This window comes from Choloepus didactylus, chromosome 12, assembly GCF_015220235.1.
Source record: "Choloepus didactylus isolate mChoDid1 chromosome 12, mChoDid1.pri, whole genome shotgun sequence".
Taxonomy (NCBI): domain Eukaryota; kingdom Metazoa; phylum Chordata; class Mammalia; order Pilosa; family Megalonychidae; genus Choloepus; species Choloepus didactylus.
Window position 1 is genome coordinate 29207475 of NC_051318.1, and position 144179 is coordinate 29351653.

The window sequence follows — 144179 nt, forward strand, 5'->3', positions numbered from 1 at the left end:
CAAACACTTGAAAGGGTATGCAGTTAGGGTTCTGAGATTTAGCACATGAAAACATAGAACACCCAGTTAAATCTGAATTTCAGATAAGCTATGAATGGTATACGTATGACCCAAGTAATAAGTATGTCCCATGCAATATTTGAAACATATGTATTCTAAAAAAAAATATTTGTTGTTTATCTGAGATTCACATGCAACTGGGTGTCCTGTATTTTATACGGTAACTTAAATACGGTTAAACATCTATAATGGTCAAGAAGTCACAAAGCAAAAGGCGTCCTCAGTATTTTTAGCTTGATTTTGAGATTCCCATCATTTAGCAACAGATTTTATTTTTTGAAAAATATTTGACTGTACAGAGGCCTAGAAAGTCAAGTTTCCTGCTCCTAGTAATTTGTTGAGAAGGGTTCACACATCAGTTTTTTCCTCCCTGGCTTTCTTCATGCTATTAGGTGTGTCTCTATAAATTGTTTATCAAACGTGTCTCTACTTTCTGTAAATAATGTAACCAGTGTAGTTTTGCTATAATTGAGCTCCAAATCAATTAAACCCTATCAGAGTAGCAGTTATTGTTCAGCCCACCATGAAATCGTCACACACAGTCACATGGAATTGGGAGAAAATAGCTGCAATGGGTTAAGTTTTCATCCTTCTGTGTCAAGATCTGCAACATGGTTTCCCCATGGTTTCCGCAAAACCAGGAAGACCAGGTTGTTTTTAAAAATCCATTGGAAAAGAGTCTGATCCAGTGGCTAGAAGTGGCATTTCAAAAAAGTTCTCCCTGCATGTCTGTTTGAGCAGGATTTAAAACAAACCCAGTCTGACTTGGGCATTCTTTAGAGCTGCAGTTAACAAAAGCTATCTTCTTTGTGTTGTTTAAAAACAAATTATATATAATTACATATCTAATTACATATACATATATATACATATATCTACATATCTATATCTATCTATGTCTATCTCTATCTATCTATCTATCTATCTATCTATCTATCTATCTACCCTGGTAAAAGCAGACTCTTCTGTTCTCTGCATTTTCCTGTGACAACTGACAGTTTCAATTAAGCCTCTCACTTTTGAAGCGAGGAGCCCCATCTCTTTCCTTCCTCAAACTTCTTGTAATATTCATAAGGACATCCATTTCTAATTCTAATTATTCTAATTCCTAACTCCCCATCACTTTGCTGGTAATGTTTCTAATAGTTGTTTTCATGTGAACTTTTGCAGTCCATAAAAAGTGGTTCTGCTTTTCAAAAAAAATCCTCCCACTACCTGTCCCATACTTAGCTAATGCTTATGGAGCCATTTCTCTGGGGAGGCTTGTAGGTATTAACTTCCAAGTAGAGATGAGACCTCACCTTTGTAAAGTCATGGGTACACTTCTCTAGTGGCTGCCCCAAAATGAATGGCAGTTAATCTGTTCTCCCTTATCTGGGTCATGGCTTTTGCTGATGTTTTTCCTTGCACAGTTGTCAATGGGAAACCATTGACAGGAATGGAGTGCCACTTTTGACAAACATGTTGTGTATTAGCTGGACTTCCAAAACAGGTAGCACCAAACTCAAAGAGGACCCTGCCTTTTTGCATAACAGCTGGACACCATAAAACCATATCAATTTTTACCAGGTATACAAATCCAAAACTTTTCATTTTCTTTTACTTTTTAATTATCTAAAGTTTCAAGCCTACACAAAAGTGAAGAGAGTGACATGATTGATCACCCATATATTCATTGCTCAGAGATAATTATTGTTAGCATTTTGCCACATTTGCGCCTCATATTTTTGTCATTATGTCTGTAATTACACTCATTATGGTATTTCATCGGTAAGCATTTCAAAATACATCACTGAAACCTAACGACATTTTCTTACAACATCGTAGTATCATAATCAAATAAAATTAATGAAGATTCCTCATTATCCAATACCCAATCCACATTCATATGTCTCCAATTGTCCACAAAATGTCCTTTACAGGTGATTTGTTAAATGCTGATCCAATAAGGATAGGCGTAGCATTTGATTGTTATATCTAGAAAAGTCTGCCTCCCCTGCCCCGAGACCTCACTTTCTTTTTATGTCCTTGACATTGATTGTGGAACAGAGTGAATTCAGAAGATTTGGCTGCAAATAACCAGAAACCCAAACGGAAATGCTTCATACAATAGAAGTTTTTATCCCACATAATGAGACATCTGGAGGTAGGGCAACTCCATGAATGGTAATTCATGGTTAATTCAGTGGTTCAACAAAGAAATCAAGGTCACAGGTTCCCCGCTGCTTTCATCTCTGCCTTCCACACCACGTTAGCTGTGATCCTCCTGCTCATCCTATCACAGTTGCAAGACAGCTGCAGCACTTCTAAGTTTCATGATCTCACAGAGTTTTAAAAAAATCAAAACGTTCCTTCTTCATGTCCCTTTTATAGAATGGGGTAAACTTTCTCAGAAGCATCCCAGTAGAATTGTCCTCATATCTCATTGGCCAGAATTGTGTCACATATGCACTCCTAAACAAATCACTGGCAAAGGCATCAATGTCTTCAGCTTGTCAATATTTATCTCCACTGGGGCTGGGGAGAGACCTAAAAAGCAAGGTCTCATGATGCCAAAACAATATCAGTAATCTGTGGCAAAACAGTAAAGGAGAGAGGCTGTTTATTGTATTGCAAAATCAAGTCCTGTCCTAATCATTCTTATATATTCTCAGTTCCATATAATATTTTTGGTAGTTTTTCCTTCCAGAATTGTGCATTCCATTCAGAGGTACCCCTGCATGCAAAGCAAAAATGGGACTGGAGTGCCCAAATTTCTATAGGGACAATGATCAGGTGTCACTTGTCCATGAGCTAATTGTGAGGTTTTTCTAAATTAAAGACTGCCTAACTCATGGCTCCCACACAGTGTATACACGTAAATGCCACTAAAAAGTGGTTACAAACCAGGTGACATTGAAGCCTGTGTATGTGTACAGTAAAATAAAGTCCTAAGGCAAAGATTCAAGTATACTTTGTGTGGAAGTAGTCTGGTGGAGGAGTCAGGAAATAAGAAATGGAAGAAAAGGCACTCACTAAGTGACACATTATCTAGCTAGCCACCACTGCGGACAACTGCAGGGGAAACCCTGGGAAACAGTGTAGAACATCCTTGGGGGACAGCCTGCCTGAGGAGTGAGGGAACTGGGGCAAAGGGAATAAATTTAAGTAAGAGCTTGGTGCTGGGTAATTCACTCTGAGGAGGGTCAGATGGTGCATATTAAAGAGTATTAGATTTGCCAAGACAAAGAAATAAAAGGTATCCAAATTGGAAAGGAAGAAGTAAAACTGTCATTATTTGCAGATGATATCATCTTATATTTGGAAAATCCTGAGAATATGATGACAAAGCTACTTGAGCTAATAAAAAAATTTCAGCAGAGTGGCAGGATCCAAGATTAATGCACATAAGTCAGTAATGTTCCTATACACCAGTAATGGCCTAACTGAAGAGGCAACAAAAAAAATCCATTCACAATAGCAACTAAAAAAATCAACTACTTAGGAATAAACTTAACCAAGGACATAAAAGACTTCTACATAGAAAATTATAAAATTTTACTAAAGAAATAAAGAAGGACCTAAATATATGGAAAAATAATCTGTGCTCATGGATAGGAAGACTAAACATCATTAAGTTGTCTGATCTAGAGATTCAATGCAATTCCAATCAAAATTCCAACAACTTACTTTGCAGACTTGAAAAAGTTAGTTATCAAATTTATTTGGAAGGGAAAGGGACCTTGAATTGCCAAAAACATCCTAAAAAAGAGGAACAAAGTAGGAGGACTTACACTTACAGAGTTTGAAGCTTACTATAAAGCCACAGTGGTCAAAATAGCATGGTATTGGCACAAAGATAGACATATTGATCAATGGAATCAAATTAAGAGTTTGGAACTAGACCCCCATATATATGGTCGACTGATTTTGGATAAGGCCCCCAAATCCACAGAACTGGGACAGAACAGTCTCTTCAACAAATCGGTCTGGGAGAACTGGACAGCCCTAACCAAAAGAATGAAAAAGGGCCCCTACCTCATACACTATACAAAAATTAACTCAAAGTGGATCAAAGACCTCAATATAAGAGACAGCACAGTAAAACTCAGAGAAGATAATATGGTTCGTTAATTTTCTTTTGGTATGGTAGGAGCTTATCGGAAGGAATGAAGCTATTTCGGGATATTTCTTTTTCCCATTGCTTTGCTTTGCTTTGTTTTGTTTAGAAATCATGTGGTCCAGCCTCACACCCACCATAGGAATTCCTCTCCCCTGCATTTCTCACAGTCTTTGCCTGTACACACCTGCCAACGGGGAACTAAAAACAAAAAACAAAAAACAAAAAACAAAATCTTAGAAGATAATATAGGGAAACATCTTCAGGACCTAGTAATAGGAAGTAGCTTCTTAGACCTTACACCCAAAGCACAAGCAATGAATGAAAAAATAGATAAATGGGAACTCCTCAAATCAGAAGCTTCCGTGCCTCAAGAAACTTTGTCAAAAAGGTGAACAGCAGCCAACTCAATGGAAGAAAATATTTGGAAACCATATATCTCATAAGAAACTGATATCCTGCACATATAAAGAAATCTTACGACTCAATGACAATAGTAAAAACAGCCCAATCATAAAATGGGCAAAAGATATGAAAAGACACTTTTCTAAAGAGGAAATACAAATGGCTAAAAAATGCATGAAAAGGTTTTCAGCTTCACTAGCTATTAGGGAAATGCAAATCAAAACCACAATGAGATACCATCTCCCACCAATAAGAATGGCTGCCATTAAACAAACAGGAAACAGTAAATGCTGGAGAGAATGTCGAGAAATCGGAACTCTTATTCATTGCTTGCAGGAATGTATAATGGTACAGCTGCTGTGGAAGACAGTTTAGTGGTTTCTCAGAAAGCTAGGTAATGAATTTCCCTACGATCTGGCAATTCCAATTCTTGGTATATACCCAGAAGATTTGAAAGCAGTGACACGAACAGACATTTGTATACTGATCTTCATAGCAGCATTGTTCACAATTGCCAAGAGATGGAAACAACCTAAATGTCCTACATCTGATGAGTGGATAAACAAAATGTGAATACTGTGCAGCAGTAAGAAGGAACAAGGTCCTGAAACATATGGCAAAATGGTTGAACCTTGAAGATATAAGGCTGGGTGAAATAAGCCAGACACAAAAGGAGAGATATTGTATGTTACCACTTCTATGAACTCCCTGCAATGTAAAATTAATGTCTTATAATATAGAATATTGGGGACCTAGTGATAGACAGAAGCTAGTGAGGGGGAATGATAATCTAATATGTTCAGATATGTTAAAGATAGTGAATTCAAAGGTATGGTAATGGATAGGGGTGATGATTATTAATGGGATTATAAGTATCAGGGCTGCATTGGAGGAGACTAGGATTGAAAGGGGTTGTCTAAAGGCGTATATCACATAGATCAGCACTACAAATATAGAAAGGTGCTTGCATGATATACTTCTAAGTTATGTATGATGTTGGTACAGAGAGTTGACAACAGAATGGTATATGGGAAAAATCTACCTATAGCATACTAGGGACCATAAGTAATAGAAATACCATACTAGTACCACACAAACACTAGGGACAAATAATTAAGGACTGAAAAGAGCTATGCCGTGTTTTGGATCATGAGAATTGCTTAAAATGGAGAGGGATGAGTATTGCACAACTAAGTGGTGATAATGTAAGATATGGATGGATTATTGTAGATATAATATATGCTACATGAACTATACTTATATAAGTATATAAATACTTGACTTACTTTATAAGTCAAGCCCATGATCGTGAGGCTTGCTCTGGTGAAACTTATGGTTGTAAAGAGGAGGCTAAACCCACCTATAGGTATGCCTGGGAGTCACCTCCATAGAACCTCTTTGGTTGCTCAAATGTGGACTTTCTCTCTCTAAGCCTAACTCTGTAAATAAATTCATCACCCCTTCCCCCAATGTGGGACAGGACCCCCCTGGTGAGTGAGTCTCCTTGGAGACATGGGACATGGATTCCAGGAATGAGCCTGACTCTGGCATTGAGGGATTGAGAATGCCTGTTTGGCCAAAAGGGAGAAAAGAAAGGCAACAAAAAAAGGTTTCAGGGGCTAAGAGAATTCAAACAGAGTCAAGAGGCTGTCCTCTTACACCTATGCAAGCTTCACCTAGATATGCCAAATTATCACAGTAGGATAAGCTCAAGTCAACAGCAGTCCTGAAAACCACAAAGAATACCCAGATTCCTATCTGAGACTCTATAATAAAGTTTCACTTACTAAGTTTATTCTTCAGAAACTTTAATCCTTCAGAGAACACCTGTGACAGCTAAGTCCCCAAATCCAGAAGCAACAGCCTCTTCAAGAACTTTGCATAAAGTCGACACCCTTTTCAACATGAAGAAATTAGGATGGTCACTGCCTACACATCCCTGAAATTCAGGAAAGTGATTAATCTAGAGGAAAGAGTAGCAACAGACAAGATGGAATTTATCAAACGAAAGTGGCATCACTAGAGCCATGCGGAGAACTCATTGTAGGAGCCCTGAAGCTGGAGCACAGGGGTCTGACTCATGCCTGAGAAATCTGAAGGATGAGAGGCTAAAACAGCCTAGGAAGGAGAGCAGGGCTATGGGGTGGGGAAAACCTGTTTCCCTGTGGATTAGGTGCGAATCAGTTTGGCATTTTCTTAGATCCTGTCCCAGAGCTTTCCGGTGGCACAAGAAAACTCGATCAGAAAGGTGCCAATACACTGGCACTGAGAGAAGAGTTCGGATGACAGCCCAGAAGGTGTATTCCCATGTCAGGAAGCTACACGAGAGAATTTCCTCAGAGTTAGAGATTCTGCAAAGAACCCACAAAGCACTCCAAAAAGAAGTCACCTTTAAACATCTTCCAAGCCCAGAGAGTGACAATGCAGCACACCCAAGGCCATACAGCTGAGGTACACAATAAACATAACTGCAAATTTTTTCTCTAGTTCAACTTAATATCACATCAGAGCCTTCATTCTGTCTGAGGTAGAAAACATCTATTCAGTCAGATAAAGCTAAGTCAATTAATTAAGCGATTTTATTTGCAGTCACTTTGGGCAAAGATTCAATCAATCAGCACCCCCCTTTTCCTTTTGGGTAGCATCTAATTTTTGAGGAGCTTTGGGAGATGGGGAGTCCAGTCTGCACTGTCTTCCTGTATCTGATGGAATATTCTGGGGGGTACTGCACCCTGTAAACTCTGGTCATTTCCTTGGGTCCCTTCTCTACTTGCCAATGTTTCCTCCATCCTGCCCTGCATACAGTTGACAGGTCCACCAAGATCATTCTGCTGATTCTGATGGCCAGGCTCCTCCCTGTCAGCCATCCTGGGTCCCTCTGAGAGTCATGTGGAGCGACGGAATATTGTCTCTTGTCTCTCAGGAGTCACAAGAGCCTGTCAGGTGGGGAGACACTATCTGAAGCCCTCTCTGCCAAGACCTGCCCTGTTCCCACTTATACTCTACAACTACTCTCCAAAGCTGGCTAGAGAGGACTTCTCAAAGTATTCCCCACCCCCCATCCCCACCCCAGGCTTCCTCTGGGGGTCAGGATACAGATTCCTCTACTCTTGGATCTCCTTCTCTGTCTGGACTTTATACTGCTGTCATCTATCTTTTCCAGGCTAATTCTGGGTCAGGGGGAAGGGGCCAGATCTCTGGGATTAACTGAAATAAGCTACCTTATTCCTCTTCGAAACTCCTATAACAGAGAAGGGATTAACTCTGTATCTGGCTGCCTTGTGAGTTTTCACCTTTAAAAATAAATACTTACCTCTTGTCTCCCCTGCAAAAATAAAAATTTTAGATTTCAAGACTAAGGCCTTTGCTCTGTGTTTCAAGAGTCTATTTCGAATGCAAAAATAAAGGAATTTGTTAAAAAGAAAAGACTATTAGAACATCCTTCTGTACAAGTTAGATGATTCTGGAAAGGTATGGTGATCTGGAGCATGGAGGCCATTGAAAGTACTGGATTTAAAGTAATAAGCTTGATTGCCATTGATGGTTTCAGAAATGAGAATGAAGGCCAGGGCTTGGATGGAGACTAGAAGGATGGAGAAAAAGACAAATGAGAAATAGATTTTGAAGAAAGAATAAATAGGCCCCAGGCCAGATTCAAGGACGTGGTGACCAATGCAGTTGCACAGAAACCCATATTCATAAGCACCCGGTTAGGCTTAATGCTGTTGTAGCTCTCTTAACAATTTTGTAAGTGAAGTTTGATGGGAAAACGGAGCATGCTTTGAGGTGAGGGGGTAGGGGTACTTGGAGCGCTGGATCAGGTGCCGTCCCTCCATGCCTCCCCCGGACACGGTCTCAGCTTAGTTCCGCACTTCCCCTGCTCCCTGACCTCCTAGCTGGGCCCACCTGTCCTTTTGTTCCCACTCTGCCCAGCAGCCACTGCTACACGCGGACTAAGAATGGTTGGGTCAGACAAGCGAGCTCTGCAGCATCTCAGGCTGGGAGCCATCCTGGCCTGAGTGGCCAACACCACCGCACATTCAGCTGGCGACTCTCTGGGAGCGAGCCCCCATCCAGGTGCCTAGAGCATCCCAGTAGGAAGATTGCAATACCCTTGGAGGTCACCATCCGCCATGGGTTGGAAGAGCTGCCTTTGGAAAGGAAATATGGGACTTAACTTCCCTGCCCTGGGCCGGAACATGCTGAGTTGCGGGTAGGGTCCCTGGGTGCCCATAGGAGCTTGCACTGGCCCGGCGGGTAACCTCATATAGGAAGGAGCGCGACACTCAATAGCAAATTAAAAAAACACCGTGAGAGATCACGGAAGAAAGAAAAACCTTTATATTTTAGGACCTTTAGTGGTGTTTTTTTTTTCCTGCTTTTTGAACAAAAGGCCGCACATTTTCATAGGATTAGAACATGTATCGTTTGAGCGGACACAGTTCAATCCATAGCAACATCTTTACTTTTTAAAGTATTTGAAAATAAATCAAGCTGCCTGACAAAACAGGATATACTGCTCTAAAATACAATACATCTGACTTCCTTCCATAATGTAAACATCACTAATTTTTTTTTTTCTAATGCTCGTAAGTTAAGTCAACAGCAAGGTGGGCTGAGGGCTTGTTTGATCACAATCCAGTAGGGCACACAGACACATTCAGAAACCTGAAAACCAGGGGAATTGTATTAAGTGTCCTAAACAGGGATCTAAATAAAGACTTGATTGTGGGGAAGAGAGAAAAAGTCATTGGAGAACACACCTCTGCTACTTCTTTTGTAATTGGAAGAACCTGGATTTGAATATGGACTGGCTGTGAAGCCGTGCAAAAGTTATTTAACCTCCCCACTCTCAGAGTTCTCACCTGTAGTGAGGATTAATCAAGACAAGTGTGGTCCCTGGAACAGAAGCATTGGTTTCACCTTGTTCATGTTTAATTTAACTAAGGATTTATACAGAAGGAAGAAGGGGAGAGAGAAAGCCATCCTTAAAACTAACACCCTCCTCCAAAAAGAAACTGGTTAGCAAGCAAGTGGCTGTTAGTGAGGCATTAACTTGTGGGACTCTTTTGAGTATATCAACTTTGTTTTGTTTGTTTTAAGGAAAAATTGCACAGACAATATAGGAAGAAGAAATCCAGAGAGGAAGGACAGCTCAGATGCATTTAAAAAAGAAAAAAAAAAGACTGTGTTATCTGAAAGAATAAGTTCAGCAATTACTAATTAGTAATTTTCTTGGGAAAAAAAATAAAATTAAATGTAGCAAAAAGCAAACTCATACTCAAAGTAAAAATCAAATCTTATTCATTCATATAATCAACATATACTTATTGAGGTCGGCATGTTAGACCATGTTTCAGGGAACACAAACAATCAAGATCCCTGGAATTTGGAGTCCAGTGGCAGAAGACAGTCCATCAACAATATGTAAGAAACCTATCTAAGTCCAGGGACTGTGAAGTGCCAGATTTTGACAATTATATCATAGAGACATGAACTATGTGTACCCTTCATTCCTTCACTGCATCCTCAGAGATAATCCTTAGTATTTTGGGGGGATTCTGATGCACTTTCTTCTGGATTAATTTTTCAATGGGCAGCAAAAAGATATGACACAGGTGGGATGGATACCACCCCCCCCCCTTAAAAGTTCCATAAATTATCCTAAAGTCAACCCCAATAAACACAATCTAAATTAAATAGGTTGTTTTCTGTCTTAGTTTGCCAAGACTGCCAAGCTCTCCCTGAATGCCAGGGTAGATGGTCTAGCCCGTCCAAATGCTGAGGTAGCAGCCCTTCTCTTCTTCGCAGACCTCTGCCTCTATGGTTCTGCCCATGAAGTGATTCTTCCTTCATTTTGTCTGTCTCTTTCAGTCCATGTTGGCAGTGCTTCTGCTCATACGAAATTCTCAAAAACCCTGTCAGTTTTCCATGCAATTCAAGGGTGTCCAAACCATCAGAGAAAAGAATCCTCCACAGATGCTTCCTGAATAATTGCATCTCCAATTTTGACTCCTCTGAGATGGCTGATTAGATTCATGAGTAATATGCATAATCTCCTTAGCAAACAGCTGTTCAGCCACACCCTTGCCTGGTACATTCCCTGGGAACTCACCTCCTAGGGACTCAAGGAGGGCTGTGTTAGAACTGCTTCTGTCTCTAGTCTCAGCACACTTTCTGGATAGGCTGAGAATTCCCCAAATCATCAACTTCTGGTTTCTTTATGATGGCAAGTTCAGTCCTCCATTTATCTCTTTTATGCCACATCTTACTATCAGTAGCAAGGAGAAGCCAGGATGAACTGTCCACATTTTGCCTAAAAATCTCCTCAGCTAAATAGTCAAGTTCATTGCATACAAGTTCCACTTTTAATCTAATACTAGGACATAACTCAGCAGATTTCTCTGCTACTTCATAACAAAGATCGCCTTTCCTCCTGTTTCCAATAACACATTCACTATGTCCTTATAAGGCCTCACTGGAAGAAACTTTAACATCCATTTCTCAACTAACGGTCTCTTTGAGGCAATCTAGGCTTTTTATCAAGTGCTTCAGGATTCTTCTAGCCCCTATCCTTTCCTCAATTCCAAAGCCACTCCCACATATTCAGGTATTTGTAGTAGCAGCACCCCACTCTCGGTTTTAGTTTCCTGGCTGCTTAAACAAATACCATGCAATGGGTTGGCATAACAACAAGAATTTACTGACTCATTTTCAGAGGCTTGCTTCCTCTTGGGGTTGATATCTTCTGGCTGGCCAGCAGTGTCTGGGGTTCCTTGGCTTATTCCATCACATTGCAAGGCACATGGCAATGTCTTCTCTTTCCTCCAGGTTCTGTTGACTTCCAGCTTCTTCTCTTCCTTGTCCAATATTGAATTAAGGTCCACCCTCATTCAATTTGTGCAAACCTTAACTAATGATGTGAACAAATGGGTTCACATCCACTGGATGAAGCGTTAAGACGTGAGCATGCCTTTTGTGGGGGACATGATTCAATTCTCAACATTGGCTTTACAAGCAACTTCAGGATAATTTAACCTGCACAGTGTCCTATCCCTAGACCTACCTATGGAGAAATCGGTAATTGTCATTCATGTAGATTAATATAAACACAAAAATATGCTTTTGAAAATAAATGTGGGATTACATTCCACACACTCTTCTACAACTTTCTTTTTTCACCTAATAATCATAAATATATCAAGGGCATATTTCCAGATTAGTGCATAGAGCTCTGAATTGTATTATATTTATGGTTATACCACAAATGATTTATACTTGAATATTTACATTGTTTTCAATATTCTGCCATCCAAGCAATACAGTGATGAATATTCTTATACATTGTTATGTTTATATACATATACATTATGCTGTTACATCTGTGGGACAAATTCTTAGAAGTGAGACAGCTGAGTCATGAGGTATAAAAACTTAAAACGCTGACAGACATTACAAATTTACACCCTAAAAAGGTTGTAATGAACTTTTCCTAACAGTATATGTGTTTGTCTTCAATACCTCTCCCCCCACCTCATTAACACTATTTACCATCATTCTTTAAAATAATTGCCAATCTTAGAGGAAAAAAAACATATCATATATGTAGATATGCATCTATGTAAATACATCATACCTGTCTATATTTGTTGTTTTAATTTGCATTTCCCTGATAACTAGTGAGGTTTAGAATCTTTTATCATGTTATTTGATCAGTTGTATTTTTTCTGTGAATTGCCTGCCAGTATCCATTGTTCATTCTTACATTGAGTTGTCTTTCTCATTGATTAGTATTTGGGTTTGCTAATGCTGCCAGTTGCAAAATACCACAAATGGATTGACTTTCATAAAGGGGGTTTATTTGGTTACAAAGTTATAGTCTTAAGGCCATTAAGTGTTGAAGGTAAGGCATCAACAACAGGGTACCTTCACTGAAGAATGGCCGATGGCATCCAAAAACCTCTGTTAGCTGGGAAGGCACATGGCTGGCGTCTGCTTGCTCCCAGGTTGCGTTTCAAAATGGCATTCTCCAAAAAGTCAGTGTCAACTTCCAACAGCTCTCTTCAAAATGTGTCTCTCAGCTGCAGCACCTCCTTCTGTCTGTGAGCTTTTTAAAGGGCTCCAGTGATTCAATTAAGACCCACCCTGAATGAGTGGGGTAACACCTCGATGGAAATTATCCAATCAAAGGTCCTGCCTACAGTTGATTGAGTCACATCTCCGTGGAACATTCAGTCAAAGGATTCCAACCTAATCGACACTAATACATCTGCTCCCACAAGATTGCATCAAAGAACATGGCATTTTGAGGGACGTAATATATCCAAACTCGCACAATTAGTAAAAGCTCTTCCTATAATAGAGATATTAATGCCTTGATTGCTAAATACTGCAAACACTTTCTCCCAGAGTCTGGTCTTTTATTTTGGTAAACAAATATATTTGTTTGGTTGGTGGAACATCTACAATAGAATCATGTGGGATGACGGTTAAAAATGGAGATTCTGGAGCCCCAGGACTGTATATAATGAAAACCTCTGGGAGAAGGACCCAAGATTTTGCACTTAAAACAAATCTCCAGGTCATAGAACTATTGCTGGATAGTCTTTTTTGTGTCTTCAATGACTGTTTAAAAAATCAGTGTTTTATGGCTTTGAACATGGATTTTAATCATTTTAAATTTATTTTTGTTCCTATTATGATGCAGAGCTCTAATTAACTATAGTTTATTCTTAATGTCCTTATTTTCATTATGCCAACAGCATTTATAAAATAAATGGCTATTTTCCACTAAATTAAAAGCATCACACCTATCACATAATAGATTGTGGAATTTCTCATATTGTACTATGAAAAAGAAATATCTCTTTATTCTTTTTGAAAAATATAATATTTTGCAAAAAAGTCATATTATTGTAAATAATTCACAGTATGCAGAAAAATACAAAGGAAAAGTTTTTTTTAATCCAACTAATCAGAAACAATTATCTTTAACATTAGATAATAATCATTACCGACACCTTTGTATGTATAAACAGACAGAAGGCTAAATTGGCAGAAATACTTCCATTATAATGGGGTAATTCTATACATGCTACATTACTACATGTTATTTTACTTGAATGTATCTGAAGAAAAAGAATCAATCTATCCTTTTGTTCCACTGATTATTGCCCTATTTCTGTGCTAATACCATGGTGTTTGTTTTAATTTTTGATAGGGTAAACTCTGACTATTCTTTTTTCAGTTTTCTTGATAATTCACAAGTATGTGATTTCCTACATAAATTTTTAGTTATTTAGTCGGTTCTAACACATACATCCCCAAGAAAATTTGAGATTGTGATGAGAATTGCATCAATTTTGTAATATGACTTGGGAAGAATTGGCATATTTTTTATATTGACTTTGGCATGCAAGAATACAGTATGAATTTTCCATTTATTCAGAATTCAGAATTCAAGAATACAGTATGAATTTTCCATTTATTCATGTCTTCCATTTATTCATGTCTTCTTTCTGCCTTGCAGCCAAGGTTTAGGGATTTTGTCATAAAGTTTTTGTAGTTTGTTAAAATGTATTCCTAAATATATTGCTGCCATTGTGGAGAAAATCTTTTTATTATTTCATTTTTCATAGGGTCTTGCTTGTTCAAAGAAAAATTACTAATTTTTGTTCTGTCAACTTCTAGAGTTAATCCTTTAACTTAACTCAGTTTTAAAACTGAGGCACTTGGATTTTCAGGATTTCCTTTCATCTGCAAATAATAATTTTGCCTCTTCTTTAGGGGCTCAATAATGACATAGTTTATTATACCATTTAGAAACTTATTTTTCCTTATTCATGGGGCTTGCTGGCTATATGCATTACATATTACCTACTACCTAGGAATGCACTATATCATCCAGGTACGCATCCACATCCTGCTCCTCCACCTACTAGTTCTGAGACCCTGGGCAAATTATTTAACCTTTCCGGACTTCAGCTTCCCAACAGTAAAATGTGGGTAACAGTATTACTTAACTCAGAGAACAAAGCACTTAGAAGACTGCCTGGCACATTAAGCCCTATATGAAGACTTAATTAATTATATTAAGCATACATTATCTCCTGCAAGCATCACAACGACTTTAAAAAGTGTGGCTATCTCCATTCTACAAATGAGGAAACTAAGTTCAGAGAATCAAGAGCCCATTGTCATGCTGATACAATTTAGGGCTGTCAGTCAAAACCACTTCCTAGGAAATAATGCAATCAATCAATTCAAACCCAGGCGTGATTTAATGCACACCGAGGCATAATTTAACTCGTACCAAAACGTGATTAATTTATCTAAAACACTGTTGGCATTTTACCAGAAAGCAAAAATACATCAAAGCAAAGGTCTGAGTCTCTGGTAAATTGTACCTCTGGCTTCAGCCGGGACGCGCGACAATAGACGAACGCGCTCGGAAATCTCCGCCTCGCCGTCGGCAATAATCGTCAGAGGGCGGGACTCGCGCGACGGCACGTTTTTACACGCAGGGCATTGTGGGAAGGGCAGCCGGTGCGGCCGCTGCTGCCATTTTAAGGAACTCCTTTCGTTGCGGCCTTCTCGTACAAGGCGGCCTTCATGGTGGTTGTAAGCTTTAGACGACGGTAAAAAGTCATCTGGCTGATAGATTTTCTGTCTCTGGTGTCGCTAGAACGGCCAGTCCGCGTTCGAAGGTGGAGGCGATAGAAGCCGGGAGCGTTTGAAGACAGGCCAGCGGTTAGTCACAGCGTCGCTTGGAAGGATGGGCCGGTCTCGGAGCCGGAGTTCGTCCCGTTCCAAACACACCAAGAGCAGCAAACACAACAAGAAGCGTAGCCGGTCCCGATCACGGTCCCGGGACAAGGAGCGAGTGCGGAAGCGTTCGAAATCCCGGGAAAGTAAGCGGAACCGCCGGCGGGAGTCGCGGTCCCGCTCGCGCTCCACCAACACTGCCGTGTCCCGGCGCGAGCGGGAACGGGAGCGCGCCTCGTCCCCGCCCGACCGCATCGACATTTTCGGGCGTACAGTGAGCAAGCGGAGCAGCCTAGACGAGAAGCAGAAACGAGAGGAGGAGGAGAAGAAAGCAGAGTTCGAACGACAACGAAAAATGTGAGCACTTGCCTGACTGAGGGGGAGGGGGAGGAGTGAGGAAGCCGGACCGGGGAGGGGCTCGAAAACGAGCCCGAGGGGCTGGAATAGTGCTGGCTGCCTTGTTGTAGGAAAACCTTGGGGCATGACAGACCCAGGAGTTGGCTGTGAAAGAAAATTGTGGGGCTTGAGCTGGAAAAGCTTAGAGGGAAGAAAGCGATTTTGGCGCGAGAGGAAGAGAAAGCAGGAAGTAGGGGGTGGAGTTCAGAGTGAGGTCAGAGAGCCTCCGTCGACGGGTGAAGTAGGGGACTAAAGTAACCTAAAGATATGGTTAGCGTTTGCAAACCCGATTGAGAATAGTAGAAAGGAATTAGCCGGTGAGATGAAAATCCCACCTGATCCTAAGCATTCTTTTATTGAAGTTGAAATTTGAAACAGGGCTTAATTACTTGCGGGAATAAAACACTTTTACGTGGTCCAACAGTACACCACACACACACACACACACACCACTTTTAGTGTATTCGTAGTTTTAAATATGCCTCGGTTGCTTTTCTTTCCTCGGGCCTACCCTCCTGTTTTTGAGGTGTAAAAAAAGATGCACAAACCTTAAGTTTACGGCATGATGAGTTTTGAAACTTGGATTTACCTGGGTAAACACCATCCCATTACCTCTTCTTTTTATTATTTTTGCTTCACGTTCCTCTGTAGCAAACTTGTGTGCAGTCCTTCTATTCTTTGTTCTTTTTGGCATGCTTGTTGTTTAGAAGGCATTTAAATATTTGCTTGTGTTTTTGCGTTATTCATATATGAAATTTTTAGGTAGGGAAGACGAGTTATGGTAAGGCTCCTTACTTGAAATGCCATTTGGATAAAATCATGTGTTTCTGAAGAAGAGTCATCCAGCTCTCTCTCTCTTCCGTTGAAAGGCCCAAGCGAAATAAACTTTTAATTTTAAAATGCAGGATTTTGTTTTGTATTTTACTGTAAGAAGATCATACTTGGATAGTTGGGGTATGCATCTCCCAAAAGCCACATTGAAAACGTGAAATTAGGTATATGTGCTAACCGTCCCAATTTAAGCAGCCATCCTTGTTCAGTTCTTAAGTGCATTTTTAGAAAGTGCTTTTGAGGCAGAAAAGTTAACTGAATTTAGGACTTGTCTGAGACAAGTTTATGGATACTAAATGGGAGGGGGTGGGGTGTTAAATTTTTCTGCAGTTGGACTTGTACAGTGTAGGTTTTTCAGCATAGCTTGTTTTTGAAAGCAAATTTAGGCAGGGATTGGAGAGCTGATACTACAAAGGAAGCTGTGTCTGGAGCAGTTTTGCTGCCATCATTCCATTGATTTAAAAATATATGTAACATTTTGCCTGTGCTACTTAGAACTGTCAAAGATGTATATGAAAACCAAGTGAAAGTAATTGTTTCACAGTAAACCTAGACTTTATAGAACGCAGGTTTTTAGTCTGGAACTAGAGTTTTAATTGTAAAGATGTAGCTCTCATAACTATCAACAGGGTAAACGTTTGAAACTTTACCGAAGACATCTCTGAGAACTTTTCTGTGTTGAAACAAAGGAGACCTCCAATGGGTAATGGGGGTGATGATCTGCTGTTCACGTGAAAGCAGCAAAAGTGAAAGGAAACATGGTATGCAGGTAGCAAGCTGCATGTGAACAGCAGAGAAGAAATTCAAGAATTGATGGGAAATAAACAGCTGTACAGTTGCACGTTGAGAGAAGAGACAAACTGCCATTAGCATTTATACTTACGTGTTACGCAGTAAGCACTTACTAATATGATGGAATGCCTTGGAATAATGCAAAAGAAACAGTGGAAAGAAAAAGGTCTTCGGTGTCAGGGGGATGGGGGAAGGTAGTTGTCTCTTTCTTCAAATCCCTGTTGGTTAGTTCATTCAACTGATATTTCTTGAGCATTTAGTAAGTGCCATACACTCTGCTAGGTGCTGTAATAAAGATGGTGTGGTACTCTTTGTCAGGTTAGTGATCTGGATGGGAAGACGTAAGTAAGTAATAAGACAGTTTTAGCAAATTCAGTGATGTGCCTATACAAAGGAAGAAAGTAATCTTGGATGGGTAAATATGTTAATGGTCCTAAAGAAGTAAGCAGTGGAGGATATAAGAATATGAGACTGTCACACTAGGCTTATAGGAAGATACCTATGGACCAAAGAAGAGAACTCCTTTCCCCATACCCACATTTAAAAGGAAGGGGGAAAATGTGTCTTAAAGTGGTGTAATTAGGTGAATTTTGACTGGATATGAAGTTCTACAAGTCCTAAGTCATAGAGTGAATAGAGAGGTAAATACAGGTTAAAAATCATGAAGGAGTCTTGTATGCCATGTTAAGAAGCTAGGTTTCATCCTCTAGTGAGAAAGTAGTAGGGAAAGGTTTTAAGCAGACAAATGACACCTGTTTTGTTTTGTTTTTTGTTTTGTTTTGTTTTGTTTTTAGCTGATCACTCTGCTTTGTAGAAGATTGAATGTAGTTAAGAGGCAGGGGCAGGAAGTCTGCATAGGAGTAGTGAGAGCAGTTGGAATGGAAAAGAGATTTAAGGAAGACTTACAACAAGTAAATTGGATGTGGGATGTTAGGGCAAAGAATGCATCAGTATTGTTGATTGTCATGTTTATATAGTATAGCTAATGCAATTCATCCTCCAAATGTTTAAGTAATTACTATGTGTTAGGCACTGTTAAAATGTCAGAAATTTGTGAATGGTGGATAAGGGAGAGATCAAAGGGAGTTTCCACTTGGCACTTCCACTGTTGGCAGTAGTTTCGGCTATACTGAGTTTATTCAGAGTTGATAATGAGGGATTGAAGCCTTGAAGGGGATCTTGACTTGTATCAGTGAGCCTTGAGAGTAAATGGAATGATCCAGGTAGAGTCTGGAAAGAGAAGAGCAGTTGGTTCAAGCTATTGATACAACCTTGGGGAATGTCTATATTTACTGTTGGATGGAGAAAGAAAACCCCTGGTGGAATCAGAGAAAGGGTTCTTGGTAAGATTGGAAACCAGACTAAGTCACCTGTGTCTGAGCTTATCTTATCTGTGAAATGGAGTTAGGACTTCTCTTGCTTATTGTGAGGATTAGAGATAGTACAGAGATAGAGATAGAAGGTGCTTGGCATATATTGGTTCTCAAGAAATAATATTTAATACAGTTGATATACATGCAGCCAGAGTGAGCTTGGTGAATTTAAGAAGTGATCCTATGAGTTACGGTCTTATGCAATACAAGATAGGACTTTAAAAAAATTTATGACTCCTACTTTGAATAGCTGATTCACATGCTTCAAAATTCTGTTTAGAAGATCTTCCTCTCATCCTTGTGTCCCACCCCGAGTGTAGTCCCCTCTGTCCTTTACTGCACCAGTATTATCATTTTCTTATGTATTCTTCAGAGATGGTATATGCATGTTGTATTAAACTTTGAGAAAATGGGCAGCTGAAAATGACTTTGTGAGAAAGCAAATCAGGAAAATGCTAATGATGTAGTAATTTACTTTTGCCTGTGATTATCTCAAGTTCAGGTATCCTTAGTGTTCAGTGGCATTGAACAGTGCCATTTAATATAACCAAATTATCTAAACTGAACTCTATTGGTATATGAGTAATTCTTAGAAATAGAAGAATACTTGATAAGCTTATTGTGAAAGAGTTTTTATGAGCAAATTCAGTATATGGAGCTACATTTATTTTGGAAGTTAGGGCTCTGAGGACGTAAGATCTAGCTGATGTTGAATAAGAATTTTATGATTTAAGAAAATCATATTGATAGTTAAATCTTTGTATATGTCTTTGCCTGCCTTGTTGGTCCTGGAGAAATACATAGCAATGCTTAAAATCATTGGCTTTGGAGTCTGCCTAAGTTGAGAGTCACAGCTCAGCAGCATCAGCTCAGCAATATGCAGTGAGCTTGAGCCCGATTCCTTAACTTTAGTTTCTTCATTAAAAAATGAAGGTATTAATACCCACCTCATAGAACTATTGTGAGATTTAAATGAGATGAGGTATCTAAAGCTACTGGCACAGTATTTTGTACCTTTTATGTACTAAGTAAATGCTATTTGCTAATATTATTAAGCAATTCCTAGAAGTCCCTACGATTAAGAGTTGCACATCTTTTAAAAAAAAAATTACCATTTGCTCTGTAACAAGTCATACTCCCACTTAACAGTGCTGCTGTGCTGTACCCTGTTTTGTTTTAAAAGTTACCATTTAATTTGGTTGTGATTGTGTTATTAGAAATACCCAAGAGGATGGAGATGGTGACCTAGTGTTGTATCATTTCCATTGAAAAACTTGAAAGATTTTGAGTCAGCCCTTTCAACTGTGAGTGGATTCAATTCAACAGAGGAGCCTGAGGAAAAGATTAGAGAGCTAAAAGAACATCATGAGGGCAATAACTCCTTTGGCAAATGTTAAGGAGTTGATGCCAGTGATAAAAGATGATAAATCTCTTGTAGGAGACTAATAAGTAAAAGTTTTTTTCAAGAAAGTTTCAGTGTATTATATAGGAATTAATCTAACAGCTGCTTTTTCATTAATTGTGATGATAAATTGGTCATCAGTAAAGATAAACTCATGTTTATTTCAGCTTTATGTGTTGCCCATTGGTTTTCGGAATTATGTATGTGGGGGAGGGGTGATATTGAGCTTTAATTTTTTCAACACTGTTCTAAAAATTGATTTAAAACAAAGTAGTATTTTTGACCTTTCTAAGAACAGCAACAGAAATTACATTCTTGCTAATACTTGTGGAGGAACAGTTCTGCTTTGGCTCCCTGACCTTGCATAGGACACATCCACAAGGCATGCTTGCAGTCTGCCCAAGTCATGGAGGTGTGCCCTGGTTCCTCAAGGAACAAAGAGAGATTAGCAGCCTTGTGAGAAACTCCAAAAGACTGTTTTTCATCCTTCCCAGTTAGACATGGGTCTTTCCACCTGCCTCTCCTGTGGGCTATAAAACCACTGAGTTGTAGTGAGAATTGCTTCTTAACCCATGGCTTGTGCTGCCTGTCATTTGGCCTGTCTAATTTGGTGTCAGTTTGTGGGATTAGGGATGAAGAAGAGAGGTGAGACCATACTGATCTGGCTTTTGCTGTAAGTAATAAATTTATTTAGGTTTGTTAGCATGGCCCCCAGCCTAACAGCCGTAATATTCAAGGCCCTGATAGCCATTGTGCTATTGCTGTTGTTTAGGAACTGCTTGACCACTTGACAAAAACTGAATTATGTACAAGATCTCTTCCGCTTTAAGTTCCTAAATTAATTTGTCAACTTTTTTACCAATAAGCTAACCAAAGGCCTTATTTCATTCTTTTCCCTCCCTTCCATCTTGGATAGGATGTTTTAATTAGAACTGTTGTACATTATCCTTCTTTTGAATCGTCAGTACTATAGTCCACTTAGCGCTGATAATTAAGAATTGAATTGTACTGTTTTTGAAATTGTTAAATAAAGTTTCTTCTTAGGCTTCTCTGCATACTCTGATTTTGTAAGAACATACTAGCAGATAGTATGTGGGTTGTTTTCGTATACCTTTAAAACTTTTATTATGAAAACTTTATAACATTTACTAGAGTATATAGTAAATCCTCACGCCCATCATCAAGATTCAGCAACAAGCCTTACATGTTTTATCAGTCGGTTCTTTCTTTTTCTGACTGAAGTAAGAGAAATAACATTTTTATATTTTAAATATTTTAAATATATTAGACCCAGAGTTTCTTTATTAGGGTCAGTATAGGTGAAGGCTTATTGAAACTGCCCTAATTCTTTGTTGATTAGTAGTTATAAAGAGAAAGGAACATAGTTAAAGCAAATCTTTCATAGCCTTTAAAGGAAAATCACAAGTAAGCCTGGGAAATAAGCAACAGAGCCCCCAGAATTGGTGTTGCATGTGACTAAAACCTTAAAGGAAAGTAGGCTTGCTCAAGTAGCTACTACCTCACAGAGAATGTAGAGAAGATCAATGTAGAACCTGAAATGAATCAGAATTTTAAAGATAATTCAATGTTAGTATGGTATCAGTCTCAATAAGTAACAGTTAAGAATAAAAGTGAGATTTGGATCACCCAAGAATAGAGTTGAACTGAGGTGGACTGGGGTTTTAAAAGCTCATTTAGAAACTATAGTCTTTACTAAACAGATAAATTGAATAACTGCCTCATACATATGTATGTCAAATGAGTCATCAAAAGATATAAATGTTACAGGTTTTATTTAATTTTGTGAGTTGTGAGAAAGTTGAAGTATTAATAAATTGGCCTCTTAGACTTGAGTTACTTGCAGAGCCACTGAATTCATTCCTTCAGCACTGATTTAGCACAAATTATTGTCTAAATCAGTGCTGTCTAATAAAAATAGAATATGAGCTACATGCATAATTTTAAATTTCCTAGTAGCTCTATTAAAAAGGTTAAAAATAACCATTGAAATTAATTTTAATTTATTTCCAGCATATCTGAAATATTATCAGCTCAGTATGTTACCAAATAAAAAATATTTGAGATCCTTTATATTCTTTTTCTTCATATCAAATCTTCAATTTAGACTAGACATAAGTGACTAGTGGCTATCATTGGATATCAAAGGTGTAAAGTGTGCAAGGGTTTCTACTATAATACCTTGAGAAATCATTATTTTCAGCACAGAATTTTGAGTAAACAAGTTGCTTTATAATGTCTAAATCAGGTTTAAGTAAATTAAAACAATAATAGTACCATGCTTCATTGAACTTTTTACTAGAGCTCATAATAAAAATATTTTTTCACTCTATTTCCCATATTTAGAGGCGCTTTTAATGGAAAATCTGTTAACAAAGGGAAGAAAAGATACAGTAAAGGGTTTAAAGTTCGAACCTGATAAAAGTTCTATAGTTTCACTAAAAGCCACACTACTATTACCTTAGCAGTATGAATCACTCTGAGTTTGTTTATTCCACCTTTGCTTCAACGGGGGAACAAAACTGAATTTAGTCAGTCTGAATTGCCTGCTACATAATAGTTTCTCCTGATTGCTTTGTAGCTCAGTTGAGTGAGTGAAATGGCAAATGATGAAATCCATGTATTTTAATTGCTTGTCTTATTATAAAGTTGGTAAGAAAAGTAGATTTCTTGTATCAGATTTACTCTACAATTCCTAAATTGAAATATTAGAATTAAGCTCTTTGTATGTATCAGTATTTTTACATTTAGGAAGTGATAGAGAAAAAAGAAAATTATATATATTTATTTGCGTTTCTGTATCACTTAATTTCTTATCTGTGATTTCCTTAAAGTTTGCATAAAAATGAATTCTAAAATCATTGAAATATTTAACTATGCCTAGTGGGTTTATAGGCTTATAAGTAGTTTTATTTAACTTCTTAGATTTATTTTCCATATTTTATCTAAGTCATTTTTTCAATTTTGTTTACTAGTCGGCAGCAGGAAATAGAAGAAAAACTCATCGAGGAAGAGACAGCACGAAGAGTGGAAGAATTGGTGGCAAAGAGGGTAGAGGAAGAATTGGAGAAAAGGAAGGATGAAATTGAGAGAGAAGTTCTCCGAAGGGTGGAGGAAGCCAAGCGCATCATGGAAAAGCAGTTGCTCGAAGAACTCGAGCGACAGAGACAAGCTGAGCTTGCAGCCCAAAAAGCTAGAGAGGTAACGCTCGGTCGTTTGGAAAGTAGAGACAGTCCATGGCAAAACTTTCAGTGTCAGGTTGTGCCTCATGCTCAGTTCAGAAAGAGATGGAATACAGACTATCTAATTCCTTTCTCATCTAAACTTATATTGCTGCGAAAGTTAATTTTTTAGCCTATTCAGAAGTGCTGACTGATGCTTAAAAGTTATTTTCATAAAACATATTCAAGGATACTTTTTGATTTAATGGAACTGGCCTACATATTTGAGAAGTGTTTGAAACTTTTGCCATGGCTGCAGGACTTACATTTCTTTTTTGGGAGGGTGGGGGGAGACAGGGAGTGGTGAAGGGAAAAGTTTAAAATCCACCTGTGGTTATGTATTCTTCTTTTCTGCTTATCACTCTGTTACCTAGACTGTGAGAGGCTTTTTGCCTTCAGTCAGATTAAAAAGAGCAGGGCCTAACATTGAGTGACAGCACCTGCTTTTGATAAATAGGTTTTCTTACTCTTCTTTTTTCCCTTCTTTTATCCCTCACCTCCTCCCCCAAATCCTGCTTCAACACAATGGACTAATTCTAGCATTCTGATCATAAGGCCCTCCATTTTCCTAATGTGTTTCAAAGAAATATTTTTATGAAAAATGTCCAGATTATTCATCCACTTTTTTAGTATCTACTAACAACTCCTTTTTTTCTCTAGAGAGTTATGAAGGAACAGGTTGTCCTTGTGTGGAGTCAAGCTAAACACATGATTTGTTTTATCAGCAGCTGGAGCAGAAGTTGAAAATGTCTTTCTGTGAGACAGTAATTTGCTACTGAAGCTTTATGGCTTATTTGCACTGATTACTCCAGGATCCTAAAATTTGTTCAGTCACTGAAACACTCAGGACACTTATTTTACATCACTGAGTGTCCTTCAACATCGTTTGCATAAATGAATATGAATTCTATTGGTGTATGCCATAGGAAATCCTGTAGTTGTATTTTCTTGAACTCAAATATGTTTGACTCAAAATATATGACTTATTGTCATTTTTAATATTGGCATTGTGGACAAGTTGACATATTAAATTTCTTTGCTTTCTAGTAAGCTTAGCTTTTAAAATGCATTTTCTCTTTCGCTGTCTTTGACTAGATATACATGTATATGTTTATAGTGGATTTCACAGGCTCTGTAAAATTGAATGTATGAAATTTTTGTTTATATCACTGCTTTTAATAATGAAGATATTTTGGGAGTAATGGTGCTGACTTGTAGCGAGTTATTAATCATAGTAAGATTTTTTTCTCTTCATTTGCTTTTTTTTGTTTCGTATTAACAATTTTTTTTACACGGACACAACCCTCTGACAGTCTTTCCAAATACTAAAATCATTTGAATATGTATGCTGTGATCTGAACACTGCCCAAACCATCAAGCAATCTTCATATAGTTTGCATTATAAAATCTCATTAAATTTTCCAAGAAAAAATAAATTACAGAATTTTATTTCCTGACCATGCATCCCCTGGATTCCTGAATTTCAGTTCAGACTGTAGATGACAATATAAGCTGCCTTTAGAAATTGTCAACATCTGAATGTTAAGTCCATTTTCCCCATGGAAGAAGCCCTTAGTTCCATGAAGTATGGATTACCATTTGTATTTTTCACTAACAGTAAATGTATTTTTCTTATTAATTGTTTGCCTTAGGAATGATGAATTACATTTTTTGTTCCTTCTTACCATAAACATCTGCATTCCTCAGCTCAGCCTTCCTTGTATGTTGTTTCTTTATAAATGGTTGAGCTGCTGATGCAGGTATTGCCAAGCTAACAGTACAAATCATTTTAAAGAGGAAGCTGGCGCGTATGGCAGCCGAGGAGCACACTCTGCAGGACACTGGACAAGACAGTAAATATTCAACTTTTAATGCTGATTAAAGGAGTATAGGTAAAGAATACGTAGGTATACATAATTGGTGAGACAAATATTCACTTTATTTATATTTTATATATTATTTTTTTAATTTGGTAAATACTATCCAGTTTTGTAGTTGTCCTTGTTGATTTGTGTGATATTAAAGTATTAGTAATAATTGCCAGGAAACTATCATTAGGGAGGGTTTAGTTGGTTGCTGTTTGGACTGGGAGGGATGATTTAAAATTAGTGCTAGAAACCAATTTTAGTGGCTGCACAGTTTATCATTTGAAAGATAGAAGGTAGCTATAAAGCTACCCTGTAAGTCAGATCAAAAAGTTCAGAGGAAGATTAGTAAATATTTATCAATAAAAAATAAACATTTTATTTTTCTAACATCTTAACATGTCCTCCCCTTTAGGAGGAAGAACGTGCAAAACGTGAGGAGCTAGAGCGAATACTGGAAGAGAATAACCGAAAAATTGCAGAAGCACAGGCCAAACTGGTAAGTATAAAGCATATATGAAAAATATTTTCCACTTGCTTTTTTTTTTTTTTTTTCCCCCAAATTTTGTGGCATGATTCTGTGCTCTATAATTTGACTTTGTTTTCCAGGGTTCTTTGGGCTGTTTAACAGTCTTGAGATAAGAGTAGGAGTAGTTGACTAGATTTTACCTACTGCCTACCAAGGGAATCTTAAGCCCCAGGGTCATCTATGAATTGTAATTATCTCTAATTTGGAACGAATTCCCTATTTTGCAGTGGGCAGTGGTTTAAAACAGGTTTCCAGAGAAAATTGTAATATTCCCATCCCAATTTTTTTTCTATTCACACTTCTCTGCCCAAAACAAAGCAAACAACAAAAACTTGGAGGTATTTAAATCAGGTAAGGCAACATTTCATTTCTCATTAGTTGCCTTGTTATCAACCACCAGACAGAATAGGTAGTATATATTTGATACTAAGTATACAAAATTTAATAAATTATGTTTCTTGTTCCTATGGTATAATATACCAAGAAGTAGACTACAGCTTAAGTAATTGCAATATGATGGAGAGGGATGTAAATGGTGATACAGAGCAATTTTAAAATTGTAATAAAGAAACCAACTTAAGTGGAATAAAGTTCTTGTTGTCTTAAGGGCTTTTCCATTTAAGATTGAATTTGTTTTGGAAGCAGTCTCAGTATGAGGAAGGGAAAAGCTAGAATTAAAGGACCATGGTTATAAATATTCCAGAAACCAAAGGGAATAGTTAGGCATTATAAGGAAGATCTTATTTTCTATATGAAGATGGTATATGGGAGGACTACCTCAAACAAAGGAAGACTATAAATCAGAGATGGAAGGAAATTTTCTTAGGTTGGGTTGGGGCATTAGTGGTATGTAATGCCCACAAATGGAAACTTGGCTTAGGGGGATTCTTGGTTCAAGAAAGACATCTAGAAATGTTTGTCCAGTTAGAAATTTGTTTGAAATAGATATTTGCTTCTAAGTCATATTGTTGACTGAGGGAAAAAGCAAGTTGTAAGATCCATTTATGTGATGTATAAGAAAAAAACAATTCTGTGACTCTGTTTATAAATGCACAGGAAAAGATTGGAGAAGGTCTAATTTTTTACCAATGGATATCATTGGGGGTAAAGGAAAACCATGAAGGAAAACCATGAATAATGTGTCCTGTAGTTTATGAGAATGTACGAAATTAAATACGTGGGACAGTGAGTTCTAGAGCATGATCTTTTGAAAGACAGTATGCCCCAGGTAAGAGACAATACTGGAAATACCCTAGGCAATTTAGTGAGTGTCCATATGCAATCTATTCTTTGTGAATGTCACTATCTGGGTTATTTTGAAGACCATAATAAGAGGTAGAAAAGGTCATATGAATATGAAGAATCATTATAAGATGTATCAGTAGAAGGTCATAAATAAGGTGCCAGTGCTTTTTTTTAATTTAATTTTATTTATTTTTATTTTTATTTTTTTTTAAATAAGGACAATCTCAGTGCAGCTAGGAGAAAGCTAAATGGAAAATGTGAATCTTGAATCGAACTTAGAAAGTCAAGGTTTGAAGGATAAGTACACTCTGGTTTGGGACGTATGGACATTCCAGAAAAGGGGAACACTATCATTGATAGTTAAAACATTGAAGCAAAACTACCAAGCAGATTGCTCTAGAATTCTTCTTAAAGATGTAATGAGATTTTATAGGTATGATGGATTCATTTTGTGGGTGGCCTGGAATGCTACATTGACTTCTAGAACAAAGTTCCTCAACTTGGTATTTTCTGCCAAGATCTTGATCTTTTCTAAGCTTGGAGTGACTGTCTGGGTGCCTAGGGACACCTTGAGCCTCCTTAAATCCTTCTAGCAGCCTTCTCTTTTGACTCATTTAAGCCATAAAAATATCATATTCTAAAGCCACACCTCTCACTTGGTGTTAATCTCAGTGCATCTCAGTATTTCTCTAAACTACAATGAAAATGAATTACTAAAAAAATGAGGTCAAATTGGCTATGAAAGCATCTAAAATACATATTCTGTTTTTAGGTTTTTCATTGTGGATCAGTTATAATTTGCAGACTATCACTGGTCCGTGGACCACACTTAGAGTAGCACTGTTCTGGAGTCCACAAATTTAATCTGATAGACTAGAGGTGACACCATTCTGATGGTCATGTTATTGACGAACTGCAGTGAAACTATGTCTTAGCAGTTGGAGGCTTTGGAAGTCAAAAAGAGGTTTGTATTTGAAGGAGTTTGGTGAGAACTTGGGTGTAATTAACTCGTTTGCTTCCTGCATTCATTCAAGTTGGAAGATAGGAGAATATTGCTAATGGTGGATAAAGTTACGTTTTATTTAGTTCTGTTGGTAGTCAAATGCTGGCAGAGAAATAGTATTCTTTGGGTAGGAGGACACACAAAAATAAAGATACAAGCTGTATGTTGAGGTTTCCTTTGTTTTTATTTTCCTTTCCCCTTCCCTTCCTCCCAGTTTTGAGCTAGGAAGGTTCATGGCACTGCCCTTTAATTTTTCTGCATATTTATTGGGAAATACTATGTAGAATATATTGAAAGTCCCATTAAAATATTTGAGAAATGAAAGGTAATGTAAAAGAATGTTATAGATGGCATGGGACTTTGCTGGATTATCTGTAGTGGTAGTATATCTTGTTGAATCAACAGTTGTGTTTGCTTCACAACATAAAAAATATGTAAGAGGTAGACAGTTCATTGTTCTGTATATTACAAAGCAAGAAGAATAAGAAGCGTTCTAGTTTCTAGAAGAGAAGGGCCGGGGAGGGAAAGAGTGGCCAAACTTATTCCCATAATCTTTATTGAGAACCTACTATGTATAAAAAGCAATTTGGAGAAAATGGACAAGGTACTGAGTTTGGAATTTAATGTATTGATTTTGGAGACAAGGACAACCCCCAAGAAAAGTGTTCCGGTTTGCTAATACTGCTGTTTTGCAAAACACCAGAAATGGATTGGCTTTTAAAAAGGGGATTTATTTGGTTACAAAGTTTCAGTCTTAAGGCCATAAAGTGTCCAAGGTAAGGCATCAACAAAAAAGGGTATCTCCACTGGAGAATGGCCAATGGCACCCGGAAAACCTGTTAGCTGAGATGGCACATGGCTGACATCTGCTCCAGAGTTCTGGTTTCAAAATGTCTTTCTCCTAGGACATTCCTCTAGGCTTCTGGGGGTGTTTTCTTAGTTTCTCCCAGGCAAACTCCAGAATAGCAAGAGTACCTTACATGGCCATCTCTGAAATGTTTGTCTCAGCTGTAGCTCTGAGGTCCTTCTGTTTATTAGATTCCAGTGAACTAATCAAGGCCCACCCTGAATGGGCAGGGCCACACCTCCATGGAAACTTTCAGAGGTCACACCCTAACCAGAGGTGTCACTCACAGTTGGGTGGGTCATATCTCCATGGAAACAACCTAATCCCAATATCCCATGAGATTGGATTAAAAGATCATGGCTTTTTCTTGGGAGGCATAATATATCCAAACTGGCACAAAAAGTTAGCTAATTATGGAAATACTTGGTAATGGTATGGGTAATGTTGAGTAATTGACATAAATTATACCGTACTGGGGTGGCCTGCGAAACATTGGAAGAGGTACCCTTGAGCTGAGCCTTGATAGATAGTTAGAAATTGTATTTAGGAGAGGCCAAGTGTGTGAGAAGAAATAAAATAAAACAGGGCAAAGGCCTTTGAGGAAGTAGAATGGAATAAAGGTAAGAATGTATGGGATCTTTTGGGATAGGAGGAAAAGTAGAAGTACTTGTAGCAGTGGTAGCAATCCAACTTTATGTGCGTTAAGAAGTGTGTGTGTGTGTGTGTGTGTGTGTGTGTGTGTGTAGTAATGGGAGATGAGGTTTTGAAAGCTAGATAAGAGAAAAAACAGGTTAGAGAAGAAAGTACCCTGGACGGAGGGGGGAGAGATTTCTTAGACATAACCATTAAAGAATGACACAAAGATCTTTTACAAATCAATAAAGGAGACCAATTCCTGAACAGAAGAAAAAAGAGTGAGGGATGTAAAATGGATAATTCACATAAAGTGAATGAAAAATGCTATAATAAATTCTTGAAAATTTATTCCAACCTTAATACAGAAGCAAAGAAATGCCTCCCTTTGTTTGTTTGCTTGTTTCCATTGGAAATATCGTCTCCCACTCAGTGGCTAGTCTTTTCACCTTCTCATTGGTGGCTTGGATGAATGAAAGGATCTTAATTTTACATTAATAATGCATGTTATAAATCTTTTAAAAGAATTCTTATTCCTTTTTCTGTCTTGTTTAAGAAAGCACACCTACTCTAAAGCCATAAGTATAGATATACGTCCATAAGCTTAATTGTTTTATCTTTCACATTTAGATCAAAGATTGATCAGGAATTGAATTTGATAACTGATGTGACCAAGGATCCAAGGTTTATTTTTTTCCCTATAGATGTCCAATTGATCTGGGGCCATCTTTTCTCCTAAATTACAGTGTCTACTTTCTGGTAAATCAGGAGATTGTAGATGGTTGGGTCTGTTTTTTTTTTATTTTCTTTTTCCCCCACATAACCAATTTATACTTTATTTGGAACTCATCACAGGCCCCTGCATCGATGAAAGAAAATTTTTTTTTTTTAATATAGGGTTCACTTTTTGTAGAGTTTCATACATTATATTAAAAAAAATTTTATTCTACTTAACAAATATACAACCTAGGAGCAGTGGTTCAGTATTTGATAATTCAGCACTTGCTGCAACTTTATAAAGTATAACTACCAGGAATAATAATTGACTGTACGTCACGTTTATGGTCTCATAAAAATAAATTCATAAAGGAAGTAAATTTAATCCACATTTTAGACTAACTTTTAAGTAGGCGCTTGTGACAAAAGTTCAAAGATTGGGCCCAACAATGGCTGTAATAAGATTGGATTCGCTGAACCACATGGGCTAGCTCATATAAGAAAATCATATTGATGTGTGTTCTAGTCCAAGGGTAGTTTTCTCCATTTTAATTCCAAATCCCCTGGGGACCACCACACACCCGTCGTCCCTAAGAAGCCAAGAAAATATTAGCCAATGGACATACTTGCTTTATAATATCCAACAAATTAATTTAAATGTGGCTTGGCTGGACTTGGCTTTTTGGCAGATTGGTTTCTGGTTCTTCAGCTAGTATTGACAATGCACAATTATCTTCAAATATTTGAAGAGCTGGTTATTTCAGTGAAGGATTTTCTTTTTTCTTTTTTAATAGCACTTTAAAATTTTTGAAGTCTTCTTTTCCATTTTTTTTTTTTTTTAAATGATGTACCTGGTTACATCACAATGATTTTGAATACAAATATGAATCTTACTTATTTGGAAAGGGAAGCAGACTAAGGAAAGGTGCTAAGTGTTGCTCTGGAATAAAATGTTCTTCTGAAGATTGTGCCAGTTGGAAGAATGACTCTCAAAACTATCCCCTGGTGAAGATAGTGTTAAAATACAAAAGAAATGAAACCTGGTTAATCTGCATAAGCACTTAAGCTATAATAGGAGTCAGACTGATAATTTCTAATAAAATTATGACTAACATGTGTCAGAGGAGGGAGAAGTTGATTTTTTTTTTAAATTAAATTCAGTTGTATTGAAATATATTCACATACTATGCAGTCATCCATGGTGTACAATCAGCTGTTCACAGTGTCATCATATAGTTATGCATTCATCACCCCAATTTTTGAACATTTTCCTTACATGAGAAAGAATCAGAATAAGAGTAAAAAATAAAAGTAAAAAAGAACACCCAAATCATCCCCCCCCATCCTGCCCTATTTTTCATTTAGTTTTTGTTCCCATTTTTCTACTCATCCATCCATACACTGGATAAAGGGAGTGCAATCCACAGGTTTTCACAGTCACACTGTCACCTTTTGTAAGCCACATCGTTATACAGTCTCGTCTTCAGGAGTCCAGGCTACTGGGTTGGAGTTTGATAGTTTCAGTTATTTTCTTCTAGCTATTCTAATACATTAAAACCTAAAAAGGGTTATCTATATAGTGCGTAACAATGTCCACCAGCGTGACCTCTTGACTATATTTGAAATCTCTCAGCCACTGAAGCTTTATTTTGTTTCATTTTGCATCCCCCTTTTGGTTAAGAAGATGTTCTCAATCCCGTGATGCTGGGTCCAGATTCATCCCTGGGAGTCATATCCTGCATTGCCAGGGAGATTTACACCCCAGGAGTCAGAGCCCATGTAGGGGGGAGGCAGTGAGTTCACCTGCTGGAGGTGGCTTATCTAGAGAGAGAGGGCCACATCTGAGCAACAAAGAGGCACTCAGGGGGAGACTCTTAGGCACAATTATAAGCAGGTTTAGCCTCTTCTTTGCAGTAACAAGCTCTATAAGGGCAAGTCCCATGATAGAGGGCTTGGCACATCAAACCGCCAGTCCTGAATGTTTGTGAGAACATCAGCAACAGTCCAGGTGAGGAAGTCCAACACTTTTTTGACTGGTAGAATGTTCTTAGAAGTTTTTAAATATTTACAAATTATGAATTCTAGATCTATAGTATATTTCTCTTTTTAATATTGAATAGTTATCCCCCTAACCCCTTGCCAGTTGGGGAGATTTATCATATTCAAGTTTGCACTGTGAAAAAGGCTAAGGATGTGTCTGGACAACCTTTTGCTATTGCTGAAGAGATGATGCTTGTGACTTTGAATTCCATTAGCCGTTTCAGCAAAAGCCAAGAATAGAGTTGAGATTATCCAGTAAAGATCTGTGGAGGAGCCTCTTGTGACATACACAGGAGATCCACAAGGTTTTTGAGGATGTTTTATCAGCAGAAACACTGCCAGATTGGACGGAAAGAGACAGAGTTAAAAAATGAAGGAAGATAGACTCCCATCAGGCTTTACACACAGAGGAGAAGGCAATATGAAGGTATGACAGAGAGAACCTCAGAGATTCTTGCCTTCAACATTGGAGTGACATGGCCACAAGCCAAGGAAAACTGGCAGCCACCAGAAGCTGGAAGATGAAAGCAATGAAGTCTGTTTTCAGACTTCTGGCCTCCAGAATAAATTTCTGTTGTTTTAAGCCACTTAGTTTGTGGTAATTTGTTAAACGATAGTCAGAAAGAGAATAACATTATGGTCGAGTGAGACTATATAAGGTGAAATGGTACAGTACTTAGGATTGCTAATACTGATATAGTTAACACATTTTAAGAGACTGGAAAACATGGTTATATATGTGTCAAGTATTTTAATCTGAGATGAAGTGGCAGGGAAGGTAAGTAAAGTTTTTCAGTGAGCGTTTGAGTGTCTTGGTCCCAGATGGTAAGGTAGTAAGCTGGTTTAAGTTGTTATTAAGTATTTAGGGCAACAATTTAAAGTTTTCTGGACATTAGTGTGGTGATGTTGTATAGAGCAGGTTGAAGGACAGAGATGGAAACAAGCCATTGAGGGCCAGTCAAAAGATGGGCCCTTGAATTGATAAGGTGGCTGTAGAAATGTTAAAGGAAGAATTGAGAAAATGCTCAGTTGTTATAAGGTATGTAAATATGTAAAAGGGGGGATGAGTAGAAAAAGAAGGTGGTCTGTTATAGGAACCAGTGAAGACCTTCCTGATGTAATCCATTCATAATGAATTAGCAGCAAGGATCATCAGGCTTTTGCGAAAACCAAAATCATAGTACTCAGAAAGGAATGGATGACCATGATAAACAAAAGAACTGATTCCAAGGGAAAGTGAGAATTGGGGGTTCAAGAATATTAAAAATCTCTACTTTTTTTTTTCTTGAAAGATTAGAACATGAATGATAAAATTCTGAAGGTATCATTTCTTTTGGCAGTACCAGAGAGCAGCTTTCCAAAGCTCTGGAGGACAGTTATTTTTTACCTTATGTCCCATATCAAACTCAGTGGGTTTCTTCTTGAAGCAGTATTCTTCATTTTAAGTCATATTGAATCCCAAGAGATATTATCTAAGGTTGATGTTTCAGAAGGTAACAAAAGGGAAATTAAAATTGTAAATTGAGAGGAATAGAGGGTAAATGGAATGGGTGAGTGGTATGATTCTGTTTACAGAATAGCTAAATTGGCAGGAGGGGGGTTCTTGTATTTTACACTTAATATTATTTTGAAGTTTTAAAATCTTACACATGAATAACTTTTTAAAAAATTTACTAACCTAATTTGCTAAAGGTTGGGACTAAACACCAAAATTTTAAAAAACATTTTCTTATTCATTGTTTATCTAAAGTGGGGTATACATTATATGAGTTATGGGGGATGTTCTAGTTTGCTAATGCTGCCGGAATACAAAACACCAGAGATGGATTGGCTTTTATAAAAGGGGGTTTATTTGGTTACATAGTTACAGTCTTAAGGCCATAAAGTGTCCAAGGTAAAACATCAGCAATTGGGTACTTTCACTGGAGGATGGCCAGTGGTGTTCGGAAAACCTCTGTTAGCTGGGAAGGCATGTGGCTGGCATCTGTTTCTGGTTTCAAAATGGCTTTCTCCCAGGACGTTCCTCTCTAGGATGCAGTTCCTCAAAAATGTCACTCTTAGTTGCACTTGGGGTATTTGTCCTCCCTTAGCTTCTCCGGAGCAAGAGTGTGCTTTCAACAGCCGTCTTCAAACTGTCTCTTATCTGCAACTACTCTCTCAGCTTCTGTGTGTTCTTCAAAGTGTCCCTCTTGGCTGTGGCAGCTTGTTTCTTCTGTCCATCTTATATAGTGCTCCAGTAATTAAATTCAGACCCACCCTGAATGGGCGGGCCAACATCTCCATGGAAACTGTCCAATCAGAGTCATCACCCACAGTTGGGTGGGGCACATCTTCATGGAAACACTCAAAGAATTACAATCTAATCAACACTAATAGGTCTGCCCACACAAGATTACATCAAAGATAATGGCATTTAGGGGGACATAATACATTCAAGCTGGCACAGGGGAGAAGGGGAGCCAAAGAACTAAAATTAAATGGTGAATGGAACAGGAAGTGTGTTTGGGAAGGTTAAAAATGCAGAAATCCAAATTTATTTTTAAGCAGTGGTTTGGTTCGTAATTATCCTAGTTTTTTATTCTTTCCTGTAACCACTCCTGATATTTCTTTTTTTTATTTCATAAAGTTTCAAATGTATTTCAAGAAAATAGTAGATTTCAGTATCTGTCTGCTAAAGGAACTTTTGCTAAGCACTGCCTTGATCTAAATTTGTAGAAAGTATAAGATGGGGAATGCTTGGAAAAGAAGAATAAAATAAAAAAGCATTAGGCCTTGTGAGTAAAGGAGGCTCTAGCAGAGAATACAGGAAGGAGTGAATACACCCTTCAAATATAATGATTTATTTTGATTTTGTATATTCCATCTCACCAGTCATTTTTAGGGGCAGGATTCAGGGTTGAAAACCACCTTTGTAAGAACATTGTCCTGGCCATAATGGCCAGGAATGCCTAGCTCTAATGGCTCTAGCATTGTGAGTGTTAGCTTTCTTCTTGGTCTCCAAGGTATCCACCACATAATCCTTAGTATTGTTCATCTGAGCGTGCACACGCACACATACACTCTCCCACCCCTGTGGGAATAATGGCTTCTTCTGCATCAATTTAGAACAAAGAGGAGGGCAGAAGAACAATGGATATTCTCTGGCTAGTAGAGTCAGTAAGACAGAAGCCACATATCAAAGACGGATACTGCAGAGGAAAGCTAGGGTTTAGAAAAATACCTAGCAAGTAAGAAGGTACAGGGGTCATACCGGCATTTACAGATGAATGGGCAGGAAACCAACTTTTCATCATTTGAGAGCCACTATACTAAAATGAGTTTTTGGTTTCTGTTGGACTAGATGTGCCAAGATGAAATCAAATAACATTTATGCATAGGTATAAATCCACAATGAACAAAATTATTTGTCTGTAAAACCAGGATTTTCACCTACTCAGTTCATTTTTTAAAGATCATTCCATTATCAAGTGCTTCGTACAGGTACTATGTTTAGTACTGGGGTAACACTATCGAGCTGTAGTCTCAGAGAAATTATAGTTCTCCTACTACGCACATATACACATTAGTCTCTTCTATATAGACCTAAATGAAAATGAAACTTTTCTTGATTCTTTACCCAATCCAAAGTTAATTTCAGTGCAGTAGAATTGGTATTTTCTGTCTGAGAAGGAAGTTGACCTCTGAGAAGGGCTGGTATAAGCCATATTCTACAAGATGAGCCTTAAGCGGCCTTTTATTGTAAGACTGTGGTGGTCTTTGGCATGAGAAATAGATACTGCCGTTTAAAAGAAGGTTATTTGATAATTTTTACTTGGGAGCCAAGAATACTTGAGTAAAGAGAAGCTGGCTATATCCAGGAAGGCAAAGACTTGTATAAGGTGGGAGGGTATTAACATTGAAATAATAATATGAGCCTGCAGGTAAGATATTTATGTTATGTCACTATTTAACTGGCATATGTAAAGACTTTTAAAAATATATTTATACAATAATGAGTATTACTATTGCTTTGAGCTCCTACCTTGCCCCTGCTAATTGGGCATTTAGTAAAGGTGAGTGAAATTTATTATATACTTAAATTTTAAACTTAAGATTTAATGGTAGGAGATACCAAGGATGAAGGCATTTTTGCCTATGTAGGGGTTTTACCTGGGGCACCCTCTTCCCTTTCCTTTCTCTTAGTCTTAAAGCCAAGTGTAGCCTTCATAGTTAAATGTCACTTTGCTGGATTTGCCATATACTGTTAATTGAATACCTCTAACTGCTGGTTTCCCCAAAATGTCCCCTATTTATTTATAGGGAGGAGGGAGGGCAGTAAAAGCAATGAGCTTCCCCAATTTTTTCCCTGGAAATGCTCTAGATCTATAACTCTTAGTCCAGTGATGTATTCACATTTAATGCTTTACTTTTAAAATCTTGTTTTTAATATTTTGATTAAATAATCAAATTGGTTCAAAATTGTTTTAGAAAAAGTAACAGTGAAGTCTTAATCTACCTATTTCCCCCATCTACCCAGTTCCCACCCCCATCTCCAAAAGGTATGTTCAGTTAAGTTTTTTTGTTTATTTTTCCAGTTTCTAAAATGCATATTTGGGCAGATAAAAATACATATGTTCGTATTCTCCCTTTTTGTACTGAAGTGACACACTATACATGTTGTTTGGTACTTTGCTTTTCTCATATAACAATAAGATTTCCGTCTCTGTTCATAGAGGATTCCTGGTTTTTTCTTTTTTGGGGGGAGCGTTTGTTTCATTTTTAACAGCTTGACAGTATTCTGTTTTTTAGATATTCCTTAATTCATCTAACCAATCCCATATTGGTGAATATTTGGATTTTTCCAGTCTCTTATAAACTATGTTGCAATAAAGAACCTTGTAAATATCAATTGTTCATGTGTACCAGTATATTTGTAGGATCAAATTCCAGAAAATGAAAGTTGCTGAGTAAAAAGAGATTATGAAAATGTGGTTTTGATATCGTCAAATAGCTCTTCATAGGAATTTTACCATTTCACTAGCACACCACCAGTATTAGGAGTGTCTTGTTTCCTCACAGGCTAGTCAAGAACATGGGCTATCACAGTTTTGACTTTTTGTTAATCTGAGGGTTAAAAAATGGTGTCTCTGAATTTTAATTAGATTTCTCTTACTGTTAAGGTTGTAATATTCTACTTTATAGTACATCCATTTACCTTCTTCTCCCCAAGGTTCTAATATGTTTTCTTAGGGACTGAGTTAGAACCTTAGGGAAAAGTGAGTCTGGATATTTATATTGGTAAAGGCTTGCCAAGAGTCTAATACATGAATACATACTTTATACCTTGATTCAACTGCACATACTAAATTCTTACCCCAAATGTATGATGATTTGTTAAAACTAAAGTCATGGACTTATGAATTTACCAAAGATGATCAGAGATAGTTCTTTCTATTGTAGTTATCAGTGAAAGTGTTATGAAGAGAATGGCAATTTGAAACATTTTGATGTACAGACAGGATTTCAGAAAGAGTGGAATGAGCAAAGGATGGTGGAGGCAGGATAGAAAGAAAGGATTATTTAAGAGAGTGGTAGAAACAGAGTCAGAGCCAAATTATATATGTCTTACAGGTAATCATATTAAGTTAGGAAGTTAAACTGTATTTTGTGGAAAGTGGAAATCATTGGAAGTTTGAGGACAGGAGAGAGCAGTGCTCAAGAAAGATTAGTCTAGCAGCATTATTTGAATAGGGTGCATTGAAGGCAGAGATTGGAAACAAACCATTTTAGGCCTGCAAGACATGTAGCCCTTAATTGGTCCAGTAGCAGTAGAAAACAGTAGAAATGGAAAAGAAACTCTAGATTAAAGTGAGAATATAAGGGAAGAATTAACAAACTTCGTGTCTGTTCGACTGTATTAGTGGAAGAGGGGAAGACAAAACATTAATTGCTCCTGTACCATCATATAGTTGTGCATTTTTCACCCCTATTTTTTGAACATTTTCCTTGTACCAGAAAAAGTGAAAATAAGAATAAAAAATAAAAGTAATGAAGAACACCCAAACCCCTCCCCCACACACACACCCTATTTTTTATTTAGTTTTTTGTCCCCGTTTTTCTACTCATACATCTATAACACTGGATAAAGGGAGTGTGTTCCATAAGGCTTTCACAATCACAGTCGCCTCTTGTAAGGTACATTGCTGTACAGTCATCAAGAGTCATGGCCACTGGGTTGCAGTTTGATAGTGTCAGGTATTTACTTCTAGCTATTCCAATACATTAAAACCTAAAAAGGGTTATCTATATAGAGCATAAGAATGTCCACCGAAGTGACCTCTTGGCTCCATTTGGAATCTTTCAGCCAGTGAAACTTTATTTTGTTTCATTATCCCCCTTTTGGTCAAGAAGATGTTCTCAGTCCCGTGATGTCAGGTCCAGATTAATCCCTGGGAGTCATATCCCACGTAGTGGGGGAGGGCAGTGAGTTCACCAGCTGAGTTGGTTTAGCTAGAGAGAGAGGGCCACATCTGAGCACCAAAGAGGTACTCTGGGGGAGACTCTTAGGCACAATTATAAGCAGGTTTAGCCTCTCCTTTGCAGAGTCACATTGAATTTTACTATGCCCTGACCCCTCTTCCCCCCAAAAAAATCATTAGAATCAGGAGTGAGCAAGTGGAGAACTTAGTGTGACGTCTTAGAAAATATGGGAAAGAAGAGAAAAATTTTAAAAAGCTTACGTGAACAGAAGGATGAGTAAAGAGAAAGGTCACTACATTTATTAGTTTTTGGCCACCTAGAAAATAATTTCATTACAACAGTGGAGATGAGAGCAATGATTTTTCTTAAAATTCGCCTTTGAATGGAAATAGGCAACTCAAGGGATGCAGCGAATGCTGTAAGGTCAAGGTCAAATAGAGTAGAAAAAGGGCAACTCGGTGATAACTGCAATTGAAAATGCAAGGGTTAAAGCAGGATTTCTCAGCCTCGTTCTGTTGTCATTTTGCTGTGGATAATTCTTTGTTGGTGGCAGGTGAGAACACTGTCCCTGTACATTGTAGGTTGTCTAGCAGTGTCCCTGTTCTCTGCCCACTATATGCCATTCCCCAAATTGTTACAGCCAAAATCATTTCTCTACATTGCCAAATATCCTGTTGGGGGATGAGGATAAAATTTTGCCTGCATGGGTCTTGCACAATAAGATGTAGGGACTGAGAACTGAGTGGCTTGATTAGGAAGGTGTATTGAATTTTCTTAGTAAGGAGGGAAAATTGTAGAGTACTTAGGAAGGAAATTGGTTGCTTAAAACTTGGAGTAGAAAGTACTTGCAGGAGTTAATTATTCCAGGGCCCATTTGAAATTCAGTAGCATCTTATTGTCAGACAAGTCAAAAAGGTTTCCTAATTTTCTTCCCTCCAAGGAAAGGGATCTTTAGTGATTCTTGGTTGAATATTGACATTACAGTTTAGCCCAAATGGGGATTTTTTTTCTAGAATTTGTTTGTTTACCTTTGTAATTAAAAGTACAGTAATTGGTAGATGACATATTCTTTGAATAAATGCATGCCTTGACTTAACATTGACAATCCGTTATCCTGATGTATAGATACAATGCTGATCTCAAGACATGACTTAAATAGCTTTCTGCTTTCAAAATGTATAATTCTTGTCTATAGTTTGATCATTTGTTTTTCATAAAAAAACTGCAGAAAATGGAAGAATTATTAAGAAAGGGTTCTTGCCTAATTTCGTCAGTATTGAGAGACGGTTGTTTTTCCTCTACTGCTGACTATGTAGCCTTAGGCAAGTTTTTAAAAATATGCTATTGTATGCTGCAACTGGAATTCCAAAATTTTACTAATAGAAGATATGTAATTCATAGAAAGTTCTAATTTTTACTTTTAACTTTTAGGCTGAAGAACAGTTGAGAATTGTTGAAGAACAAAGAAAGATTCATGAGGAAAGGATGAAACTAGAACAAGAGCGACAACGTCAACAAAAAGAAGAACAAAAAATTATCCTGGGCAAGGGGAAGTCCAGACCAAAACTGTCCTTCTCATTAAAAACCCAGGATTAAATTGCAAACTCTGAACTTTTTACAAAGAAAAATGGAAAAACTTTGTATGGTAGCTTCATGTTGAAGTGGTTTTTTTGTTTCATTTTTTTTTCTTGTTTTTGTTTTTTTTAATTTGGAAAATCTGGAAAGTTAGCTTGTTCTAATAGGGGCTATGCTCTGCAATTCTTTTTTTTTTTTTTTTTTTTCCCTTTCCTTAACTTCCATTAAGTCAAATCCTTATCAGATCATTGTTGTTCTTCTAAAAAGTGATATATTTTTCACCCGTTTGGATTCTGTATTAGTGGTCTGATGCAGCAGATCACTGTAAACTGTGGGTGGTCTGATAAGGTTTTTACTGACCCACTGGCTTCAGAGTTATACTCTGTTTATTACACCATAATGCTGGTTTTGCTGACTTTTTGTTTTTTTATATATTTATAAAAAAAGAAAAAGTTGGTAATTGCATTGGAAAAATCCCAGGGTATTACTGGACCTATGTGGTGTATTGTTAAACCAGTGTCCTTGTGATACTGTTGCTCTTGATGTTCCTGATACAGGTAAGGAAACAGTTGGTCAACTCTGATACAAAATATATATACAGTTCAGTATTGTCTCTGTTCAGTTTGTTTTTATTTCATTTACAAAATCAAACCAGCATTCCCCCTTGTGTAAATAAATGATTTTGCTGAATAAAGTAAAGTCTTAAATTCATATGTTTAAGCAATTTTTTTTAAAGTTCTGTAAAGTCTTAAAGAGGGTGGTTTACTTTTTGATGGTCAACAACTCAAAAGTCTTAGAACTATGTTTTATTTCCTCTCATTTTTACTTCTAACGTAGGATTTATATGTACATTAAATATACTTGTTAATTAGTATTTTATAAATACCTACTTTATGCTGATCAAGCAATTGTGACATCAGTATTACCTTTGAGACAGACTGACAGCGCCTAGGAAAAGATTTAAATTCTCAAATGTGTGCCTCTGATTTTTAGGATTTAAGTGTTATCACCACAAACTGTGCTTTAAAAAGACTAGGAAAAATGTCTCTAAAAATTTATGGAATCTAAGATTATTTTCAAAGTGGGTCATCAGAAAGAACTTAGCATTGTACTTTCAAAAATGGCTAAGGTAGTCAAATCATTTCAGTATAGAGTACTTGCACGTTTATATTTGCAAGACACATTTAAACTTCTTAACTTTTTTTTGCATGTGGTATTCTATGGATAAATTTTTCTTCCATTTTATACCCTAGAATCTGCCTCATTTATCCCTACATATGTTTGTGTTAAATTTCAACTGGTATTAAGACATTTATTCAAGAGAAGAATGTGGATATAAAAATGCTACCTGAGATGCATAAACATGTCATCATAGTAAAGAAAATGTTCCCTAGTATTTTTGAGACAGTTTGATCATTCTTTAAAATTGAAAACATAAGTTAATGAGATGACTAAATGATAGATTATTTTGTGTGTGCATGCTAAGAAAAATGCTATTGCTTTAGTTCTGAGCTCTTCAATGAGTTTCAGTTGTGGTAAAGAATAAAATCAGCAGTTTATCTTTAAAGATAGAATTTTAAATAGACATGAACTGTAGTAAGAACTGATGTTAAGTGAACATACCTATTACTATAAAATCAAAGATTCATTTCATTCCCTTAAAGAATATTGATTGCCTATGAATCTTTTGTAATCTCAACATATAGGTTAGCTCTAATTATTTCATGATGATTACACATTTTATGTAAATTTTTTTTGGTGGGGTGGGGTGCAGATCAGTTGTTCCTAAGCTCTCTGTTCAAGTTTTGAAAATGTTTAAAAATTGTTTGCTATACATATTTTCTAAACATTGTATCTGCCTGGACTTAAAATTTTGCAGTCAGCTTTTGCGTGCCTTTTTAATTTTTTTAAAATTTATTACTGCCACATACAATGTGAAATCACAGTAAGTTGCTTAATGACATTGCAGTAGGTAGCTGCTTGTTGGAGACTCATTTCAGATATTGAAATTGTTCCTGCTTGGTAACTGACTACTATTCTCTGCTAGGCTACAAGAAAGAAGATGTAATTGTTAATAATATACACCCAGTCTTTTCTGTACTGCAACAATGTAGTAACATGTTTTCTTCATTTGTTTCCACTGCCTTTGTGTACTTAAGAGTTTAAATTCTATCTCAATTTATTAGTAGTTAGGATGCTCCCTAATTTATTAAATATGCTTTTATTCAAAATTTGCTCTTTAGGTTATTCTTAATGGATTATAGGATTAACTAATGAGTTTGTTTATTTTTATTACAGTATTTTAAATATGTAGTTATTGCCATTTATATTGTGGAGTCTGCAGAGTCATCAATTGTATAAACTAAACCTTTAAATTAGCTTGGTGTGAGGACTCTTTAATGTTTGCAAATAGGGGACGGGGCTTGTAGATCAAGATTTACCACTTCAGTTTCCTATGATATAGCTATGAAGATAGCAAATTAGATTGTTACTGTCCTTACTTAATCATTTAGTTGTGTTAGTATAATATGTCCATAGCTTTTTTGTATCACCACCTTTCCTAGATAAAGCAGTACCTTAAGAATTTTCTGTGGCTTTGTGTTTCTTTTTTCAATTTTAATGAGCATAGAAGAATCCTGGCTAATTGAACTCTACTTGTAATTTCAAATGCCTCATTTTATATTAAGGATCTTCAATTTGTCACTTGACTAAGATTTCTCCAAAGGTGTTAACCAGAGCTTCCGTTTTCAGTGTCCTCCATTTTCTCCTCCTCTACATCCAGAGCCATCCACCTGTTTTGCATTATCGGCAATGAGCAATTCTGAAGACAGAATGTCTTCAGATATTTTTTCAGGCTCCTCCTCCCTCCAGGGGCTTAAGAACACTCAAGAACTAAGTGCTATTAAGCAATAAAAGGACGTAAATTACCACTGAAGATAAAAGAAAGAGGATCTTGATTTAGAAGTCTAGAATAGAATGGTGCAGAAGCCCAAGCAGTAGGCCCTACTTTTTTCATTTTTTGAATTGCCTTTTATGGTGATCTTGATTACTTCACAGGCCACCTTTACTATTCCTGTTTTTGTTTGCTCTAGTGATTTGGTTATTTATTTATTTATTTATTTTTGGGATCCACTGTCCATGATAATGGAGCTTCAGTGCAGTAGTAATATAAAAATTTGCATTTGCTAATACACTACACTATACATTTTGTCATGGATTTACCATTTATTTAAGGTGATTAGATTACATTGCCTGAGGATACATTATAGAAGAGCTTATTTGAAGCTAGTATACAGTAGGTGGGAGATAGAGGGGACCCAATACAAATTTAGGGTTTGTGTGTGTGAATGAGCCAGCCCTCCTTCCTGCCCCCCTCCCCCTCCCACTCCCCATATTTCCTCACTTTGCTCTGATTTGACAACGTGTAATACAAGTCAGAATGCTTGCTCTTATATCTGTGTGCTTGTTATTAACTAATCCTATTTGCCCCACAAATTGAGTACATGATATGCTTTATACCTAAATCATTATTGGATTTATAAGTTAAAAACATCATTGTAAGTCTTATTTGAAAAGATTACTATTTTGAGCCTCCAGTGATTGATCAGAGGATGTGGGAACAGTTGTACTTTGTTTATATGTATTTTACTGTCTGAAGCCAGTAAATAAAAGCTAAGTATCTTCAGTTGTGATCCAGCAGTTTCACTGTCACCCAGCCAGTTCTTTGTTTTAATAGTGTATTTTCCAAGATTGATAGAATTGTTGATTATTAAACCTGGGTCATTAAGATTAGAATAAAATGGTTGTGTTCTTTGCATACATTTGGATGATTGTTTCCTTCCTTTTCTAGGCTTTCGCTACAGATTAAATAAATGACAAGTAAAATGGAGTCCAATAAAGGAATACATTATTGCAGCTAGTTCTAGGTGCTGTTGAACCTCTTATTGTAAAGGAATAAAGAGGAGGCAAAAATAGTTTTATGGACCCAGAATAGAAGATCTGCTTTCTCCTTAAGACTACCATCAGTAAATATCCTGTATATGGGTAGCGCATAGCACTTTCCATTTTTATTTTCATATACATATGACTTCAGTTCATAAAGTGGAATTGTAGAGAGGTTAAAGTATTAGAATTAAGTGGTAAAATCAAAGCAGGGCATGGCTATTACCTGCTTGTTATCTCTACCCACTACCTAATCCTGCTTGAAATAGGATAACTGGAGCCTGACTGGTCCTCCAGACTTCTTGGTTTACAAGTAAGGAAATGTGTCATGCTAGACCCCCAAGCTAGTTGTACCCATCTACACATGCTTTTGTATCTGATAATTCTATGAAAGAAATGATAAATTGGGCTAGAGATTTAAATGACTATTACAGTGATAAGGTATTTTGATTCCATGAAGTATGTGTCGTGGTTTATAAGGTACAAATTGTCACTAAACTTCCAAATTTTTACACAGAAAAATGATTCTTTGGACCAAGAACCTGATGTAATAACTAATACTTTCACTGTCAAATTCATAGATAAGTAGATTTTAAGATGCTCAATGTATAACAATTTGAATTTTAGAAGCACAAATGGGAGTTGGGGGTGTATGGCAAAGTTGATAAGAAAAGGTTTTATTTTATTCTGGGTCAGAAAGGTTCCTAACCCTACCCTGGGAGGTTGAGGAAAATGTGATTTGCCAAGCCATTCTAAAACCTTCCATATTTTTTATGAAATAAACTATACAAAGCCAGGAGGCAAAAGGGTATATAACTTGAGGAGAGGCTTACAGCCACATACAGAGTCCATGGCATTGACAACAATCAAAGACAATCAAAAATTTCTTTAATTTTTCTGTAATGTTACCTTTAGATAGGGCTTTTCTTTGCTTTACAGAAGTTATGTTAAATTATTTTTAAAAGTATATTGTAGAATTGATGAAATGCTGTACAAGGTATACAAAAGGAACTTAACTATAAGTTATAAAGATGAAAGTACGCTTAGGAATTCAAAGAGGCAAGAGCATGACGACTAAAACGCATTTTATTGAGCAAAATTGGTTACCCTGAAATTTTAGAAATTGAAAAATAGAAAAATAACCTATACAACTTTTATATTTGCCCTCTCATTCTACATTTATTCAACTTACTATCTCTGTCAACTTTTAAAATCAACTGAAATTTCCAAATGTTTTATGAATTTGACTTATAGAAACTTCATCAACTCGGGCAAACAATTGAAGTAACTTCCTCTGCTGATAATCTCATTTTTTATAGAGGATTAAATATGTCCGGGTTAAAATTACAGATTTTCAAGAATAACCAAGTTTCTCCAAGAATGAATTGTTCAATGAGGCTCAAATACAGTAAACTGATCAGACTTAGTTTTGGGGTGCTTTAGAATTTCCACTTGACTGCATAGTCCTTTGCACATGCCAACATGACTTCTTTTTGCCTGGCATGATAAAAGTGCAACAGTAAATAAAAGTGATTTTATTACTATTAAAACAGCGGTAGAAATTTGACATCTTGAAATCATTTGCTAAGGCTGATGCTTTTCATATAGTCTCTATAACGTTACTAATTAGTCTGTACTTACTGAAAATAAGCGGAATGAAGCTATACAATAGGAATCAATGTGTAGGGTTTTTTTTTTTTTGTCAAATACCTATTTTGCTTTAAAAGGAAGCAATTTTTTAATATATATTTACAGTTTTCTGAGGGCAAAATGCTTTGGATGTGAGAATATGTGATTTATTGAAAAGGGTATTTTTGGAAGCCAGAGTTATTTTCAGACAATGCAAATGTCCTTTATTTCCTCTAGTTTTCTTGAAGAGGATGTAGGGAGCTAAGAGGTCACATCTTAAATTTCACAAAATAAGTTTAAACATTGTACTGAAATACTCAGTTTCGTTTTTAAAATCCTTAGGGTAACTTTATATTCGATTTCAAATGAATTCCTTTGACGTTTTCTTTGAGCATATTAAAAACTAGTCTCTAGCCTTTTTAAAATTTCATTTTCTCAAACTGAATGCTTATTTAAAACTAGCAATTACGAAAAACAGTTTTTTTCTTAGATATATTTGAAAGTATGAGCGTATTTAGTACTTACGCTGTTAGTGTGTTTTCGATCTTAAACTAGTCTTTAGAAACTTTGAACACTCCTTGTTGAAATGCGCATTAACTTGTATTAATGATTCAAAACATGAACACTTAAAAACAACCCAAGACTTAACAGAAATTGTTATAAAGAGGAGAGAGAGAGAAAAAATAGTATCTAAACGAGGTTTTTGGCGGATATATTTACCCTTTTAAATTTAGCCTACTGGGTAATTTGGCTGACTAAAGGAGAAATACAGTTTGTATAAATACTATTCGCTTCGTTGCGTTTAAAACATAAAGAAATCCTGGTGTGGAGAAGATTTTTAAAAAGCACGCTGAGGTTATACCAGTGTATTTCGTTGGTCCCCTCCTCCCTCCAAGCTGAATTGTATGTTTGTGTTGCGGCTTGTCTCACGTTTTTCCTACTGTTGGGTATTTTTAAAAGATTATCCTTAGGTATTCTGATTTGATTAGAATCTCATTGTACTGGTTCCGGGTTAGTAGACTATTGTCCTCTCAAAAAACAAGTAAAAATGGTCACTAGTGGGCGCTGTGGATCCGTGGCAAATCATTGATTTGAGCGCGCATCGGGATGGTGGTCGAGATGTTTCAAAGCCGTTTTTTTCGGCAAACATTTAACGGAGAATCAAAGTAATAAAGAATTTCATGCCACCTCTTTATTTAGGTCTTTGAGACACTGAATAATAAAAGCAAATGCATAGACTTCTATATCACAGTTGATGTTTATCTCCGTCACTTTCTAAATTCCCTGTCACCCTCGGGAAAGCGTGAGTGTCTCACCGAGGCCAATAAAAGGAGAAAGCCAGCTCTGGTTTGCATTTGCCGGGACTACATTTGCAGTGAAAGCTTACAAGGTGCCGTTTGCCCGGGAAAAGTGAGCGGGAGACAAAAACGTCCACAAGAAAAGTGTGGAGAGAAGAAAGTGGCACAAAATCTGACAGACGGGAAAGCGAAGATAATCACACCCAAGTTGAGGGCTCCTAATTACTGCAAATTCCAGCGCCACTTCCTTTTGAAGTCGTTTTGCATTTCCAAGCCCTGTTGACTTGGTTAGGCCCCTAGCTGATTGTTTTGTAACAAAATAAGTTTTGAAACCCGTCATTAAGAAGCATCGTGAGAAATAGTGAAGGGAGCCAAATAATTTGATGGGTGTGTATACGCGCGCGCGCGTGGGATGGGGGTGGGGGTGAGGATATGTAACAGTTGGTCCTGTATGGAAGGAAACACATTTTTAGTAGGAAAAAAAAATTGGGTTAATCCATTGCCTTCGACTCTGTGAAAGTTCAAGTTTCGCCCTCTAAGCTACCTATTTGTTGAAGCTAGGAAAGTTGCCAGAAAATAAAGGTATCACGGTAAGATAGAGAAATGCGGCAAGGGGAAGGTAGTTAAAAGGAAGAGGAAAGGTAACTCCTTTACACTTGCGCCCCTTCTTTTCTTCGATATTACTTATTCCCCACTCGGAGTCGTTCCTATTTCTAAATGCCTGCCCCACCAGTGTTTCCAAGATGAATGGGCAGAGGACTTTCCTGACTGCCGCTCTGGGTGCACCCTTGCGAACGAGTTCGCGCCCCAGCGAGTAAGCAAGGGGACTTTTTTCCTATCCGTGACCTCCTTTTTCTGTCCCGCGCTCAGCATCCCTAATGCGGGGCACCCGGGACGCGGGCTGGGGGCGGGGATTTACCTGTCAGACAGCGGCTCCGCCTCGCCGCGATCGAATGTTGGCGGCTGGGGGCGCCTGACGGACAGGACGACTGTCCAACCAACGTGCGGCTGCTTCGCGGCGGGCCAATGGGCTGGGTGGCGCGGGGCGGAGGCCTGCGTTTATATCACTCTGACAGCGCGCTGGTCGCACTGATTTTCCTTTCCCAGAGACGCGCGGCGACGCCGGGAGCCGGCCAGAGCGGAGCCTGCGGTGCGCCCAGCCCCTCGGGTCCGGGCGCGCATTCACCGCACACACAAAGACACGCATACTAATCCCGGCAGGCCCGCCCCGAGCAGCCGAGGTAGCGGCGGCAGCAGCAAGCCCCCGTCCGCAAGCAAGGACGGAGCTTCTCTTTCTTTCCTGCCTTCGTGGGCCGGGAACGCGGTGCGCAGGTCTCTGACAAACAGCAAGAATTAAGGAAGATTCCTACACGCTCTGGAGGTCTCCCCTCGCATCGCCGGCGCCTCCTTTCCGAGGACCGGGAGATGGAATCGCGCCGACGGGGCTCCCGCGGACTCGGGGCGCTTCCCGCCCCTCTGGATCTATAGTCCGAAGCGGCTCTTCTCCGGGGCAGGGCGCCCATCCCGGCGGGGCTCCGGCCTCTGGCGACGCTCCTCGCCTGTCGCCGGAGTCGTCTCTTCTCTTCTTGCCTTTTGTTTTTAAGCCCCCGCGCGCCGTTCGCCTTTTCACGCCCCGCGAGCGCGCCCGCCGTGGATGTGCCTGGCACCCTGGATCTGCACGGGAGTCGGGCGTCCAAGTTGCGTCGGGTACTGCGACCCGGAGCCCGGAGCCCGCCGCGACGCCGCGCACCCAGCATTGGCTCCCGCGGCCCCCGCCTTGCGCTCTGAGGGGCCCTCGGAGGACGCGCGAGCCCCGAGCACTCAGTGAGGCGCTGGAAACAGGCTCGGCGCGCCGATCGTGCCCTAGGTCGCCCGGGATTCGCGGGGTCTTACGGCCTTTCTCCCTTTTTTTGCCTGAGAGAATTGGGGATACCGGGCCCCCACACCGAACCTCCGAGGTCCGGAGGTCGCGCGGAGCTGGGAACGGCTTAGCCATGGCGGTGAGGAGGGACTCCGTGTGGAAGTACTGCTGGGGAGTTTTGATGGTTTTATGCAGAACTGCGATTTCCAGATCCATAGTTTTAGAGCCGATCTATTGGAATTCCTCGAACTCCAAGTAAGTTGCGCCCGCAATTCCCTCACCCCTCTTCCGCCCGCACCCCATCGCCCCCACCGGCCCCAGACCCGGGGTCCGCCGCGCCGCGTCGTCGGGACAGGAGGAGAGGGCCGGGCGCGACTGCTCCGCCGCCGGGGTCGCGCCGAGGCTCCCAGGCGTCTGTCCGCCGACCAGGGGCCGCGCCGGGGAAGGAGGCTCTTTCTGGAGTCTCGGCCCCTTCCTCGCCCTTTCCACCGCCACCCCCGCCGTCGCCGCCACATTTCACTAGGTGGAGACACCTCGCTCGGCTTCCGAGCCGGATCTCTGGCCCCAAGGGGCGCCCTCCCCGCCTTCCCTTCCCCCACCCAAGCACTCCCCGGCGCTAAAACCCGTGGCGGATCGGGTGTCACGTCCGGGAAGGTGTCCGATGGCGGTACCTGACGCTCGGTTTTTTGGAGGACGAAGAGCATGGCCACAAATAGTCCTGACTAACGTGGAGGTGGTAGCGCGCTCCGAGGAAAGGCGGGGATGTTGCCATCTGAAAAACCCTGGGGTCTCGCGGGGAGTGCGGCGGGTAGAGGACCCTCCAAAAGGGGCGCCCTGGGTTTCCCTGTGCTGTGGACACCGGCAGCGCCCCGAAGCCCACGCTCCTCATCCTGGAGTCTCCTACTCCCAGAGCGAACTTGGGTGGCGAACCGCCCCTCAACCCCGCCCCGGGAGTAGTGCCTTAGGTTTCTTAACCCGGAGAGCCTCTCAGCACGTCGGCCTCTTCTTTTGTAAATCGATGGCCCCGGACTCCTTGTGGTCCCGATAGCCAACTCGATTTTAAGGACGCTTTCTGCAAAGGCTTAGGGCTTTGCCCAGTAAACTGCTCCTGCAGGCTTCGAGTCTGAGGAGACTGGGCAGGAATTGGATCCTTTGGGATCAGAATTTCTTATCAAAGCCGGAAGAAAGCTAGTCTTTGAGGACAGTAACTTTCAGTTTTGGGCTACCGGAGTAAATGCGATCATCTCTAAATATATATATGGCCATTACTCGTAATTAAAAATCTGTGCATTCAATATTGCTTTTTACCTTACTCTTGGGATACATACGGCCAAAAATATTTTACAGAATCATTGGTGTTTAGCCTTGGGACACTTGGGAAAAGTATAGAGATATTAGCTGGTTCCTGAAATATTTGATCTCGGGAGCAAAATCAATGGTCTAATTGAAGTGGAGTAAGTTGGGTATGGATTTAGGAGTAAAGGGATGAAGGATTGATTTAGAAACCACAAACTAATTAAATAATTTTATCCAGTCCTTTGAAAGTGGCAAATTTAAAATTCGCCAAAATGTTAACGAAGAATTCCCAGTTAAAAGGGTGAGAAACTATTGAAAACTGGATTAAACAGAAATTCTTGCATGATGCTAGATGAGCCTTTCAAACTGCTCATATTTAAAAGTTACTTAATACAACCTCTTTCCAGGTTGCCTGATCTGTATGGACTTTTTTTTTTTTTTTCCTTTTCCTTAAGATACTGTATTTGCTGAGAAAGAACTGGCAGTGAGATCTTTACACTGATAACAAATTGTGAGGCGCCAGGTGATGCGTGAACGCGCTGGGTTCGGCATCTGAGCGCGTTAGCGGGTGTGCGGCGTCGGGGAGAGGCCGGTCCGGGAGCGGGAGCTGGAGGAGGGGGAGCCCGGCGACAGCCAGGCCAGAGCCAGTGCTCGCGTTATTCCTACAGAGGTCACTCTTCCATGCGCAATGCTCGCGGCTCCAGCCCTATCCGCCTCTCTCTCCCCTTGGGCTGCCTGCCCTGCTCTACTTCTCACTTTCACTGATGGGCTCTCCTTGGGTGCTAGTTTTCCTTTTTCTACCATGATTTAATATTTATATTTAAATCTAGTTAAAAGGAATTCCCACTAATCCCTTCAGTTTTTAACTCAGTAAAGGTATCTTTACGTTATTGTTAACTAATCTTTGTGTGAGAAGGATTAGAAATATCTACTTGGAATTACTGATAGAAAAGTAATTATTTCAACCTAAGGTTTAGAAGTGTGTATCTTCCTTTTGTAATAGGTTTGGGAAGGGGGGGGGAGGATGACTGACAGTTACTCACCATTCTGATGATTAAAATGAGTATTTTTCAGTCCTGTGGTCACAGATTTATAGACCTGCTGGAGGCCTGTATTTTGGAGAAGGCTGCCTCCCTGCCACTGTTGGTGTGATTGTTGCAGTCCTCAAGAGTAGAATTTCTTTTAAAATTCTCATTATAATGGCTTGCCTGGAGGACTCTGGATAATTTTGTTCCAGGAAAAGGTCTTCCTTACAAAGTATACTGCTGAAAACTAGCTCGAGAAATTAGAATATATATATTTTTTTCCTGGAGTAATGACGTGAAAGAGGCTTTTCTAAGTTCAATAATGATTAAAAACCCCTGGTTCCAGGAGGCTGATTTATTTAAGGAAGTTGCATATTTATTCCCAGGAAAAAGTTTCAATCAGTAAATATGGTGTTGCAGGAAGGTAATCAAATGCATTGACATTTCACGTCTGTTCCTATGAACTATGAAACAATTCATTTGTAATGAGGCAACTATCAGTAATTAGATTTGTTTCACTTGGAGGTCAGCTTTTTTAGCAGGTAGTCGACATAGGAAACATGCAGCAGCTGTTTGGATATGGGGTCCAGAAAGTCTTTTGTAAATTCACTGTCTCCATAACTACTTTAATCACACTGTCTGCACCACCACCCCTCCCCCATCTCAGATAGTTTATGGAATAATCAAAAGAAGTTTTATATACTGAAGCATTAGCGGCTGCCCTGTTAGATTATTAACGTTGCATTGATAGGCTCTGGTAGAAATGGGTCAGTTGTAGCCATTTTAGGTTGTTTAAGCTTTTCTAAAAAAATTCAGGAGAGAATGGCAAAGCTCAGCTTCCATTTCTAATCAACATTCAGAACAATTTTTTCCAAGCATGATGTTTTTAAAGCCAGAGTACAATATTTGGTCCTTATTTTTATTTTAATTACTCTTTATAATAAGCAAACCCTTCTTGAGATGGTGTTCTAGAATGGATTACACTTACTTTGTTGAAAATTTCAGTGAAGCCTTAATTTCTTATGGCAAGCATTGCTATTCCCATACACCACATACTAGTTAGTTAACAAAGCATTTTTCTTTTCCTATGTACTTTTTCCCTTCATAATAGTGAATTCCTGATATTGATTGGCTTAGGGTGAGATAAAAGAATGGCTAGATAATATCCAGATAACCTATAATTCATGGGCTCCACCACAGTCAGGCTCTGAATAAATACAGACCTGTCAGAGATTGATAAAATAAATACAATGGATAGTTCTGTTTAAACAGTCCATTCAATAACATATATAAGCCAGCCTGCCTTCCATTGTGTCTGAAATTCTTATTTTTGTAGGTAAACAAATGCACATTCACCACTGATTGAATAGCCCCTTGAACTATGCTCCACAGTTTGCGTTCGGGTTAATCTTGTCGGTTTTAATATAGAGAGAAAAAAGAACAAAGCACCAGGGGTGGAATTGTTAGTGCTTTCACATCCACATTCCTCACATTTTGTCAGGATGATAAACTGTAGGTAATGGACTGTCGTTGTTCCACAGGACAACTGAGCCAGGCGGAGCACAAAGATGGAACTAAAGTGATATCTCACAACATGCTTGGTAGCCTTCTTTTCAGACGAGAATTTATTTGGGAATCATGTGTCTAGAGACTGCACTTTTTAACCTCAGCAATTACAGCTTCAAGCCTCAGAAACAGGAGCTGGAGGTTAAGATGATTTGTTAAGCACTTGGTTCTAAATCTTTCACAAAGCATAGTTGTTGACACTTGTACCGTTGCAAAGAAATGCAAATGACTCCAACAATTCTAAATGATTTTGAGTCCTGGGCTCAAGTACCAGGACAGGTGAATTAGCCCTAGCCCCTGAGACCAGCTGAAAAACTACATGTTAGAATGGTTTCTCCACAGCAGAGTCAGCTGAAGAATAATTGACCCATTAGTTATAGTAATTATTATAAAACCTCTTATCTGTAAACTTAGCTGAGGTAAACTCTCTGATTGGTGGATCAATGTGATAATTACCTTCAGAGGGACATTGCAGTTGAAAGAACTGAGTGTTTCCCATCTTGTCCTACGCTGATATATGTTAGGTGGCTCACGGGAGCTTCAGCGTGAGACATAATTTAGAGCAGCATTTCAGAGATTGTTCATCTAATGGGAAACTATTTGAGATTCCAGCATGACTGCGGTGATGCGTCATAGAAATGGGAGTGGCACGGGAATGGAAATACAGCTTGTAGACCCTAATGAAATTTTTAAAGAGAAGGATTTGTCTTTAACATTTCAAGAAAACTTTATTCCTAAAATATTTAATTGCAAATTAGGGAAAAAGAAGCGCTCTTCTAAGAAAAACACTGATTAAAATGGTACTCATGTCTGCCTAATCTCTGCCTTCCTTTGCTGCTGACATAAAGAACCTGTTTTTCAGGTCACTTATCATACATCTACATAGATTTGCTTATGAGCTCACCCTTTGTGTAGCAGAGTAGAGCCTTAAATAGGAGTGTTCAACTGTTTAAAATATTTTGATTAAAATATGCAGAACCCATAGAACCATAAGCTTCTGGTCAGGAATTAGCACTTTCAGGGAATAGCTCCCCACCCCCACCCCCTTTTTTGGGGGGGTAAGAATTAGAATGGGGTTGGGAGAGGGCATATAAGAAAAGCAAAGGAAGGATAGCAAATGGGACAGTGTTCGAAACAATTTGGAAAAACTCCTGTGGCTTCATTGTCTCTGTAAAGCCAAAGAATACAAAGACATAAGCAATTCAGCCCTTCTCCCATGATGGAAAATGTAAACCGTTGACATGGCTCCCCTGTTTAACTTGTTTAATTCTCATTTTAAATTCAGTACTATACTACCCGTGTGAACTCTGAAGATTTCTTTAGTAATCCATTTTGTAGTTCCGAATCAAAAACAAAGTGAAAGGGTCTGACACAATTTGCTTTTATTTTTAGGCAAATCAACCCTGGTCATAGTTAATAAGGGGATTACAACCCAGACTAGGTCTTTACAGATGTAATGTAAATCAAGGGCAGAGTATAAAGAAACTGATCCCTTTTGATTGAAGTATGGTAAAAAGGCATAGAGAAACTAGCAGCAGTAATCTGATTGTATGGCAATAAAACCACCATTTTCTGTCTTTCAGATAAAAATAATGTGGTAAATCCATGCAGTTCATAAGATGTAAAGGCAGATAAAGAGTGAAGCCATGGCAACATATAGATTAGCTTGATGTTAGAAATGACACGTCTCTGAAAAGGGTGTAGAAACGAAGGCCCTTGCTCCAGGCTGTTGGGTATTATGTGAGAACCACGCAGACTTGGAAACTAGGATTAGAAAGTATGAAAGGCCTACTTGTGGCCTGGGACGGTGAAAGCAGTAAAGAAAAGCTGCTCAGTTCTTGCTCATTGGTGGTGGATAATATGGCAAAGGTAGATTTCATTGACTGCCTTTTTTTATATATTGAGATTGGGGCTGATTAAAACTTCAGATCACTGCAGTTGTTAGGGCCTGGAAGATTTTCCTTTTTAACTCCTGGCCTAACAGCAGCAGCCATTCTGCAGGATTAACTGCCCTTCCTGGTTGTTGCCTTAATCTATTTGGGCTTCAGGCAGGGACCTGCTGGGAGAGAACAGAGACTAGAGGGGATAGGTAGGGCTAGGGTTATCTGAAAAGAAAACAGAGACCTTTTGATTTCAGCCATCTTTCAGACCCAGCTCGATCTCACACTGCATGGGAGAAGCTAAGATAAACATGATACATTGTCCCTCTCCCTCAGCCAGATAACTCTTCTGTGAGTTTCGTCTTTCCCACTGTGGAAAAAAAAATAATACAAGAAATAAAAGGGGAAATTTTAGTTTTAATTCAAATAGGTAATAATCCAATAGGCCAAAACTAGTGGGCTTAATTTTACTTGTAAAATGTCAGTCCTAACCTTCGCATTGAATGGGATGGACTTAATTCGAGTAAATTATAGGATTATAAAAATGTCAGTGCTCCACAGTTTAAAAAAAAAAAACACAAAAAACAAGAAAACGCGGCCTCCATGCTCTTGAGTCTTATTGCCCTCTGTCCTGAACAGCCTCGTAAATAAGCTGGACTTTTGTTTTTGCCTTCCACACTTTCCATTTTAGTGATTAAACAAAATAAGCCATTGAATCCATGATTGGGTTACATGCAGAGTTACATCCGCAATTGGGTCAAGCCAGAAAGGAAATATTTGCTTTATTGCCTCCTATTTGGTGCTACAGAAAAGTCTCAGCATTTCTTTGGGGAACTCTAAACTCTTAAGACATTGAAAATACAGAAGGCTACAAACACCATGTGTCTTTCTTGATGGAGTGGGTTTGGGGTGTGTTTTACAAAGGGGAATTCAGTGCTATTTTCTTAACAGCAACATGGGGGCTTATTAGTGTTTGAGAAAGATCTCCATTAAATCCTCAATGTTCTATTTTAGACCCATTTCATTGATTTTGTTCCTAATTCTCAGACAGCTGACTTGACAGTCTGTTTTGGGCTGTAGATATATATTATTTTTTGCCTGTTTTTCTCGTTATTACTGTACTATTAGTATGTCATTTTTATAGATTAAAAGCATTTAAAAAAAGTTATTACACATAGACACGTCATACCCAGTATCTGATACATTTAATTCAGGAATCTGTTTCGAAGGATCCATTTCATTTGTCCAGATTCATCAAAGAGAAGGGACACCCCTAATTTACAAGCTGGTCACATCCAAGCACCTTGCATTCTACATTTAACAATGATTGCTAATGGTCTATTCAACTAAAGTATTTGCTTGTTAGCAGGGAACAGAGCATGATAAATGTCCAGCAAGCTTGCGGCCTCCTTCAGCTTTTCAAATGCAGACTGGTGCATATTTATGGCAGGCAAATGACAAAAGAAGAAGCTGAATTGAGCTGGCCTCCAGCTTTCTGCTAGAACTAGGGTTAAAGTGATTAAAGAAATGATGCAAGAAAGCCATGCCATTTGTTTACTAACCGTCTATCCAGCATTTAGCTTTCTGATCTACCTGTGTTAACATACTTCAGAAGTATTATAGATAAGGTTGGTAGAGCTGACAAAAGCTGTAACGAGTAGGTGATCAATTATGAAATGTTTCCATGCATGCTGAATGCCAGGCAGACCTATTTCTGTTGTTCCTGCACAGAATCAGCAGTGGTTCTAAACTATTAAAATAGTTTATATATAAATTCAAATATGTACTTTTAGTCCAAAGCATTTTGTGGTTGGTGAATGCATACTTGCTGATTTCAAAAAAAAAAAAAAAAAAAAAAAACAGGAGGAGAAAGCTCCATTAAAGGCAAACAAGTTGTTTTTTCCCTTAGTAATTCTCTAAACAAAATAAAAAAGAAAAATTTGGCAGTAGTGAAGTATTAAGTTTGCTGTTTCCATTCTCTAAAGTATACTTTAAACTTTCAGCTACTCAGTGGTGGGTACATTCAGGGCACTGCGAGTGATTGAATAATGTCTGCCATATTTAGAAGCATCATCATTTTCAGTACTGTAGAGTCTTCATGTTTTCTCTATGTAATGATTAAAATAATCCATTTTATATTCTCGATTTAATTTTGGTTGCATCCAATTTTAATTACAGTATTTGTATCACTCTTACAAATACTTGCCAGCTAAATCCATATTGGCCCTAAGGCATTAATTTGTACATTTCACGTACAGTACTCCCGTACCACCCAGAATGATTCTGAGCGCCAACCCAATTTTTGAAACCAGAGGGTCAGCATGTTTGTATCCTAGGAAAGTAAGCCTTTAGCCTGGTTTAGCAGTTTATGGTTTGTGTGTGGGATAGGTGCAACTTGATACTGTCTGCCTACTTGCCTGTTGTTTCCTGTTGTTCCCCAATCCACAGAATACCTAACTGCAGAATACCCAACTTGTGTGCATGTCATAGAATCTCTGACCTTCAGAGCCAGAAGTGTCCTTTAGAATGATCTTTTCCAGCCTCATGTATATATGCTGAGGAACCAGAGCCCCAGAATCGTTACATGACTTGATGAAGTCCTTCAGAATTTCAGTCCTTGCTCTTTCCACCCCTTAATCTGCTTCACTGTGCTCTGAAAACATTTGCCCTGAATCAGAATTGCCAATAGATGAGCAGAGCAGGGTAAATTGTGTTCAAGGCTAGCTCAGAATATATCTAACTGCAGAAAAAGTTACACTTAGGGTACCGTTAAAGTAAAAATTAGCTCGTGTAGGCCTTGAATTCACCTTTTCTTATGGGAGAAGTGAATTTTCATGATAATGGACTGTCCAATAAAGTTCACAGTTCCCTCCAAATGAGCTCCTCCCTGTGTAATACCCCAGCACTTTGTAGTTAGATATCTTGGGTAGAGAAAGAACATTTTACCCTGCACTGTCAAGATTCCCGTGCAAGTCTTAATCTCCTTCACTACCCTCCTATCCCTAAAAGGCATAAACAAGAATTTTCCCCTTTTGCAATCTTTACTTATTACCGGCTAGCATTTACTTTCAAGAAGTATTTGCTGAATGCAACAGACACAACACATTTATGTTTCTGGCTGCCTCTGTTGTCTCAAGGTATCATCTGCTACTAGAGATCTAGCCTAGATCAGTGGTTCTTGAACTTTAGGGCCTCAGAATCACCTGGAGAGCCTGTTAAAACAGGGCTGGCCAGAGTTTCTGATTCCTGAGGTCTAGGGTGGGGCTCCAAAATTTGCATTTCTCACCAGCTCCCAGCTGATGCTAATGCTGTTGCTGCTGGTTAAAGACCATAGTTAAAGAACCATTGCCTAGATCAAACATTTTTGGAAAACAACTCAACATTAGGTCATTATACTTTTAAAAGCTGTTTGCCTTTACTGCTCCCTATCCCCATTCATCTTTCAACCGCCCTTCTACTTCCCCTCCTCTTCCTTCCTCCTTCCTCCACTCTCTCTCTCCCTCTCTCCTTCTCTCTCCCCTCCCCCCTCTGTTTCTCTCTTTTTTGTTATAAGGGCTCATCTAGATCATCCAGGGTGAAAAAGTCACTGATTCATTAAGCAAGCATTACTAACTGATACGTCCATTACTGGGCTCTGAGTATACAAAGAACCGTCTCTACCCCCAAGAAACTTAAATTCTGAGGCCAAAAGAGGAAAATCCTGTTGGAAGCAAACACATTCAGTCTTAGGGTGTGTTGGTGAGGCATGCAGTGGGAACATAGAGAAGAAGGGAATGGAGTTCATACTGGAGTGGGCTCAAGAAAGCATCCTAGAGGGGGAGAAACTTGAGTCTTAGAAGATGATGGGTGTCTCTAAGCAAAGTCACAGTGAATCTCTGAAATAAAGAAAATAGCAAGTGAAAGTAATATTTCAGCTTAAAAGGCAGTGTGTGTTTATAAAGTGTATTTCTGTATGCATGCTACACTATTTTATACATCTGATTATAACTCAGGCAAATTCCACAAATGAAACAAATATACCCTGTGGGTTGGCTAACCCACTGATTTCAGCTACCTTTACATGAGATCATCACATGTAACAATTACCAGTACCAACTGGTTTTCAAAATGAACATAATAATGGACTAACTAGGCAATTTGAACAAAGACAGTGGGGCAAGTGCTATTTTAGTTTAGTTAAGAACACAGGCTTTGGAATCTGGCTGTATGAGCTCAATCCCTGTTTAGCCCTTTCTTAGTAATATAACTTTGAGAGCAGTATCCTTTATGTCTCTCAGTTGTTCCATCTGTAAAATGGGGCAATAATATAAATAAAGTAAATACTAAATAAATAAAATAATAATGAAGTTGTGGCCAGAATTAAATGTAATTAAAGAGCTTAACTCTGTTCCTGTAAGAAGAACCAATAAATCTCAGCTATTATTAATAAAAATTAATTGAATATCTACTGCGTGCCTGGCTCTGGTTCAATTTGCCTTCCACAAATAAATACAGAATAAATGAAAATACTCTGTGAATGAAGATTACAACAGAACACTTTTACCTTTTAAACTCTCTAATGTTATATTTTATCTTCTTTACCTGCCAGACTTCTACTCATTCTTCAAGATTTGATGCAAGACTTTTCTGCTACATGAAACATCTTTTTATTTCCCTTCTACTACTAAATTAGATATTCTCACCTCTGCTTCCAGATCACTGGTGCTTTCATTATAATATTTATAATCCTAAGCACCCTCATTCAACTATGGATGGAGAGTAGGGGTTGTGTCCCAACCAGCTTTGTGTATTCTAGTACAGGTTGTAATAGGAGTTTGGATTGTTGAGTGAATACACAAAATCATCCTGTAGGAATGGAAAATATAGTATTTTTTTTTTTTGCCATCTATTACATTATATTTCTTATTTAGAAACCTACTTAACTGGTGGATATTGTTTGCTTTCTTTAACAAAAGTTGTATATAGTACTTACTATGTGCTAGCTGCTGTCCTAACTGCTCGACAAATACTCATTAGATCCTCATACTAACCATATGAGGGAAGAACTTTTATTATCCTCATAATTCTGGCAGGGAAACTGAGGCACAAATTGGTTAATTAATTTGCTCAAGATCCCCCAGCTAATAAGTGGAACTGTGGATTCGAACCAGATACTCTGGTTCTAGAGTCCCTTCTCTTAACGTGCTCTGCCTCTCCTTTCTATGTGTTCTGCGGAGTAGTTATCACATAACTAAATTAAAGATTTTTTTATTCAAAGCCATACATACAGGGTAGATAAAAAGAAAGTTTTGGTTATGATTCTTCATTTGTCCATTTTGATTTATAATCTCTTTCCTATGATAAACCTTCAATTCTAAAAAGATCCTTTGAATTTTTGATATAGCAAAGCTATTTCCAATGAATACAGAATAATTACTATATTCTATTTAAAAGATAACTAGAGAGTCATTACAGCATGTAATAGTAATACATTTATTGAGTTATTCCTGTGACTTAACATTTTCCTTTTAAAAAATTATACATTTGATTGTTTCTTGTTGAGAGATAAAGAGGTCAGGTTTTCGAGGAGAGCTGCATTTGGTTAGATGCGCAGTGTGTGTCAAGCTAAGAAGAGAGTATGACATCTTTTTTAGAGTGTAGTCACAATTAAATGCCATTTTATTTTGGATTTGGGGATCTGTGCCAACTTCCAGCTTGTCAGAGCTGAGAAGACTCAAATCAAGTCCAGGCCTATTTCTACAGCAAACTGGGATTCTGGCTTCTTGCCTGTGGATTCATTCAGTAGAGCCCATCTGGCTTTTGATGTTCTGCAAGTTTGGAGCAGTTTGTTTAAGGAAGCTATGCGGCGAATACTGGCAGGCCTACTCTCTTGACTCCAGAGTGGTGCATCTTGCATTTGTGTTTTCACAGGTGCTTATCTGCTTACCTACAGACCAAGCAGCCATAGGTCTCTAACAGCCACATCTCAATTCCTTTTAGAACTCAGGGGCCCCAGTGCATCTTCTCAGTTTCTTCATGTCCAATGAACTTCAGCTTAGCTCAGTAACAGCCTGTTTGAATAACTTTGTGGTATTTATTGGTTTTTAGTCAAGGTAATTCCAGACTGCATATGATGACTGGGCAGGAAATAAATACATCGTCCATAAAGTTGTATTGTAGCATAGTCCACATTTTTATTAGATAACACAGTTTTAGGGTGATCTATAAAGAAGTCAATAACTCAATCAGATTTTACTCCTTTTTCTTCTAAATGTTAGCAGTACACACCTGGCTGTTTTGTAGTCTGCTTTGTTTCTCTTCCCTTTTGTCTTCCCCTACTCTATGAGCTGTCATAAAGCCTAGGAAAGGAGCAGGAAAATGTCTCCTCTGTTGTCCACTCACAGCAGACCTATCCCTGACTCTTTTCTGGAGCCCAGGAAGAAGGAAGTGTCTAGGAGGTGGCTTTCCTCCCTTCTGGAGCAGCCTTATTGTTGGTTCTAAAGCAATTGCACACTTCCTTACAAACTGAGTTGCTAGGCTTTAGGAAGCTTGACCTCAAGGAGAATGTCTTTTTACATCAAGAGAGAACTACAAGAATTTTCTCTATTCTTATACTTTACTTATTAGTTTGTTCATTCTTTAATTACATAAACATCTATGAGCACCCATTCTACATAAGGCACTCTCGTAGGTGCTGGGATACAGCAGTGAACAAGGCAGACTCCATCCTTGGATTCACACTCAAGCTTGAAGAGCAGGAATGGGATCCCCTGACTGTGTACTTTTACAGCACACAAAATAGAAGAGGTTTCCATTTAATAAAACATGTGAATTTGTTTTTTCTAAATAGGCAGAATTCTTTGAAATTAAGAAAGTGTGATGGTGGGAGGGAGAGGAGGGCTTAAATGAAAGATACGTGCACCCAAACTCTAGATCAAAAAATGCATTAAGATGTAGTTTAATTCCATTTCTTAGAGTTGTTAAAATGCCAAGCCATCCTCTGTATGATTTATGTATGCCTTTCATCTCCTTGATTTTCTTACTCAGGTAAATGAGCAAATGGATTGGAACACTTATATCTAAAACAACAGAGAACCAGCTGGAAAAGCCCTATGAATATCTTACTGTATGAAACCCTTTCCACCCCTCCCCCCTTTGGTGTCTCACCTATAAATAACAAGAGTTCCACCTTCCTTTCTGGATTCTTGCTAAAAGCATGGCTTGGAACAAGATGGTACAGGTGCAAACAAATTACAGTTGGGAAAGAAGACTGTGAACTCTCCTTGTCTCCGTAGGTTATGAAATACTTGCTTCAGTAATGGAGCTGGCATGATAGAGCGAGCATGACAAAGTGTGGCATTAATGAGATCACTCCCCTTTTCACTTTCTCACCACACACTAGAGCATCCCAGCCTTCCTTTTTAAATCCCCAAGTTCTGCCTTACAAACTAGCTACAAAATCCATGGAGTATTTTTTTTTTTTTTTTTTTTTTTTTGGAAAGTTTTGAGGGTGAGGGAATGCTTAGTTCAGTCATATAAAGAAAGACTTGTACTTTTTTTTTTTTTTCTCTGTTAACCTGTGGAAAAAAAAGACAACAATATCTGTATATTACACACTTAATTTTAGTTTGACTTCTAGGTGGTTAATACACAAGTAGAAGATATATTTTTCAACTGCTTGTTATATGTGTGCTTCTCTGCAATATGAAAATTGTGGCAGAGATAAGAATTAAATAAATAATTGTATTATTTTCCTGAAAAATATTTAAGCTATGAGAATATTTTTTGACCATTTAAAAATAAAATTTACTTTAGCCACCAGTGTTTTGAGCATTATATCACAAATAAAAAACAAGATTAACATCAAAAGGAGTCAGTTTTCATTCAATTGTCAACACTGTCCGGTGTGAAATTTAATATTATTTTGACTTGTACAGAAATTGTACAATGACAAAGAGAAATGGATTAAGTGGGAATAAAAGTGTACACAACAGTACACACAGACTTTGTCAAGGGGGAATTGAGGTCATTGGGCCAAGAATTGGGCCCTCTAGCTCTATCGTTGCAAATTAGAGTTTTATAAATAAAACTTTCTTTTGGACTGTAGTTTTACTACTTTTTTCAAATGTATGCATGAACCACAGATGCAGAAGCACAAAAATGCTGTCAGGCCTCACCTTAAGAAGTTGCTAAACTGGTTTGTGGACCTATAGGCTCACAGTGTGTTTGAATTTCTGGGCTTCTCATCTTCCCTTTTCTTGAAAAGATTTTGCTTGTCATTGGTATGAAGTTTGAAATATACACCCCCGCCCCCAACTCTTAAGTTCTTGGATTTATAACACTTTAATGGTCTCAAATTGTACAGCCTGCTTTTATGCCCTTTTTCTTTTCCTTGAATAAATCAGGTTCATGTTGCAGATGATACTTGTTTTAGAAAAGTGTGAAAGAAGGGGCACCTGTGAAAACAGGCAGTTGTTCCAACACACATACATATTTGAATTAAAGCAGCAACTGGCAATTAAAGCCTCCAATTACTACCTTGCTTCTTGGATGTTTAAAGCCTATGAGAAGATAGTGGTCCACTTGCTTGAAGTTTTAAGACAATTACTTGTTACTCTAAGCAGTGGTATCTGGTAACCTAATTCTAAATAAATCTAACACTCTATAGCTACACCCACTCTCTCTCTGGTTTCAGAATAAGTATGTGTAGAAACTTGTTCTGATGTTAAAGTGCAAAAGGGGGCAGTAAAGTGCTATCCACAAAAAGGAAAAAAATATTTCCATTTCTTATGGTAGATATTGGCTAGGTCATTCTTGGGCCTTGCTTTTATTTATTCATTTTCTAACAAAAGTCTTCTGTTTGGGGCAGTTAGAGAATATCTTATTAAGCTGTAGTAGCCATCTAGCATTAAACAGGAGTAATGCAAGACTGAATATCCTGCCTGTTTATGAAATGTGCCATCACGTTGATATCACCATGAATTTAAATCATTCTTCAGGAGTATTTATATTTTCAAATACACAGAACATTTGTGAAAGGAATCTGGCATCTGAGTGAACATATATAACTCTTGGCCTTTTCCATTAATGCTGTTCTATCTCCATATAAACACTAATGCTTGGGATTGGTGGTTAAAGGCCTGAGGGCACAGGGGAGTCAAGAGTTTGGGGTTTATCCAGAACAGCATGCATCCATGCATCGCTTGTCAAGAGGTAACTAGAAAGATGAACCAATTACAGCAGACCTGCAGACTGCTTTTCCTCATTCAGAATTTCAGACTAACCAATTTACAAACTGGCTTCTTTTCTTCACTGTAGCCTTTGACATTTAATTAAAAGTGAAAGCACTTTATGGAAAAAAAGTATGTTTTCCAAAACATGGTAAACTCAAAGTGTTCTTAATACAGAACATTAGCTTGGGAATAATCCTATTGTTTTATATGATTTTTGATTTGCCAGGTTTCTTGAAATGATAGGTAACTCACAGATTTGTGCAGTTTAGTGATTAAGCATAAATTGTCCATATTTTTCATTTATTTGAATAAACAAGCCGTACATTACTACAGCTTTTTGGGAACTCAGGAATTGATTTTTTAAATAAACCGCAATTCTGACTATAATTATTTTATTTAGTTACTTTCTAAGGAATCGTATCAAAAGTTAAGAAGTCTGCAGCACTTAAATATTTTAAATGCTTATTCTTTAAAGCAGAGTTACGAAATTTCAAGAAAACGGTAGTTTGTTTTTTGAAACTATACTTAAAAGAAAATAATGTTCCAATCTGACCACAAAAACATTGAATGCTTACTGGAGAGAATTTTGAGAAACACAGAAAACACAAATCTAAAAATCACCCTAAACCTCCATTCAGTTACCCATAGTGTCTTGTGTGTGACCTGTGTGTGACCATCCATGTGTGTTTGTCTCCGTGAATCAGCAAAACAAGTGGAATAACATACCACATATTTAATATATGTGTATATTTTTCAACTGAAAGTAGAACTTATAATAATCTTACAGTCTAATGATTTGATTTTGAAATGAAAGAAAAGTAAAATTGATTAACTATAGAAAAGTAGTGTACACTTACTTAGGAATCATACAATTCTTAGCAATTCACTCCAGAGATAGAAGCATATAAAGAGTAGTTCCCCCTCCCCACCCAGTTACTCATTCAATTTGCATATGTGTCAGCATATGTGACATGATCTGCGCTGGTCCTAACGTGGTCCTGTTTCTCAGTTGGATGATACCTGCCATAATTATATAGAAATACTAAACATTTTATTTAAATAGATTTTTATGTGCATAATATTAGACAGAAGTGGGTACAGATCTGAGCTGACACATTTTAAATTAGAAGCTCTTGTGTGGCATATCTCAGATACGGTCGTTATTTCTGTCTGGTAGGTATTTGCATGACCCAATTATTTGGACATAAGAGCACAAAACTGGTCATTCCTGTCTATGTCTATTCAGATCACTTTTATTCTTGATATTTTTGCATTCAGTTACTAACATATTAATTTGCCCTTGTTTTTAATGGTAATTTTGGCATATTCTTCATTCATTTATTGCCGAGTATGCTTTCTTCAAGAGAATCATGTCTTCTATTTTTTTAACATATACTTGCACAGACCACATCTGCACCAAGTGGTCCTCTCAGTGATTTGAGTATTCTAGGTTAACCTACATACTTTGGCCAACCTGGAACAAAAATGCATGAGTTCTGGTCAAGGGGAAATGCAGAAGTGGGTAGGGAAGAAAATGGAAGCAGGGAAAATGGATTATTCTCTGGCAGAAGAGGCAAATGCAATTATTGATCCATGACACAGCTCTCCCTAAGCATTGAAACCCTACGGATCCTCTTAGTACACTGGGTGAGGTTCAGAAAGAGATCTGGCAACCACTGCCTCCACTTGATTTTCCAGGCATTCAACAAGACCTGGTCATTCAATAATGGGGAACAGAATATTCCAGACTTCGGGAGTGTGATGTTCTGGTCTCTCAAGGAAAATTGAGTGTGGTGACCCATAACCCTAAATGGCTGATTTATGCTTTAAAGGTATTATGCCAGTATTTTAAACAAGCATTGGTTTCACATTTTGGATTGAAACTTTCCACTATATTCATTAATTTTGCCATATTATGTTCTGCTGACATTAAAGAATATTGTGTCACACAATGTCTGTATAAGAACAATTTCTATAATTATGAATTCAAAGTTAAAATGTCTAGATGATTTGATATTGAATGTATTTAGATTATTAGATTCCCTGTGGAAGTATTGAAGTCTAGTGAATAGTTTTTTAAAACAGAGTAAGTTCTATAGGTACTCAAAAGCTAAAAGTAGATTCTAACATCAAATCGGTTCACTTCAAGCATGTAACTTTGGATCTATTTTAGGATTTCTATTTTATTCCACATTTTATTGTCTCTATATCTGATTTAAAATCAGCAGATCTATTGTCTTGCTTGAGAATGATTCCCTGAGAAAAGGCACAGGAGTTGCTAATTTTTGCTCAGCACATCCCACTCTAGTGGCATCTCCCCATGGCCCCCTGTGAGAGAACGTGCTATTGCAGCCCCACTGCACAGCAAGCAGTCCTTCACTCCTGCTTTCTGACCCCTGAGGTTCTGCCCATGGGGAGGAAGGTGCTGTTTTCATGTCCCAGAAAGATAGCAAAGTGACTGCTCTTGACTTCGAGTACCTGCCTCAGAGAGATGGTACTGGCCTGGCTATGTTCTTCCTCCTATGTAGGACGTGAATCACTGTTGATCTTTTGGGGGTTTATTTTGGATTAAAAGTCAGTAGACTTTATTAAACGATACCTCTAACCACTTCTTGTTTGGGTGATGTTCATCAAGAATGATCTCCCCCATGTGGTATGGGCGGTGACTGTGGGTTTTCTGCTGTGCTATTTTTGGTTACAAGATGAACATTGTTATCTCAACACAGAATAAAAAAAAATCCATATTCGATATCCACTATGGATAGGCAGTTTAGTAATTTAAAATTAGCCAGTTGTCACCACCATAATTATACTCTTTTTTTTAACATTACCAAAGTCAACATAGGATAAGTGAATTATTGAATGTTACAAAATATACAGGGCATACATGTGCTGTGTAATCTGACTTATTAATATCTCTAAGCAATCTCAAAGTAATGAAATCCAAATATAAATAACCTAGCTTCAAAAATAGAACTCTGCCGACTTCATTATAACATATGGGGTTCCTTGTTTTCAACTAAAAAACGGTATGATTAAGAAATGCACACCCTTTTATTTCCATGTACATTTCTGCTATTCTCATAAATAAACAGAAAATTGTTGTCTGCAGTCCATCTGTAATATTACATTTAAAATATAAATTCTAGGTAGTGAGTCTTTTTCATCCCTACCTTTTGTTTCTTGGCCTCCTGGGGCAAAGCATGGATGCCAGGTGGCCAGCCTTTATGAGCTGTGGTCTCAGGTGACTATCTCAAAAGAAGCCTTTCTGCTTTAGGCACAACTAATGTATGCTTGGCATGGAGCTCGACTCCCTGTGGCTCTCCATGTGACACTTGCAAGCCTGCATGGTGTGTTACCTTTCTCTTGATTTTCCTTAACTTTATGGTTTATCTTTGAAAAGCTCAATTGAGAAAAAAGATGCATTTAAAAAAAGTAGTTTTATGCTTTAATGTAATGCAGTGAGAACTGAAAAGTGTGCAGAGAAAGGGGCTTTTCCAGCCATTTCTCATATTTGGCACTGGTGTGTCTTCATCTGCTTTGTGTGTTACGTACATATGTAGGGATTGAATGAAGATAATGCGATAAGGTGCTTTGAACAGTGCTTAGTGAAGAATACATGCTCAAAAGCAGCAGTGTTTTTATTATATGTGATTCTAGAAGTGGTCAGTTGTCTTGCATTTTAAATAAGTAGGAATTGCAGAAGATTGCAGATACTTATAGATCCTCCCAGAGAAAAAGGGTCAGTCAGAAACTCCATCTAAACTGTGGAAACACTATTGTGCCTGGGATGATGTCTTTTGTAAATTCCACCTCTACTCTCAGTCTTCCCCCTTCCCAACTCTAAATGGTTCTAGCTTTACAATTCCTATCATGCCCTTCTGTGATCTGCTTATAGTTTATGGCACTTAATTTGACTTCCACTTATTTATGTGTATTTTAACTTCTATTTATTCAGTCATTTTGTTCCAGTAAATATATTATTTATTGAGTATCTACTGTATTTCAGCCACTTAGAGATTTGTATTGAATCAGGCAGGTGTGGTACCTGTCTGCCCTCAAGAAGCTGGATGGTAGATTTCTGATGATGTGGGATAGTGGTCTTAAATGTTTCCGTCACTCAGAATGTCTGGCACAAAACAGGTTGCTTTCATTTTTATACTCTTATTACTCTTGTTCCCATGTCATCTTAGAAACTGTAAGGGCTCCTGGAAGGCCAAGGGGCTTCTTGTAACTGTACTGTAAAGTCAATAATTAAGACTGCTTTGAGTGTTAGCATGTGCAAGAGATTTGAGACTTTTGTCTAATGAGAAACCTTAATCTCACCAATTAAAGTGCCTGGTGTGCTAACCATTTTTTAAAAAAATATATGGGCTTAAAAAGTAAACCTATTATTTCAGGATATTTGTTTTTCCCATTGATTTGCTTTATTTTGTTTGGAAATGTTTTTTTATTTGATAAATAAAGTAATTAAAAAAAATAAACCTAAAACACTCAGGAATTGGGTCCTTTGGTATTGATTTAAAGAAAGAAGCAATAATGTTTTAATGGATGTTTTTCAGGCCAAAGGATTAGATTCTTCCCTTACTTTTTGTCACAATATATCCTGAAAAACTGAATTGACACTTTTCGAAGCATTAAGAATAGTGGCTATTGTCAAGATTTACTTTTTATGAGTGTGTTAACATTAAATATGCTTATTGAAATTTGAGAGTCTTCCCCTCCCTTTCATTTTGATAAGCCAGCCCATGGATTATGCCACTCCACCCATCATTCCCCTGTCCCTGAAGTTTACAGTTTAATGACAAATAATCTTGATCAAATTTGGGTTGCATACACTGTAGTAAAGCTTTACATCAAGATCTGTTTGCAAAATGAGTTAAAGCCTCATGAAGTTATTTATGTGGTCGGTGCCTTTTGAAAAATGTTTTACAATGTACAGATCCTTAAGGCCAAAGCGGCCAGTGTGTCTTATGTTCTTGACCTCACCCCATCAGCACAGCAAAAGTGTAACTCAGATTTGGTGAGTGAAGAGAGAGTCATGAGGAGTTACTTGCCTGGGTGGGGAGGAAATCTCCAGTGAGTCTTTAGTTAGGCAGAAAAAAAAAATCTTCATAAAAGAAACAGGATCTGAGGAACATTTTGCATGAAGAAAGAGCTTGGTGAGACAAACTTTAGACATAGGGTGTGATGTGGGAGAGTTCTGTGATGTACACAGATTGCCAGATTAAGGGAGCGTGGTAGAGGTGGTGGGAGGGGAGGGATGATGAATTCCTTAAAAGGTTTGGGTGGGTGGACAGGAAAACAGGTATATCTGGCTTGTTAAGGATCTGATCTCTGATGCCTGGGCCCAGAGAGGTTAAAAAATGGTCAAAATTGAGTGGTTTGGACATCAGTGCTTTGACAGGAGATAGGTACAGGCATTGGGGCCAGAGACCACAGATGTGATTGTAAAATACTTCTGTTAATAGTAGCTAACATTCATCTGGTGTATGCTCTGTGCCAGCCCCTAAAGTTGAGCACATTAAGAGATAGAAGATGGCTGGGACTATGAGTAGGGTGGGAAACCCCAGGAAGAAATTGGCCTCCGGTTCTTCTACGTAGTGAAGTTTTCCTAAGAAGGTTAAAGAATAAGGAAAAAGAATGAGAAAAAGAATGTTCCAAGAAGATGAGCACTTTAATGCTCACCATATTTAATTTGTACTGACGTGCCAGTGGTTCTTAACCACAGCTATATATCAGAATCACTTGGGGGGTGGTTGAGAGGGGGGCAGTGTTAAAAATTAAAAAGACTCATTCACAGAAATTCTGCTTCAGTCTGGCGCATGAGAAGCTAGAGTTGAGGGTTAAGTTCAGTGTAGATGGGTACTTTATGTTTTATCCACAAAGAAGATGAAATTGCCTAGAGATGATACACTGGAATTTAGGAGGTTAAGGGAATAACCTTGGTAAGCCCTTCAGTTTCCTGGTGTTGAATTTTAGAAGGATCTTTCCAGGAAACTGCAGAAAAGGACAACAAAGGTCACAAGAGAGGCTGTATTGCTAAGTAGTGATCTACCTTTGTCATAAATTCTAGAGAATTCTTCAAGGGTGCACACATCGTTTTAAATTTGTCAAAATACTCATTTTGAGATGCACTTCGCAGCAAGATTTTATATTAGATTATTCTCATTAACTTTTTAAATGAATGTAATATGTCCTTGCTAAAGGAACTTAGTAAAGAAATAACATTACAAAATAACACAATCCCAACCAAGAAAGAATGACATGCCACTCTGTGCAACATGCATTTTTCCTACTACAAAGAGTACTGTTTTAAAATATGAATCTGTAGTATAATTTCTAGTATGTTATATGCTGTAACATAACCAACCTAATGCACTTTTCAGAAAATTAATACCATTCATTAGCATAAATCATAAGCTATTCCCTCAGTATGGATGTCCATCATCCTTTTTATTTTTTTTTAACCTCTTTTAGTAAATTATGACCCACTAATCGTCATGGCTCTTGGACTTCTCTGATTAAATAGAGGATTGGATTGGAAGGATTCAGACGAAATGCTTTGTTCTTAGGCCTTAATATTTTAATGAGCCTGCAGGCTTGGCTGCCTATGAAGGAGCTGGGATTTCTAAGTGTGTTGTTAGTGTTAGCACTTGTAGAAGGATGTTCATTAGGAAGCTCTTGTTTCAGTTTCTCAGAGAAACTCCCCATTAACAAAGATCTTTCAGCAGCATGGTTAGCAAGAAAGAGGAAGGGGAGGAGGGAACCTTTTAGCTGTAAGCATTAAGGGGATATTGTATCAGTAGTTTTAGTTTTAAAGATTTGCTTCTAAGAATTAATTGGAGCAAATACATCTCAAGGGGGAAAAAAAGATTTGTAGAGCAAGGACAGTAGTTGTTGTTCTTGCAACTGGAGGACACTTCATTTTGCAGCTGAATCAATACTACAACTAATTATTTCTGGTTATCTTTTATGAGTTTGTAAGACATTTCTTTTGTTCAGTGTAATAAAAAACCCATTGTTTGATCAGTGACTGCCTAATTATGGTAAGTAATTTGAGACATTCTTGATGAAACTTGTCTGTTAATTAACATCAACAGCAAATGGAAAATAACAGGACAACAAAGTATTAGTACATTCACTGTTCCCTCAAATTGATGCAATCTCTGTGTGGCATGCCCAATAAACTAAAGCTGCCAATAGTTAAAAAATAACAAACAAGTGAGGAGGTCTGACTCACTACAGAGGAAAAGTTATTGTAAAGTTACACAAAGGAGTACTGAAATATTACAAATGAGGGGGTGGTAAAGAAATGTCGACTGACCCTATTGCTTAGAGTAAAGAGAGTGGTTTCTTTCTTTGATTTTTTTTCCTTTAGAGCTTAATTCCTAAATACATTCATCCCGTGGAGATCTGAACTAAGATACTTCTAGTAAATAAAAATGCGTGAATCCAAAAAATTGTCGTTTGGAATTATTGATGTTGTCTACCTATATTGTAATTGTCATTAGTACTGTTAATTTTTATCAAACTCAATGGTTTTTTTTCTTCAATTTTTTTTATGCTTTTAGATTTCTACCTGGACAAGGACTGGTACTATACCCACAGATAGGAGACAAATTGGATATTATTTGCCCCAAAGTGGACTCTAAAACTGTTGGCCAATATGAATATTATAAAGTTTATATGGTTGATAAAGACCAAGCAGACAGATGCACTATTAAGAAGGAAAATACCCCTCTCCTCAACTGTGCCAGACCAGACCAAGATGTAAAATTCACTATCAAGTTTCAAGAATTCAGCCCTAACCTCTGGGGTCTAGAATTTCAGAAGAACAAAGATTATTACATTATATGTAAGTATAATTCTGTTCATTTATTTTATAGAAATTAGAATAAGCTAAATAGGTTTGTATCCATTTTTGTTTCCATAAAACTATTATGACAAATAATTTGGTGAGACTCTTTGCTGAGCAATCGTCCACTTTTTTTTTTTTTTTTGAAGAAATCTTAATTGAATTTGTTACCCTATAGTGACAGTATTGGTTAAATATAAGTACCAAAAGGGGAAAAAAGCCTCCTAGAGTTTTTATAGTAGACATAAGTGGATGTAAATATACTCAGCAATTCTACTGACAAAAACATATTTAAGGACCATTGGTGAGATTTTGATAGGTAAATCTTTTGCAATGACTTTTCTATTCATCCATTCATCCCCATCCATCCACTCTTTCATTTAGTATTTACTCTGTGCCAGAAACAGCCTAAGTGCCAGGGATTCAAGAGTGAACAAGATTGTATAATGGTACCCTTTCCTGATGAAATTACCTTTCAGAGAAGATGGAACTCACAGGTTCAAAGGATGAGAATTACAAGCAAATCACAACTATACATGGTCACATTTAAGATCAGATTTGGAATAATAAGACAAAACTTGACTTTGCTCAGTAAATTACTCTTTTTTCTATCTATATATAATAGTTTGGCACATTGTTTCTGAAACAGATAGTGTGTATCCTTTGTGTCATATCTGAAGCTAATCAGAGCTACTTTTAACTCATGAGGCTGTGAAGTCAAATGATGCACATACATCGAGTACATGCTTACTACGTGCAAAATCATGTGTTGGCCCCAGGCGCAGAGTAAGAGCAGAAAACCAGGATCTTTCCCAGGGCTACAGGGTTTTGTCAAAATGAAGTCTGGGTGACTGAGACAGCTGTTCTTATCATTTAAGCAATGAAATATTGTTTTTAAAAAACCTTTTTGGGTTTAAAATTGTACTTAGAATTGAGTTTAGTTCTCCATTCTTTTGTTACCATACACTTCAGTTCATTAGGAAATGCTGAACTCCTCTCTGTTGGTTAGGCTCCCACTACCTCTTGGTGATCAGATTGATACTGGCTTTTTCAACATGCTAGGTTACTATTTAGAGCACAGAATCAATCATTCACTGTATACTTTTCTAGTGCTCAATAATATCTATTATTTCTATTATATATATATATATATATATATATGTTTTTACTATATTAGTAATTAAAGATTGTTGTAGCCATCTAATCCATCTAATATCTTACTGTCTTTTGCTGCAAATCTGAAATATCAGATTTGTTTTTAAGCCAACTTGGTACATAGAGAGTAGCTTACCAAGAATGAAAACAAAGAAAAAGAAAGTGGTAAATTAGATATTTAAAGAAATAATTATCATAAAAGAAAATAAAAGCATTCTGAGAGATAAAACAAGCAGATGGGGTGGTAAAATGTACAAGAGAATAGTGAAATCTTTGAAAATTCAAAGTAGTTACTAGGTAAAATAAATGGAAACCTTGAGCCTTTGGAAGCCTAACTTAGTATATTTTTAAAAGTGACTTTTAATGTAAGACTGGGTACCATGGACTCTAATGTTTAGCATAACAGTTATAGAAAACTGAGTGACCTCAGATGAATTCATTAAGAAGCTTAATACTCCTGGGTAGGATGGGAGAAAAAAGGTGGAAGGTGACTGAAGAGTAGACTTAGTACAATATCAGATGTTCTATGATTTTTAGTTTATGTCATTAAAACCATGAATATAGCCTGAGCCCACTGATTGGCTCTTCCATGGCAGTAAGTCAACAGACCTACACAGATTCTTTCCTGTTGCTTTAGTTTCACAATAAAGATGGTCCTGTAATTTCTAAGTGCCACTGAGTACAGGTGGAATTTCAGTAAATGTTATGGCTTTGGCCTTTACTCTAAAATAATATGCAAGATATGCAAATAAACAAATGGTTTACCAATATCTTTTTATTTAATACAGTGAGTCTTTAATACTAGTTTATCAATACATGGCAGATTTATATTTAGAAGCACAGTTTAATTTATAATTATAATATTAATCTACACAATAATGGCATCTTATATTTATCTGTTTTTAAAGACTCATTATACATTATTTTCAGGTTCATTAGCAGGTAGCTGAGCTACTCTGACCTCCAGAACTTTACTTAGAGTAATGATTTACAGTACAAAAGCCTGTAATAGCCTGGGATAAATGAATCTTTCTTAAAATAGAGCTCAGGGTTTCATGTTTGAAACAATGAGGCCCTTTTTGAACATTGCTGATTGGGTGCTTGTCACACAGCTGGGTAAAGGGCCCAGGCCTCAGAAATTTGCTGGGAAGTCTGCTGAGACTTTCAAGAAAGCTTTTGAAAGACTTCCACTACATTATGGAAATAGGATGTCATTTCGCAAACTTGGAGGAATTTAGGAGCCATTTTCACCCATCCCACAGCAAAACTCATAGATACATTGGTTTCCCTTAAAAGGAAATGGGAGATGAGAAGAACAAATTTTAAAATAGTTAAAAAAATTAATGTTGACTTTCTGTTGCTTCCTCAAGAATTCCAAGGCATCAAAACAACTAATAGATTTTTAAAAGTCACTATTTTCCACATCAAATGATGACACACATACACAGAAAATCACACTCTACACTCTTTTTTGAGAAGAATGAAAGGAAAGTGTTTAAAGATAGTAATTTTGATATCAGTAGATTCATAAAAGAATATTATACTAGGTAGTGTGATGGAAAGTAGTCAAATTTAGAAGTATCTCTTTATCACTTCAAAACATTGATTCGCTTTGAGATAGTAGATACCGATATTTGCGTTGCTATAAAATATACAACATGTGTTTAACTTCAAACTTAGTGTCTAGTTAGTAAACCCCTTCACAACCAAGAGTTTCATTATTAGCATCATCATTATTATGTGCTGGTTTCTTTCCACGGGAAGGATTAAGAGAAATGAATTTGGAGTAGTGGTTGATTACCCTGGTTGGGAGAAATCCAAATTCCCGATGAACTGAATGGTGTTGGATAATTCTGTAAATGAACAGTATTTGAAGAGTACTAGTCCATGGCACTAGAGACCATAGTTTACATCTTTGAACTACATTGCCTTCTCTAGAAAGTACTTTCTATGTTTTTGTTTTCCTGATTAATGATTGAGGTCTCTCTCCTTCGATTCCAAGCCATTTTATGATCATACATACAAATCCAACATAGGATTTCTTGGTATTGTAGTTATTTTCTAATTGAAATGGACAGGATCTGCTGTAGATTCTTTAAAGACATTTTACTTGATTTGTAGTGTTATCAGATTTAAAATACAGTAATCATACCTTTAAGTTTTAGAAGTAAATATTAATTGTTAATTGGAACTGTATTTTTAAACCTACCTAGTATCCACTGAATTCCCTCAGGAAATTATATGACAAAATGATATGCATCCTCATTAATTCTTCTCATAGATGATTATTTGCTTTGACATGTGGCAAAATGATATATATCAGTTTTCTTAATGTTTAGAATTGACTTTTTCAAGTGACCTATTTTAGTAATTTGCTTTGGGCCTAATTTGCATAGTAAAATCTTCTAATCTTTAAATGATCCAAAGATGGGGATCTTATGTCCATTTGGTCTGAAAAAAAGTCATCTGTTCATTACATTCAGATCTTTAATTGCCTTCAAAACAAAGTAAGCATTTTCTATGACCTATAGTTAATTTATTACAATTTTAAAAGTAAAAAAAAAAAAAAGTAAGAAATTCGCTATCTGTCCCAATGTGCATTTTCAAGAGAAGCTGTCTTAGACATAGTGAACATTTCAGTTAATATTGGGGAAACATCACATAGTTTTCTTTTCAGAACTTTCTGTGTTCCATTTACAGTTTCTCTTTAGAAATAACCAACGAGAGCTAAATTGAGTCAGCAATTTTGTTTTGTTGGTGTTTCACAACATCCACCCTCATGAAGGTTCTGTGGGTTGCTTTCCAACCTTAGCATAAAACCTTGTAAAATATCTATAAGGAGGTTTTCATCACACTATCAAAAGTATGTGTGTCAGAGATGGACTCAAATGAATAACATTGTGTTCTGCTTTTGAAGTAAAATCTGGCCAAAACAGAGCTATTACACCAAGAAAGCCAGATACTTACAAGCCTCTCCCAGTTTAGCTTTATGTGGCTTTTGCATTATTTTGCTGCAAATCTACAGTAGAGACAGCCAAGAGGGGTCTTTGGTATAATCTAAAAGTTATCATTTCTAAAGACTGTTTGGTTGTCTGGGGACTTACATCCCATGGTGTGCACGGTGGCCCTTCCCAGAGTCATCCATCACTTTGAAACGTTGGTCTAGTTTTCCTTGAGAAACACTTGTATCTGAATAAGTTACCATTTCGTAGGACTTTCATTAGTTTAGTTCTTCAAAGCAATTTTTTATAAGATCTTATAAAACTAGAAGGATCCATAGACACCTTTGCTATTATTTTGGAATGTACTCCACTGCTAAACAAAATGGCAAAATAAATTAAGATGCTTGCACAAATAAAACAATATTCCTAAAGAATCAAAACAATATATTCTAGTCTTGTATTTGAGCATATATATGTATTTGTTTTCCTTTTCTGCTTTTGATTTGGTTATTTGGGAGAGTATATGTATGACACAGGGCACTAAAATATACTTACTGACCTATAATCTCTTTCCCTAGCAATATAGTCATGGAAGTGTTCAAGTGTCCTTTTACATATAGATTTTTTTTAGAATATATAAAAATGTATGATTATGTGCTTTATTTGGTGAACTATTTATGATAAATGTAGCAAAAGATACATTTCCATCATTAAATATATCCAAGTTTAATGCTGTGGCAACATCAGCATGTCAATTAGGTCCTCTTCCCGAAGTATGAGAATATATACTTTGTGATACCTTATGTATAATTGCTATATTCAAGCATTTTAACACCTCTTTATTTTTAACCTACAACTGTCATCTTTGTAATTAAATGTTCATTAAAATCCTGCCGAAAGTCTCTGGTTGAATGTTTGGAAAATACACACACAAACACACATACACACACACACATTAACACACACAGGTCCAGGTTTTGAAAGACTTGGGTTCTTGAATGTCCTTTGAAGAATAATTTAACTCAATCTTTTCATCTGTAAAATGGGATAATGACAGTATTTACCTTACAGGGTTGGTGTGAGTTTAAATGGGGTAATATATGTAAAGTGCTTCCATGGTTGGCACAAAGTAAGTACAAGTAAGAGTTAACTTTCAAGCAGGGGAAGAAGCATGAGGCAGAAGACTAAAGGCAAATCTATGTTTTACTGCAAGCTGGAGGGCCTAGGGAAATATGGGTTCAAAAAGCATAATTTGTTGGAAAACTCTCCATAAAATAAAACTCCAGACAGTTTACAAGTTTCAGTAATACTGCATAACTTAATTATAAGATCTTCCTTCTTTGTCTTCTTTGGGTGTTATAAAGGTTCTTTTGTCCTTGGGCTTCTCTTACCGAGAAACATGCATTTATGTATCTTTTTGTTTCTGGAATTGCCTAAGCTTGTTCACAGATCCTTTGTAAGACCCAAAAGAGCCAGACGGGAGGAGTCTTCACATACATATAATCATTCTTGCCACTTTGCATGTAACCAACCTTGCCAGGACTTTTTCTCAGGTGCCTATTACACAATGGAAGTGCTGTATTTGTATTGATAATTTCACAGCATCATGATACAGTATAAATGTTTTCGGGGTAGGGGGAGCGAGTTGCCTTGTCACTGTGACTAGCTGGAAAGGTATGTTATACCATTAGTCTGATAATTATAGAAGCATTGTTTTATTGTTTTTTCAACATAATGTGAAAATACTCAGGTCATTTCTGACTGTACTGAAGGCTCTCCCAGAGTATATCAGTAAGACTCCTTGTTGAATTTAATATGAGTAAAGCCTAAATTTTTTTACTTTAAGGAAGTCTCCGTTTCTGCTTAACTTGAGATTGTGCTGAGAAAGCTCTGGCTTGCTGGTCTGATGAAGCCATGGTCATTGGGATGTTTGTCCCAGATCACTTTGGAAGAGAAGGCTGTTTTGATTGAGACTGTTCACATTAAATGGCCTCACCTAGGCGGTAGTGACAGCTTATCTCATTTAAAGCTAGACAGAGATAGTTTGTGAGTACCATTTTCTTATTCCCAAAACAAAAAAACAGGAACCAACAACAATGAAAGTATAAGATGGCTGATTCTTAAAGTGATGGGGAGCTGTTGAAGGAGGGGAAAAGACTAAAAAATTCATATGCAAAATGGATGTAGCAGCTGACAGGAAATGAAGGAGATTACTTAGAAGAAAAATAATTCTTTAAGAAGTGCTCAGAGTAAAACTACCTTTAATGTTTCATAAAACACACCTTAATATCTCTCACTCCTGTATGTATAGCTTTTTTGAAGTTCATTTAGATTTATAAATATTTATAAATATTTCAGCAATACCAGAGATCTAGTATAAGCATGAGAAAACAAGTCCGTTCTTAATAACCTTTAAGTATTCATCATGAAGAATTAAAGAAAATAAAACACTTAAAAAAGAAAAAAAAACAAGAGGCATAGACAAAAAGATTACTCAGAGTTCTTAAGAGAGTTTGACTCTGTTCCTAAAATTCTGAAATCTCAGGCTGGGTGTTTTGATGACTTATGGAAGTGTTATGGCCTTCCCACAAACAGTATCTCACTTGAGATTCTTAAAACACAGGCGCTAGAGGTATTCTTATCGCTGTGAGAAAACAGAATCTTAGAAAGTGTGAGTAGCTTAGTGCAGTTCACAGGGCTGTGAAATGTCAGGGCCAAAACCCAAACCAGAGCTGTGAGACCCTTAGACCAGTGCTGTCAGTGTATGACCAGGCACAGAGACGCACAACAGCGATTAGTAAAGAAGCTCACAAGATATCAATGCCTAATGAACTTGTAATAAATATGTTGGGATTGAAGCCCTGTCATATACTGTGTAACATATAACTAAGTTGTAATCATACTTCCCCAATGGTAAACTAAGAAAATCCTACAGGAATTTCAGTAGTAGGAAATGAGGAAGGGCTGTTGGAAAATGTGGTGGTAGCAGCAATGTGTTAGATCTTAGAAATTTTTTTTTTTAGTCTATTTATTAATCTTCAATTCTATTTCTCTAATAAGACTATGCTACTTTGTGTTTTTAAAACATTATCAAGTACTTTGAATCCATCAATAGGAAGTTGCTAAATAGTAAAATTATAAAAAATAAAAATCTCTCTTCACCCAATTGTGCAAATATAGGCAATAACAGACTTCAGATTTCCTTAGCCAAGTGCAGGTTCTATAGTTTTGTTTGATTGATTGATTGGCAAAACCTCTGGCAGATGCATAACTGGTCAAATTACGGAGGAGCCAGGCTGTGTTGCAGAAAGATAGTTATGCTGCTCAAATGGCTTTTTGTATTAGTGATACAGCCCAGTTTTGTTGTGCCTGATGTTAGCTCAGGAGATGAAGGTATTCTTTTATTGAAGCAAACATGTGGAAAATTGCTCTGGATTCTTAGAGTATAGAGCATCTCCCCTGAAAGGAATAAGGTTCATCTGTAGGGCAAATTCAGACAGGGGCACTTTATTGGGGTTACTGCTGGTCTCTAGATGGTCAGAGCAAATAACATCATGTCCATCTAAACTATTATGCCATGCAAGTGGCATATTTTCTCATTTGTAGTGTTATATTCTAAACTGTCAACAGACATTAATTCAGTCACTGGCGAAGTTTCTACCACCTAGAGATGAACTCCGCCTCAGATTGGTATTTTCCACTTCAGTGCCACTCATCTCGCAATTACGGGGTCATTAATATCATTGCATGCAATTAGTGACCGTAGAATGAACAATAGGTTTGTGGGTTGTGATTTCCCCTCCCCCATGTGAACTTTTTACTCTGACCCTTTCTTATCTAGACATTTCCATATCTGCACAAAGATATTTTAATGATTAAGACTGTTAAAACCTGGGGCCTGAGGATGGATCATATGCTAGAAATAATTCATTTACACATGCTTCTTCATGGTTCTGAATTTTCCTTAGAAATTATCACTGTCTCTTGACTAGGAAGTCTCATTTTTAAAAATCTAAATGCTTAAAGCTAATATAGAACAGAGAATTATGTTTTATCTTTAAAACTCTGATATCATTCTTTTTTTATTTTTTTTTTTAAATGCAAGTTTGACCAATACTATTGAGGTGGTCGTCTCCCTACCTATTTTTAAAACACAATTCCTCTTTCTTAGTAGGTTTTGGCCCATACTAAGATTGACTCATATTATATGGGTCTTTTTTTTTTTTTAACTGTTGATTATCATGTTCTCACTCTATTAACTTTGTCTGAATCACTGTGGCAATAAGAAAAACTCCCTTAAAGCATAGTTGATGAAAAGCTTTTTTATGAAATCATGTTGAATTTTTGTACTTAATGAGAGATTCTACCTGCATAAATCATCATAGCTTTTAGCAATAAAATCTTAAGACTTATAAAGGGATGTTTTTCCTCAACAGAATTCATTACATATAAAGACATTAAGATGTTACAAGGGATATTTTGAAGGGAAATAAAGTAAACCACTCCATAAATAATCTCATGCATTTAAGCAAGCCTCTCGTAGAAAAGGGACAGGTAATTTATTGCCAACACTATTTGATCTTTCTCAGAAAAATGTCAGTGTACTGGATTCAGCTTGGAGGGTATTTGTTTCCTTGACACATATCCCCCACCTGTATGTATACACAAACACACATATACACTGCTTCATCCTCTCCCACCTTTTTCACTCTGGTTGAATGGATCCAATAATTTTTTTTTAAGGTGGCATTTTCTTTTCTTTCTTTCTTCCTTCTTTTTCTTTTTTTATTAAAGAAGTAGTAGGTTTACAGAAAAATCATGCAGAAAATACCAAGTTCCCATGCAACCGACCCCCCCCCCCATAATTTTGTAAGGACTATATTCATGAAAATATTATTGAAAATAGATTCTCAGCATTTTATTGACTGTCACTTGCTTGATCTTTGTATACAGCTTTTAATGATTAAAAGATTGCACAAGGAAGCTATAATAGACTGTCTTACATTCTAGATGTGGAATTTATTGCTTTGTATTGTTACTGTTCTCTGTAGATTGACCTCCATCAATGTCCAAGTTTCGTATATTATGTTGGCACTTTCTAATTCAATTCTACATAGTATCATCATATCTCCTCTCTTACCAAGAGAAAGTGGCTAAGTAATTTTATGTCTTTAAAATCTTTTATTGAACTTACAAACAAAAGCAGCTTACTAAACCATTTCTAGTTTGTTATATTTTTTTAAACTCATCTCTTGTTTCTGGGCTGCCATTAGAATATCATATCATTGTTTATGATGAACTTTTGAAATTGAGGGAATAACATTGTAACATTTTATTCAAGAGCATCCACTTATACTTGATACATAGTATCTTTAGTAATATTTAATGCTAGAAAACAGGAAGGAAGATCTAAATTATGACTATGAATTTTAGAATTCAGTTTTTCCAAATCATTCTGTCTAGTGAAGAAACTAATTAATAATGTTGTATAGAAGTTAGTGAGGCTAAGCCAGTTATTACTTCTCAATGCATGACTTACTACTTTAAATTTTCAAAATAACAACCATAGCAATGTGGTTTTAATTCAAGTTATTTTGCCTATCATACTTGAACAATATTTCCTTGGAGAGAAACCCACACATCTTAAATCACTGGTAGTTTATGCTGTGTTTTAGCTGTGGACATTCCCTACACACAAAAAAAGAGTTCATTAAAGCTATCTCAAGTAGTCATTTAAAAAAAGTGCTTTGGTGGATATGTTTCTCTTTTAAAGTAGTTCCTTTGTATTTTTTAATTAATTAGCTTCAAGTCAAAGGCATTTATTTTTGGCAATGTTCAGTGAACATTATCATTTCCATGTTTAGATGTTTTTTTCCTTAGTTTGTATCTTGTAGGATAACCATAATACCCAAAGCATCAAACTACATTAATTTGAGTTCTAGAAATTGAATCCCTGTTTTTATAGCACATATTTTGAGTTGGAGTTGATATCAGGGCGTTAAGTAGATAAATCTTAGCTTCCTGGGTTTCTTGTTCACATTAAGTAATTATATTTTTATCAGCCTTCTTGTTTTTTAACTTGCAATATCTCATTCCATTTTTTTTCTTGACACCCCAAATTTTTATGGCCCTGATTAAAGAAAACTGTAATCTAATGTGTGTTTCATGTTTCTTTAATGCATGGCTTTCCATGTTTCTCACTTGATTATGCTGTTTTTTCAATTCATCAGTTTGCCAGGCTTCTGCTTCTTCAGAAGTCTGTGTAGAGCTTAAGGAGACTGATTTGTTATTCTGTGTAGGAGGGCTGGCCTAAGAAATCACAAATTGGCAGGGCTAACATGTGGTGACATCATGGAAAAGAATACTACATATAGAAGATGACACAGACGATTTTCTTAAAATGTCATGTTTCATGATCAAATGAGAGTGAATTATATCAAGTGCAACTTCATATAAAGACAAGTTCTTTTATTCTTCGTGGAAAATTGAACTCTCTGGCTTTTCTGACTATACATTTATCTTAGGCTGACTGTCTATGATAAAGTTGATATAAATACTTGCTTTCAAGTGTTTACCAGCCCCCCCTCCATCCCAACCCCCATACCAATAAGCTACATTTTAAAATATTTTGAAGTATCCAATAGTATCAGTACATCTTGATGTTTTATTCTTTCCATAACTTAAAATTTTCCTTCATAGTGATGCTATTATTCTGTAGAAGTTTTTGTACTGCCCTCATTCTTAATTTCCTTGTGAATGAGACTCATATATCGGCACAAATCCAGCAGTTTAATTCTCCATCTGATTAGCACAATGTTACCAATGTGATGAACTAGAAACAGCCAAGAGCCAATGCCACAGCTTAGCTTCCTGGGGAGCAGAGCAATAACAATCAAATGAAGACATGTTAAGAGTAATATCACTTCATCTCTATGAGGACAATCTAAAAAACATGCAGAAATATTCTTCCTTCTTGGTCTGTTTTATGCACTGATTTCTCTTTTTCCACTTCAGATGACCAGTGTACTATTCCCAATGAGTAAGAACTGCAGATAAGTACGAATGCAAATAAATGAGAAACCTCAGATGCTGGCAGCATACTTTTCAGATGTGCTAGAGAACTTTTAGGCAGTGTGAACTCAGGGTACTTTTTGCTGAGCAGTGATCTCCACTGGAAATTGGGCCATGAGGGGTGGGGTGTGTGCAAAATAGTGACTTCACTATTCTCAGTACATACAATTAGATCTCCCAAGCAAAAGCTTTTAAAGCTGGCTATAAAATGCCCATGTATCTTTATTAAACCTCTTTTCCAACTAGATGGAGAAACTTTTCTAGTAATTTTTAATTTTATGAAGTCTATGGTTTTTCCCTTGGGCCAAGTTGGGGGGAAAAAAGTTTGGGCACTAAAAGCTTAGGTATAATGTATAACAATGTTTTTTTTTTTCTGTCTCTAAATGATTAAATGCAATTTCAAACATTTAGCAGTACTGACTGTGGCTGCATTAGATATTGCTACTAGAGAGATAAAAAGAAAAACTTAAGTATAATGAGGTAACAATTTATTTTTACTCTTTTTCTAAGTTAAAAATTCCCAGTACATTCAGATCAACAATACAAATAATTGCAAAAATATCTTCTGAAATGGAAATAGATTTTATTTCCAATCATTAACAATTTCTTATTTTTCAAAATTGGCTACTAATGCCTTTTAAAGCTTCTTGGTGACTGCGGCTGTAGCAAGCAGAAATCAGAATTTTAATCTTGTGGTTTTACTTGAGAATTCACTGCCAATTGAGTTACACAATCAGAACAATCATTTACATTGAAGAACATTTTGGCTGTGTCATTGCTCAAGGCAAGAGGGTTTCTAGACTTAGAACTCTATCTCCTGATGAGTATGTAGTAAAGAAGAGAGAAATTAGTGTGACTTTAATTTTTACTATGGCATCACAAATAAAATAAGGCAAATTCATTTAGAATTATTTTGAAGTTGTTGTAAAGTTGACCTTCTGTATGTGTAAGTTTCAATTAGTACTAGCATCTTAAAACAGGGTATTCCATGACAACCTAGATCATTCTTAACTTACGGAAGAAGTCATTCAGTGTGGAACATCTACAGTAGTTTTAATTTTAGCCCCTTATTAAACAGCCAAGTGTTGGGGAGCTATTTTAATATTAATGATGTTTTTTTGTTTGTTTGTTTGTTTCACCTTCCAATAACCTTCACAACTTACAAATTGAGTAAAACGGTGAAGAAGCAGAATCCAGAATGGAGCCAAAAAACTGTCTATCGCTCAAAATGTTCTTTCCTCCTTTGCCTATTCACCACCCCTCTAAAACCTCCCCTCCCCCAAACAGGCAATAGCCTGTGACTTCAGAAGAATTCTGAAAAGGCAGCGTCTACAAATTTTCCTTTATTCAACTCCAGTACTTGAAAGCTTTCTTTACCAAGGCATAAAAAAGTTTCAACTGTTAAAGATACAAAGCAGTTTCAGGCTCATGGAACACAATTTCCCTCCTACTATCTTATGGTTGTGGATGTTAAATTGTAGATTGTGGTTTAATTTGAACACTTTTAGAGTTCTTTACATTTGGGGGGTTGTTCAGACATCTTTTTGGGTAAACCTAGGGGGCTCTGTCCAAAGACATTGATAGTCAGAAAAGGAATTGCCCTACAAATTAAAAAAAAAAATTTTTTTTAAAGCCTCTCAAATTGTTTGTTCCTCTTGTGACTCCAATTTGACAACATAGAAGTGGTCAGTAGTTTTACTGCTGTAGATGCAGTTTTGAATTACATTTACCAGTGACTCTTCTCTGCCATGCCTTGCCTTATCATTTCTGGCATTCATTTAATTTTTATTTCTTTTGGACCTGAATCTTTGACAGCTTTTTTTCTTGAAAATAGGAAAATCTATATGCTTCCCTTTCCTTCTGTGCACTGCCTTTCAGATCTTATTTTTATCATTTGTCAGGTTAGTGTTGAAAGTTTTTAGCAAGGACAAGTTAGGCATTTAACTTTGAGTTTTGGTGCACTTACACATGTGGGTACATTTATGTGTATGTGAATTTGAAAACATTGGGGATTCCACTTGAATTAAGTAAATCAAACATTTGAAACCATCAGCTGAATAAAAACATCAATTTTCTACTTTTTTTTCTATATGAAGACATATCCCAATTTTTAAGAAAGATGAAATTTAAAAAACTCTGAACGATTGATTGAAGATTGTAGCACAGCCCTGAAATTGTTCAGAAAAAGTTTCTTTTTATCAAAATCCATACTGTTCTAAGCCTTTGTGAGGAAAGGATACTTTGAAATTTAGGCACATATTTGGAGGAGGGAAAAAGATAAGGATGAAGAAATGGGGGGGGGAAAGATGATTTTTAGATACTTCTTTTAACTTATCTGCCAAACTTTTCTTAACAGTCTACAAGAGAACACTGTCTACTTCTTAACAACGTAACAAATTCTTACAGCCCCTACATTTTAGAATCACATGGAAGGAAGTTGGTACAATAGACTGGGCTAAGTTTTCACTAGAGTACTGCCCAGTTTCCCAGGGGAAACTCAGTGTCGGCAATAGCAGAAGCGTGAGATATGATTGTGAGATGGTGACATTTGATCAGGCACTCAGATAATCGAAGAGCTATTTATACACAGAAGAGGCAGCCATTATTTTTAAGGAAAACAGTTAAAGTAAAAGCCAATAATTCAAGAACACAGAGTCAAGTGAATAAATGCCTTATTTTCTAGTTAATGTAAACAAACATGACATGCATATTCCTACTATAAATGCATCTAGAACTTGTAGGCTTACCCACTGCTTGACAAACAACCCCATTAGAAGAATGTCTTTTGTATTCATTTTTATCCCTTTAAAAGTACAATACTAGTAGGCAAGACATTAATAATCAAATATTTAAAATGTCAAAATGTATATGAAACACTTGTTTCTTGCTTCTTGAACTTTAGAAGAATGAAAATGTCTGCCACTCTCCACCTTCTTTTCCCTCCTCCAGCTTGAACTGTAATTTAAATCCTGATCCTCAGCAAAGTATTTGACAGCCTGTCTTTTTACAACTTTAGTTACAAAGCTAATCAGAGAACTTGCTGTCTTAAAGAAACAGAACAATAATGTATTTTAATAGAGATGTGCATAATTTGGTTTTTTAAATACTGCAAACGGTAAAATGGTTCTGTCCTTCACGTTCCCTCCCCGTTGAGGTGGAAAGGGAATCGAGTTGGTGAACACGAGGCAAGTGGTAGCTGAAAGTCCTCACCTTACGGCTCGGGTGGCCTGGGTCCCATAACAGAGCAGTGGGCGTATGTGGGTGACCCTCCCGTCCATCCAGAATTTTCCTACAACAGGTAGTTTGGCTTAAGTGTTTGACCAATGTTGATGTTGGTAATAACAAGACGCTTACTCTTTCCTGTTTACAAAATGATGCGGAAAACTTCAGAATTTGAAGATCTGAATTCTTGTATACCAGGGGACACCAAGTCTCTTCTTGAGCAAGTATAAGGCTGGAGAAAGAAGAAAAAGGGATGTGGGTGGTTCGTCTTCTAGTGTTTACAGAACTTGGATGCTTGACAAACAGGGAGCATCAAGCTAATTGTTCTTGAAACAGGAAATCTGTATTAGAGGAAACAGGTGTTGTGTGATGATTGCCACTTTTTTAAATTACCGTATTAGCTACTTTGCTCTTTTGAGCTTGGCCCCAAAATAGTCTGGAGGCTTTTTTTGGAGGATGCTGTCCCCTTTGTCTACAGACAATGCTGAATCAGTCAATCATGAAGGGAAGAGAAAGTGCTTAAGTAAATCTGAAACCAGATAGCATACATGCGATAGTGTTTATAGTATCCATTTTTCTTTCTTTCTTTCTTTTGTTTTTTGGCTTTCAGCATTCCATACTTTCAGAAAACTTGTGACTAAGAGTGAATTCTTATTTTTCAAATTGTTTTCAGACATTTCATGTTCATGTAAACTTGGCTTATTGATTTCCTGATTTTTCTTTATTTTTTTGTTTTGTCCATTTTATTTTTAATCAGCTACATCAAATGGGTCTTTGGAGGGCCTGGATAACCAGGAGGGAGGGGTGTGCCAGACAAGAGCCATGAAGATCCTCATGAAAGTTGGACAAGGTAAAGACCATCTGCTGCTTCATGAAGCCACTGTGATCTGGTTTAGCCCCCCAGCTAGCGTGGAGCCAATGTTGAAAACACTCGCCTTCATTCACTCTTCTCTTTAGTTTTGAAAGCAAATCCTCCACTGTACCTTGAGCCACTGACAGATTTCCTCAAGTCAATATAACAAACTTCTTTTATTGGAGATCTCTCTAAAAGGAAAGGTCAGCCAGGTAGAATGTCTATTACCGTATATATTTTTTTCTTCTTAGAAAACCAAATATCTCTTTGGTTTAAAAATAAAAGATCCAGAATGTAAACTGAGTTTCTACAGTTTTGCTCATTTCTAAATCTTGACTACAGAAGAGTTCATTGTGCCTTTCCACAGATAGATAACCCATTGTGCAGAGAGAATTATTCTTCTAATTAGAAATCGGGATAGTAGTCAATCAACTTGTTCAGTTAAATTGATATGTCATCTGCAATGCTTTGCCTGCCAAATGCAAGAATCCCTATAGTTTCCACAGATGGCCTCACAATCTAAACCTCTGAAATAACTAGTATAACTACTTTGTTTTAAAAGGAAAATTATATTCTCGTATCTCACAGTAATTTGCATAAAGATTCTTATGTTCATTGCTATTCCTGCCTCTTGAGATGTGTATCCATAGCTCATAAAGCTAGATATCATCTGATGTCTATGCTGTAATTAATCATTTGTTTCTCATATAGATGCAAGTTCTGCTGGGTCAACCAGGAATAATGATTCAACAAGACGTCCAGAACTAGAAGCTGGTACAAATGGAAGAAGTTCAACAACAAGTCCCTTTGTAAAACCAAATCCAGGTATAGCATGACCTGTGTCTATGGAGGTCTGTGTGCATCATATGCTTAATAGTATCTCAAGAGGTAGTACAAAGTCAAGGTACTTTTACACCAGTAGGATTAAGTAGCTACAAAAGTAGGTGACCTTTGCTCTCAGTTAGTTGTTATTAATTGCACTCAATAAGAACAAAGTCATTAATTCCCATGAATGTCTTAGATTCAAAAGAGTAGGCTTCATCAGAAGTAAGTGCCAATTATTAACACTAGTCTCTCAGACCAAAGTTATTTTCTTTCTTTCTCTTCTTGGCTGGCACTTTACCAAGCTGGTTCCCAATACCAGCTTAAAGCTGATGTTAATGTATATATAATTAATGTTCTAATCTCTCAGCTGATTATATCTAATTCACAGAGATCCTAATTGATCCTCTTCTAAATTTGAGATGGTGGCATTTAAAATATTGCATAATTGTGCCTTTTTCAAATGGTTAGCATCAAAAACTTTTCACATTTTCAATGTAAAATAAAATTTTAACTGATTCCTGACAGAAATTTAGAATACCTGGTAAAACTGGCTGCCCTTTAGATTCATTTTCTTAAAAGTCTTTGAACAAATAGCTATGTATTTGTTACCATGCTAATGAATTTTATATATAGCAGTTGTTGAGCAGACGTCAGCAGTTTTGTATTAGGGATCTGTGTGCCTGGCTGGTAGTTGTGTAAATTTAGCATCTGCAGCAATATTACATCTCTTTCCCGGCGTCAAGGAGGGAGTTGTTATTTCTAACTTTCAGTGACAAGATGTGTCAAATTCTTGTGACAAACTGATAAACGGATAATATAATGATGCCAGGCAATTTTTTAGAGCTTAACATTTGGGTTGGCAGTCTGTTCAGTGTGAGAGTTTCTGCTGCCTTCCAAATATATTTTAAGTGTAAATCAAATAATACAAACGAGTTGCGAGTTGAACGTTTTCCCAGGTCCCATCACTCCTTCCACGTTCTTTTGCTATTCTGCCAGTAGGCAGGGCTTTCCTTTAGAAGGCAGGCAGTTTGAAGATTCACATGAAACCACCATGTCTAAAGTGAAGTGGAAGAGCAGTATAAAGTGAGCAGTAAAAACTGACCTGCAGAATTAGCCATTTCCTTTTCTTCTCCCCGCCATTGCCTCAGGCTAGCCAACATAGGTTAAAAGATGAGGCAAGATCAAGGGCTGGCTGTCACAGCCAGTCTGCGCCGTTGATGGATGATGTTGTATGAAAAGAAAATAGTGTAGTGTGGGAGCAGCATAAAAGTCAGACCTGGAGACACTACATCTTGTTCCATATTGATTGCTGACTTCTGCCATTTGCATTTAGCTATTGAGCGAGGTAATTGGTTTGTCAAAGTTTAGCTGCCAGTTAAATCTTTGGTCCTGCTTAGTTTTCACATTTTTTAAGGGTCATAAAAATAGCCCTTCAGCAGTCGGGACACAATAACTTTTTTTTCCCTTCTTTTCTTTTTAAATGTCTAGGTTCTAGCACAGACGGCAACAGCGCTGGACATTCTGGTAACAATATCCTTGGTTCCGAAGTGGCCTTATTTGCAGGGATTGCTTCAGGATGCATCATCTTCATTGTCATCATCATCACCCTGGTGGTCCTTTTACTGAAGTACCGGCGAAGGCACAGGAAGCACTCGCCGCAGCACACGACCACGCTGTCCCTCAGTACGTTAGCCACGCCCAAGCGCAGTGGCAACAACAACGGCTCCGAGCCCAGTGACATTATCATCCCACTGAGGACTGCAGACAGTGTCTTCTGCCCTCACTATGAAAAAGTCAGCGGGGATTATGGGCATCCAGTGTACATAGTCCAAGAGATGCCGCCTCAGAGTCCAGCAAACATTTACTACAAAGTCTGAGCGGACGCTGGCGGTTGTCTTTGCTTCCCCAGAGGCACCTCACTGTTCGGATGCTTCCCGCGGAGGGTTTGATGACACCTGGTGCTCTAGGATTGACTGAAGCCCGGCGGGCGAGAGGGAGCACTGCTTCTCAGATGAGCCTTGTTGAGCTGGACAGCTTACCTAGTCTAGAATTTCAGCCTTGGTGAATGAAAATACTCACCGAAAGCTGGAAGACTGTGTGTAGAAGATACCCATTCGGATTGCTGTACTCTCGTTACGTGTATCATCCTCTAAGCCATGTGCCGCAGTAATTCAGGCATATACAAAAGCCAAGGGAAGACAGAGTGATTTGTGGACAGAGCTGTGCACATCCGGGGAAGGTGCCCCAGGATGCCGCGCGGGGAAATGCAGTCTTCTGCCTCGGTGTGTGCGTGGCTCTCGGTGCATACTGGACTTGTCACACAGACCTCTGGCTAAGAAAGGCTTTTAAAGATCTCTAGCTTTTTAGTCCATCACTGTTACACTCCTGTTATCCAGGGCTCCCGCAGTACTTCACACGAGATTCCCTTTCACTCTGCATCCTGCATCAGTAATGGGACATTAATGTTTGGAGTTGCTAACTCCATCCGTTTGCAACAACAGCTACAGTTGAATGGGTAATAAATACATTTATAGAAATTGTGTTTGCTAATAAGGAGCCTTCCAGCCAGAATCGAGGCTGTCAGCAGAGGAAGACTAGGAGTTCATGGATGGGGGTGGGGCGGGGGAAAGGGCTGACTGCAGTTGCAGTTCAACGCTGCTGCCTCTGAAACAGAAAGTTGGGAAGAAAAAAAAAAATAGGTAGCACAGCACTTTGCTTATGCTGAGATTCAAGAGGCAAGTAGGAGACACGACAACACACGCCGTGGATTAGGGTGCGTTTGAAGGATTTCCCTGTTATCCAATAGCAATGCTCAGAAAAAAAAGGGTGTACCTCTCCCTTAAGTGGAACAAAGGGGTATTGTTGGCAAAGGAACAGGCTTGGAGGGAAGGGAGAAAGTAGGCCGCTGGTGACATATTCGGGCAGGACTGTTGTGGTACTGGCAATAAGATATACAGCTCTGAAGCTGTAGGAAAGTCAGTCTGCTTGGATGATTTTTTAAGCAGACTCAGCTGCTATACTTATCACATTTTATTAAACACAGGGAAAGCTTTTAGGAGAAAAGCAGAGAGCCAAATCTGACCTAGAAGTTTAAAAGCCAAAGGTCAAACAGGCTGTAATTCCATCATCGTTGACATTATTAAAGAATTCTCATATATAAAAGGTAGGTCAGATTCCCCCGTCCCACCCCCAAGTGCCCCTGCCCCCCCCCCCCCCCGATTGAGCCTTATGACACTTCGGTTTATGGCAGTGCTGTCCCCATGCTGCCAGGGGCTGCAGGGCAGGTACTAGGATGGACGCCACAGCTCCCTGGTGCTCCATTTCAAAGTAAAGCACATATGGCAAACTTCTTGGAGTACTTAAGACAGAAATAAATTATGATGTCAAGGGAGAGAAGGAAGATAGGACTTATTTATAATAGGTATGTAGAACACAAGGGATATAAAATGAAAGATTTTTACTAATATATATTTTAAGATTGCACAGAATACACACCAGAAGATGTGAAATTCGTTTGTGGCTATTAAGTGGTCCCAACTCTCAGTGTGTAAAAAAAAAAAAATTGGACAGCTACTTTTGGGAAAAAACACCACCACTCCAAAAATAACAATAATGAGAGCAAATACAAAAATAACAAAGTCCTTCGAAGGCATCTCATGTCACAGTAGACTAGGAAATACAAGCCCCCAAATACCAGGAAATCGATGTTACTGCATCATACATTTAACAATGACAAGATGTTCCGGCATTTATTTTCTGTGTTGTGCTTTCCCTTGCCTTATGGGCTGAAGTGTTCGCTAGAATCCAGCAGGTCACATTGAGGGGGTTTCAGTTGAAAGTTTAGCTTTTGCTCCCTCCTCCTTCCTTCCCCTCCTCCCCCTCCCTTCTGGGGGGGGAAAAAAAGAGTAAACAGGAAACCTACTTTTTATGTGCTATGCAAAATAGACATCTTTAACATAGTCCTGTTACTATGGTAACACTTTGCTTTCTGAATTGGGAGAAAAAAAAATTTAGCAACAGCATTTTAAGGTTCTCAAACCTCCAGTGAGTACCTGCAAAAAATGAGTTGTCACGGAAATTGGTATTCTCTATTTCCTGAACCTGAAAATGATGTTGGTCCAAAGTGCGTGTGTGTGTGTATGAGTGGGTGTGTGGTATACATGTGTACATATATGTATAATATATATCTACAATATATATTATATATATCTTTATCATATTTCTGTGGAAAGTTGCCATGGTGACCAACCACAGTACATATGTAATTCTTTCCATCACCCCAACCTCTCCTTTATGTGCGTTCATACAAGATTTTCTTGTAAGCCATCAAAAATTACTTTTAGGATGGGGAGAGGGTCGAGAAGGGGAAAAAGAGGAAATAGTCTGATTTTAATGAAATTAAATGTTTGTATCATCGGTTGGCTACATTTTGATTACATACTAAACTGTGAAAAATTGGATGAATTGATGAAGAGTTACTTGCAACCAATTGAAAAGTGTACTGTGCGTCTGTTTGTGTCTGGTGCAGAATATGACAATCTACCAACTGTCCCTTTATTTGAAGTTGGTTCAGCTTTGGAAAGTTACTGTAAATGCCTTGCTTGTATTATCATCCCTAGTCACCCGACTTTGGAATTTGCACCATCATGTCTAAGTGAAGATGCTGTAAATAGGTTCAGATTTTACTGTATATGGATTTGGGGTGTTACAGTAGCCTTATTCACCTTTTTAATAAATATACACATGAAAACAAGACAGAAATGGCTTTTCTTACCCAGATTGTGTACATAGAGCAATGTTGGTTTTTTATAAAGTCTAAGCAAGATGTTTTGTATAAAATCTGAATTTTGCAATGTATTTAGCTACAGCTTGTTTAAAGGCAGTGTCATTCCCCTTTGCACTGTAACGAGGAAAAAATGGTATAAAAGGTTGCCAAATTGCTGCATATTTGTGCCGTAATTATGTACCATGAATATTTATTTAAAATTTCTTTGTCCAATTTGTAAGTAACACAGTATTATGCTTGAGTTATAAATATTTTTTCTTTCTTTGTTTTATTTTAATAGCCTGTCAATAGGTTTTAAATCTGCTTTAGTTCCACATTGCAGTTAGCCCCAGAAAATGAAATCCGTGACGTCACATTCCACGTCTGTTTCAAACTGAATTTGTTCTTAAAAAAATAAAATATTTTTTTCCTATGGAAAAAGTGCCTTCAAAGTATTTTCCTTTTCTTCTTTTTTTCTTTTCTTTTTCTTTTTCTTTTTTTTTTTTTTTTAAATTTGCCTCATCCTACTCTATTTGTCTATAATTGTGGTTATCCAGAGACTTCTGTCTGTAGAACTTTGCGTCCATGCTTCTCAGATTAGGACATGCATATAATGTGAATATTAAACTTGCTAAGAGCCACGAACCCATTAGTTTCCCCTAAAACTATTGAGCTTGCATTGGACATAATATTTTATAATAAAGTTTTATAAATTCCTAATCATCCTGAACAGAAAATGTCTCAAGTTTCGCCTGAATTGGTTAGTTTGAAAACCAGCAAGGTTGGCTGAGAGAGGAAAAAGAGGGAAACATGCTTTTGTTCTCTTAAAGATTAATTCCAAATTGAGCTAGTTTCCATTCAGGCAAACCAGTTTGCTATCCACGACTTCATTTTTCTTCACAGAATAATCCCCAAAGGAAGGAAAAAGTCAAAGGTTCTTTGTAAAATTCTAACAGTGATGAAAGCACATTCTGTGATAAGGAATTAAGGCAAGCGAGAGGCCAACAACAAATTTAAACACATGTGCAATGTTCTCCCTCCTTGAGAAGGTAACCATGTGCCTTACGGGTTGTTTCTCCTGAAGCTGGGAGTGTTGTCTTCAGGGTCCCAAGACTGAACATTAGAATTCCCGGGGAGCCTTTTAAACAGTGAGAGCCCCTCCCACAGAGAAGTCCTTCCTTAGACTATTACAGTGATCTGTTACAGGAAAATCAAAGCTCTACTCTTGGTAGAAGCAGCTACTAGTTATTGGCAAGGGCTGAGCTCTCTATCTATATTACCTCCTGTTAATCCTTACCCTGAAAGATATGTTATTTTCAATAGGGAGGTTAGGAAAGACCCCTGAAGTGAGCCAGATTTTCCAGGCAAGAGTGACTTGTTCAAGTTTACATCCTTAGTAAGTAGAAGAATTGGTATGTTTCAGAAACAAGACACAAAAGGACAAATATTGTTTGATCTCACTTATATGAAAAAAAAACCAGAGTATGCAAATTCACAGAGACAGAAAGGTAACAGGTTTTGGGGGAGGGAGGGGAGGTGGAAAATGGGGAGTTAATGCTTAATAGTATACACAGTTTCTGTTTGGGGAGATGGAAAAGTTTTGGTGATGGATGGTGGTGATGGTAGCATAACATTGTGAATGTAATTAACACCACTGAATTGTATACTTGAAAGTGGTTAAAATGGGGAATGTTGTGTTGATTATATGTTACCATATTTAAAAAAAAAAAAAAAAAATTAAACCAAAGCTAAAAAAAAAGCCCCTCAGGAGTTTCTGCTGAAAGGCTGTTTAGGGAACCAGGGAGATGTGCAGTGTCCTTCTAGCATAGTACTTGTGCTAAAGAAATGTTTGCCAAATAAATGATCTCTTTCATATAAAAACACTTCCCCAGAGGCCCACAGTTTTAGCTGTTGATGCTCAAATCATGTTTTCATCTCCTCCAGCATTTTATTCCACTGCACCTAACTGCCCCTCGGTTGCAGATCAAAGTTTAGGGGCATAATTTATAGGCCATAACTAAGCTGAATGCTCCTCCCTGGGTACCAAGATCACTCCTGATTAATCTGGGCGAAAGAAAAGAACAACAGCAAAGGATTGCATCTTCAACTTTTATTCTGTGGCCTCTACTACAATGTAAATTACCAAATACACAATGTCGTTTCTACCTTGTTTTTGAAACCAAATTTTCCAAATTGAGTAAGCCACGTTCAGCTACGAGAAAAATGAAATTTTCCAGTTGTTATCCATTTCAACTGGGGAGGAGGAATGTCTGTGCAGAAAGTTCTCCCCGAGGTTGTGTAATAAAACGCCCATCATTTTGTCTGAAAGCTAGGCCTGTTGCTGGAACATCCCTGCACTGCATCTACCAAGTGCTCTCCCAGCCAGCTGCTGGCCCCCTTGACTTTTCAAAACAGCTCCAGCTATTGTCAAGTCCCTTTTTGGCAAAGCAGTTGCCCATTCAAACAAACATTGTGATAAAAGTTTGCACTAGAAATGAAGCAAAAAAATATCAATAAAATATCACTAGCTGTGCAGAGCTTGCTGGCAGTCTCTGGGCCCATGCCAGAGAATTGACAAAAGAAAGAAAAAAATCCCACAGCAGTAAAAATCACTTTCCTAATATATGTAAAAAAGGATGATTACCCTATGCTTAGATTTGCTAATACCGCTGTTTTGCAAAACACCAGAAATGGATTGGCTTTTATAAAGGGGTTTATTTGGTTACAAAGTTACAGTCTGAAGGCCGTGAAGTGCCCAAGGTCAGCAACTGGGTACCTTCACTGGAGGATGGCCACTGACATCAGCAACTGGATACCTTCACTGGAGGATGGCCACTGACATCCGGAAAACCTCTGTTAGCTCAGAAGGCACATAGCTGGGGTCCGCTTGCTCCCAGTTGGCATTTCAAAATGGCTTCTGCAAAATGTTGCTCTTGAGGTGATTTGTCCTCTCTTAGCTGCAGCTCCTCTTCAAAATGTCACTCATAGCTACACTGAGATCCTTCTGTTTGTGAGCCCCTTTATAAGACTCCAGTGAACTAATCAAGGCCCATGCTGAATGGGGGGTGGGGCACACCTCCATGGAAACATTCAATCAGAGGTCACACCCTAACCAAAGGTGTCACTCACAGTTGGGTGGGTCACATCTCCATGGAAACAATCAGAAGGTTCCAATCTAGTCAACATTAATATGTCTGCCCACACAAGATTGCATCAAAGAACATGGAGTTTTGGGGAACATAATACATCCAAACTGGCACACCCTACTTTTGGAAGGGTAGCAGGTAGGTCTTTAGGTAACTCAAATGGAGACATAATTGCTACTGTCAGGCCAAGAGCACTACCCTAGGTCTTCAGCTTCTTTAGTTTGTTTTTGTTTTCAATGGATTTGGGATTGTGTGTGTGACATTTACACTCCAGTCTCACTGGAAGGCAAATTTTCATTTTGTAACAAAAGAGTATTTCCTATCCCTACTCATTATTCAGTGATTTGGGGGGGAATGGGGTATTAAAATATGATATTTATTTGTAAGAAAATAAAACAAACCAGGTAGACAAATCAATTTTTTAGTAATGAAACTGTGCCCCAAATGTTAAAGATTCATTCAGCTCAAGGTGTTTTTATACTGTGGTAAATCAATTAATGGAATCTCTTTAAAACCATTCTTCATATGAAGTCAGTCATATAAAATTTACCTATATATATAAACACAGAACATAAGGGAAATAATGTGAATAATTTACACAGTTCATGGCCAGTAGATAGTTACTAAATGTGTTAAATGAATGAAAGGGGACACCCAGCTTATAGCTCTATTTCTGTTACTGACTCACTCTGTGACCTTTTGGCAAATCCCTTTATTTTCTGTGCTTCAGCAGTCTCCCCTGTAAAATGAGAGGATTGGACTTTAAGGCATCAAAGGTCACTTTTAGGATTTGAAGAAAAGCCATCATATTTTCAGGTGTGCAAACTTATCTTGATGCAAGCTTCTATTCATCCTGGCCTCCCACAATGAAGTACCACTGAGGTGGTTCTTAATCTACCTCCCACCACTCTTTTCCTGCATTCTGCCCATCACCTACTCCCTCTATCAAGAGTCCGCTCCAGGGGCTTCCAGCTCTGCAGTTCTCCACCCCTTCCTATGATCAAAATTCAAAAAGACTTAAAAACTAATAATTTATACATATTGATTGAACTGGGGAACAATACTCTTGTGCTTTGAGCCTCTTATCCCTAATTAAGTAGAATGTCTTTTCTTTGTTTAGAAGCATTTTCAGGTAACTACAAATAGGTCCCCAGCACACTCTTTAGCCCACCAGGGCCAGGCACTGTGTTTGATGTTGGTGGGGGATCCTCCCTGAAGGCCAGTAAGCTTAACCCAGACTAGCTTTGTCTTCCTTATAGACTTGAGATTAATTTAATTTGTATTTAACTCTTTTCATCTTATATCTGCAACACATCCTTATCCCTCCTTTATTACATATACCTCTGGTTCTATAGTCTGTGACAAACAACCATGTAACTGAAAAATATCTCTTAGTTAATAACAGGGCTATCATCTCCTAAGTGCCACTCATGCTTAATAGAGAGATTAGAGTTTGCATGTATGTGTTTCATTTTTAAAGGCAAAAAAGATGACTATCTTAAACTATAACTGTAGAGGAACTAAATATGTACCATCAAAGGAAAATTACCTAAAATCAACTGAACTCTTAAACCCCATACAACAAGATTCCTCTTCCAAGTATAATACTTTTGGGCAGTGGCTTCATTAATGCAACATTAAAGGAGGACAGAAAAAGTAGCAGAGATTAATGTCCAAACTCTAGGATCCATTAAGTAGGGAAAGAAAAAAAAAATGCTATCAGATGAGCTCCCAGCTTTGCTACCTCCTTCATTGAAGTCTATAAGTATTTAGTCTCCCTGTACTTTATTTATCAACTCGGAATCCTTGCATATTATTTATGATGCCAAGAAAGTGTAATTCGGTGAAGTGCAATTTGACTCTGAGAGAAAATGAAGAAGTTACTGAATCTGGGAACACCTCCGTCTGGAACTTCTGGCTCTTTGTATATCCTCAGGGAAACTACATAGCTGCTCCTTGACTTAGGCCAACCATCTGTAATACAGGTTCTTTTGTATACTCATGGAGACTTCTGAAGGTTAAACTCAATTTCATGCAACTAATTTTAAAATGTAGCTTACAAAACTCAACAAGTCCAAAAATACCATCTTGCCAGCAGAGAGCACTTACAGACTAGTAGAGAGTAATAATATAGAAGCAGAAATAGCATTGATTTCAGCCATCCTCAATTAGTGTCTTTTTATTAGACTACTCCAAGACTCTAAAAAGGAGCCCACTGCACTAGACTAAAGCTTGTGGACAAGACTGCAAGCTCCTGTGCAGTGAACACACATGCACATATTGATTTGTTCATGTATTTAGCCTTTATTATAAGGTAGGCAGTGTGCTAGGCATTAGAGGTTACATATGGGAGACAGGGTTCCTCCTATTAGGAAATTCACAGTCCAGTGAGAGATTCAAAAACTGACATGAATAACAACCAGGCATCCCCGATGTGTGTGCGGAAGGATGTAATACCGATTATAACCACTCTACGTTTGTATCCCTTGAACAGCTTTTTAAAAATCTACTTGTCTATTCGTAGCCTTCTTCCGTATCTTCTTCTGTTACTGTGGTTTGAATTTCTTTCCTTTTAGAACTTTCATTACATATATGCCAATTGGCTGGTTAGGATGCTAAATTTAGTATAACTGTTCTGTTCTTCAAAATGTCTTAGGAGTTTGCAGTAAGCCCCTGCCTCTGGCCTTAAAGAGCAAATCAAAGTTTCCTATTGGTTTCCAGCCCACATTACAATGTGTGTGTGTATTCGAAAGATTGTTTCTTGGCTATAATTGGTAGTTTTCTTGTAGCTAGTTCTAAGGAAGGCATTGCAGGGAGCTTTATGTCTGCTAACAGTAGTTAGCCCTGAGCTCAAAAACAGCAGGAAAAAAAAATGAAGTCTGGGCATCTGGGATGTTTGCCAAAGTGACCCACAGACTACGTGCAGCATAAGCATTTCAGACAAGCAAAACAGGGCTCCTCCAGCAGAAGTTCAGGTTCTGTCCTTTCAACTTCCAGCCTCATAATAGGGGAGTGAAAAGATAAGGGTCTCCTACCACCTCCCTTAAATATTTTAGATAAAAATAATGACTGTGCTAATCTCCCTTTAACTTACACAAGTCCTTTTATTCCTCCATACTGTTGGCCGAGTGTCAGGAAAAGACCACTCCACGCCATTTCCCAGGAACACAAGGGTTAGAAGTGCATGTTGCGTGTAGCCGTCATATACATGTTTACAAAAATGTCTCCCGAACATGGCATAAACTCCATTCACCATTTCCAAAGAGTAAGGTAAGGGGTAATTTGTTAAACAATGGAAAATATACTTCGATTGTTTGTGTTCTCACGTTCCCTCACCACTCTGCAGTGACAGGTTTTTCCTGTAGAGAATTGCCGAATGTGGGAAACATTAGTGTTTGTGTATAACACAATAAGCAAGACTCATAAACCCTTGTTTGTGGTGATCGCTAACAAGACAGAGAGAGGTGGCTTTCACAACCAGAGTGACAGCATTCCTCGTCTTCTAAAGCATGACCCAGAAGGACATACACTTTCTCCTTGAGGCACAAGCACCTCAAGGACGTGCAAGAGAATGGATTAGAGTCATTTGACTTTTCATCCCCCTGTGCATTGTTTTTTAGAATCTCATTAATGCTAGCTTTAAGAACAAATTCCAGAAAAGTGTTTGAAATATGGCAAGAGAATTTTTTAAACAGCATTGCCAGCCAAACAGGTATCGTTATTATGACAGTGATGAAGTACTTTAAAGAGTCTGGCTACGCTTATTAAGGCCACCCCAGCTTTTTATAGCCCCAAACAGAAATCCTTTTAGAGAACTCTCCATTGCAGACCATCCTCACCACGGTTTTTCACGATGTTTCTTGATTTCAGATTTTGGTATCTGATTTCTGACACTATGAAATATGGCTACCTCTGAACTCTGCTTACATCAGCTATTAGGTAGCAAGACTGGTGAGATATGAAGCTCTGTTCTAAAATAAATTTTATCCTTTTTGTTTCATTTTATTTTCCCCATGTTTTTTGTTTTTATTTTTAAATTTATTTTAAAAATTTTATTCTGTTAATATATATACAACATAAAATTTCCCATTTTAACCATTTTCAGGTATATAATTCAGTGGTGTTAATTATATTCACGACGTTATGCTACCATCTCCACCATCCATAACCAAAACTTTTCCATCACCTCAAACAATTAAGAATTAAATCTCCATTCCCTACTTTCACTCCTGTCCCTGGTAACCAATATTCTAATTTCTGTCTCTATGAAATTGCATATTCTAATTATTTCATCTAAGTGAGATCTCACAATTTTTGTTTTTCTGTGCCTGGGTTATTTCATTCAGCATGTCTTCAAGTTTCATCCATGTCGTAGCATGCATCACAATGTCGTTCCTTTTCATGGCTGAAGACTATTCCATTGCATGTATATGCCATATTTTGTTTATCCACTCATCCACTGATGGACACTTGGGTTGCTTCCACCTTTTGGCAACTGCAAGTAATGCTACTACAAACATTGGTGTACAAATATCTCTTTGTGTCCCTGTTTTCAATCATTTGGGGTATTGCTAGAAGTAGGATTGCTGGATCACATGGTAATTCTATTCTTAACTTTCTCTGAAGATCCGCCAAACTGTCTTCCACAGCAGCTGCACCATTTTACAATCTCACTAACAATGTACTAGGGTTCCTATTTCTCCACATTCTAACCAACACTTATTTTCAGTTTTTTATTTATAGCCATTCTAATGGATGTGAAGTGGTATCTCATTGTGGTTTTGATTTACATTTCTCTAATGGCTAGTAATATTGAACATCTTTTCATGTGCTTATTGGCCATTTATATATCTTCTTTGAAAAAATGTCTATTCAAGCCCTTGGCCCATTTTAAAATTGAGTTGTTTGTCTTTTTGTTGTTGAGTTGTAAGAGCTCTTCATATATTCTGAATATTAAACCCTTATCAAATGTATTTGGTTTCCAAGTATTTTCTCCCATTCTATAGTTTGTCTTTTCATTTTTAAAGTAATATCCCTTGATACACAAAAGCTGTTAATTTTGATGAAGTCCAATTTTTTTTTCTCTTGTTTCTTGTGCTTTTAGTGTCAAGTCCCAGAAACCATTGTCTAACACAAGGTCCTAAAGACACTTCCTTGTTTTCTTCTAGGAGTTTGTAGGAGTTTACTTTCAATCTTTTGCCAGTGGCAATCTTGTTCTCCCAGCACCATTGTTGAAGAAATTGTTCTTTCCCCATTGAATGGACTTGGCACCCTTGCCAAAAACAACTGGCCATGAGAGGGAGGGTTTATTTCTGAACTCTCAATTCTGTTCCATTGGTCTATGTGTCTGTCCTTGTGCCAGGATCACGCTGTTTTGATTGCTGCAGCTTGGTAATAAGTTTCAAAATCAAGAAGTGTGGGTCTTCTAACTTTGTTCTTTTTCAAGATGGTTTTTGGCTATTTGGGGCCTCTTCCCCTTCCATATGAAGTTTATGATTGGCTTTTCCATTTCCATAAAAAAGTCTGTTGGGATTTTGATTGGGATTGTATTGAATCTGTAAAATTGCTTTGGGTATCCAGAGCTTTTTATTTCAAAGAATTTCAAATATACAGAAAATCTGAAAGACCAGAACCATGGACCCCTATGTGGATTCAACATTTAGATTCAACAATTACTAACATTTTGTCACATATTTGCCTGGGTTCCTGAGTGACTGTGTGGAACAGAGACACCTCTCAACCTGGGTTACTATGCTCTTTGCATGAGAAATAAAATATATATATATTTAGCCAGAAGATTTAGGGGATTGTTTGTTACCAGGGCATAAGCCTACCAATCCTAACCTTTATTTGCTTAGCATCCTGAGATACTTTTCCAAGAATATCCTTAAGGTAAATTTCTAGTGGTGGAATTGCTGTACAAAAGGGAGTACACATTTGAAACTTTGATAAATACTGCCATACTCCAAGTTCCTTCCTCTTCCTCTTCCTTTTCTGTTTTAATTATATAGCTTCTGTTCCACTCCCTTCTCCAGTTTTTTTACTTCTTTTTTTTTTATACTGTGTGATGTGCTTTAAAACCTATAAATAATATATAGCACAAAAAGATTAACACTAAAAGGAGCTTTTTTGTTTGTTTCTTACTGCCCTTAAAGTACCATCTCTGTTTAAGTACCAACTATTAAGGCACTCTATCTATTACTTTGGTGCCAAGCTCTAGGAATTAGAATTAAGTCATATACATGAATATTTATCAAATATCCTGAAATCCCACTTTTTACAGTTTTGTTCTCTGTTTCATAGCTCCAATATATAATAGTTCATTAGTATTTTACTTCTAACATAGGACTTAATATTTGCTAGTGTGTTCAGATCCTGTGGTTTTGAGCTATGGGCCTGAGATGATGATACAGAAAAAAACACTTGGATTTCTGCTCTTGATAGAGAAAATGATAAACTATAAGCCACTTATTGACAGTTATCTTGTTAACGCAAACAAACAAACCTGAGCATCCAGGACCTAAGAGAAATTTGTACATAGTGATATTTGAGCAGTAATTCCCTCATTAATTTGATCTACTTTATGACTTCTTCCTCTGTTTTTACTATGGGCACATGGACTAGATTTGAGAACCACTGAGAAGATGTGTATAATAGTTACAGGGAAAAATAAAGAGACATGGGCTTTAATTATTTCACCACATGTTCACTAAGTTTCTCCCCAAGTACTTCTCCATTTATCTAAAATTGTGTTGGAAACTTTGAAGGAGAAATAAAGCACATAAAATAACATTTCTGTTTAATTAGCAGTCATAGCCCTCTAATCTTCATTTTGAAGATGATCATATTCTTTTATAGGAAAATAAAGTTTTAGGGGAATAAATAATTCTTTTTTTAAGAATTATGTCACTCTACTAAAGTAGTTCTGTAAACTTTAATGCCCTAGTTTAAAATAGAGCTTCCTGCATCCCAACTCAGAGATATAGATTCAGTGGAGTTAGGACGTGACCTCAGAATCTTTTTCTTTTTTCTTTTAGCAAGCAGGGAAGATGGCTGAGGTATAAGTGACTGATAACAATGGGAAGTTGACTATCTCATGGGGGTATTTTCTTTCTAACAGGGCTCAATCTCTTCAATTAATGGACTTAAACTCTCAAACATAATTTCAGTTATCAGTTATGAAGGATGAATGGGGATGGAGAAATATGTGTGTATATATATTTTTTCCTTGAATAATAATTTAGAATTCCTTAGATTTAGAACTAGAACTTAGATCTAGAACTCCTTAGATCATACTACATATGATTGCCCACTTTGCCTTGGGTAAGACCGAGCTACTCCTCAAAAGGCTCCACATACAGACAAACGCCTACTCTCTGTATGCCTTTTCAGTACCCATCTGGGCCTTGCTTGTCTGCACATATTGTAGATAGTTCAGAAATAGAGAGTAAGCCAACAGACCAGAGACTTTAAACAGAGGGGCTGGCAAAAGGATCAGCCCTTAGAAAAATGCTGAAGTCGTTTTGGAATGAGTTGAATGCCCCTCTGATTCATCCTTCTTCCCAAACCATGCAGGCATATGCCCTGGGCCATTGAGTCTCTCGGGCTTGTAATCCTCTTTGTTGGCCCCTTCATCCCCCTCACTGTGCTACAAGGTTTGCTTTGGCATGAACCACACCCACTAAAGTCTTTCTGTTTAATATCTCAGTTCCTCCACCCCCAAACTTCAACTGTCTAATCTGATGAATCATTTCTAAAGGTTAGAAGGCCTTGCTCAGGAAGCACATGGTTTATTTAACTCAGGCCTTCTGAAGACAATGCCCCTGCTTTTCTTTTTTTTCCAAGAAAATGTCAGATTATAGCAAGTCAGTATGGAAATATTTTTTTGGCAACTAAAGCTTTGCTGCAACATTCATACTATGCCTTCACTGTCCAGATGAAGGATTGGTTTTGGTTGTATTTTCCTAGAACAGTAAGGATAGGCATAATCTATTTTTCTTTTCTTCCTTCCCCCTTTTCACACCATGAACATTCCCAACTTTCTCTTATAGAAAGTGAGAAACTAAGTGAGGCTTTTAACTATTTCAGCAAACACACACAGTCAATATTGAATGGTGATAACCAAGAAGGGAGAAAATGGAGCCCATTTGATTTTTTTTTTTTTTTACTTTTTCCTTTTCTTTCTGCCAATTTCCACATGAAGAGAAATAGCTCCCAGGACTTAGGCTCTGCAGATTTGAGCTATAGGAGGCTTGAACAAAGCATTATAAACACATTAGGAAAACATCATATTGTAAGGAAGAGCAGGGTTGACCAGCCAGAGAAGTCTCCTTCTGTGTCAGGAATCCAATAGTATGCAACTCCCTGCACCATTGTTCATAATCACCTCTTTTTTTTATCCTCAACTGGACAAAATCTGCAAATGTTGACCTTCCTTTCAATTTCAAATTAAGCAGTAATTGATAAGTAAGGAGACTCTTTAAAAAAATATGCTATCCTCATAGTCAGCCATAAAAAGAAATGAAGTTCTGATATATGAGACAACATGGATGAACCTTGAAGATATGTTGAGTGAAATAAGCGAGACACAAAAGGACAGATATTATATGATCTCACTGATTTAAATAATTAGAACAAGAAAATTCAGAGAGTCAGAAACTAGAACACAGGTTACCAGTGCCAGGGATGGGGGTAGGGAATGGGGAGTTAATGCTTAATTGGTATACAAAATTTCTATTTGGGGTGGGTGATGGAAAAGTTTTGGTAATGGATGTTGGTGATGGTAGCAAAAATTGTGAATGTAATTAACAGCACTGAATTATATATTTGAATGTGGTTAAAAGGTGAAACTTTAGGTTGTATGTATGTTACTAGAGTAAAATTAAAAAAAACAAAACAAAACATGACTGTATAACACAAGCAGTGAACCCTAATATAAACCATGGACTATAGTTAATAGTGCAATCATAATAATATTCTTTCATCAATTGTAACAAATGTACCATACTAGTGCAATGTGTTAATAATGAGGAGGGATATAGGAAAACTGTATTTTCTGCGTGATTTTTCTGTAAAACTACAACTTCTCTAATAATAAAAAAAAAAATGTGTCATCACAGCCACAGCTTTCACAAACGACAGCTGAACGAGCATCTCCTTTGGAGACAGATTTTGAAGGGAATCCCAGCACTGCTGTTTATTAGCTATGGGTCCTTGAGAAAGCCACTTAACCTCATGGAAACTCAGTTTCTTCATCAAGGAAAAGAGATGGATTAACACCCATCTTGAAGAACTGTTGTGAAGATTAGTGGAACTAACAAATGTAAACAGACCTAGAGAATAATAGGCACTTGGTAATGATCTTCGAATGATGTTTTGTATTTCAAATAGCTGACCTCAAGTCTTGGCTTTGTGATAGATTATACTCTTGACCATAAATAATCCCATATTCCTGAGTTTTTAGAAGTTATACTTTGTTTAATGGCCATACCAAGCATTAATATTAACATTACGTTGTGTGTGCAACATCTTTAGATGTCTCTAAATGAAGGGAAAAACCGTTAGCCATTTCTTCCAGAGCAAGGAGAGAACTTCGTTTGCACCTGTCTGCTCTGCCTTTATCATTTAAGCCAATGCCAACGCATACTTCCTATGAAGATGCTAGTGATTCAGACCTAAAGTAAGATCTTGTTTTCTCCTGTTTATATAATAAACCAAAATATACTGTAGCTACAATAATATAAAAGTATATGCAGAATGCTTCACTGTAAGATTCCTGTTAATACTCCAGTACCCTACATTTGCTAGCTTCTAGCCAAAAGCAGAACCTTCCCAGACACAAGTCAGTGCACAAATCAAGGTGATCACAAGTAGCACCGAGTTCCAGAATTGGAATGGTGAAAGGGTCTGCTTCTGGACATAGCCTTGGTTGTGTGATTCTCACGAAACTGTAGAGAATCTGACCATCTCTATTTTGAATTTAAGGGGGGAACAAATTTCCCCCTAACAATGTATCTTCCTTAATTTGTTATTGCACTGACAGAAACTTCTAGAACCTTGATCACCTGCTTTACAAAATGTATGAAGTCATGTGTTTTACCTGATCTAAGCAAAAATCGTGCTTCAGCGGAAACCAAGACATTACCTAGAGCAGGAGTCGACAAACTTCCATGAAGGGTCAGGTGGTAAATATTTTAGGGTTCGCAGGCCGGGTCTCTGCCCTGACTAATCGATGCCCTGACTAATCAAAGCATGAAAGCAGCCACAGACAACACGCAAACAAGAAGGGGTGGCTGTGTTCCAATAAAACTTTACTTACCAAAGCAGGTGGTGGGCCATATTTGGCCAGCGGATATTTTGTGGACTCCTGGTCTAGAGGACACCCTCCTGGGTGATCTGAGCCATGCCTTTCATGCCCTCTAAACTATTATATAACTCTAGAAGTTATAGATTATTGATAGCGATGCGTAAGATTGTCTCAAGACATTCAAATAAATTCTGTCTGGTAGAGGGTAGAGGTTCAGTTGACTTTCCTCTCTGCAGTGGGAAAGAAACTAGTTTCCCTTTATTGGCACATTCATGCCAATGTTCCGGATCTATAATTGTGTTGATTCTTTGCATTCTCCTTTAAACTGGTTGTTGCGTCTTATTAGTTCCCTCATTAATGGGTTAAATACAATCTTTAACACATGCTCATTTTCATTATCTGTATGAGAGTCATGATTTTATGTTTTTTTTTGGAGGGAGGGAGGGAGGAAATTATCTTTTAACACTGGGTAAAGGGATTATGTTATCTGCACAGGGTAAAACTTGAGCTATAACATCTTACAAAAAGAGTGGGAAGCCCCAGCATACAGGGCGGTGAATAGTAAACTTTTGCTGCAGCAGATTGTTCCTTTGTACTAGGTTGATGGGTGCTGTTCTGGAACTTGAGTAGCCAACTAGAACGACACAGACATTAAGAGCAAGGGCTTGGAATTAAACGATCTTAGTTAGCATTCCAGGCCCACAACTTAATTGTTTGTGACCTTGGACATCTCCCGTAAATTCTGGAGGCCTATGATGTTCCATTGTTAAGTGGGAACAATAGTAGCACCCATCTCAAGACGTGTTTTTAAGAATAAAGTGAGACAATGCATAGAGACTATCTGTCATTGTGTGTAGCACATTCTAAGAGTGATGAACCATGGGTTGGCTAAATAAATGCAAGCAGCTATTATTATAAGGGCAAGAGTGAAGACACAGGAAGAGATGAATTTAAGGGGAAATGTGATGTGTTGAGAAAAAAATTTTGTTCCATCCTTAATTGTATCTGGGCAGCAGCCTTCCATTTGTAGAGACAACTAAGTGCACCTCACTTGTGAGCCCTCTGCCCGAGCCGTATGCAGTGCTAGGGCCAAGAGTGTAACTCTTTCATATGTCCCAACCTCCCAACAGTCAGCTATTTCCTTGGAAATTTTATGCCTATGATTCATACTTCCAAGTTTCATGGTATATAGATAACAAAAACACATAGTAACAAATCTATTCCCACAAAGGTTGGGGTTGGGAGACAGGCTGTGCTGTTGCTGGATCTAGCACAGCCTGAGAAGTTTCTGACACTAGAGAAGGTAGAAGGGTCAGATTGTAACATTAGCCTGAAATGATACAGCTTAAAAGGCTAGAGGTCTTGTCTTCATAAGGATTGCTTTGTGCTCCTTACCTTAAATCTCCGCTTATTATGAATGCACCAAATTCCAAAATGTGTAATATATTGGGCACTTACTTTTTATGTGATTTGTCAAAGAAATCATTAAATAACTTTATTTTTCAATGGTTCTGTTCAAATTATGTTTCAAAGTGTTTGCACGCACCAAAAGCAAAACCCTCAAATTCAACAAATAAGTAATGATCTGCAAGTCTGCTAGCTACTATACCAGGAGCACTGAGGGCTGCCAAGGTGAAGAACGTCAATCACCAAGAAGCTTTCAACCTTGAGACGGTAGGTGAGGATGACCCTAATTATAATACTAGGAAGGGTGAGACAGAGCTTGACCGGCTCCTGCTACCAACATCACTCTCACAGAGGCTCCTCCGCAGCCTCTAGCTGGTTGCTAGGCTAGTAAAAGTCGTCACTGTAGGCAAAATGTCTATGCAGATCCGTTCAGGGGTCTAATCAGAGAGAGAAGGAAGACAAGTAAGGCTTGTTGCCATAGTTCCTTTGTGATTATTATCTCAAATGAATCATGCTCCGTGTGTGTGTGTGTGTGTGTGTGTGTGTGTGTGTGTGTGTGTGTGTCTAACTCATGCCAAGAAGATAACATGCTTTTTCTGCTTTCACTATGAAAGAAACTGAAATAGCTGTCATTGTGTTCCAGTGGCAAAGTGATATGATAGCTTAGATGAGGATCAGGAACCAGTTAAGCATTTTCAGGTAGGATCCAGTTAACTCAGCAAGAATCCAAACCCTCATAGTCCTGCCCCTGGGCCAAGCACAGGCTGTGAACTGTTTTTTTAAAATTCTTTTGACTGAACCCCAGTTATATATTACCTGATTACCTAGCAAACACACACACACACACACAACTGAAATAAAAAGTTTCATGAAACCACATTCACCATTATCATGTGTAGTGTAGCATTTTGTAGTTTTTTTTTGTTCTGTTCCTGTTAAAATAAAAAGCAGTCTTACTCATTACATTTATTGCACAACTCTTCACAACTTCCTATGTGTGAAAACCTACAGTTTGGAAAACACTGGTGGAAGAGTTTGATGATGCTCAAAAGGGAGACGGTGTAAGGTGAGCAGTAAGCCATAAGGTCATTGAAGCCAGTAGCGAGTGAGAAAATATTCTTGAATCCACATGGCTATATTTCTCAATATCTTGCCTCGTAATGAGTACAAGTTTCTAATCGAGTCCGTGCTTCAGTTTCCTCATCTGTAAAATAGGGTAAATTAATAGTGTCAATCTTAGAGAGTTGTCATGAAAATTAGATTTGTTAATAAAATTATTTAAAACAGTTCTGTCTCATAGTGAGAGTGTTAGAGTTTATTGGTATTATTTTTATCACATTTGCAATTTTAGTTTATGGGTAAATGTACAAATTGTGTCTTAAATGATTATTTAATTTCTTAAAAGCATAACTGAATATGGAAGCTTTAGCTCCTTTCTCCTATCAGGGAAGCTATTAAAGATTGTAATTCCTGTGCATAAGAGGCAATTAGCAGCCCCTGTGGGGTTTGTCTTAATAATCTTTACCTACCAAGTTACAATTGACACCATTTCCAAATAATTTATTATTAACACAATATGCCAGTGAAAAGAATATTGGCAAGCCTTTATTTTATAGAAATTAACGAGTTCTATTTCTGTTATGAAGATTTCCCCAAAGGCTCAGTAGACTCTGATCTCTTGTTTAATTGAACTTCTAGGACAGCTAGAGGTCAACTATAGGGCTCTGCTTCCTTGTTTGTGCATGATGTGGAGTTCAGGCACAAGTCTGGATGAGACCAACACCGCGGGATTCATGCATGATGAGAAGGCCTGATGCAGGACCAGGGGTGTCGGCCTGCCCGAGGCCTATATCTTTGAGAAACCATGGAGGTTCCTGGGAAAGGACCACTGGAAAATCAGAAAGCGACAAGCCTCATCAATTTGATTCAATAGTCATGTGCGGGGTTCAGAGGGGAGGTGTGATCGAGAAGGTAACACCCTGCTGTCACTCCAGCCTATCTCTCATGCACTCAGAGCACAATCCTGGTCAAGACAGCTTGAAGAAGGAGAGCTTCTAAGTAAAAATTGGAAGAGTGGTTTTACCAGAGTCTCTGTTAGATGATGAGAGTACTGAGCTTCATTTCAATTCAGATAGCATTTAATCATGCTTACCTCAAGCCAGATGCCATGTTGGAGTTGCCTCTGAATCCCCAGCTTTGACACTGTGGAGAAATGGTTCAATTCGCAATCAGCAGAGCCTTCCATTTGGGGGACCAGCAGCTTCAGCTTGGACATTCAAAGATCTTGGCAGCACCAATGGGGCAATCTCTGGCAGCAGCCACAGTGGCACCACCATTGGCAAGAGTGTCACGGGGGTGAGGACTTCAGTGCACACAGCCTTGGTAGCAGCAACGGGAAGTTGTATCACAGTCAGCTGGAGCAAGGGAGATGGAAAATGGTGATTACTTCCTAACAAGTCAAGAGGACTTCTGTTCAATGTTCATAAGACCTCCCAGAGAACTGCACTCACTAAGGAGAATTTAAAGACCCTTAAAAGTGAGATAAATTTGCTGGAGAAATATTGCTTCGTGAGTGTAATCACAAGCCCATTTTGCCCTTAGATTAGCATGATCTGGGAAACACGAGTTGCTTTTACTATCACCCACTGCAGGGATTTGTAACCTGGGGTCCACGGACTGTTTTGTGGATATTTTTCAAGAATCCATGAACCCACGTGGGGGGAAAAGCCTCAACAAATCTACATCCTTATTTTCATTAACCTCAAATTGAAATTTAGCATTTCCTTCAATTATGAATATAGGTATGTCATTCTTGAGCTTCCTGGATCAAATTTTCCTTTTCAGGGATGACTTAATTCTACCACTCCTTTCTGTCATGTCAGGATGTTGGGAAGCAAAGAGACACAACTGGTCTGCTTGGTCAAGAGAGAGCAGCTTAGTCAAAAAGCAGGCAGGTAAGGGTAGTCAAGGGGTTAGTCACAGAAGATGAGTTAAAACAGGGATCAAAAACCCAGAAATAATAAGCAGAGGGGTAGGGCAGGGTGGGGGTAAAGGGTGAGGGAGTCTGACAGAGTGTGGGAAACCAGGAGTCAGAACTAGATAAGGAGAAAATGCATGAGGTACCAGAAGTAGGAATGGAGCCTGGGATTTGTAAAAGGAGAGGGACTGTGGCCACGCTCCTTTGCTGGTTAATTACCACAGCCTGGGGTGGAGGTGACTCAGACCGGGTGTGGCCCGAGCTCTCCGGTGAAACTTAAATGATTAGACAGGCACCCAGGACAGAGCAGAGCCTGCCTGTCTCCACCCTCCCCACAGCAAAGGTTCAGCCTATGGAATGAAGTCGATGTTAGTTGCCTACTTTCTAGAAAATTGCTTTACGGTTGAGGAGGAATGATTTCTGTATGCAACAGAGATGGTAAAAGAGGAGTTCTTACCGTGTGTGTGTATGTGTGTGCGCACGCATGTCAAGGATGCCTTTAGCATCCTGGTGAAGAGCACAGACACCTTGTAAGAATAATATTTTAAAATTCATAGCATGAAATACAAAGGACCAATTATATTGAAATAGAGTTACTAAAGGTAACCAACAGTTATCAAAATATGAAAATAATCGTGATATACTAAAACACTTGCTTCTCTAGCAACTTGTTAAGTAGCAAGATCTATATGGAATTGAGAAGCAGTGATGAGTGGCAATGACATTTCAAGGTATTTGTCACAACTGCAATGTGCTGTGAAAATATCTGCATTTTCTGTTGGTGATAAAGTGACATTTCATGTTATACATTCTTTTAAGGAAAGAATGACATATTTCCATGTTTCTCATAAAATAGTATGAAGATTACAGGGAGGGATTTCATTAAAAAGCAACGTTCATCATAGCTGCTGTTCTCTTAGTAGAGTCAAACATTCTATTTAAAACTAAGAGGAGGGATATTACTGGATAGCAATGTGGCAATGGTCTGAACACATTGTTTTGGTTAAGAGCAGGGGTTTTGGGTCAGAGCGACTGCTGTACTCCCAGCTGTGCCATCTATATTCTTTGTGACCAGTGGTAATTCCTTTTACCTTCATCAGCCTCAGTCTCCTTACTGGTCACAACAGTACCTGTGCTGGTTTGGATGTACTATATCCCCCAAAATGTCATGTTCTTTGATGCAATATTGTGAGGGCCCATGCATTAATATCAATTAGGTTGGAACCTTTGGATTAGGTTGTTTCCATGGAGATGTGACCCACCCAATAGTAGGTGATAATCCTGATTGGATTATTTCCGTGGAGGTGTGGCCCTGTCCATTCAGCATGGGCCTTGATTAGTCTACTAGAGCCCTGTGTAAGAGCTCAGACAGAAGGAGCTTGTTGCTGCAGCTTACAGAGACATTTTGAAGACAGCCATTGAAAGTAGACCTTTGCTACTCCAGAGTTTGCCTGGGAGAAACTAGGAGAATACCCCCAGATGCCTAGAGAGAAATTTCCTGAGAGAAAGCAATTTTGAAACACAGCCTGGGAGCAAAGGAGGAAGATGCCAGCCACGTGCCTTCCCAGCTAACAGAGGTTTCCCAGATGCCAATGGCCTTTCTCCAGTGAACATACCCTATTGTTGATGCCTTACCTTCGACGCTTTATGGCCTTAAGACTGTAAATTTGTAACCAAATAAGCCCTCTTTATAAAAGCCAATCCATTTCTGGTGTTTTGCATAATGGCAGCTTTAGCAAACTGGAACAGTACCCTTCAGAGAATTGTTATGAGGCTCCCATGACACTGTGCCCTGAAGCTCTTGGTACATGGTGGAGCACGGGCTACGTACTCAATACAGTTGAATTATTTTCTTATTATTATTCAGATGCAAAGTACACAGGGTTAAATAAGCAAGAATTATAAACTCTTATTTGGGGCTTTACATAAATGGATGTAAGCAGACCGTATGTTAGAGTGTTGATAATAGGGACATCAATAAGGATGAGCACAATCTTTAGGAAACAGAGGGAGAAAGGTCAAGAGAGGGAACGGAAAGGATGGAGAAAGAGCCTCACTGAGTATCAGAGGCCTGAGGGGCCAGTTTGGCTGCGAATCCTGGAGATTGGTGAAATATGTTGGGCCAAAGACAACAATGCAAAACAGAGGAGAAATGGCAGCGGTCATCTGGTGGGGTGTGGCATTACTGGAAGCAAGAGAATTATTATTTTTCAATGGAAATATTTTCTCTGGAAGTAGGAAAGAGGATGCTTGTAAAGATAATGTGTTAATCATTTCCCTTTATCTTCACGTTAACATATTCAATGCCAAAGTGTTTTTATTTAACTTTCTTCAAAATGATTTATAAAATTAGGAAAAGTAGGGAATAAACAGTAAACAAGAAATTGAATAGGCACCCCTGTATTTCAGTGCCTTCGCTTTTTGATGGTCATAAGGCTAAGCCATTTAAAACTTAGAAAAATTAACGTGGTGAGAAGTGATGGGATTTTTGTTTGTTTTTATTATTGTAATCAATAAAGTTTTTTTTGTAGTTAAACTGTCTAGTAATTCTGGAGGTATGGTATAAAAGCACTTTTCAAAACTGAACTTAGCTTTCCTCCTAGAACATTCTCCTTGAGATTTCCCTTTTTCTGCCAATAGTTTTAGTATTCTTGTAATCATCCAGGCTCAAAACTTTATAGTTAAATGACAACACAAGGAAGCAAGTACACAAATCTAAAATGTGGAACTTTCTACAGGCCAAGTAATGGGATTGATGCACAAATCTATGTCATGATCAAACAAACAAAAATGACAGGAGATGGCTCTAAATTACATGTGACTTGAGGGGTGACAATGTGATTGGGAAACCCATATGGACCACAGATCCCTTTGTCTAGTTTATGGATGGATGAGTAGAAAAATGGGGGAAGAAAAAAAAAAACGGCACTCACTCAGTGTTCTTTTTTACTTTAATTGTTCTTTTTCACTTTAATTTTTATTCTTATTATTTTTGTGTGTGTGGTAATGTAAATGTCAAAAATTAATTTTGATGATGAATGCACAACTATATAATGTTACTGTAAACAATTGAATGTACGCTTTGTTTTGTATGACTGCATGTTATGTGAATATATCTCAATAAAAATGAATTAAAAAATAAATTACACGTGACTAAAAGACATAATCATCAAATGTAATGTACGGACCTTGTTTGGATCCTGATTTGAACAAACCATAAAAGGACATTTTTGAGACAGTTAGGGAAATTTGCTTATGGATTGGGTATAAATGAATGAAGAAGCTATTGTTATTTGGGTGAGTGGTGCGTGTTAATGGCATTATAGTTATGTAAGAAAATAAGCATATTTTTCAGAGGAGCAAAAGTGAATGACATGCTGTTTGGGATTTCCTACAAAATACTCAAGCAAAGGAAAAAAAAAGATGAAAAAAGCAAATATCACAAAATCTTGATATTATTAAATTTGTGTCAGGAGAATGGGAGTTCACTGTACTATTCTATTTTTGAGTATATGTGAACATTTATATAACTTTTTTCAAAAATACAGTTCTTTGATTTTTTCCTTCCATGGTCAAACACCTGCCATATTCTATATCCTTAAAATCTGGCAAATCGTCCTCACCTTTCCTCGTTGACTTCTGTGCCTGGATTTCATCCTTCTCTACTGATCTGGATTACTACAGGCCCAGGAACCAACTTGCTTCCCTTCTCCCTCAGGGTTTACCTGAGAAACTCACAAGGCCCAGCTATGATCTTGTCACTCTTCTTTTCAAAAGAATCAAGTCAAAACCAAAAATGAACCAAACAAAAAATTATTTCCTATGGGTTCTGGGTTTCTGAAAAAGAAGAGAAAAGAAATCCATATGCATATATAGAATTTTAACAAGGGAAATACATTGGAAAGCTCCCCCTCATCTTAAACAGCAATACTATTCCGAATTTTTTGTTTTTCAGCTTGGAACTCTTCAGCATGTTAGCAAAATGAAGAGCTGAGCAATTATACAATAGCTTTGATCGATGTAAGAGTCCATGCAGACCAACACCTTCCCCTTTTTCAGTCGCAGCTGTTTATTCACTCCCAATTATTAAACGGATTGCTTCAGCTCGTCTTCACCGGATGCTGTGTATCTGCAGGCAGCCTGAAAGAGGAGTCACCTTGAGAGGTAAATGGAGGGTTTCAAAAGCTTCTGTTTGTGCCATGTCAGAAATGTTAGTTTCTCGACATGTTTTTCTAGGGCCCACTCCCATGCTGTTATTAAGACCCAGTATCAGTAATTGTTATCAAGGTGATTTCTCAACAGGAGAATAATCCCATGTTGTGGCTGTGCCCTAGCTGTGGTTGGTGCCAAGGGCTGGACTGTTTCTTCCAGACGGGTTTCAGCTGAAGGATTATATGCCTTTCAGGTGCCGACAAGGGTAAAGCCCTGTGCCCAGATTAGATTCCCAGAAGCACCTGTGCATTCTGCATCCACACCTGCAAGAAATCGGTGTTTTTATGTATGGAATCTTGCGGATTATCTCCTTCCTCCACTGTGTGTTAACAAAAAGAGGTAAAAGCACTTTCTGCATAGGTGCCGTTCCCTAAAGAAAGGAGAGCTTTAGCGGGTGTAAGATGGTGTCTCTGACACAACACATAAAAAGAAAATTGAGACAAATCATGTCGGCAGTGGCTAGGTTAATTTTTTTTTAACAGTTTGCCAGAATTTTTAGTCTAAAATATATTTTGTCTTGGATCCAAAACTACAAAGTTGTCAACATTAGTATTTCAGAAACAGACACAAGGGGAAAGTATAGGTATCTATAGTTACTAATGGGGCAAAGCACCACTGAGTGAGTTTCCAACTGTTATAGAAAAGTCAAGTCTGAGCGTATCTTGTTTTACTCTTGCCGCATTCCACCTGTCCCCTGAGGCAGGAGATTTAGGGACAGCTGGCCTCTTCACAGCCCCCAACCCCATCCATCTCCCAGTTCCTTTCTCTGGTTTGTTTCTGTTGCTTGCTGGTGTTAACTGCTGTCTCTTTTTCACACATTTGGCTGTTTCAGTCCGTCGGAGGTAGCTGATGGGCGGCCTCTGTGCCAATTTGCAGGCTGGCCGGCTTGGCAGAGCAAAGTGCTAATTGAAAGGAGCCATCATCACCCAAGGCTATCAGTTGCCTCCGGATTGGCTGGGGCTTCTGACAATGTTATCAGCCAAGGTTGCGAGCCCAGATTGGAGAAATGCGGACATGTGAACCCCCCAATTTCGCTTTGGCAAGGGGGAGCCTGCCATTTGCTGCAATGCCAGGAGTTTGGCATCTGCCTGAGGCCACTGAAAATCTGGCATTTTTACTTAAGATCCAATTCAGAGAACTTCCTGGGTCAAGGAAAACACTTTGACTGTAATCTTCATCATGCTGCTGAATCATTTATTGAGGTGCTGGGTTGTCTACTGAGATAAGTTAGGGGAAAGTTAAAAGAAGTTCTCCATGAATCGCTTGTTGGCTTCCAGCTTTTGTTTGACTTCTGAAAGAACAATTTTCAACGACCCCTAAAAGGGAAAGGTTTAAGGTAGCCTCTCCCCACACAGGAGAGATGCCAGCCGTCAAAGGGCAGGTCAGAGGGGTTACTGGAGATAATGGAATTTCAAAAACACTGTAAAGGAGCTGTCAGGCTCCGACACGCTGAGAGGAGAATGAGCTCAGGCGCCCAACAATTTGATGTCCAGGAGTAATGAAATGATGAGTCTATTTCACACAGTGGACCTGTCAAGAAAAATAGTGTCGCTTTAAAGGAACCTTGGAAAGCTCTCCTTAGTGGCTTTCGAAGTATCAATTTTCAGGTGCTAAGTGGTAATTAAAGTGAGCAAGTTATAGTAGCATTCAGTGAAATTAGATCATGTCAAAGACAACAGAAAGGGTAAGGATTAGTGTTCATTTCCCTGGGTGGAATATTTCAACTAAGCTGATATTTACAATACTAGAGAATATTTTCATGTTGAAAAGGGGGAATGGATCTATTTATTTCATTACAATGCTTGGTTCTTGCTGGTTGGAATTCTCCTTTTAGGGAAGTGTGTCTATCTTTAATGCTCAGAGAAATATTTCATTGTTTAAAAAATTATTTACCCAAGTCTTTTATTTTCTCTTAAAACTCAATAGTAGAAATTTTTTTTCCCCAAATGAACTTATATTCTTTTATATCATACTTAAGTCACACAACTTGTATTAACTCATGGTAAATTCCTCCCTCCCTCCCCACTTCCCTCTGCACATCTCCAACCCTGTCTTTCTTTCTCTAGTTGCTGTGAAGCTCAGGACTGTTAACAGCACCATTTGAATAGGGTTTAGACTTAGTATTTTGTGTTTTTTTTTTTTTTTTTTTTTTTTTGGTATAATTATTCCCTCTCTGCTTTCATTAGTAGATCCTCACTCTATTTTCCTTGTTTAAATTGTTTTATTATATCTGGGTATTTCTTCTGAATATCTGGTTCAGAAAATAATTTAAAATGCATGAATTAAACACATAATAGTAATAAACTAATAGAAATTAAACTTTGGTAATGAAGTGGGTTGTGCCAGGTCCTGTCCATGAGGCTCCTTGCTGTGGTGGTGGCAGCAGGAGGATGATCTAGTGGCCAAAAGATCAGACGAGTTGTTGACGGGAAGGTCACTTTATCAAAGAGTCCAAGAAGGGAGATGAAAGCCAGAGGCCAGAGGGGAGCTGGAGATCACAGACTAAGAAGGTGGCTCATGCATCAAATAGGAATGACAAGGAAACATATAAACAGAGATTAGAGAAGGGGAACAGTAGCAAAGGAGGCTGAAGAAATGAAACAAGCAACCAGGTACAGGATTGGTGACAACTGACAGTTTGGGAACTAAAGACTTCCAATGTTAGGCATTCAGTTGGGTAGTTCTTTAATGTAGACCTTAGTTTGTCTCATCAGAGGCAGCTTTTTGGAGGAACCAAACCAGGCCAAATAGCATCTGCACAATTTCCTTACGTACTCTGACTGGTCAGAGAGTGGGGCCGACTGGGGTGGACTGGCTGGACTAATGAGTGGGCTGGAGTGATTGCACGTGCCTCCGTCATGTAATAGGAGGTACTGGGCAGTGTGTGCTCCATCTACTGAACCGCCATTTTGGCCCATGTGGGAATGGGATGCTCAGAACTGCCAGAAATACAGATTTTTACATGAATGTTCTAAATTATTATATGTTGGCTCAGATTTATGGAACTGTTCAGGCTAAAAAAAAAAAAAAAAAAGAGGCAACATATCTGCAGACTAAGATGACCCCCAGTCCGCCAGGTCACTATCTCTAAATCGAAAAGCTCTATTTTAGAGTTAAAAACCCAAGTTTCTGCCACTTTTAGGTTGTTTGACCTTGGGCAAATGGAAAAGGAATCCCAGGCCATTTGTGGTCTCCTCCCTCTTTTAAATTCTCTTTTTCTGTGCCAGTCTCTTGGTTCTTACCAGTACTGCTAGATGCTTTTCCATATGTTTATTTTTCCATATGTTTTCCATATGTTTGCCCAGATTTTGAGGTCTGGGAAGACAGGTACTGGGGTTTTCATTTCTTTAGGTCTCCCTTTCACCCCACACTATATCAAATGCTTAATAGTGTTAAGTGAGCTTAGCAAATAATTATTGCTTAATGGATACTTGATTGAATTTCCAGAAAGCATTTATCTATTCATTCTTATTTCCTTTGTAGTTTATCTTCTCCTGATCTATAGCACTAGAATTCACAATTGAACAAACAGCCTCTGTAATTTTCCCTCATTTTTAATTTCTCATGTTCTAATTATTTTCCTAAATACCACCAAGCTTAACATTCTGATTCTTTTTAAATGATAATAAATGAAATGCTAAATTGTAAAATCCTATCTTTTTTTAAAAAAATTTATTGTGGTTATATATACACAACCTAACATTTCCCATTTTAACAACTTTCAAGGATACAATTCAGTGGTGTTACATTAACAGTGTTGCGCTACCATCACCACCATCCATTATCAAAACATTTTCATCACCTCAAGGAGAAATTCTGTATTGTCTTATTTTTTTTTAATCCAAAAAAAAAAAAAAAGGACAAAACAAAATGTGTAGTGACATTCAGGGATGATAGAACTGTTGAATACATCTCCCTGCTCAGAACAGAGATTCCACATGTTAAGAACTTTAAGAAGGAAATTTTCCAGGTATGCAGACTATTATAATTTTCATCCTATTTTAGAAAGTTGAATTTTTTCCATCTCTTTGTATGGTTTTATTTTTATAATCATGTGGAGTCACAGAAGTTCTAAATTTCCCACTGGTAAAAACGTATTTCAGTATTGCCCTAAAAAAAAAATCAGTACAGCCCGAAATATGTATTTTTTCTCAGCGTATGGTTTATCTATCATCTATCTATCTGTCTATCTATCTATCTATCTATCTATCTATCTATCTATCTATTATCATCTATTTGGGTTTGCTAAAACTGACGAAATGCAATATACCAGAAATGAGTTGGCTTTTAACAATGGGGATTTATTAAGTTACAATTTACGGTTCTAAGGCCATTAAAATGCCCAAATTAAGGCATCAACAGGATGATACCTTCTCTGAAGAAAGGCTGTTGGCAGTCCAGACTCCCCTGCCACTGCCCAGGCACAAGGCGACGTCTGCTGGCCCTTCTCTCCCAGGTTTCACTGCTTCAGTGTCTGGTTTCTCCATCTGTCAGCTTCCTCTGTTTTCTGTGGGCCCTCTCTTAAGCTTCTCCAGAGTTTTTTTCTGTGAGTTGCTCTTAATTTCATCTCTTTTATAAAGGACTTCAGTCAGAGGATTAAGACCCACCTTAAATGAGGTGGGTCATATCATAATTGAAATAACCGAATCAAAAGTTCCCACCTACAATAGGTCTGAACTCACAGGAATGGATTTTAAAAACATGGCTTTTTCTGGGGGTGCATAACAGCTTCAAATTACCACATTGTCTATTTATCATCATCTATCTATCTATTTCACCTATCTATCTCTATCTATCATCTATTTATTTACTTCACTACAACTGCCATCACCACTGCTTCTCTTAATTCTGAAAGTGTCTGTATCAGTTAGGGTAGACTAGGTTATATTGCAACTACAAGTGACTACACAATTTAAGTGGCTTCCCACAAAAGTTTGCATATAATTCTAGCTATATGTCCTTTGAGGGCTGACAGCAGTTCTGTTCTCTGTTGCCTATATTCTGGGACCCATATTGATGAAGTGGCTTCTGTCTGGAAAATTGCTGGCCCATGGCAGAGGAGAGAGTGGTATGGTGAACCCCAGGCAGGCTCTTAAAACTTCTGCTCAAACTGACATATATAACTTGCTATTCATATGTCATTGGCAAAGTGTGTGGGGCCATGGATATAAAATTCTCCCACAGTGAGGGTTACCATAAGGCTGCACCCTGCAGAGAGAGGCATCAGAATATCTGGCAAACAGTAATACAACCTGCCACCAAATCCGTTATGCTACGTGAGGCTTTCCATTGTTCTAACTCATCATTTATAATAATGTCACCCTAAATTTTCAGGCATCCATAAGGTTTGGGCAATGGAATGGCCAACTATCTTTTTGTTAATAATCTCTAAAAAATGCCAATGTGCATTGTTGTGAGAATATACTGGTTCAATATCTTTAGAGAGAGCAAACTGGCAATTGTTGTTACGGTTGAAGATAGGCAATTTCACTTCCGAACATATATCCTAGACGAGTTCATGACATATGCAGTAGGATATATGAACAAGGGTATTTACTGCAGCATTGTCAATGAATAAAAAAAGTAATGTATTAATATGATGTAGTTAAAATGAATTCACAAAAATTAAAATGAGGGAACTAGATATTGTGCATACATACAATGGAATTAACATGGATATACAACATTTGAAGTGAATGAGGTGGATGTGTATCGCCATGAATATCATGAATATATATCAAAAGCAAAATGTTGAACCCAAAACAGCAACGTCCAGAATTATATAGTATAGCACTATATCATAAATGTGCATTTGTAAATAGAACACTGTATGTGTGTGTGTGTGTGTGTGTGTGTGTGTGTGTGTGTGTATCATGGACAAGGAGACACGCACATCAAATTCCTCTAATGGTTGCCTCAGGAGGTAGGGGAAAAGGAGTAGAGATGAGAAAGAGAAGGGACAGTTCACTTTATCAGAAATGTTCTATTACTTTTCTTTTAAAAAAGAAACAAAAACAATAAAATGTTGACATTTGTTAATTCTGGGTAGTAGCTGCACAGGTGTTTGTTTTATTATTTTCTGTACTTGCCTGCAGTTTTTCTAAGACTCAAAAAACAAGGTACTATATTTACAGATGTTCGACATGTTTTCATGATAGTATTTCTCCTATGAGTTGCCTCCTTCTGTCTGAAGTTTTTTCAAAGTAGACAGCTGCGTTTTCTCCACTGATTTCAGCTTTCATCTGGGTATCATCAGTGAACTCACTCACATTCATTATCCGGAATGTATAAAACCTGCTTCTGTTTTTCCAGTGCCTGATCCTTTAGCATTCAACCCTTGGCCAGGGCTGGCAAAGGCTCAGTGTTACTTCATCTCGTCACACAGAATCACATGTATTTTCCTCTCAAATTGCATAGACTTTATCCCCAAATTCATAGCTTCTCTTAGAGGCTGACATGAAATACATCAAGAGTTGTCAGATATATTTATCTATGGCCTAAGTGAAGAAATGATTTCATTCCTTTTATACCCATCACACTTCCAAACATGTAAATTATACCGCTTTCCCACTTCCCCACCAAAGCACACAGTCCAGGAAGATTGTAGGATTCGTGCCAAGAAATTACCCCCATGCTTTTGACAAATGGAGCTTTCTCAATATGTTTTTATATGTAGTATAAGGGATGCAAGAGGGTAAGAGCTAAGGCTTATGTGCTACTCACAAGTTTAATAAAAATCAACAATTTCCCCCATACGTTGACGTTAGTCAACAACACCCTGTCTCTGACAAATCTCTGGATTTTTGCTTTCAGCTTGTTGGCTGCTCTTAGTTCTGCAATACAAAATAGTATGTCTTCTGATGATCTACTCTTCTTAGCCTAATAGATGGCCCCTCACAACACGCCATCCATTAAAGACTGCTTTTAAACCTTTTGGCTTTGACTTTGCCCTTGGAGCTCCTGCAGGCCTCTAGTAACTTAAGACTCACAGCAAGAAAGCTAAAGGAAAGAAAGAATATAATAAAGATGCTTCCTTTGCATATTGCCTAGTCGAGGGAAAAAAAAGTTAGAAACGTGAGCTGTTGGCTCACTCAAAGTCATTTTTCTGTGTCTTTACCTTGCCTATCAACCAACAAAACTGCGTTTGCTCAACTTTCACTCAACACAGTCTACATCTTGGACAATCAAAAACTCTGCGTGAGTCTTTGAAACTCTGTAAGTAGACAGGACTGTGTCCTCATTGCCCGACTATTCTCAGTCTACACACTTTCCAGGATTATGTCATCGCCCCAGGGCTCCAAGCACTGTGTTTAGGCTGACAGCTTTCCCCTGGATGTCTCTTCAGAATTTCAGATTTCTGTATCAAACTGCTTAAAACATCTTCATCTAACTGTCCCACAGGCACTTCAAGTTCAAGAAGGCCCAGAATGCCCCTCCCAAGTTTTCCACTCCTGCCAACAAAAAGCAAAACAGAAGCAAACACATCTGGCTGTCTTGTTTTGTGTGCTCTGTCTCTGTTGGTAGCACCAACCATCTACCCTGTCAGTCTCATTAACTGGTGACTTTTCTCTCTTACCCTTACATAAAGCAAGCACATGATAAGCTTACTTCCTAAAATGTTCCAATCTCTTTCCTTTCTATACCCACTATCCCTATGTACTTTAGGCCATCATCATCTCGTCTCTACTGCTTACAAAAGAAACACACTAACTGGTTCCCTTCCAATTCATACTCCTCTGATAACCATAGTAATTCGATTAAAACTCAAACCTGTCCACAGCAAGCATTCTTCCCTAGGTTTCCCACTGTTTTCAGGGTAAATTCTGTGGTCTTTAACATGTCATGAAAATCCCTTCAGGTTTTCACTGTTTTTAAGCCTCATCTCCTTCAGAAAATCTCTCCACACCTCCAGCCTGGGCAAGGGTACACTTTATTTTTGTCCTCCCATAATAACACTCCATTGCTTTGTGTCTCTTCAAACAAAAACTTCTCAAATGTTTTCTGTGGTGGCTGTCACCACTTCCTCCCTCCTACTTGCTCTTTAACCCACTACTACTACCATTAAACATAGAAAACTACATCCAAAGTTCTTACCCTACAAGACCTTAAATGATCTGCTTTTTACTACCTTGTCCTCATCCCGTTTCATTCTCCCCTCCATCACTACACTTCAGCCACACTTAGGTTACTTGATTCAGTCAAGTTCATCCTCAGTGTAGGTTTGTGTACTTGCTTTGGCCGCTGCCTAGACAACTCTTCCCCTAGACCTTGAAAAGGCTGTTTCCTTCTTGTGATTCAAGTTGATTTCTGACTGCCACTTTAGAAATGCCTTCTGTTGTAGGCACTGTTGACCGACTACCCCAACATCTACTCCCATCCTCAACTGTAGAAGTTGAAAAAGTGAACTGCTCACTCTTCCAGCTCCACTTGCATCTGGGGATGCCCATGTGATATGACTATGGGGACCAAGATCTAAGTGGAAGCCTGGTGGGTGTCTTCTGGGAAAGCTGACATTATTGGCACTGCTCCTTTCTCTTTCTCCCTGCCTTGAGCTTTGGCAGCTTATCATCTATTGGTCGATCCATATATGTTTATCAAAGGAAAGAGTGAATTAAATTAGTGGATGAACATCAATCACTCACATATTTGGCCACTGCTCTCCCTGGTCAGAGAAAATGGGCAGAAACAAAATAAAACAAAAACAAACAAAACCCACTTGTATTTATGGTTAGTTCCTTCAGAGGCATTGAGCTATTTCAATTTTGAAATAGTCGTCTGCTATCATCTACCTCTCTACCCAATAAAAACCACCTTATACACACGAATCCTAAAAATGTCTTCAGCCATCATATAATTCTTGGCCTCCATTTATTGCTTCAGAGTTCTACAACAGCACAGTATTCCAGAACTTCAAAATCTAACATGGGGCCAGCTTTCCTCACTCATGTTAACTTAATTACAACATAATAGCAGCCAGAGAATGTCCTCCCTCAGACTCTGATTGGGTTGCTAAGCCCAAGGGCCTTCAGCGATGTATACCTAAGCTGCCTCGTTAGAGATAATTGTAACGTCTCAACCTTTAGATTCTCATAGCTTTTTTTAAAAACCTACTGAATTTTGTTTATATAGTTTTTAAAGGAACAGATAATATTTTCTCCCTAAATTTTCCTGTTAATTAGGACTGAAAAGGTAGCTGATATCAGATCGATTTCCCTTTTAGTGCACCCCTTGAGAGCCAGAACAAGGCGTTATGACCGGCATCTGTAAGGTGCACCGTGATTGTTGGATGGAGCACAGAGAGCAGGTGAGATCTTTCATTTCCTATACTTGCTCTCTCTTTTTTCTTCTATGTTCTCAACTTATAGAAACTTTTCCATCTAAAGTTATATACTATGAATATTTGCATTTCGAATGTGTGCCTGTTTAATGACATTCACCCTAAGCCTCTAAATTTGTATGATGGGCACAGCTAAACTATCTTACCTACTCACCTAAACTTACTCATGAACCTTAGATTTGTGGGTTCAGTGGGAAACGAATTGAAGCACTGCTATGCTTGGATATTAGTGACCGGCAAGAACTTCAAAAGCTGACCTCAGTTACAAGCAGATGAAGGTCTTCGTGCCAGACTTTGCAGAATGCCAGGTGTGCATGCTAAACATCTCCTCATCTTCCTGCTGCAAAGCCAATCATTCCAGCACATGGTTTCACATTATTGAGCTAAAGCACTAATTTTCCACAATTTTAATATGAATTAATATTGGACTATTTCCTCTGCAACGAGTGGCTGAAAGTAGAGAATTGAAAACTTACGCAAGAAATATTTGTTGACTTGCTTAAAGTCAAGACATAGATATTTATTTCTCTTCCCATTATTTGTAACAAACTCGCTCAGACTGAGCACCTCAGGAATAAGGAAACATTAAGCTGTTCTAAATCATAGAGGAGTTGTTCTGTTTTCATTGTGTTTCGTTGGTACTCCTTGCTGCTGTCGTAGTTGTTCAGGAATGGTTTTGAATCGCGTGCCACTTCCAAAATGAGGGAAGGCCTGGTTGGGGATCTGGAATAGCAGCAGAAGGGCAGGAGCAGGTGGTGCCTGTACACTGGGAAAGTAGAGAGAAGGGGAATGGAAGTGGCTGGAGGGCTGTGGAGGGGTGGGGAGAGCGGCTCAATTTTGCTTATTTCAGAATCTTGACTGTGGTCAGCAGGAAGGAATAACTGGGAAGTTGAAGGCTGGATGTGAGTAGTTTAAAAATTACAGTTTGGTTTTTCATTCATTCACGCATTCTTTCATTCAACAAATATGCTCTCAGTGAGTGACAAGCAGAGACCAGATACTTCCCTTATTTCTATTTGCTTGACTCAACCTTTCTGGAAATGCAAGGTGGTGGTGGTGGATAGGAATCATGGGAAGGAAGTAAAAGAAGGAAATAGGTAGCAGGGAACTTATGAGTCCATTGTGAATAGGGTATTCTCCATAGCTGAACATAGCAAACATAAGCCCACCAAGAAGGCTGGCTTGGGCAGCGGGAGCGACAGAACTTGGAAAATTCAGTATTTAAAGCTCTTTTTGGCTTTAAGAAAGAGAATTTTTTGGAAATGTTTAGTAGAGAAAGACATAAGAAAAAACAAATTTCCAGCTGTTCTCAGTCAGATGGTTACTTGCATTCATGTGCTTTATAAAATAGAAATAGAGATGAAAAGATTTGATATTTAAAGGTTTTAATTTATAAATTAAATTTATGTGATACTTTAATACTTTGAACCAAGGTAGCAAGAGAAGCAAAGGCAAACCCCAAAGCAAAGTGAACTTATTATAACAGTTGACAAAATATTAAACAATAATATTTCTTTAAGCTCTGTCCACAATGAATTTCTGTAGAGCAGGATAGCAATTCACAATACCGTATGAGAAATAGACTGTGGCTAAATATACATGTGCACACACACATACATATAAATAAGGATTTGTTTCCTTTTCTAATTATTTTTAACAAACTTGTTTAGAATGAGCACCTCTGAAATAAAGAAATGTTGTTTTCTAAAGCATCGGACCATAGTTTCAAACTTTTGCTACTGTAATACAAGACATTTATGCATGTAATTAATTTAGACTCACGTAAATGTTACTTAATTTCATTGTTTTCTGGGTTTGTGCTCAATATTTATTTCCAGTTACTGACACAGATGTTGATTGCTTCCGTAGCTACTTTCTAAAATTTAAATTTGAAACTTGAGCACCACAGTTCCATCTACTAGAAAAATGTATAAATGGAAATGCAAATTATTGAAAGAAATATTATTGGCTTTAATGAATTCAAAAGGTAAGGATTCTTATTAAAAAATGGCCTTAGTGATTATTTTCACAGTAAGTTTTCTTTAAATGGATAAATATCACTAGTAAATAATTATCTTTGAAGTTCTCTTTCTTCTTTCTTGCAGTCTTTGCCATCAAAAGCACAATAGCCTAAGTTCTGACATTTTTATTCACTTTCTGAGGGAAACTTTATTTTATATTACACATGTAATTAGATCTAGTTTGATTTTTAGCTATATCCTAAAACTTAGATCACAAATGGCCAGTAAATTAGTTTTATTTGTAGATTAAACATGTTTAAAACCCAAGTTCTAGTTAAGCACTTATTTTTGCAGCATCTCTGGGGTAACTTTCCTCATGGTAACATCACTCTAACATAGTAATGTTATTATCACTATGCATTTTATGAGAAAACAAAGGCAAGTTTAAATGATTTGCAGAGTATAACAAAAAGTGGCAGCATCAGGCATATGTCTTTATTGTCATCCTACCATTTCAGAACATTATCCATAAGATATTGCTCCTAGTTTATACCTCTCAAAATATGTACAGAGTTGTACTTAAAGTTTATTAATATAAATTATTTGTCACAGATTTACTGAGGCTCAAAAAACTACCATAATGTTTTTATGCTAGAGGATGCATTTTACTAAAAATTGCTAAAATGTTCCTTAATTGTGATATTTTTCCATCTCCTATTAATGTGTTTAATGGAACATTTTCAAATTAGAATGTTATCATAGGGTTTGGCTAAAAAAATAAGTAAAATAATAAACAGCAAAGTATTTAGTCATAAGGAAATTTTCCAGCTTTTCAGCTGATAAAATAAGTAAGCCTGGAAAGTAGATTAAGAAAATAATCAAAAATATAAAAATAACAATACACATATGAGAAGAATTAAACATTCCTGGACCAGAGCAGACTTTCATTTTAACAACTGTCCGATATGAAAGAAAAATTGTTCAACTGATGAAGGATGTGAATTGCTGTTTCATCATTGCAAAGTTCAGTTCTGTAGTCTGTTGCAACAAAATTATTACATCTTGAAAAACAAGACTGCCATTTCCCAAAGTCAACTTACACTTCAGTTTAACCTCGCTCATGTTTAACATATATGCCCCAGTGCCCAGAGCAAGTCTGTTTAATTATTCTTTAATTATCTCCAGTTCAGAATTTTGGGTAGACCACTACTTCCTAATAGACTTTGAAAAATTACTAATGACCATTGAAGTTATTATGCATTACAAAATGCTTTTATGCTTGGAAGGAATTTTATAGCCTTATGTTATTTTGCCTACAGCCCTCGGCTTGAGCGAATCTTCGATCTCCATTTAACAGTTGAGAAAACTTAGTGCAAGGGATTTCACTCAAGTACTCAAGGGTCTACGGTTAGGGGAAGGTCCCAAATCAGAACTCCAGGTCCGTGATTCCCGTAGAGCCTCAACAGAATCAGGTGTCTGATTTCTGTGTAGAACTTCAAACTGCAGACAGGGCATCTGTGGAATTGGTGGACACTTCGGAGCTACCTGGGCGAGGTCTTCCCTCTGAGGAGAGTCAAGAGAGTGGAATGTGTGTGGTCTTCTGTGGGAGCCTCCTCGTCCTGTCCTGCAAGTGGGATCTGCAATTTCCTAACAGTCTCGATGTCAGTGAGGGTGTTGTGGCTGGCAGATGGGCACTTAGTCATGGAAGGATGATGAAGTGACCACATACAGTCTCTCAGAACCCATCAGGGAGCAGGGAGGAGCGCATGCCTCTCCTTGGTTTCATCAGCAATTTTGGACGAGAGCCTTCCTGTCTGTTTCAACTCTTGTGCTGACTCTCTCCTCCAAAATAGTTTAAGTTCTAAAATAGTTCAAAATAGTTTAAGCATCCCGGAGTGCAGATGAGCCACATCTTCTGTTCTGGCTTTGGAAAACAGAATATCAAACCAGGAAGGATTTTGGAGGAGAAAATGCCTTTCTTTATGCCTTCCCGGTAAGCAGAAGGCATGGCTTATATCTAGTTTGAAGAGAGACTCACAGACCAAGCCAGCACTCCAGACAGATCTCCAGCAGTGACTTGCAGGGGCCCCTGACATTTCACAGGCCTCTCCCCTGGAAAAGCATCTTTGCTTTCCCTTTGGTGATTTACCCACTGTGGTTGCACAATGCTCTTTGGTTGAATAAATGAGTAAAGCAGTGTGTGAATGTTTTGCTTTGTAGAATTATGACAGGTCACTTGCAAACCTGCTAATCAGAGCATATTAACAACTTACGAAAAACTGCTTTAAAAATTTCCTTCCAGGATATCTAGCTTTACTTTGATTTGTTCAGTAGATCTTTATTAGAGCCTACTAGAGCAAAGCAGTTTTCTAGATCTTATGGGGAATAAGAGAATTGAAGAGGAGGATCCTACTCTTAAGAAACTTATCCCAATAAGGAAGAGTAAATGTACATAAAAATCATAGGAATAATATAATTAATGATCTGAGGAGGTCATTAGGACATAGCCAGTCATGGATAAAATAAGCGATTGGCTACTGAGTGACTAAATGGATGAATGGTTAGGCCTTCCTCATTTCTGCCTCTTTTACCATTGTGGATCATCACAGCAACTTGTGCTTGTCTTTTTTTGATAGCACATTCCTCTCTATATATATTCCACTATATATAGCAGCTCCCTATTCCTGCTGTAACAACTCACAACACACTTAGTGGCTTAACAGCTAGACAAATATATTCTCCTATGGTTCTGGAGATCAGAAGTCTAAAATCAATGTGTTGGTAGGGCTGTGTTTCAGTTTCCTGACTGCTAAAACAAATACCATGCAATGGGTTGGCTTAACAACAAGTATTTATTGGCTCACGGTTTTAGAAGCCAGAAAGCTTGCTTCTTCTGAGGGTCTTCAGGCTGGCTGACAGTTTTTGGGGTTCTTGGTTTTTCCATCACATGGCAATGCACATTCCAGCTCCTGGCTGCTCCCTGTGGCCCCCTCTGCTGTGTCCAATTTCCTTTGTGCATAAGAACTTCAGCCAAATTGGATTAAGGCCCACCCACATTCAGTTTGAGCACCTTAACTAAGACATCCACAGGATCAGGGGTTGGAACCTGAGCATACCTTTTGTGGATATAACCAACAGGCAACTTTCCTTCTGGAGGCTCTAGGGGAGAATCTGTTAGTTTCCTCAGCTTTTTTAGCTTCAAGAGGCTGATTGCACTCCTTGGTTCATGGCCCCTTCCTTGCATCATTGCAATCTTTTGCTTCTGTTGTCACATCTTTTATTACTAACTCTGATTCTCCTGCCTCCCTCTTAAAAGGACCCTTGTGATTACATTGGGCCCACCCAGATAATCCAGGATAATCTTCTCATCTCAAAACGCTTAGTGTAATTACATCTGCAAAGTCTCTTTTACAATAAGGTGATATATGCATAGGTACCAGGGGTTAGGATGAAGACATCTTTGGGGAGCCATCACTCAGCCTACCACACCCATGCAGGAATGTTTTACCTTGGGTAGCTCACACAAAGACAAAGAAAACCTTCTACTTGGTGTCTCAAATACCCTTCAGAGAATGAGATAAGTGAATTGTTCATCCCATGAGCCAAAATTCTCAGCCATCCTGATGCTATCCTTCTCCTCATTCCCCATATACCATTCATCACCAGGTCTTACTGATTTTACCTTCTAGAAAGTTCACATATATTTTTCCTTCTCTCTTCCCCATTATCACTGCACCTGGTTCAAGCCATCTGATGCCGTCTCACCTGAACTACACATTAGTTTCCAAACTGATCTCCTTGCTTCTGTTTTGCCTTTGTTTATTCACATTGTGGCCTGAGAACTTTTGGAAAATACTGATGTGATTGCATCACTCTCATGCTTGAGCCCTTCTGTGGTCTCCTGTTGCTCTTAAGAATGGCCAACCCGGCCCCAAATCACCTTCTTCTGCCTTCTTCTCTGGCCTCTTTTCTTTCCTTTTGTCTTTGTTCTCCGGGCACACTGACCTTCTTCAGTGCACATCCTGGCCCTTCTGTCTCAGAAGTTTTGTAACAGGTGATCCTCCTACTCTGAATGCTACCAACCCTTTCTCTCACCCAAATATCCCCTGGCCACCTCCATTTCATCCTTCACGTCTCACCTTAATCACCAAGGTCCCAGGGAGGCCCTGCTTGATTCTCCCAGGTCAGGGCCCCTCTTTAGTGTATTCTTTAATTCATAGCAATTATTGTGGTTTATAATTATACATGTGTGATCACTGATTAATATCCATCAAACTTTGGGGCCTATAAAGGTGGGGTCTATGGCATATTTTGTTTACCGTCCTCAGCATAGTGTTTGGCACATGAAGGGGTGTCCTAGTTTGCCAGAGCTGCTGTGGGACAAATACTACACGATGGGATGGCTTAGCAACAGGAGTATTTTGGCTCATGGTTTGGAAGGTGTGCTAGTTTAGATATATTATGTCCCTCAAAAAGCCATATTCTTTAATGCAATCCTGTGGGGGCAGATTTATTAATCTTTCTGATTAGAGTGTGACCTCTTGATTGAATGTTTCCATGGAGATTTGACCCTGTCTATTCAGGGTAGGTCTTGATTAGTTTACTGGAGTCCTTTAAAAAGAGCCACATAGGCCCAGATGCTAGATGACGCTGATGCCTAGAGATGCTTGGAGTTGTTTGGAGATGCTAGCCCAGAGTTTGCCTCGGAAAAGCTAAGAGGGACCCAGAGTCATTTTGGAGAACACCATTTTGAAATGCAACCCAGGAGCAAAGGATCAGCAGACGCCATCCACATGCCTTCCCAGCTGACAGAGGTGTTCCAGATGCCATCGGCCATTCTTCAGTGAAGGTATCCTCTTGATGATGCCTTACTTTGGACACTTTTATGGCCCAGAACTGTAAATTTGTGTCTTAATAAATCCCCTTAATAAAAGCCAATCCATTTCTGGTATCTTGCATAATGGCAGCACTAGCAAACAGGAACAGAGGGCTAAAAGTACAAAATCAAGATGTCAGCAAGCCCCTGCTTTCTCTCCAAAATCTGTAGTGCTTTGGGGTTGGCTTGCCACAATCCTCAGGATCCTTAGCTTGCATCTCTGCCACTTGGCTTGCATCTGTCTCTCTCTTCTGTCTGCTCTGCTGGTTTCCGCTGACTTCCGGCTTCTGCTGATTTTCAAACTTGGGCTTTTCTTCCTGTGGTTTTCTCTCTGTTAAGCCTCCAGAAATACAGATTAAGGTCCACCCTGATTCAGTTGGGCCATACCTAAATAGGATCTTAGAAAACCCTATTCACAAATCAGTCCACACCCTGACTCACCTTAGCATATTCGAAGATAATTATTTACAAATGGGTTCACACCCATAGAAACAGGGGTTAAGATTAAGAACATGCCCTTTGTTGAGGTACATAATTCAATCTACCACAGTGTGTTTTAAATAAATATTTGCAAGATGAGACAGTAATAAGTTCGGGGAGGGGAGGGGCATTATTGTACAAGATACTAACTAATTCTAGTGGTCATGTAATATAAATCAGTTAAAAAAGGCACAGAAACATACCATGGAAACAACTTTTCCCTTTCTTCCTTCCTCCCTCCCTCTTCCTCTTCTTCATTCCTTCCCTCCATCCTTCCATCTTTTTTTCTCAGTTCAGATTAAGGTACAGGTAGGGTTGGGTTAGTTTAGATTGGAGTTCAGGTTAAACATTTCCCCTATTCTTAAGTATTCATTTGTTCAACAGACACATTAAGCGCTTTGTGGCCAGCACTATTTCGGGAGAATGAATGTCAAGAGAAGGAAAGTTGTGCCTGTCTAGGAGGGACCCGTCATTTCGTGGGGAAGAGATAAAAGTAAAAAGGATTGCAGAATGAAAAATCTATAGAAAAGAGGCATGTGCTAGGTGCTATGGGAGCATGGTGGAGAAAGTGTCTAATATTTGGGGAGGAGAACAGGGAAAACATCCCGAGGAAGATGAAAGTTGAACGGAGTTTGAAATGAGGTCAAAGGGTAGCTTGGAAGAAAGGAGGAAGGAGAAAGAAGGCATCCAGGCATGGCAACCACAGGTACAAAGGCAGGTGATAAAAAGAGCATGGCATTTTCCAAGAGCTTTAGCATTCCTTATAACCTGACCTCAGAGTACAAAGACTGACACGCCCCATGCACCTGCTAAGGACTTTGGGCTGATTACTCTCAAACAAGCCCAGGTGGTGGAATACCAGGAAGTCCTGCATATGTTTTGTAAACCCGCATAAAATACCCATATATTAAGTTCAAAACAATTAAATATGCAATTTAGTGTTAAAGTAGATAGTATTCTTACACAAGATCCTGATAGAGGCAAGTGGTTGCATGTTCCAAATGTTTAAGAACTATTAATGAGAGAAGAAGTTAAAGCATTTTTTCCCCAGCTGGGGAAAGGGAGCCATGATTCAATTTTAGCTGCAGAACGTGCCGATCTGGCTCACGGGACCACAGGTTTCGTTTCTGGTGCAAGAAACTGTTCTAGGCAGATCAGGTTGTGGTTTGGAAATATCCCTTTGGCTTTGGCTTTGTTTTGCTTTGTTAATTTTAAGGCTTCCTGACATAAGTGGGAACATACCCTCCGCTTCCCTCAGAGTTCAGGAGTCCATGCCAGGAGTGCTTACTCTGGGAATTGTTAATCTCTCTCCTAGGAAGGAGGAAGCATTCTGGAACAAGACACATTAAAGTACCTTTTTCAGCATAAAAACTACTTTTTAAAAATGCTTGAGCAATCTTAATTATTCCTAAAAAGACTGTAAGAGAGCCACACATTACTTAGGGGAAGTAGACAATAAAGTGTTTTTTTTCTTTCTTTCTTTTTTTCCTGATTTTAAAAGAAACATGCTCATTATAAAAATTTAAATAATAGAGAAATTTGTAATATAAAAAGTGAGGTTTTCTCATACCCCCATCTCCTCAGAGATAACCACTGTTAAGGGTTAGGTGTATTTTCCTTGGATTTTAAAAAAATGAAAATCTACATGTAAAAATTATAATACTTTTTAACCAAAATAGAATCACTCAACTGGCTTTTTTTCTTCCTTTTTCTACAAACCAAATATCTTGGGCAACTTTCCATGTCAGTACATAAGTCTAGTTAGATTCCTTTAGAAACTTTACCTCGTTAGGCAGTTGGAGTTTCATTTGATTTTTCTATGAAATAAACCAATAACTAGGGAGAAAAACCCATTGTTAAGCATCACTACATCTAATTTTATCCTTCAGCATTTTCTGTGTATTAAGTCAATGATAAAGACTGTCTTAAAAAGGAGAAGAAATTTGATGTTCTGGGTAGCAAAATGACCCCAGTTGAAGGATGACTGGTGATATACCAGTTTGTTTATCTTACAAGGAAAAGATCAATTTTTTTGAGAAAATATTTTGAGATTTCAAAAATGTGCTCTTTTCCCTTAGACCCTCTTCTTATTCTTGAAATAAAATAAAGATAATTTGCTGTACTGAGGAATCTTTAAAAGATACTGCATCTTGGGTTAGACACTAGTAATTGTGCAGGTTACCTATGAGGCTGACCCAAATGGGTAGTCGAGGTAAATCCCTGTGTTGGTACTTACTTTGCACAAGAGAAATTGCTAGCGATAGTATTATAACAAAAGCAGCTGGAAAGGCCATGGAGCATCCTGAACCAGGAAGCAAACTAAAGAACATATTCTAATCCTGGAAAAATGCGTTTTCTAAGGAAAATTAAAGCTCTCTCTATGACCTGTAGCATGCCGATGATATCCATTTATGGAGATTATCACTATGTCCTTCTAATAAGTAAGCACTTTATAAAAACAAAACCAAACTAAAAGACAACAATAATAAATAACCAAATAACCAAACAAAAGGCAAATTGCGACAATTTATATGTTGAGCTCAAGTGAAGAGAAATAAGATGTGGTGACAAGAAGAGAACCAGCATCTAGACTTGGTCAGACCCTGTCTTTAGTGAGTGTTCTGGTTTGCTAGAGTTGCTGTTATGCAAAATACCAGAAATGGTTTTTATAAAGGGAATTTATTTGGTTACAGATTTACAGTTCTAAGGCCATAAAAGTGTCCAAACTAAGGTATCAATAAGAGGATACCTTCACTGAAGAACAGCCAGTGGTGCAGCTGGGAAGGCACATGGCTGGCGTACGCTGGTCCTTTGCTCCTGGGTTGTGTTTTAAATGGCCTTCTCCAAAATGTCTCTGGGCTTCTGTCTTCACCCTCTCTCTCAGCTCCTGTGTGTCCTTGCTTCTTTCTCCCAGGGTATTTCTCTCTAAGCATCTGGGGGTCCTCTCAGCTTCTCCAGGACAAACTCTGGGTTTCTTCCCAAATATTTCTTCTCCAAATATCCTTCTATCTGCATCTCCAAGCATCTCCAAGCATCAGCAAGCATCAGTGTCAGCTCTGGATCTCTCTTAAGTAGTCCAGTGCACTAATCAAGACCCACCCTGAATGGGCGGGGTCCACACCTCCGTGGAAATAATTCAGTCAGAGGTTCCACCCTAATCAACAGACTAATCAGTCTGCCCCTGCAAGATTGCATTAAACAATATGGCTTTTCTGGAGGACATAATATATCCAAACCGTCACAGTGCGTGCTCCCCAATGACCCAGACTTTTGTACTCCTCTACACTCTAGTACCTACTGTTTCTTCTTCCTCCAACTCCCTTTCCACCTATTCATCTTTCAGGGTCTAGTTTAGATTTCTTTTGTCAACCTTTTAAAATAGCCCCAGGAAGAATGCAGCACTTTCATGTCTGTGTTCCTCCAGTGTTTTGTTACAACACCTACCCTTTGGTGTTAGGAATTTGTCTCCTCCCAAGATGGTGAGCTTCTCATGGACAGTGTCTAACTCATTTGTCTAATGTCAGCTGTCCGGACAAGTCCCTGCTACAGAGTAGGTGTGCCGTACATGGTTGCTTAGTGATTGAATGACCAGTATGGGACAATAGAAGAGAAATGTTAGCTTATGCATCCAAAATAAGGATAATAATACCTGTCTCCTACTACCTCTTGGGCATGAAGTAATTTCACAAAGTACTTTGAGTTCCCTGGAATAAATATAAATAAAAGCTGTTATTACAGAGCATATTTAAACATGTTTCATCTTTGAACTATGCAATCAAATGGAGCTAATGTCTCCATGTTTCCTTACTAGGTGCTTTCCTAGCTAATTAACTTTTTTTTTTTAAAAAAAAGATTTATTTTTATACCTCATTAACAATGATTATTTTTTGGGGGGGGACTTTATGTATTTTGGTGTTAATTCAGTCAGGTGTCAAATTTATATTTTTGTATTGAATTTTGTATGAAAATTCTGTGTATTAATTGTCAGTCCTCTCTTCAGAGAATTGGCCTTAATGCATGACTAGTTATATCCAGAATTGCTTCACAATGCCTTACAATGCTACTTAGAACAAAGAAAGTCAGCAGGACAGTGTTGTAAACCAGGATTAGATACTATTATTATATCAAAAGTATCAGTACTTCAGTTTGTGATTCGTTTTGTGCATGGGCAATTTCTTGAACTGTTTAGCAGTGATGAAGTGGGAAGTGCTATCAGGTCTAATCTTGAGGACGTGGACTCACTGTTATAAGGAACAATTTGATATTTTTCTGTGCGATATTATGTTTCCCTCTTTAGAGCATCATGAACGTTATACCACGTTCTGAGTGTCTAAGAGGACCACAGCTAAAGAGCAACTAGCAGAAGCAGACAGGACACCAGGGGTTGTGTGCACACTGGTTAAATGAGTATGCTTTGGAGAGAGATGCACCCAGGACAGGTCTGAATCGTAATTGCAATGATATTCTTGACATTTGTTGGCTGTTTTTCCTTGGGCAAATTAGCCACACTTCCCTCAACTGTAAAATAGAGACAATACTTCCTATCTCGCCTGGTTGTTATGAGAATTAAAGTAAATAATGAACTTAATATCATGCCTGGGTCCTACTAAATGCACAATAAGTGTTACTTGATATCATTAATATGATTAAAGGATGGACCTCTGCCCTCTTCCCTCACATAGAAAGCATTATGTTGCTAGCCACATAGACAAGAACTTCTGACTATCTCTGTGGTAGGCAGCTTCTTAGATGGCTTCCATGACCCCTGACTTCTGGGTATTCATGCCTTTGGTAATATCCTCCCTTGGACTGTGGGCTGGACTGGGTGACTTACTTCTATCAAATAGAATATGGCAAAAGTGATGGGATGTCATTTCTGAGATTAGGTTAGAAAGAGATTGTGGTTTCTGTTGGGTGTCTTCCATCTTGAACGTATCTTGCTCTCCCTTGGATTCCTCACCTGGGGGAAGCCAGCTCCACTCAAGTGGAGAGACCCATGTAGATGAGCTTGGAAATGGATCCTTCAGTTCTTTTGAAGCTTGGCCCTTTAGTCCAGGACAACAGCCTTGACTGCAACCTCACAAGAGACATTGAGCCAGAGGCAACCAATTGAACCACACCTGGATTCCTAATCCACAGAAAAAATGAAATAATAAATGCTTGTTGTTTTAACATGCTAAATTTTAGGGTAATTTGTTAGTAGCAGATCATGAATGCAATGCTTTGGGAGGAGCTATCCTAGGGCTTCTTGTTGCTAGCCTGGTTATCAGTCCATGGAGCTTGCTGATAAAGGGTATTGTAATAGACTCCCTGTTTTGTGGGGGAATGAAGACCAAACTCGTTAGCATTGTTCCTTCATAATCTGGCCCCTGCCTACCTCTTTTCTATGTACACAGAACTTCAATCACACTGTATTTTTTGCATACCCTTAATGTGTGGTGCCATCTCTTGCACCTTTGTATATGCCATCCCCTCTGATGGAACTCTCTTACATCTTCTCTGCAGGACTCATTCCTATTTGGCCCTCAACAGAACTCAGGCATCTCCTTTAGGAAGACTTACTTGATCTTCCCCTCAACTTTGAAGTAGTTCCTCTCATTCCCTTGATTATAGTTCTCATAACTGTTGCTTAGCATGTCTGGTATTTGTTTCACTGCACAAAATGTGAATTCCTTTAAGGACTGTATTTTCCTACGCTTGGCCTAGTAGTTGCTCAATAAGTGGTTTTTCAGTGAATAAAAGCACGATTCCAGCTCTTAGACAGCAGTATTGTATTCTGCATACAATGTCTTAGGAAGTACAAATGTGCTTTTCTTTGTAGTCTTTTAATAAGGGCCATGGGGGTTGTGCTGTCAATATAAACAGATATGAGAGGAAAAGAAAGAACCTTTTATAGTGATCTGTATTGGAGACTGGCTGAAGCAGACCAGTTTGGCCTCTGGGGATCTGCCAGAGCATATCTTAATCATGCCAGAAATGGGGTTCAGAGATCGATGCAAAATGCAGTGGATACTACTAGCTACGTTTAACCAGTGAATAAGGAGAAATGATTGTTTATTTGTAGTTGTTTTGCTCTCTCCAATTTTCCAAGGGTCTTAAGATTTCCCTTTGTAGTCTGCAAATGTAAGGAATAGCTGACATTTGTCTCCAGGGTTGGCTATGTGTCTTGACCTAGAGACAAATTGGTTCAAAGCCTGTGGCAGGGCTAGAACCAGGACACATCATTCTGACTACGGCACATTCATCTCAGGTCTCTTTAAAAACTCTTAACAGAGCCCCCACACAAAACTCAATTCTAGGCTCCATGTTTTGTCCTCAGCATCACATAAATGTAAAATGGACTTTGTCTAGTTCAATTAGAAAACTAACTAGAACTCAGGTAAACTAAGGCCATTCGCAGTTTTCTTTTTCCTTTTTCAAATGTGTGATAATGATAAAGTACTAGAGATACTTGGATGAAAGTCACTGGTCTTACAAACCCAAACTCCAACAGAATTAGTAGCCTTATTTTCTAGAAGCACAACATTACTTAAGTATCTTTTCCAAGGTGGGAAATTGAGACAGAGAGCTAATGTCTAGTATAGAAAGAGAATAGGAAATTTGGCAAATATCGGGATAATTTCTACATCTAATTAGAATTTGAGAATTGGATTATCTGGTTATGGGTTTTGTAATGATCACACTAATGGAAAGATTTCAAAATGTTGACTTTATTTTGTTGCAGCAAAGTCTCTAATAAAAGCAGTGAACTAATTGTGAGTTTCTAGTTGAAGTGGATGAAGGGGAGAAGAAAACAGCTTCAGGAGCTATGTATTATTCAACTTAATACTCTACACATAGTAGGTGGTTAATAAATGTTTGCTGAATGTATGAATAAAGGATTCTTAATTCTTAGTCCCAGAGAAAGTTCCATATTCACCTCCAATGTTCACACTCTAATTTGCAATTTAGATCACAACACTTAACAAATCTACTTTAGAATATCATTTGCAATTTATATCCTATGAAAGTATGACATCAGATTTCACGGTCTTATCCTTTTCTCCTATGTGTTCCTTAGTTGTCGTAGTAATCAAGTTGCCATGGATTACACTGCAGGAGTTGTCAGGGTCAGCAAAGACCAGAGCCTGTCATTCTTCATTCAAAAGGCAATTGTCCCTGAAAAAAATGTGACTGGCTTCAATATTTAAGATCTGGGCACTGGTATTAAACTGGAATGATACTTCTGTTAAAAACCAATAATTAACCTTGTCTTCAACTCTAGGTCACACTTTAATAGCAATTTCATAAAGTGGACATTCCTCTGTCTTTCATTCTTGAAGTCCTAGATAGGTTTTAAATAATACGTCTCTTGGAAAAGTACACGGGTAATCGTTGCAATTTATTTTATGTCATTATCTAAGCCCTTGAGACCTTACAATCCCAGCTCTTCTCTCCGAGGTAATTGCATACATCTTGGGAATGTGTGAGATGATATTAATATTCAGGACACCATCCTTTTGAAGGTATTCACAACCTACAATGGAACAGTGTCTTGAGGCTTTTCTGCAAACTTTATTTTCAGACAAGTATAGGGTATTTCTTTGCTAAGGAATAATTTTCCTCAAAATCAGTCTTCGATGTCATGGATTGATAATATGTATCCTAAATAGCAGTTTTTGTTTCAAAGAGGGGATTATGCAACTTGATTATATTATAATAAAACCTTTAAGATTATAAATTAAGACTGTCTTTGAGGTACATATTATTCCATTCTTAACACTGCTCATTCTTTGTTCCTCAATAAATTGTTATAAGTTACCACAGCATCTAATACACTACAGTAAATATCATGCTTAAGGAGTTGCTTAAAGTTTTTAATACCAGTGGTGTGAAATTTTGGCACTCATGATCCCTGGAAAGCGGTCAAATAATATTAAATCCCTGTTTTTTATGTAACCAAAAGCACTGTTTAAATGTATAAATTCCAGTAGACTGTAAAAAATAAACATGTTCCAAATTTTAAATGTCACTTTGAAAAGTGAATTATAAAATTATTTATTATGTAAAATATAAGAAACTGGTTATTTCATAATAAAAAAGTTTTACAAATGTTTTAATAATCTGTGTTAAAATTCTTCCTACATTTACTTTGTAAAAGGGTAAAAGTACTTTTTCTTATCTAAATTTTTGTTTCTAATGATCAATAAAATTTTATGTGATGCCACATTCATCAGAGTTGGATGAACAACATTATAAGGAAATGATTCCAGTTATTAAACACATTGATTATACTACAGAAAACTATTTTGTTTGAGAAAAAGAGATTTTATTCTTTCTATGGACTACAGAAGAACCCGAGGCAAGATATTTGATTTACTTGAGTGTCTAATTAGAGTCACAATGGAAAACATTGCAAGTGAGTTATGCTGTTATTTATCTAACTTTGAGCTCAAATCCATATTTCAGCAAGAGTGCAACACACAGATAAACTTTGCAAAATAAATCTCAAATTCATTATAAAAAGATTATGCTCTTCTTGTTAGCACCTCCCACAGTCATTCCTTCTCCTCCTTAACAAGTTTTGATGAAGACTAGCAGACTGACTATTTTCTGATTAAAAACCCAAAGACCCAACTTATTTAGAATTGTCAAAATTGTTTTTGCTTTGTGCTCATTTGGTTTCAGGGAATGAAGAAATCTATGGTTTTAAAAGAGTATATGCTAATATTCTTTCCTAAACTTTAAAAATATAGATCTGGCTTTTATAGGTAAAGGCTGGAAGGGTTGTGGTATTTTTCCTTGGTATTTATATACTTATGTTAGACATATATTCATATTCTATGTGCATTCCTTAAAAATTAGCTCCAACAAATGTGGCCTTCAGACCCCCAACCCTCATTCTCTTCTGTTCTGCTGGTATCTCCGTCTGTATACATGGCTCTCCCTTTGAAGTTTCCTCCTTGAGTAGGAGAAGGAGGTTATTTGGAGGCTAAAAAGGAATAAGAAAATTGAAGTGAAGGCTCAGGCTCACGTCAATTAGCTGAGAACAAAATCATAGTGGAGATCAGCTATTTATTCATTACATCAACCTATTTACCAAATGTATGTTGGCACTCATTTTAACTATGGACATTATTGTTTTATTATTGTCCTTCTTTTCCCTTTTGGTATAAATCCTCTCTACCAAAGGGTGCAATCTCATTTTTGACATGTTAATGAAAAAGGAGAAAAATCAACCATGCTTTTATGAAAAAATTTAGTAATTCCTTAAATTCTCATTTTGTTTATAGGAAATAATTTGATTGTAATCCGGATGTAAGTTCCAAGGGTTGAACAAACACTAAGATGCATCTGATTAAATATTACTCTTTCTAAAAAATGTCTGCTTTTATTTTTCAACTGCTTCTTATTCCCTAACTATCCTTTCTCTTTTTCTTCTAGGCCACTGGAGTGACCCTTCCAGAATGACATTTCAATTGAACTTTCAAAATACAGTGTAACAAAGAGATCAAGGCCCACTGAGAAGATAGAGCAGTATTTTTTTTTTTTTTTTTAATGAGATGAACAGGTTTAATTTTGGCCTACTCAGTACAACATCCCACCCTCCACCCCTACCCCATATCCTAATGCAACAAACATAAAAACATTCAGGGCATTTTTTCACACCTCTTTAGTAAAGGGGTTTAAAATCAGTTAGGCCTCCAAGTAAGTGCCTTGTTCATGGCATTTACAAAGTCTGTGTCCCCTGTCCTCTGCCAGCTCCTTGCTGAGAGAGATAAGCAGACCTCCTACTGCTAAATTATGATCTTGTTTTCAGTCATGCCCCCAGGATCATAGCAAGCCCAACAACAGCTTGAAAAATGGACCTGTTTTTAATAGAAAAAAAAAAAAAAAAGAGCTAGCCGTGCTGTGACTGACATCTATGAAACCTCTGGCCATTCAGGTTTTCAGAAAGGGTCAACCCTTCATTTTCAGCTAGTCTTTTCAGGGCCTCCTTGAAAGCATTTAGAAGCAGTTATGTTAGCCTTGATTATCCTTCTTTAAACTGCAAGTATAATTGCAAAGAAAAATCAGTTATCTCCCAGGTATACCACTTTCATATCATGAATGAGCCAATTTGAAAAATTCTAAATGAAGGCCTTTCAAACATTAAAGTCATTTTAATTCAGAGCAGGCTTTTTTTTTTTTTTTTTTTTTTTTGATTAAGAGTGGCAAGTTTTGGTGAGTTGTTTGCAATATTGGTTTTTTTTTTTTTTAATTAAAACATTCACACCCAATTTGTGCAAACATCAGCCATCAGAAAAAATAATCCCTAAGGAAACAAACATTTCTGATAGTTCACCAACTTTTAATGGAAATACATATTTTATGAAAACAAACACATGTATTCTCTTACAACTTCTTGGGCAAAACTCCAAATTTTCTTTTATTTAACTGTCCCTTCCAAAACTGTTATAGCTCTCTCTTTTTGAGAGAGTTGATATTTATAAGTACAGGCATAATATTATTTACACTGTCTACTTCAGAATACTCATGCAGTTCTATCTCCAAGATTCTCTTGCCATTTCAATCACTTTAGACCCTTTGACTAAGCAAAACTCTGTTCTTGGGGTGAGGCAAGTGAACTTTCTGGATCTCAGTTTCTTTTAACTCGGAAATCCTGTTAATCTAAGCTTGCCTTCAAATAGATGCTTTAAAGAAAGACCAAAGAACATATGTATGGTTTGAAGTTATTTACAACAGCTTTTACTTAAAGTATAATTTCATGAATTTAATGAATACTAACTTTAATGGTAAATAGAAGAAACAAGGCATGGATTTAATGGATATATATTAAGATTGTAAATGAACCATTGTCCCTGAGTTCCTGCAATGTAATCCAGCAGCAGTATCTCATTCGTGTGAAAGAAAGACTTAGGAGAAACAGTGAAGTCAGCAAAATGTAAGTTTGTTACCTACTTGTCGCTCTCACATCACCTTTATAATTTTATTGCTTCACTACACATCTGGTTCCCTTGCCCATGATTCTCCTAACACACACACACTTCCTTTCTCTCTCTCCCTCTCTCTCTCTCTCTTCCAGTGTCTTGTGGCCTTGTGCTACTTAATTGGTTCTTTTTTTTTTCTTTTTTAAATTGAAATACATTCACATACCATACAATTATCCAAAGTGTAAAACAACTGTTCACAGTATCACATACTGTACATTCATCACTACATTCAATTTTTGAACATTTTTATTATTCCAAAAATTAAAATAAGAACAAAAATAAAAGTTAACAAGAACACCCAAAATATTCCATACCCCTCCTGTCCCATATTATTCATTTACTTTTTGTCCCCATTTTTCTACTCATTTGCTCATATATTGGGGAAGAGGAGTGTGAGCCATAAGGTTTTCATAATCACACAGTCACACCATATAAGCTATATAAGAATCAAGGATACTGGATTGCAATTCAACAGTTTCATATATTTCCTTCTAACTATTCTAATAAATGAAAAACTAAAAAGGGATATCCATATAATGCATAGAGTTACCTCTAGAATGACCTCTCAGACTCCATTTGAGGTCTCTCAGACACTGAAACTTTATTTTCTTTCATTTCTCTTCCCCCTTTTGGTCCAGAAGACTTTCTCAATCACATCCCACATTGCCAGGAAAATTTATACCCCGGGAGTCATGTCCCACATAGAGGGGAGGGCAGTGAGTTTACCTGCTGAGTTGGCTTAGAGAGAGAGGCCACATCTAAGCAATAAAAGGGGTTCTCTGGGGGTGACCCTTAGGCACAATTATGAGTAGGCTTAGCCTCTCCTTTGCAGGAAAAGCTTCATAAGGGAAAGCCCCAAGATTGAAATCTCGGCCCACCAAGTTGGCATTGGAGTACCCAATGCTTGCGAGAACATCAGGAACTCCTCATCCAGGGAAGTTTAATATTTCCACATTTTCCCCCAGTTCCTCATGGGGGCTTTGCAAATTCTTTTATTCTCTGCCCAAATTACTTTGGGTTGTATTGGGGCTTCCTGCTAACCTGTACAAACCCACAAGATCTCACTCCCTAGTCAAGGTTCCATGTAATTATGGTATTTGAGTAAAGTGACCATACAAGTTAGATTATATAGTGTGCTACAAAAAATATAGATTTTGCACCAAATAAACATCTCTTCCTTTGGTCCCACACAGAAGCCACAGTTTTAAAACACAGTTAATATCATCCTCTACCATTTAGTCTGATCTACCCAATCTTAACCAAGTCCATTTCGTTCATATCTCCAATTGAAGTCTGATCTTCTTTGCAGCCTCTTTAACAGTTGATTCATGGAGCAATGCTGACACCCATAGCTGCAGAACTCTGGCTCCAAATCCCCCCAGGTGCCGCACAGACACCTGAAGCTCCAGGGACTGACTACCTCACACACAAACAGCTCAGCATCTCAAAATTTAGAAATAACTGTAACAACTCATAATAGATGTAACTGCTGTAAGAGCTTACAATCTAGGAACCTTTACTATAAGCTTTCTCTTGATAACCCATGCACCCAGATTCAATTCTCAGAGTTTGCACATTATTATTAGTCCATATTAGTGAGGCATTATAATGTTTGTCTTTTCATTTCTGGCTTATTTCAATCAACTTACTGTCCTCACGGTCCATTCACCTAGTTACATACGTGCAACTTCATTCCTTCTTGCCACTCCCTCATGTAAAACATTTTTATATTTGTACATTTAATCACACTCATTGACCACTCTAGGTTTCGCTAAGTTATACGGTCCCAGTTTTTATCTTCTATCTTTCCTTCTGGTGTCCTATGTACCC

At 37.9% G+C, this 144179-nt stretch overlaps 2 protein-coding genes across 2 annotated transcripts; both read left to right on the plus strand.

The window, feature by feature from the left end:
• Positions 1 to 15096: 15096 nt before the first annotated feature.
• Positions 15097 to 42858, plus strand: ARGLU1 (arginine and glutamate rich 1). Its single transcript, XM_037800089.1, has 4 exons — positions 15097 to 15685; positions 23116 to 23341; positions 25642 to 25725; positions 40131 to 42858. The coding sequence occupies exons 1-4, from the start codon at positions 15339 to 15341 to the stop codon at positions 40293 to 40295; spliced, it is 822 nt and encodes a 273-aa protein (XP_037656017.1). The 5' UTR covers positions 15097 to 15338; the 3' UTR covers positions 40296 to 42858.
• A 5627-nt stretch (positions 42859 to 48485) lies between these two features.
• On the plus strand, positions 48486 to 91110 carry EFNB2 (ephrin B2). The gene is made up of 5 exons (XM_037800273.1): positions 48486 to 49259; positions 71558 to 71841; positions 86989 to 87081; positions 87796 to 87909; positions 89398 to 91110. Exons 1-5 carry the CDS (start codon positions 49138 to 49140, stop codon positions 89784 to 89786), a joined length of 1002 nt encoding a protein of 333 aa, XP_037656201.1. The 5' UTR covers positions 48486 to 49137; the 3' UTR covers positions 89787 to 91110.
• The last annotated feature ends 53069 nt before the right edge of the window (positions 91111 to 144179 follow it).

Excerpts from the sequence above, each read along its gene's own strand:
- ARGLU1 (XM_037800089.1), top strand. The coding sequence starts at position 15,339 with ATGGGCCGGTCTCGGAGCCGGAGTTCGTCCCGTTCCAAACACACCAAG. Across the intron at positions 23,342-25,641 it reads CAGCCCAAAAAGCTAGAGAG|GAGGAAGAACGTGCAAAACG; the intron begins GTAACGCTCGGT and ends CCTCCCCTTTAG. Across the intron at positions 25,726-40,130 it reads CAGAAGCACAGGCCAAACTG|GCTGAAGAACAGTTGAGAAT; the intron begins GTAAGTATAAAG and ends TTTAACTTTTAG.
- EFNB2 (XM_037800273.1), top strand. The coding sequence starts at position 49,138 with ATGGCGGTGAGGAGGGACTCCGTGTGGAAGTACTGCTGGGGAGTTTTG. Across the intron at positions 49,260-71,557 it reads TGGAATTCCTCGAACTCCAA|ATTTCTACCTGGACAAGGAC; the intron begins GTAAGTTGCGCC and ends TTATGCTTTTAG. Across the intron at positions 87,082-87,795 it reads CCTCATGAAAGTTGGACAAG|ATGCAAGTTCTGCTGGGTCA; the intron begins GTAAAGACCATC and ends TTTCTCATATAG.